This window comes from Typopeltis vanoorti, chromosome 2, assembly GCF_054136105.1.
Source record: "Typopeltis vanoorti isolate ZY-2024b chromosome 2, IOZ_Tvanoo_1.0, whole genome shotgun sequence".
NCBI classification, from domain to species: domain Eukaryota; kingdom Metazoa; phylum Arthropoda; class Arachnida; order Uropygi; family Thelyphonidae; genus Typopeltis; species Typopeltis vanoorti.
This window is the reverse complement of record NC_143550.1, coordinates 123159976-123281871: the sequence shown is the minus strand read 5'-3', so window position 1 is coordinate 123281871 and position 121896 is coordinate 123159976. Positions and strand designations below refer to the sequence as shown.

General features: G+C 35.6%; 1 protein-coding gene across 1 annotated transcript; it reads right to left on the bottom strand.

The window, feature by feature from the left end:
• Nucleotides 1-7452: 7452 nt before the first annotated feature.
• mRpL47 (mitochondrial ribosomal protein L47) lies at nucleotides 7453-110777 on the bottom strand. The gene is made up of 6 exons (XM_090407909.1): nucleotides 110647-110777; nucleotides 77569-77717; nucleotides 48177-48237; nucleotides 28640-28736; nucleotides 27697-27827; nucleotides 7453-8823 (listed from the first exon to the last, which is right to left on the bottom strand). Exons 1-6 carry the CDS (start codon nucleotides 110721-110723, stop codon nucleotides 8553-8555), a joined length of 786 nt encoding a protein of 261 aa, XP_090264035.1. The 5' UTR covers nucleotides 110724-110777; the 3' UTR covers nucleotides 7453-8552.
• Between the last annotated feature and the right edge of the window lie 11119 nt (nucleotides 110778-121896).

Below are 121896 nucleotides of genomic sequence, written 5' to 3'. Positions count from 1 at the left end.
ATTTCAAGAAAACTTGAACATCACAGAAATTTTAAATAAAATTAGTGGGCTGTTTGATATAAACCAAGTTGAAGTAGAACTTGAGATAATAAACATTCAGAATAGTTTACATTTAAAATTAAAAACAATGAAGTCATTTGAAAGTATGCACATGAAAAATTCCCAATATTAACTGATATTGCGCGAAAAATTCTGTCGTGTTTCGGATCGACATACTTGTCAGAATCAGCTTTTTCAAATATTATCCTCATAAAAAATCAATTAAGAAAGCAAATTACAAACGATCATTTGGATGACTGTCTGCGATTGGCCACTTCTTCATATCAACTTGACTATGAAAATATTGCGAGGTCCAAACAATGCCAAATTTCACCTTTTTTTTTTTTTTTTTTTTTTAAATTAACCAGCATTTCCTGTAACTTGTGCGTTTGTAATCAATCTGTTGTTTTTTCTAACTTTGGTTTTCCAAAATAGAGAAATAAATATTTTATTCCAATATTTTTTTTTGTATTAAAATAATTAAGTGATAAATAAATTTTTAAATACACAATAAAGTTTTTAGTTGTTTATTTGTGCATAATCAGATATCAGGTTGTAGGAACGTGATCTATATAAGAAAGTAGATTGCCGAATAACTTTTTATAGAAAAGTAGTTCACGTAGTAAAAAAGGTTGAACACCACTGTCATATGCCTTTTCCATAATTTCTCAACTATTTGTAGTAAAGTGAAAATCTGATCTTGACAATCTCTATTTGGCCTGAGTCCAGCTTATTCTTCTCCAAGTTTCTCTTCTACAATCTTTCTCAACTTCTTTTCACGTATGCTTGCACAAAAGAATTACAGAGAAATTTCTTAATAAATTTCTCTGTAATTCTCACATGTGAGCTCAGCGGATGTGGCGTTTACACACCGCCGCGCTTGGCCGCACGAAGGAAGACTTGGTTTCGAGTCTAGTCGGCGACTAGAGGAAATTTTTCTAAGCCTTTTTTCGACCGGTTCCCGAGTTAGTCGATCTCTGGCACGGGCAAGCAGGTTTTTCCTCCCGGAAACTCGGGTTTTTCGTCCTGTAAACTCAAGAAAATCGACCGTAGAACCCACATTATTTCAGACATTAAATATATTGTGTTAGGGTTAGGGACCACGAGATGGCGGCACATTTGAGCGGTCTCTCTTCACTGCGGACCGCTTAATTAGTGATAGCCTTGGGCCATCTGTCTCTGATTGGGTACCAGTGGAGATTGAACTGCCCACTCAGTCTCCAAAAGTTAGATAGTGCTAAATGGCCTCGCCTACTCCCGTATACGGGAATAAAAAGGCGTTAGATGATTTTTTTTTTTAATACACGGAGGCTGTTCAATAAGTTATAGGACTATATTTATACAGAAAACAGATTACCTTTAATCGCCATCATTTACATGGTCTTTTTCGAAGTACCTACCGAGAGACGCGATGCATTTGTCCCAACGTTGCGACCACTTCTTAAACACATGTGAAAGTCCGTTTTTTGAGAGTTCTTTCAAAACCGCCTCCGCAGCTTTTACACATGCTTTGTTGCTTTCGAAATGGCGGCCTCTTAGTGGTTTCTTGAGCTGAGGAAACAGCCAGATCAGGACTGTATGGAGGGTGTGGTAGGATATCTATGTTGTTCTTCTGCAAAACGTCCACTACACAACCAGCAATATGTGGCCTTGCATTATCGTGGTGCAATAAGAAGCCATTCTTCAGCAATAGACGCTTTCTTTTGATGTGTGTACCATCCATAAAACATCCGCATAGTATGGGCCATTTACAGTATTCAAGGGTTCTAGTGTTGGTAAACAATGCCTTCATAGTAAAAAAAACATTATGGTCATAACTTTACCAGTCGATTTTACAGTTTTTGCTTTCTTGGGGGTAGGCGAAGACAGATGCTTCCATTCACTGCTTTGTTTCACGCATCATTACGAAGTTGTCACCTTGTTTCCATTCTGTGCACACATCCACTCGATGCTGCATTTGCTCCGGTATCAAGAGTTTGGGAATCCATCGGGCGCAAACACGTTTCAGTCCCAAATGTTCAGCCATGAATGAGTGAACACTTCCCACAGAAATATTCAGGACAACATGCAGCTGGCGTACTGTAATTCTGCGATCCTCCTTGATGATAATCGCTGCTGTGTTGATCATTGTCTCTGTGATGGACGTTGAAGGTATTCCATATTTCCCTTCCTTCCTTAAAAGTTTTATGCTAGTGAAAAACACTTGCACTCGACATTGCTTCATCGTGGAAAGCTTCACGTATCATGTTAAACGTGTCCGATGCCGATTTTTGCAAACGCACACAAAATTTAATCGCATAACGCTGTTCCAAGGATGCTTCCATTTCGAGGACTGGTCGCGGCTCGTAGAAACAAACTTGCGTTTAGTCACGTGACACATCAGCCCATATACGCCATCTATCAACCTCTTTTGTTAATACAGACAGCAACATTGCTTTATTCCACAGAAATTAATATTATGAGTGGTTTCGCGACAGTAAAATTAGTCTTATTACTTATTGAACAGCCCTCGTGTGTGTGTGTGTGTGTGTGTGTATATATGGGAACTAAGAGAGCTCTATTCAATCTGAAATTTGACCTTCTGACCAGGCCCTCTGAATTATGCAGGGTAGCCACTGCAAAACTTTTCAAATTTTTGATGGCTTTTTCTACCTTAAGTATTGATATGTACATCCTCTGCTTTCCCCTTGAAAATTTTCTAGCATGATTCTGTCACTGCTTGTTTCATTTAACAATCTTTCAAAGTAATTACTCCAAACATCCTTATCTTCAGTTTTCATGTCACCTTTATTATCTTTGATTCCTTTTACAGCACTCTTTCCTCAATTTCTGAATTCTTCAATGGCCTCCAAAACATTTTGCCACCTTCAAGATATTTATTTTCCATACTATTACCCGTCTTCCCATGACTTTTGTTTAACTACTTTTACACATAGCTTAGCTCTATTACAGTTTTCTCTATATTCTTTTAGGGTATCTGCCAACTTATTTGATAGAAACTTTTGGTATGCTTTCTTCTTTTCTAAGCTGCTTCTTTAACTTCTTGTGTCCACCATTGGGTTCTTATTTTTCTATCCTTACAGACAACTTCACCATATATCTCCCTAGCTGAAATCAATGCCTTTTTCAGAGTTTGCAACTGAGACTCCAAGGTTTGGTTTCTTGTTTTCAATCTCTTTCATTTTTTATTCATTAATATTTGTATAGTCAAGTTTACAGTTCACGTAAAAGCTGCTTAACTTTAATTCTTTTAAAAACTTTCTTTTTTCAATTAGAACTGAAGAATCTTCTGTTGTTAGGTTTATTTTTCTTCTTCTAGATGTTGAGTTCAATTGAATTTCATATTGAAAAGAATAACATGTAAGAAAGTTTTAAAGTGAATAAAAGTTGAGCAGCTCTCAGATGTGAACTGTAGACTAAAATACACAAAGATTATTGAAGAAAAAATGAGAGTTTGAGAACAGGAATCAAACCTTGAAGATTCAGTGGCAAACTCTGAAGAAAACATTGACTGATTCTGCAAGAGAGGCATGTGGTGAGGATGTCTGCAAAGATAAAAAAATCAGAACTCCCTGGTGGACACAGGAAGTTAAAGAGGCAGTGAAGGAAAAGAAGAAAGCATATCAAAAGTTCCTGGCAAATAAGTCAGTTTGTGCTCTTAGAGAATACAGAGACAAATGCAAGAATGCTAAACACTGTGTAAAACTAACTAAACAAAAGTCATGGGAAGACTTTGGCAAGAATATAGAAAATAAATATCAAGAAGGTGGCAAAATTTTCTGGAATTTGTTGAGGAAGCTTACGAATGGAGGAAAGAGTGCTGTAAAAGGAGTTAGAGATGATAAAGGTGACATGAAAATGGGAGAAAAGGATATCCTTGAAGTATGGAGTAATTACTTTGAAAAACTGCTAAATGAAACAAGCAGTGATGACAGCACAGTGGTAAAAAACACTGCCCAGGCATGCAGTCAGGAATACACATCCATACTTGAAGTAGAAAAAGCCATCAAAGGCTTGAAACGTGGAAAGGCAGGGAGAAGATGATATTCGACCAGAAATGCTGTGGTATAAGACTTACAGTGGCTGCACTGCATAGTTCAGAAAGCCTAGACAGAGGGACGAATTCCTGATGATTGGAGTAGAGCTCTCATAGTGCCCATATATAAAAAGGGAAATAAAGCTGAATGTGAGAATTATAGAGGTATTTCCCTACTGAGTGTTCCTGGCAAGATCTATGCAAGTATACTTGAGAAACGGTTGAGAAGAATTGTGGAAGAAAAGCTGGGTGAAGAACAACCTGGATTCAGGCCAAATAGAGGCTGTCAGGATCAGATCTTCACTTTACGACAAATAGTGGAGAAATCATGGGAATATAAAGATCTGTATTTGAGTTTTGTCGATTTGGAAAAGGCATATGACAAGGTGCCAAGAGAGAAGTTATTCAATACTCTGCAGTTATATGGTGTCAATGGGGCATTATATCAAGCAATACTTAGTCTTTATTTGAGTTGTAAGTCAGCAGTTAGAATTGAAGTACAGGAAGATGGTTTAGTGTTAAATCTGGTGTGAGACAAGGATGTACATTATCCCCTCTGTTATTCATTATCTATATGGATCACATTATGAAGGAAAGTGGTATTAAACATGATATCAGGGTTGGAGATGTTAATGTCAGCTCTTTGCTTTATGCGGATGATGTTATACTTCTAAATAAATCCGCTACAAGTCTGCAAGATTCTCTGACTAAATTGAATAACTGTTGTAATAGATATGGTATGAAGGTCAGCAATAAAAAGACAAAGACAATGAAAATAGGCAGAATCATTGAAAATGTCAGCTGTGTTGTGAATGGAGAACCTGTGGAACAAGTAAAACATTTCAGCTACTTAGGCACGATTTTTAGTGAAGATGGTAAATTAAATATAGAAATAGACAACAGAATCAGCAAAGCTGGTATGGTGGGAAGTCAATTGAATAAATTCATATGGAATAAGAGAGAAATTAGTCGGAACACTAAATTAGCTGTATACAAGACAGTGTTCAAACCAGTTTTAACTTATGGATCTGAGAGCTGGGTTAGAAGTAAAACACTTGACCAAAGACTAGAGACTGCAGATATGAGTGTCCCGAGAAAGATTAGAGGCGTGAACAGATGGCATCAATGGCAATATCATATTAAAAATTAGGATATTAGGAAAGAACTTGGCATTGTCAGCATCCAGGAATGCATTAGCAGAGCTAATCTCAGGTGGTATGGTCACTTAAATAGAATGGGAGAGGAAAGATTAGCAAAACAAGTGTTCTTTGCCAGGTTGGCAGGAAAACGACCCAGAGGAAGACCAAGATATAGGTGGATTGATACGGTACAAAGTGCCTTAGACGATAGAAATATAAGATCTGATAATGTTGGAGTCTTGACAAGTAACAGACTGATTTGGAGGAAAATTGTAGATAGGAAGTTAGTAATGATGTAATTTTTTCATGTAGTACTATCATATCCTGTACACCCCTTGAGGGTACATGGCAGGAATTTGATGATGATGTTGAGTTGGAGTTTGTTCCAGTAGATGGCTTTTCACTTTATACCCTGGTTCCCTGATGAAAACAGCTTGTTTCCCTGGGCCTTGTTCAACCAGGCAACACCCCAGCCTGCATGAAATCTCATCATGCTGTACCATCATATGCATTTGTGGTTTAAGCCAATACAGTATGATTTGGTTGGCCAAGTCCCAAATTGCCAGCCCATCCTTATTTGTTCAGAACCCAGTAGATACCTACTAAAGGGGTGCACGACATCAAGGTTAGGATTACACATTAAGGTTAGAAGTCCTAGTAGATTCTCTGCATCCCTAAAAGGCAATGCAGAGGTCTCCTTGCAGTTATTTGGCTTTGACCCCTTATACTGTGCAAATTTCTTCTTCTGTAGTTCTCTGAATACATTCTATTTTCTTTTTTTTTGAAAATTGGTATTGTTAAGCTCTTTCATCAGTCATTTGGTACATTGAAGATGAATTGGTAATAATTTGCAGCTGTGGCATTATATATATGTCATATAAGTTGCTGTGAGCTGAAACTAAAATATGATGTCATCCTAAAATTTCTAGACATGTTCACATTTATGATGGGCATAACAAACTTAAATTAACTTATGAGAAGGAAAGAGGTTTCTCTCATCAAATAATGATTGCTGGGGTAAGAATGTAACTTTACTAGGGAATAATTATGGAACAAGGTGGTTTCCTGTTGCCTTCTTTTTCCAGTAAAAGTATTTCATGTTTGTAGATATGAAGCCAGTTTTCCTGTTTGCAGGATGATAAACTGAGTATCTGGAAAGAAAACTTTGCCACCTCTGTATGAGACCAACTAACTTATCTTCAGCTGAAAAGCCTTAACACAAGTTCTTCACATCCTCTGAATTTGAACATAGGTCTTCCTAATCAAAAGCTTTTGCCTATACTGACTTTGCTATGGAGCCTCTATAAATAACTACCCAATAATAAAGTGCTTGTATACATTGGTAGCTTAGTAAATGATAATAAGGAGGAAGCATACCTATCCATCTAATAATGATGATCAGATGATTTGCCTAGGCATGGCATGAATTGTGTGCCCTGATGGAACACTAAGTGGGCAAATCATCCTGTACAATTTGTCAAGCTTGTTATTCGTATTTATTTTTTATTTATATTCCATTTTATTTTGTTTGTTTTCTAAAAAGATTTTAAGTAATGATTTTCATAATCAACGTACACTTTTTTACATGGTAATAAATTCCACATATGTTAATATTTGGTTAGAGATCATCAGACAGTTCTGTTCTTGTGAAGCAGGATTCATTTTTAGTCATAGGAAGAAATGGACTTCTACTTAAAGTCTAGTCTTTCCGAAGACAAATGAAAATAGCCCTGTATAATGAACAAACATCCATCCCAAAGGCACTATACTGCACAGACAAACAAAACAAAGCAGAAAGAAGTCTTACTGGATTACCAAATACAGTACACAGACAATTAGAGTATGTACTATATTTAGTGGCAATTAGAGACAGCTAGAATAAAAATGGCACTATGTAGCGAAAAACACTTCCCTTTGATGGAATATACTGCACTTTCACTTTCTTTTGCTTTGTATGTGCATGTGTGCTAAATAAGTATCGAACTAAATACGACGTTCTACAAACCTATTTCAAATTTTCAGTTACTGAAAATATGTCATCGCACCTGTTCATAATACAGTCATCAGGTGCAGAAACCAACCAATTTATGTAAAGAAAAATTTTGAAAGCAAATAAAGGTGTGTGTGTGTGCATGTATAAAACTTAGAATAGAATAGAATCACATAGAATTACATCTGAGATTTTCTATATCATAATGATAGTTCACAAATACTAATTTTATAAATAAAATTCCAATACAAACTGGTAGAATTTTATTTGTACCAAAAAATGTAAAAGGTACATGATATATGGTCAAGCAAGTTCCCAGCTGATGCACAACATGCAAGACAACTGTTGTGAAACTAGTTTCAGTGAGGAAATTAATCCTTATATTAGCTTCTACATTAATAGATCTACAAGAGTAATTTTTGGAAAGGTAGGGAGAGGGGGGGGGTAGTAGTTGCTTTCCATGAAAGACTTGCATGCCTCAAATGATATGAAATTCATTTGTATTTCATATCTCATATTACATAAACATGTGGATGCAATGGCCTGTTATCCAGCTGACAAGATATCCAGTTGTTTACAAATCTAATTTATCTAGAGTATGGCAGTTAGTCAACATAGTCTGATATGTCTGTCATTTATAAGGAATTATAAATGACATATACACTACTGCCAGTTTGTCTGTTCTGTGCATGGGCATGAAACCCAAGTTTGCAGTGGGAAGGAAAACCATACAACTTCTGTATGAGACAAACAAACTCACTCTGTGCTGAAATTCCTTATAAATGTTCGGTACATCATAGATGGATTTCACTTCAAGTCTTTCCAAACAAAGGACATAGTTGTTCTTTCATGATGAATAACTGTACAATTATTTCTAGGACCTTCCTTTTTTTTCAGAAGTAAAAACTGATCTCAGACACACACACACATGCAACTGATAAACATAAACAAATACCCCTGAGTGGTGCTGTTTGGATTTATCTCATTCTTCACAGAAGAACTTTGTTCACTAGAACTGCTTTTCTTAAATCCTAAATTTCTTATATTTTATTAAGTCAACAGTGTGTCATCCTTTTAATATGCAAAATGATGTCAAACATAAAACACAAAAGGGGTAGAATGAATGAATACAACTTTGTAGAATTTTGTATAGCTGAGGGATTAAATGTTGTTCAGTTTAAATAACATTTAAATATCGTAAATTTCTGTATTACTGCAAAACACACTCTAAAAAAATATATTAACTAATATCATACATAACGTTTCAACAGTTTCTAAATGACCATATTTTGCATCATGCATCACTAATTATTTATCAACATAGAGAGAGCTTGAAGGAGTATCACTTTTATGATTCCCATTTTATAGTTGCCTTTACATCCTTAACACAGACATCAGGATACTGTTCCTGAAGAGCTTCTTCGTCAACATTAGGGAACTGTTTTAGAATCCTGCGAACAGTTCTTTTTCTTTTAAACCACTCTTTAAACTGTTTACCTGTTTCTTTTTCTCTCAACTGTCGATGAAAATCTGCAACATCAGGATCTTTCAATATGTGGTAATTTTTAGGCCTATCAGAGTTCATGTCAGGGGGGACTAGATGTTCTGTTGCTTTGTATCTGTAAGCAAAACCATTCAAATAATTATACAATAGTGACATGCAAACTAACAATAAAATCCTGATACACTTATTTTTTTTTTTTAAAACAGATAAGTTATGGCAAGGAGAGTGAGTATACTCTACCATTTTGCATTGCATGTTCCCAATTTCATTCTTTCTCCAAACCATTAAAAACTATAAATAATTATGGTAACACTATGAATATATATAATATATATACAGTGGTACCTCAGTTTGGGAGCATAATTTATTCTGGAAACGTGCTCGTAATCCAAAGCACTCGTATAACAAAGCGAATTTCCCCATAACAAATAATAGAAACTCAGATGATTCATTCCAAAACTCAAAAATATTCATATAAAAATGATTACTGTAATACAAAATACATAAAGTAATTGAATTTATTAATTACATTACAATTACATATTACAGTAAATACAATTAATTGTATTGGGTAGGACGAACTTTCATTGTCACTAACGGAATCACTGCTATCTGTTGACTCTTTTTCTTTTTGTGCGACTTTAACAAGGAACCTATCTAATGACACTTGCTTTTGCCTCTTTTTAAGGATATACGGAAATATGACATTGCATTGTCGTTAAACAGATGAATCTGTTTAACGATGGAGGGATGTCTCCATCTTTTTCTCCTCCTCCTCAGACCAGAACTCCTCCATAACCTCTTGCTGTTGCTCACGATGCAGATCCATCAGTTCGTCGGTGGTAAACTCCTGGCTATGTTTTCCTCCACCAGCTCTTGAATGTCGTCCTCATTCACCTCCAGTCCCATGGTCATCCCCAAGGACACAATTTCATCGACAACTGGCAGCTCCTGTTCATGAGCAAACCCTTCGACGCAATCAGACCACAATTTTCTCCAAGCAGAATTAAGGGTTCTCTTGGTGATCCCAGGCTTTATCGATGATCTTGAAGCAGTTTACAATGTGGAAATGATTTTTCCAAAACTCTCGGAGGGTAAGATTAGTTCCTTCGGTCACCTCGAAGCATCGCTGAAATAGTGCTTTGTTGTAAAGCTTTTTAAAGTTCAAAATGACCTGCTGATCCATGGACTGGAGTAATGGAGCAGTGTTGAAAGGAAGGAACTTGACCTTAATGAACTCGAATTCTTCCAGTAAGTCGTCTTCAAGGCCTGGAGGATGAGCAGGAGCATTATCCATAACCAGCAAGATTTTGAGTGGCAATTTTTTTTTCTAAAGGTTTTCTTCACTGCAGGACCAAAGACCTCGTTAATCCACTCAACGAACAAGGTACGAGTGACCCAAGCCTTGTTGTTGGACCTCCACATAACGTTTAACTGGCTCTTCTGCACCTTGCATTTCTTGAAGGCTCATGGATTCTCAGAATGATACACGAGCAGGGGCTTGACTTTGAAATCACCGCTTGCATTAGCACACAGCAAGAGGGTGAGACGGTCTTTCATGGGCTTGTGACTGAGCATTGCATTCTCTTCTGCTGTAATGTAGGTCCTCTTTGCCATCTTTTTCCAAAAAAGCCCCGTCTCATCGCAATTAAAAACTTGCTACGGCAGGTAACACTCGGAAACCATGAGCTTCTGAAAGTTGGCAACGAATGCCACAGCTGCCTTTGCGTCCGAACTCGCAGCCTCTCCGTGCCTCACAACACTATGGATCTCCCACTTCTCCTCTTAAAGTTATCAAACCTTCCCTGCTCGCCTTGAAGCCTTCTTCGTTTTCTGTAGACGTACCTGGAAGTTTACTTATGAGGTTGGCGTACAAGGCCTTTGCCTTCTCACAGATTAAGTTCTCGGTCACAGTATCACCTGTTAGTTGCTTCTCGTTTATCTACACCAAAAGCAACTTTTCTACATCTTCCAGAATATGTAGCCGTTGCTTTGATACTCTCGTGACATCTAGCCCCCTTAGTTCTTCTTTCTTCTTTAATACTGTGCAAATCGTTGACGTAGACTTCTTATAAAATCTTGTGATGGTGGCCACTTCTATACCTTGTTCGTGCTTCCCGATGATTTCCTTCTTATCTTCCACCATAATCATCTCCTTCTTCTTACCGCCTTCCTTTTCAACCCTTTCTTCATTGGGGCCATTGTCGTAGTACAGTTAATAAAGAACAGTCACTACACTTGGACACAAAATAAAAAAATGCTTTACGCACACACATGTGGTCACAATGCTAGCACGAATGTTGACTATACAAATGAGGTATGCCGACTGAGACCGTGCATGCAAGACGATTACCCACAATCCCGAGCTGCTTGTGATCACGTGACACTTGGAAGACAAAGTGTATAGGTAATACAGTACTCGTATTACAAGATGTCACTCGTTTATCAAATTAAAATTTATTAAAAATTTTTGCTCTCTTGCGAAACACTCGCAGACCAAGTTACTCACAATCCAAGATACCACTGTATATATGTATACAGTAGCAAAGAAATTAATTCAAACACACATTTTAAAGAAAAATTTTAGTTTCGCAAGAAACTAAGCACAAAAATTAAACTCTGACTATACCTAATAATTTATGTGCTCCTCTGTTCCTAATAAGTTCATTAATTCACTTAGGCATGGACTTTACCAACACAGAACAAATTTTTCTTATTTCTGCATCTTGAAACCATACTTGTATAATGGATGGTATTAAGTTATCCTTTGTATCACAATTTAATTTTCCGAGTCTGTTTTTCACTATGGCCCACAAATTTTCTACTGGGTTAATGTCAGGAGAGTTACTGGGCCACTGAAGCAATCAGATGTTGTGACTTTTGAGGAACTTTCACTTTTTTTTGAAGTGTGGCATGGAGCACGATCCTGTTGGAAGGCAAGTTATTGGAAGTTTTTCCACTTGGTTATACTATAAATTAAAGATACCAAGAAATTATATACTTGGTTCAATCTTTTATCCAAGTCTAAACAAACAAAGTCTGGGCCTGAAATATTTTCAGGACTGGGGCAACTTGTATATAGAAGCTAATCACTTCACATCACTTGCCTTGGTATCCCATAATGTAAAGCACATATCCTTGCCAACATGTATACTGCTATGCATTATGGGAAGGGTCACTACCCAGACCTGTTTCGACCTTTATTGAGGTCTCATCAGTGGATGAGACCCAGAGGTGATACTAAGGCTGAAATCTGGCTATAACTGATGAGACCTCAATAAAGGTCAAAACTGGTCTGGGTAGTGACCCTATAATGCATAGCAGTAAACATGTCTGCAACGATATGTACTTTGCATTATGGGATACTAAGGCAAGTGATGTGAAGTCATTAGCTTCTATATACGAGTTGCCCCAGCCCTGAAAATACTTCAGGCGCAAACTTTGTCTGCTTACACTTGAATAAAGGATTAAACCAAGTATATAATTTCTTGATATCTTTAATTTATGGAAGATGAGTTCTTTGTCTTTCTGGATCTGTGGGACCACCCTTTTCTCCAATACTTTTAAGTATTGGTCACTTTTCATCATACCATCAACAGGCACAATTGATCACGGACCATCATGTGTAAAACAACCCCAGAAAATCTTACTAGCTGGGTGTTTAGGAGATCATTGAAGGTGGGTGAGAGAATTTTCAGCTGCTGATTTGCAAACATAGGGTACTCGCTCTCCTTGGACAAAGAAATGGCTCTCATCTGAGAATATGACCTTCTTCCACTTCTCAACAATCCAATCTTTGTACACTTTTGCCTGCTGGAGCCTCTTTTTCTGTATAATCTTTGTCAATAGTTGTTTCTTTTTTGGTCTGTGAGCAGTCCTCCTTGCTTCCAACAATCTTCCAAAAGTGGGATTATGTCAGAAACATTAATCCCACTAGCTGCCAAGTCTATTTAAGTCTACAGCAGACAAGCATGGATTCATTTTGCTTTTCCTAACTAGTAAACAACCTTGAGTAAGTGTAGTTTTTCTTTTCCACCCAGATTTTTGTTTTCTTTCAGGAGAAAAGGTACCTGTTTCCCTAAACCTCTTTAAAATCACATTAATGGTACCCAAACCAAAAACACACTCTGGCAATTTGTCCTTGAGTCATCGATGTGTGCTGAGAAAGAGTACATATTTTTGAACGCTTTCTTGGAGATGTATCTATTTTATAGCTACACAAAATGAATAAAACACACAGCGCTCAACCAGAATAGTGAACTAAAATCATTGTGAACTGAAACAAAAAAAAACAAACCAAAACCAAAAACTTGACAAAAATTTGGGTTATTCAGATAAATTTGTTTGCTACTGTATATATAAAATACCAAAAAAAAAATAAAAATAAAAACATCCAATTAGACACCCAGAACTGATTCCTATCCCTCAACGAACTCAACTTAGTCAGCTACTGCCCTTGTATGCATGACTCTTTCACATGCATTACTGCTTGCACACTGATGTATTGAGCATGGGATATCAGAATGCTACCATGTGCAAGTACCAGATGTGCGGTACTTGCACAGTGGTGCATTCTGGCATCCCATGCCAGGGAGACTGCTAAAACTAGACTCGTCACTCCCCATCTCATTCTGTTGCATTTATTTGTTGTCTTTATCTCTTTCCAAATTCTGCTAATCACCCTAATCTCTTAGAGATGTTTAGATTTTTTTTACCAGTCCAACCCCGAACAGTGCAGTAATGTTCTCTGGAGACTTGAAATTTTCTGGTTTCCTTTTCATAATTCCAATGACCAAGTTGAAATATGGAAACATATTTGCTATTTGCAATGATCCAACATTAACTCATCTACTTACCCACCAGAATACCAGATAATCCTCACCATACATACTTGCAACACCTGACTTTTTTCTTAACCTATTCTTTTCCCAATTATACCACAGATGACCTTTCATTTAAAGTGTTTTCAGCTAGCTAAATCACTTTGAATATCCTTATAAAAGCTCTTCATGCACTTGATGAAATCAGAACCTACGTCTTTTCAAGCAAAGGACATCATAGCTCATAACATCATCCAAAGTTGAAGGTGTTCTATTAGCATTATTCCTTCTGCATGGATAATCAAGGAAAACCACTTCCCAATATGCTAAAAAAACAGCAGGCCAGATACCATCAGTGAATGTATTACTGTTTCAAAAATATTGCATATTTGACTGTTCTACTATTCTTAGGTCCTCAATCTTAAGTATTCTGAGTTACTCAAAGACTTCTATTACAAAAATAAACATTGTGGTTTACTGCCATTTTCTTAGACCAATGTAACATCCTTTTTAAATAAATAGCAATCTAGTTTATTCACTGACTATATTCCTACTTTAATATCTATCAGCAAATTTTATTTATCTGTCTAGAATCTATCTCTCTAATTTCAGCAGCCCAAATGGAAGTATCACAATTCAATACAATTCTGCCATCTCTATCATAACCACAACATCTATAACCACTTCATTTAAATAATGATGACTCCAATTTTTTTTAATCCAGTACAAATAACATTATATATAGTTGGTGGCCCAAGACATATTAGACGACAGCATTATTACAATGTATGCACCACTTCTACTGTTTAATTTATTTAACAATAGAAAAAATTAACTTGGGGTGCTTAAGGGTCAAAGCTGTATAACTGAGAGGAGACCTCCACATAGCCTTTAAAGGAATGCGGAGAACCGACCAGGGCTTCTGACCTAATGTCCAATCCTCACCTTCTCGTGGTGCACCCTGTTGAGTATCTACTTTGATACTGAACGAACGAGGATGGGCTGGCAATTTGGGATTTAGCCGACCAAATTGTATTCTTATTGGTTAAACCAAAATAAAAAATGATGGTACAACATGACAAAATTTCATGCCGGCTGGAGCGTCGCCCGGTTAAACAAGGCCCCCGTTGTTTTCGCCATGGAACCAGGGCGAACAGCGAAAAGTCAGCTACTGGAACAAATCTGAAAATAAACCACAACTCAACATCACCAGAGTTAAAGATCGGTACTATCAACGTAAGAAGCCTCAATGGCAAAGAAATGGAGCTAGCTGAGGAATTAGATAAGTACCAGATCGACATAATACGGGTGACTGAAACAAAAAAGACCAAAACTGGTGAGATCTTTCTGAGCAATAAATACAAAATGTTATATTCAGGCAATGACAATCAAGGAAAAGAAGGAGTAGCCATAGTATTCAACACAAAATACGAGGCTAATCTTCTTGAATGGCAGTTAGTATCAAGTAGAGTAATGTGGGCAAATATGAGAATGGGGAACTGGACAATGAGACTTATTTGTGCCTATGGTCCCACAGAAGGTTCTACTAAGGTAGAAGTGGAGGAATTTTTGGAGGCTTTAGAAAAAGCAACTGACACAATGAAAAAGGAAAAGTTGGTCCTTGTTGGGGATCTAAACAGCAGAGTAGGAAATGACTATGAGACATATAAAAATATTTTGGGAAAATTTGGAGAAAAGAGCAAAGCTAATAATAATGGCAAATATCTGTTGGATTTCTGCTCAGGACATGGACTGGTTATAACTAACACCATGTTCCAACATAAAAATGTGCACAAATTCACATGGAGAGAAGAGGCTAGAAATAAGAAAAGTCTCATTGACTATGTTATTGTTGATAGTGATGTTTTCTCCCTGGTGCAGGACACCAGAGTGTACAGAGGATTTGAAATTGGAAGTGATCACTATTTAGTCTTGAGCAGGATAAAATTGAATTTCATATTGAAAAGAATAACATGTAAGAAAGTTTTAAAGCGAATAAAAGTTGAGCAGCTCTCAGATGTGAACTGTAGACTAAAATACACAAAGATTATTGAAGAAAAAATGAAAGAGTTTGAGAACAGGAATCAAATCTTGGAGATTCAGTGGCAAACTCTGAAGAAAACATTGATTGATTCAGCCAGAGAGGCATGTGGTGAGGTTGTCTGCAAGGATAGAAAAATTAGAACTCCATGGTGGACACAGGAAGTTAAAGAGGCAGTGAAGGAAAAGAAGAAAGCATATCAAAAGTTCCTGGCAAATAAGTCAGCTTTTACTCTTACAGAATATAGAGACAAATGCAAGAAAGCTAAACAGTGTGTAAAACTAGCTAAACAAAAGTCATGGGAGGACTTTGGCAAGAATATAGAAAATAAATATCAAGAAGGTGGCAAAATATTCTGGAGGTTGTTGAAGAAGCTTAGGAATGGAGGAAAGAGTGCTGGAAAAGGAGTTAGAGATGATAAAGGTGACATGAAAACAGGAGAAAAAGATATCCTTGAAGTATGGAGTAATTACTTTGAAAAACTGCTAAATGAAAGAAGCAGTGCATGACAGCACAGTGATAAAAAACACTGACCAGGCATGTAGTCAGGAATACATATCCATACTTGAAGTAGAAAAAGCCATTAAAGGCTTGAAATGTGGAAAGGCAGCAGGAGTAGATGATATTCGACCAGAAATGCTGAAGTATGGTCGTATAAAAGTCTTACAGCGGCTGCACTGCATAGTTCAGAAAGCCTGGACTGAGGGACGAATTCCCGATGATTGGAGTAGAGCTCTCATAGTACCCATATATAAAAAGGGAAATAAAACTGAATGTGAGAATTACAGAGGTATTTCCCTACTGAGTGTTCCTGGCAAGATCAATGCAAGTATACTTGAGAAACAGTTGAGAAGAATTGTGGAAGAAAAGCTTGGTGAAGAACAAGCTGGATTCAGGCCAAATAGAGGCTGTCAGGATCAGATCTTCACTTTACGACAAATAGTCGAGAAAGCATGGGAATATAACAAAGATCTGTATTTAAGTTTTGTCGATTTGGAAAAGGCATATGACAAGGTGCCAAGAGAGAAGCTATTCAATACGCTGCAGTTATATGGTGTCAATGGGACATTGTATCAAGCAATACTTAGTCTTTATTTGAGTTGTAAGCCAGCAATTAGAATTGAAGGAAGTACAGGAAGATGGTTTAATGTTAAATCTGGTGTGAGACAAGGATGTACATTATCCTCTCTGTTATTCATTATCTATATGGATCACATTATGAAGGAAAGTGATATTACACCTGATATCAAAATTGGAGATATTAATGCCAGCTCTTTGCTTTATGCAGATGATGTTATGCTTCTAAATAAATCCGCTACGAGTCTGCAAGATTCTCTGACTATATAATTGAATAGCTGTTGTAATAGATATGGTATGAAGGTCAGCAATAAAAAGACAAAGACAATGAAAATAGCAGAATCATTGAAAATGTCAACTGTGTTGTGAATGGAGAACCTGTGGAACAAGTAAAACATTTCAGCTACTTAGGGACGATTTTTACTGAAAATGGTAAATTAAATATAGAAATAGACAACAGAATCAGCAAAGCTGGTATGGTGGGAAGTCAATTGAATAAATTCATATGGAATAAGAGAGAAATTAGTCGGAACACTAAATTAGCTGTATACAAGACAGTGTTCAAACCAGTTTTAACTTATGGATCTGAGAGCTGGTTCAGAAGTAAAACACTTGACCAAAGACTAGAGACTGCAGATATGAGAGTCCTGAGAAAGATTAGAGGGATGAACAGATGGCATCAATGGCAATATCATATTAAAAATGAGGATATTAGGAAAGAACTTGTCAGCATCCAGGAATGCGTTAGCAGAGCTAATCTCAGGTGGTATGGTCACTTAAATAGAATGGGAGAGGAAAGATTAGCAAAACAAGTGTTCTCTGCCAGGTTGGCAGGAAAACGACCCAGAGAAAGACCAAGATATAGGTGGATTGATACGGTACAAAGTGCCTTAGACGATAGAAATATAAAATCTGATAATGTTGGAGTCTTGATAAGTAACAGACTGATTTGGAGGAAAATTGTAGATAGGAAGTTAGTAATGATGTAAATTTTTCATGTAGTACTGTCATATCCTGTACACCCCTTGAGGGTACATGGCAGGAATTTGATGATGATGATGATGAAAAATTAACTTAGTTAACTATAATATAGATGTCCAACCTATGATTTCCAAGCCTTAATTTAGAACATATATTTAATTTGATTCAAGAAATAGGTTTTAAAAAACATTAAACAAAGTCAATGATAAAAGACACAACTATGCATACATGCAATTCTAGTACCTATGATAAAAAACTGTATATAATGATGTAACATAGGTGCTAAACTCAAATATGAACCAACCGCTGTATTGTTTAATTCTTCCGTTTTCTTTCTTGTGGTTATATCAGTTGTTTTAATATCATTTTTGTTCTAGGTGTTTATTAGAACTTTCCATGCTTCCCCCCCACCCCTTCCTTGTACATTCAGGAGGACAAAATGCACACAAAACGAGAAGTTGCCATTTAGGTTACCTCACTGACAGTAATGTCTTCAGATTGATCAAAAACACAATAATATACAGGGGATGTAAAATAAACAGTGTCCAGCACCTAGTACTGGGCAGGATAAAAATTAATATTTCAGATATGAAACTATAGCTCAAATAGACAAATAGTACTGGAGGAAAAAAGTGAATGAGTCTGGAAACAAAAACCAACCTTCAGATGCTGAGTGACAAAATTTGAAGAAAATACAAACTGACTAAATGATGAAAACATAGTGAAGCTATTCTGGAAAAGAAGAAAGAACATCCAAAGCAGGTAAGCGTAAACACTCACAGTATACATAGCAAAATATAAGGAAGCTAAATTTTGTATAAAGGTAGCCAAACAAGTCATGAGAAGACTTTGAGTAGAATAATACACAAAATAAAAATCATAAAGATAGCAAAATGCCTTAGAGGCTATTAAAAAAGATTAAAAATGAAGATAAGAAATCATAAAAAGGGATCAAAGAATAAGGACAACCTAAAAACTGAAGATAAGAACGTTTTCTGGATGACTTGAGAAAGTACTTTTTCATGAGACACCTCCAATGAGTCCAACGACTCATCAAGGGAGGGCACCTACTCTACAACTCTCCATTTCCACCAATCAATCCACCAACTACAGCGAGCCACATCATCTACACCCATGCCATCTATTGCCCACCACCACTAGTATTTTCACAGACAATCACAAATGTCCATGGCCATGGCAGGATTCGAACCCACAGCCTTTTGGCTGGAGAGCAAAAATGCTAACCACTCAGCCAACCAGGCCGGGTGGCCTGTGTTGTATCCTGAATGGAGGATTTTCTAAGAAGTTGTTCATTCAGAATCTAACATGGGTAATTTTAACTAATTTAAGATAATATCTACACACTAGCAGAGAGTAAGAAAGACCTTGTTTGTTGTATATGAGAATGTGTATTAATATGTGTAATGTATTAGAAATATTTTCTGTCAAACGGAAGACCAAATTTGAGAATTTTGTCAATTTAGTGATTCTATGTAAAAGAAATATTAGCTTAAATTTGTGTCCTACTAAGCTATCTAAAATAATGTATGTCGCCAGACAGGTAATGAGTAACAGTTCAAAGGTAGCGTCTGAAACGCACGTATCGATCGTAATGCCGGAGGCTACAGCTTATGCAGAAAGTGACATATGTGCACTTTCCGCAAAGACAGCACCTAATAGCAAAAGGGAGAGTAAAGGATCATCTTAAGGGCATTAAAAGTAAAGAGTCATGTGAAGAAGGATACAGCAAAAAGAGGGCGCTAGAACACAGAATATAAGGCAATGCGCCATATTACAAGCCTTTTTTTTCGGATTTTCATCTCGAGAGATTTCATATCGGACAGCAGGCCGTCTTCCTGATTATGCTGAAGAAGATTCCATGTGGAGCCGTACGCGAATCATCAGCCTATGCAGAATCGTGTCAGTCGCTGGATGTCCCATCGGAAAGGAGCAGAGCTAGTTCTTAGTTGTGGCAGAAACTAGTTCCGAGTCTGGCAGCAGTAGAAAGGACGATGTAGCCAAAAGGCCAGGCGCTGAGATAGCCAATCGAAGGATGACCAGAACAACACGTGGTAGTTAATAGACCTTCGAAAAGAACTGGGTAATGTAGAGATCTTCATTATATGTTACGGAAGTGATAGAAGATAGAAATTTGTGTTTGATTAAGTAATGTGGACAATCCTTTAGAGAACTTTGATAAGATTTCGTATTTTGAAACAGCTAATTCTGTTGGACAAGGAATTGTCAGGAACGAATCTCTAATTGAATGTGACTGAAATGATAAGTGTATTTTGCTTAGTAGATAACCTTAACTGAGAAAGCAACAAGTTGTGTAATATGTACTTTATGAATAGCATGCATGAGAGGATCTAAATTTAGGGTGATATCATCATTACTTTCCATTGTTTTTGTATGATTAACATTTTGATCTATCCAAGTGAATCTGATTAAATTTTAATTGTTTTTCTACCTTAGCATGAGATTTTTACCTAGCTAGAGATTTAGAAGTTTTAGTAATTTGATTCAATTTAGTTGTACTTGTCTTTTAGTTCCAATAAACATGTTTTATTGCATATGCCTGAGTCATGCCTGAATTCGAGATATCAAATTACCACTTATGAAATTAGAACCTTAGCAGGAGAAATTTTAGATATATATATTTAAGTAATAGATCATTGGTTACGACTGCAAAATACCGATATCTATTTAAGTGTATGTTGGAGTGCATGCCAATGAATCTAGGAATATTTCCCTGAACTTGGATTAATTCCTGTTATAGGATACTGGCTGGCGTAGTATAATACAAATTTGCCAGTATCCGAAAAGGGAATATCCCTGGGTAGAATCAAGTTAGGCTACACATAAGAAAAGATAGAGGTTAAAGAGGTATATAAGTTCAGAAATTAGAGAGAAACAATGACATAACACCTGGCTGGCCAAATGGTTTCAATATCTAGAAAGAAAGCAATGTCATGTGTTCACCAGCTGATGATATTCAAATGGACATAAATACTTCTTTTATTATTATTATAGCAACCTCCATGAAATCAAGAGATGCAGTGCGTGAGGTTCACTCAACCTGGTAAGCAGGTCATGTTACACATCTTTACAATTTTTTTTTTTTTTTTTTTTTGGCCCATGAGGTCATTCCATACTATCCTTAGGACCTGACAAGTGCAGAGCACCACCCTTCTCGTAGGGCAAGTTGTCCGGCTTCAGGCAGCCAATGGCACATGCTATTTCCTCCTATCAAGATTAGCATCCCCCCCCCCCCCCCGGTAGGTTTTTCTTGCTAGCTACAATGGAAATTAGCATTATAAAGGAATTTTCCTCGCTTAGGATAGTAGCACAAGAATTACCATCATTGTCTATATCACTCAAGGTCTGAGTGTTCTAAACATCCTGTCAAGGCTAATGCTCTTATCTCTGTAGGATGGGCTAAGGCCAGATGGACTCCCAGAAGAAAAGCAAATTTTTGCTTCAGGGGAGATTGACTTATTAATTGTTGGTGAGCAAACCATTACTATGGCTCTTTCATCTGTTCTACCTTATAAATCCTTCAATGCAATTAAATCACACAGAAAATTGGAAAGTTATATATCATTAGTTAAGACAACATTAGATGATTTTATTTATCATAGTAGTAATAATCAGGAATTCATGCCTTCTTTAAATACATATTCTTTGAATGAAACTTCTTTAGAATCTTATTTGCTTCAGACTGTACAAGAACCTCCATTGGACTATTATCGATCGCTTAAGGATATTATTTCTAAATCTTTATTTAATCAGAAATTTGTTGTTCCCCTTAAATAATTGTATTAAACAAGTCTTTTATCAACAATGGCATTTAACAGCAAGCCTTCAATTGGTTAATCCTATGGAGAGCATCGAGATGTCCTCTTGTAAAAGAAGGAAGAGAGAGTTTTCAGATTCTGGCCTTCTGGAGTCAAGTATTCTCTGCTTCACTGCCCATATTTCAGCCTAATAGTTTTGGTCATCCTCTATTGCATTCAGATTGTCTATTATATGAATGAACAATCATAAATTAAAGCTGCCTTCATGGAATATTCTTCTGCTCGTGATCCTGAGAGTTTTAAGTTGAAGAGTATTCCTCTCAAGATCCTACAGGATGTGTTAAATCTTCTCTTGTTTATTAATCACATTCCTCCATTGCTTAAAATGTCAAGGACTATTTTCATCCTTAAAAAAAAAAAGCAAATGATAATCATCCATTTTGATACAGACCTATTAGTATAGCTGCTATATTTCTCAGACTATTCCACAAAATATTGGTACAGCATTTAAAGAAGATATCTCTTCACGATGTTAAGCAAAGAGTCTTTATCCCTGCTGATGATGGATGATGTGCAGAAAATATCATCATATTAACCTCCATTTCTGAAGTTTGTTGATTGCAAATTCAACTTATGATTGCTTCACTGGATTTACAGAAAGCTTCTATTCCTTCTATACATGGCATTAGACAAGGAGATCCCTTATCATTATTTATTTTTGATACTGTTATTGATGGTTTTCTTCCATGTATGATGCCATACATTGATTTTTATTTGAATTGATGCCAAATAAATGCAATGCTGTTTTTGCAGATAATTTGATACTTGTTGCTGAAACTATGATGGGTCTTCAGGAGTTGTTAAACCATGCTACTCAGTATTTTACTCCCAGAAGTTTTGCTATTAATGAAGACAAGACCATCAGGTCATGACAGGATAATGAAAGTCAAGGATTACATCTTTAATGTTTCCAACTGCCTCTTAAAAACATATCAGTATTTCGGATAAGTGGTGGTACTTGGGATTAATGTTTCTGGCTGCTGGACAAGTCAACTTTCAGTATTTCTGGATAAGTTCCGTAAAGCTCCAGTGAAGCCTCAGTAATGCATTGCATTATTAAATCAATTTGTGCTACCTAAATTATTCCATCCTTTAGTATTAGGAAAACCAACTTTGACAATCATGACAATCAAGCAGTTAGATCTTGGCTTATACTACCACGATATGTTCCAGTTGCTTATCTTCATGCGGCATTAAATCTAGAGGATTATGAATTCCTGCATTGAGATGGATGGTTCCTTGCCTAAGATATCTAAGGTTAAATCAAAAACTCATCTTCACCTTTTACCACAGCTGCCTCTTAGAACTCCTTTGATTCAAAGAGAATTAACCAAAATACTACGCTGGACTTTTGATAATGGAATGCATATTGTTTCTAACTCCTTAAAAAATAGCTGAGAAACAGTTTTATATCTCACAGTCAACAGGAAGTCCTTCAGTGGCTCAGAAAGGATAGGTGAAAGAACAAGAATGTTTCCTGGATGCATATATAGATCTGGTTAGGGCTAGGAATAATTACCCTTCCTAGTATAGCTTGCAATAAGCATAATATAGATACTTCATGTAGGGCTGGATGTGGGTTTAGAGATTAATAGACATATATCTCAATGTTTTAGAATCCACAACAATAGAGTTAAAAGACATGATGTAATATGTATTATCATAAGGGACCAACTAGAACAGAAAGGATGGGTAGTGAGAAAGCTTGATCTTTTGGCATAAGAGATAGTAGTATTGTTGTCTTGGTATCCAAGTCTGTGGATCAAACTGAGACTTAGATTACACAAATAAAGATAAGTTAAATTATTATGTCTCTAATTCTGAGCTTTTTTTCCCCATAACAATCTCAAACAGAGGTGTATGGTTGTAAAGTCTTAGTGCCCAAGACAACAAAATACTTTCCTCTATTAAAGGGAAATTGTCAACGAAGGATGCATTAGTGAACGGATAGGATACCTAAGGAAGGTGTTGGTTAGGCTTCGACAACATCATCAAATTCCTGACATGTACCCTATTCCTAGTATAGCTTGCAATAACCATAATATAGATACTTCATGTAGGGCTGGATATGTATTTAGAGAGACTCTACGACACATATATCTCAATGTTGTTTTAGAATCCACAACAAGGGGTGTACAGGATATTATGTAGTACTACATGAAGAACTTACATCATTACTAACTTCCTATCAACAACTTTCCTCCAAATCAATCTGTTACCTGTCATCTTATATTTCTGTCTTCTAAGACACTTTTTACTGTATCAATCCACCTATACCTTGGTCTTCCTCTGGATCTTTTTCCTGCCAACCTGGAAGAGAACACCTGTTTTGCTAATCTTTCCTCTCTCTTTCTGCTTTAAGTGACCACATCACCCGAGATTAGCTCTGCTAATGGATGCTAACAATGTCAAGTTTTTTCCCTAATATCCTTGTTATTAATACGATACTGCAATTAATGGCATCTGTTGGCTCCATGCTTTCTCATGACTCTCATACCAGGTTTCCAGTCTTTGTTCAAGTGTTTTATTTCTAACCCAGCTCTCAGATCCATAAGTTAAAATTGGTTTGAACGCTATCTTGTATACAGCTAATTTAGTGTTTTGACTAATTTCTCTCTTATTCCATATAAATTTATTCAGTTGATTACTCATACCAGGTTTCCAGTCTTTGTTCAAGTGTTTTATTTCTAACCCAGCTCTCAGATCCATAAGTTAAAATTGGTTTGAACGTTATCTTGTATACAGCTAATTTAGTGTTTTGACTAATTTCTCTCTTATTCCATATAAATTTATTCAGTTGACTACCTACAAAACTGGCTTGGTGATTCTGTTGTCTATTTCCATAATTTACCTTCTTTACTAAAAATTGTGCTTAAGCAGCTGAAATGTTTTACTTGTTCTATAGGTTCTCCATTCATGATGCATTTGATATTTTCAATGTTTCTTTGCCTATTCTTATTGTCTTTGTCTTGTTATCCCTGATTTTCATACCAAATTTATTACAACAGTTATTCAATTTAGTCAGTGAATCTTGCAGACTTGTACTGGATTTATTTAAAAGTATAACATCATCTGCATAAAGCAAAGAGCTGAGAATCTCCAATTTTGATATCAGGTTTAATACTCTTTCCTTCACAATGTGATCAACATAGATAATGTACATACTTGCCTGACACCAGATTTAATATCAAACCATCTTCCTGTGCTTCCTTCAATTCTAACTGTTGACTTGCTTGTAACTCAAATAAAGACTACGTATTGCATGATATAATGCCCATTGACACCATATAACTCTAGCATTCTGAACAGATTTTCTCTTGGCACCTTGTCATATGCCTTTTGCAGGTCTACAAAACTTAAATACTGATCTTTGCTATATTCCCACGATATTTCAACTTTGTTGTAAAGTGAAAATCGGATCCTGATAGCCTATCTGGCCTGAATCCAGCTTGTTCTTCACCATAATCCATAATTCTTCTCAAGTATACTTGCATAAATCTTACCAGGAATACTCAGTAGGGGAAATACCTCTGTAATTCTCACATTCAGTTTTATTTCCATTTTTGAATATGGGTACTATGAAAGCTCTACTCCAATTATCTGGAATTCATCCCTCTGTGCAGGCCTTCTGAACTATGCAGTGCAGCCACTATAATACTTTTATACCTCCATACTTAAACATTTCTGGTCGAATATTATCTACTCCAGCTGCCTTTCCACATTTTAGACTTTTGATGGCTTTTTTTTTGTACTTCAAGTATGAATATGTATTCCTGACTGCATGCCTGGTCAGTGTTATTTACCATTATGCTGTCACTGATTGTTTCATTTAGCAATTTTTCGAAGTAATTACTCCTTACATCAAGGATATCATTTTCTCAAGTTTTCATGTCACCTTTATCATCTCTAATTTCTTTTACAGCATTCTTCCTTTTCACAGCCTCCAGAATATTTTGCCACCTTCCTAATATTTATTTTCTATGTTCTTGCAAAATTCTTCTCATGAGTTTTGTTAAGCTAGTTTTACACAGTGTTTAGCTTTCTTACACTTGTCTCTGTATTCTCTAAGAGCACAAGCTGACTTATTTGCCAGGAACTTTCGATATGCTTTCTTCTTTTCCTTCACTGCCTCTTTAACTTCCTGTGTCCACCACGGAGTTCTGATTTTTCTATCCTTGCAGACAACCTCACTACATGCCTCTCTAGCTGAATCAATCAATGTTTACTTCAGGGCTTGCCACTGAATCCCTAAGGTTTGGTTCCTGTTCTCAAACTCTTTCATTTTTTTCTTGAATAATGTTTGTATATTAAAGTCTACAGTTCACATTTGAGAGCTGCTCAACTTTGATTCATTTTAAAAGTTTCTTACGTGCTCTTCTTTTCAATATGAATTCAATTTTATCCTGCTCAAAATGAGATAGTGATCACTTCCTGTTTCAAATTCTCTGTACACTCTAGTGTCCAACACCAGTGAGAAAACATCAGTATTAACAATAACATAGTCAAATGAGACTAAGAAAAGTCAAATGTGACTTTTCTTATTCCTTGCCTCTTTTCTCCATGTGAATTTATGCACATTATGTTGGAACATTGTGTTAATGTCCTGAGCAGAAATCCAACAGGTATTTGTCATTATTATTAGTTTTGCTTTTTTCTCCAAATTTTCTAAAAATATTTCTGTATGTCTGACAATCATTTCCTACTCTGCTATTTAGATCTTAAGAAGGACCAACTTTTCTTTTTTCATTGTGTCAGTTGCTTTCTCTAAAGCTCAATTCCTCAACTGGACAATGTCTCATTGTCCAGTTCCCCATGCTGATATTTGCCCACATCACTCTACTTGATACTGCTTGTCATTCGAGAAGATTAGCCTCGCATTTAGTGTTGAATACAATAGCTACTCCTTCTTTTCCTTGATTGTTATTGCCTGAATATAACATTTTGTATTTATTGCTTAGAAAGATCTCAGCAGTTTTTGTCTTTTTTGTTTCAGTCACCCCTATTATATCGATCTGGTACTTATCCAATTCCTCAGCCAGCTCCATTTCTTTGCCATTCAGGCTTCTTATGTTGACAATACCAATCTTGAACTCTGGTGATGTTGAGTTCAGGTGTGTTTCAGAATTTGTTCCAGTAGCTGACTTTTCACTGTTTGCTCTGGTTCCCTAGTGAAAACAATGGGGACCTTGTTTAATTGAGCACATCCCAGCAGGCAAGAAATTCTGTCATGTTGTACCATCATTTTATTTGTGGTTTAAGCCAATAAGAATACAATTTGGTTAGCAAAATCCCAAATTGCCAGCCCATACTCGTTCGTTCAGTATCCAGGTAGATACCTAACAGGGTACACCGCGAGAAGGTGAGGGCTGGACATATAATTTAAAATATGCATCAATGGTGTGCACGTCTTTGATGTGTGATAGTTATTGCGCTAGCATAGGGGTACTGTAATGTGGAGAATTAAACAATATAACATTTTGTGCAACAAAAAAGGATAAAAACAAATTCTGCTTAGCTATGAATCAGTCTAGAAAAAGTGCATCAGTGGATCTATGCACTCTCTTCATGCAATGATAAGCTAAAAAAAAATCATAACTTTAAAAATAAGTCATTTTGAAAGCAAATGACTATTCTGAGAACTAGCATATGATTTACAGAATACCCATAACTTAAATAAATTTAGCTGCAAGGAACTTGCCAAGATCTAGGAGATTGCTCATCCTCCATCAAAAACAACAAAACCAGTCAGCCTTGATTTTCTCTAACAGGTACAAGGATGATCGGACACTTGCTGATCTCTTTATTGTATACCTTTCTGATGACATGACTATTCTAACTATGAGAATGCCTTAGAACTTAGAGGCAAAATATTAATAAAGTGCTCATTTCTTTTACTTATTACACTGTGATAATCCATGAACTCATCAACAAAAAATACCATACAAGATATTTAGGTTTCATCCACAGAACTACAATCTGGTGGTCTGGCTACAAACCATTAGCACATCCTTATTCATTCAGTAACCAAGCAGACACTAAAAAGAATCATCTATGGAAAGGTATGGATTGGATACTGGGTCAAAAGCTCTAGCTTCAACATTACAAAATCTCATGCTGAGCATTAATATGAAACTAACATTTCAGTTTTACTTCCAATTTTGACTTTCTTATTACTAAGTATATATTAAAATAATATAAGCAAAAACAATTACATATAGGGCATTCCTATTCTATCGACCCATTCCTGTTTAGGTCTCTCTCCAGTTTCCCCCGTTTCAAGAAGATGGTAGGCATGATTTCTTTCTCTAATCACATCTTCCAAATTCTTCATGCTCTCCTCAATCTGTAAAAATGAATTAGAAAATGCGATATGAAGCTCCTTTCTAGATAGAATGGCATTTTTTAAAAGATGTTAATATTCTTTAATTAAAAGTAATCATTATCATATTAATGCAAAATCGTATATTTTTATATTCTGAATATCATTTATGAATTGCATAATATGAACTACTATTCTTGTTTAATTATTAGTAAAGGTTCATAGTTACTAACAACAAAAAAAGGAAATAAATTATCAATATTTCAACCCAATCATTTAGACATCAAAATACAAATCATAGTTCAGTGATTTTGTCTTTTTTTCTGCCAAAGGATGATTTTCCACATCATTAGTAGTTCTTCATAGCCAAGCTCATTAAACTTTTGAATATTGAAATGAAATGAAATAAAAAAAAAGTAGCATTCTTCTCAGTACACTGGTCTCTAGAATGACTTTATTAGAAAACAGACAAAATCCTCTAACTAAATATCCATAATTCACATTATCTGACACTAAAATCACCATTTCTCTCACCCCTCCTAGTAAAAGAAGGGAAAGGAAAATTTTCTGACATATTATATAAATACTAAAACACACATAAAAATGACATTTTTATATAACGTGTCCTAGCAATACAATGAATCTCTGATGGGTACCAGAGACAAAAAAAAAAAAAGCCTTAAAATTTCATCTGATCCTCTCTTAAGGATAATATCATTTGAAGTGTACATGTGGTAAAATCCTAAGCAGTTAACTATTTCTTCACATTGATAAACTGATGAGAAAAAAATGTAATGATAATTAAAATAAATATGTACTTAATTTAATATGCATACTTTGTCAATTCTTTCAGCATTCGGAAAATACTCTGCTTCCTGTTTAGCAGCATATTCCATTGTTAGTAACATGTTTTTTTCTTTGAGCAAAACATACCTAAAAAGGAACACACACAAAAAAAAAAAAAATGATTTCTCCAAAATTTCTTAAATTATTATTTTTTGTTTTACTAGTTCATTATAATTCAATAAATTTTCAAATTGTTAAAATTGACTTTCATACTGTCATGTGATTATCATGCAATTACCAAAGTATATATGATAGCAAATAAGTTGAATAATTGAAAGTGAAGTTTATAAAATTTTACAAAATTGGAAAACATTAAATATCCATTGCACTTAAAGTTTCAGATATGTTTGAAAGAATTATATATCATTACTGAGAGATTTTAAGAAGACAAATGAAACACACATGTGCATTTAAGCTTTCTCCAATATTGATTCATTATATACTGAATAGTAAGATATTTCCAATCATTTTTATTATCATATACAATCACATACAACAGCCAAAAGCCGAAACAGATACGATGACACAAGAGAATTAGTTAATTTTCATTTATGGTGTAAATGAGACTTCTTTTTTAGCCTTTAAAGCTAGATCCAAATAAAATGTGTTATGTTTTACAAGAATTATTATTATTATTACATGGATATCGCCATACAGTTGGAAGACTCATCATAGGAGACACATTGTTTACACAATACCTAACATACTCTCCTTGAACTCATTCACTGACAAAGAACTCACAACTACCTCTAGCAACCAATTCCATCCATCCATCCACAACCTTACAAGCAAACTCAGTCCTAACACCCTTGCTTCCTCTTATACAATTTCCAAAGGATGACCCATTGTTCTCTCCCTTCCTGATGTGTATTGAAAAAAAAAAGTCTTTAAATTCTATAAAGCCCCTTTGATATCTTTTATGCTTCTATCATGTCACCTCTTTTTTTGCCTGCTGGTTTTCACAGTGCACAGAATCTTCATCCCTTGTCTCTATATCTTCTCCATTACTTCTTCATCCCACGAAATCCAGGTGACCAGATCTATGTGCAGTAGTCCAGATGTGACCTTATTAAAGGGGAATAATAATACTTGGAAGCTAAGAATGCATGCCACTAAGAAGGGGTGAGGACCAGATTTTTCTTTCATAGGATGGTGCGTGATTGGAATAGATTGCCATTGGATGTTGTGCAAGCAGTGTGAATAAATTCAAGAATAAGTATGATAGCTGGTGCATGTAGTATGTGGCCTCCCTCGATGAGTCCCTGACTCCCTGGAGGTCTCTCTTAATAATAATAATAACCCTATCTCTGTTTGTCAGTGTGGTCTGATGTACTGTTTTGGCCACTTTTGCAATATCATCTGTAAACTTCTACTCCTTGTCCACAATCATTCCCAAATCTCTGGCCTTATCAACCTCCTGCAGTTCAATTCCATCAATTTAGTACATTGCTTGTGATCTCTTCTTCATAAAGTGCATCACCATATACTTGACCACATCAAACTGGCAGTGATTTACCTTTGTCCATACTACCAATCTATTTAAGTTAACCTGCAGGATTTCTATATCATATTCATTAACTATCACTCTTCCCAGCTTTACATCAGCAGCAAACAACTGAACATTTCCCCTCAAATGCTTTCCTATATTACTGATTTAGGAAATAAACAGTAGAGGAAAAAGCACTGAGCCCTGTAGTACACCACTAGTCACCTGCTTCTCCTGGACTCAACTCCTCCATAAACCAATATTGGATATCTGTCCATAAGCCACCATCTAATCCAAATCACCAACTTCATATCAATTCCCATTTGCTCCAATTTATGCAACAGAATTAAATATGGAATCCTGTTGAATGCCTTTTCAAGTTCAGCAGTCTCACTGAACAGCCATTTCCATTATCCAATTCAACTGTCACTTTATTATAAAAAGTGAATTATTAAGGCAAGACCTACCCTTCACAGAATCATGCTCTCATATTCGTGCCTGCCCAGTCTTGAATTCTGTCTTTACCAACTTCTTCAATACTTAACCACCACTGAGATACTGACTGACATTTAATTTGCTACTTCTGTCTTGAAGTCTCCTTTATGCAGCAAAACTATTTTGCCCTCTTTCCACTCTATTGGTACCTTTCCAGAACTGAGACTGATAAACAGCTTGGTCATAGGAGGTGCCAATTCTCTTGCACATTCTTGTAACATATGGATTGCTATACCACCTGATCTCATGGCACTGTTTGCATTAAGGTTTTGCAATATCTCAGCACTTCCAATTCATCTACTTAAATTCTCATTCAATGTCACTCCTGGCACACTGTAATATTACCACCTGGATGGTACACACAAAAAATGATCACTCAGCAATTATTTCATTTGTTTATATTACTTCCCTACTACTGGCACTTTTTAAAGTCATTCTTCCTTTTATTTGCCTTTAAATTTCTTTTGGTGTCATCAGCTAGCTTCCTCTCATAATTAGCTTTGGCCTTCCTTACCATACAGGTTACCCTTTTCACCTGTGTCTTGTACTGGTTATGGATATCTTGATCACCTTTTTCTTTATATTCCTTCCACACAACTTTTTTTTGCAACTTCTGCTTTTTTTTTTTTAAACATGGTTCCCACCCACAAAAGGTTATTATAAATCTTTGGTATATTTTATACCATAGGTAGGCTAAGGATTTTTTTTTTTTTGCCATTTTTATTAATTTCATATGTCTTTGTATTTTTTAAAATTTATTTTTACATAGTCTGAAAACCCTGCTCTAGAGACCAAGCATGGAACTTTTTCAAGCCCCTTCAGGCCAATAAGAGGGGTGGTGGTCTCTCACACCAGGTGATGAAATTCATCTCCCCACCTAAATGATATTATTTATCCATCTAACTCAGGGGTCGCCAAACTTCTTTGGCTGTCGACCCCTTCAAGAGTTTCTTGACTTTTTATCGACCCCCTCTATTTTACTATTACGTAATTATAATAGGACAAGCAAAAAAGACGCTTACGTGAGTTTTTAAATTGTTTATTTTATAGTTACAGTGTTTCTTGTATGTATAATATAGTATATATTATTATATTGGCATATAATGTCAAAGGGATACGTTTTTGTTTTTGACGTCCTTCTTAACATTACATATTTGATAGGAGGGATAAATAATATATAAAATATAAAATTTAATTTAGATAACAAAATAACAATAATACAATCTTCCTATAGGTATATATAGGATGTACAAAATTACCAGCCCTGCTCAACTCTTCATCATAGAGAAATTTAGTTATGAATGAATAACGGTTGCATTATAATATGTATGTTGATGAATTTTAGAACATTAACGCTCACTTGTATGTCGATGCGCAAAAATGAGACTGGGATCGAATACGTGTAAGTATAAGTAAATAAGCAACCACGCACGTGTTGCAATCTTGCTTCCACCACGCGGGAACCACCGACATCCATTTACTGGTAAACATGTCATTTTGGCCTACATGATTGGGGTCCTATTAATTACAGGTCCTATTAATGTCACTGTTCCCACGATTCACTCTTAATTGCGTTGTCATTCAGGATGGAGGTAATCCAAGTTAACCGAATTGCATATTACCCGTACAATGATGTCTTATATTTTTCTATCAACCCCCAATCGACCCCTGAGCCTGAATTGACCCCTAACAATGTTATATCGACCACTTTGGCAACCACTGATCTAACTCCTACCTGTTTTATTCTCCTGATTTTGGGTATACAGTCTGATACTGCTTTCTTCAAATACTTCCTGATCAACTCTCATGCACTGCCAACATCTCTCTCCTCCAAATTCTTATGTCATGGTACTGCTGCAAGCTGACTCCTCAGTTTGTCACAATCACCTGTTTATAATTCCATATATACCCTTTCTCAACAGAAAATTCTGTGTCTGGCAATCTCTCATGTCAAGACCACAAAATCACTTTCCCTAAGCAGAAGCAGCATGGCTAGATTGGTCACAGTTAAACTGTTTGATAGTATGACTAGATCCAGCACTCGTGAACCTTATGTCCCCTCCATAATTTTTGAAGTTCAGGGAGAGGCAGGAAGGAAATGAAATTTATACAGCTGCTAAGAGATAATCACCCAAACATAAAAATTGGTTGCATTTGAAACATAGTTATGTGAAATTAATATATACATGTTCAGTCAGAAAAATAACATGCAGAAGTATGGGAAGATTAGCAAGTAGCACATGTTGCAGATAAAAAGAGGAGGAAGTAAAGAAGAGTAAGACAGGAAGGTGTGAAGGTTCAATGATCTGGGATATTGGTAAGAAAAAAAAGCAACAAACTATGTTTTCCAAGATGTGAATACAGATATGATGAGTGATAATTAGCATGCAAAAGAACTGACAGTTACCAGGGATGAATAATTTGAAAGATCATGAATTTGGTATGAAAAAGAATATGAAAGAACTATTGGAAACTGAAAATTGATAATGAGATGAATATAGCAACAAGATGGCCAGAAGAGGATTATAAATGACATTTCAAATGACATACTGTGTGGTGCTTGGTATTTGGATATGTGAAATGATTTTATTTTATGGCAATCTTGCCTGTAGAATATTAGTATTGAGTGGGCTAAGGACCAGATAATTCACTTGCTTTAGAGTCCCAACATGATACTTTTTACAAACTACTTTGGGTTGGTGCTCTCATGTTGGAGAGTTAAAGTCATTTAGCATCTCAAAACATTTACAACATTCTTTTCTTTTAGTGCTGCACGGCGATCAGCATTCATTTTAGAAATCATGGACTTTACAACCGTGTTATAAATAACTATTTTAATTTCCCGACGTTTTGACCTTCATATTAAGGTCATCATCTGCAGTATATGCAAATATACAAGGACAAGCTGAGTTACATTTCACACAGTATGCTAAAGAGACAATGATTTGATCAACGGTTATTCTACTGGCATGACCTCCGGTGAAAATATAATATCAAAAAAAAAAAAAAAATATATATATATATATATATATATATATATATATATATATATATAATATAAAAACAGATAAAATTAATTAATTATTTAGAAACTAAATCAAAGCTAAATTCTATTTAAGATAACATAAGAGAAGCATTATTTTATTTTACAGCCAGATGTGAAACTCGGAGATCGAAATCTAAGAGTTTCATGCCGAAGAACTATCGCCGAATCCAAGCTAGTGACCTCTCTTCATAATGTAAAACAGTAATACATCTCCTAGGAGCTGCGTTTTACATTATGAGAAAATATTAAGGATAGTGACGGAGCTTGCTCCACCTTTGACACAAGTTGCCATAGTGTTGTACTACCCAAGTGATAACTTATGCATAAGAGAAACATTCTTTCATATAGATAGTTTTCTTACAGTAACAATGATGTCCTAATTTAACATGATAATTATTATATTAGATTTAAGATTCTGGATTATCTACAGTCCTGTTTATAGTTAACTCTTAGGGAGAAAGGTTCTGTGGGTAGAATATGCATCTTCCATGTGCTTGGGATTTTTAGACCATCAATTATTGTTCAGATTAGGGTGGTTGATAAGAATCTCACAGGCTTCCTTAAATTTATGTTCATACATGTTTTGGCGTGATGTAAACAACTGGTGCTTTTCCAGTCAATTCTATGTAATTCTATATTTAACGTGTCGTTTATGTTCTTTTTGTCTGATAGGAATTGTGTGTCTTGTTTCCCCTATATATGGTAGATTACAGGTGCAATAAATACGGTAAACTCCAGGGTGGGCCAGTGGATGGAGTGGGTTTTTGGATGAGTTGAGTAAGCTTTTCAATTTTGCAGGAGGTTTAAAGTTGGCTTTGAGGTATTTCTGTAGTATTCTGCTTATTTTATTTGATTATGTTTATTTCTAATGTAATAGTTTTATTGTAGTCTGGTTTATCTTTGTTTTTTATTGAGGTCTTGTAGAGAATTTTGTTAATAGTGTTTTGGCTGTAGCCATTTTTTAGGAAAGTATTGCTGATAACTTTAAATTTTTCTTTAAACGCTTGTTCATTGGAGCAAATCTTCAAAGCCCTGCTCATAAAGTCCATAATTTCTAAAATGAATGCTGATCACTATGCAACACTAAAAGAAAGGATTCTGATAATTCATGGAGATCTGATCCACAAGCGACGCAATCAATATGGTAAGTTGAAGATTCGTGTTTCTGGTTTGATTTATTGACTGGCATTTTTAAAACGCTGTAGGGACAGCAACATCATTCCGAATAGGATCAAACTAAACAGAAAATTTACCTCAACAAAGGCACAACAAATATACCACCACATGGAGAAAGCATTACTCAGAGAACAGATCCAGGCGACTAGAAAAAACTTGGCCTTTACTCAAAACCAGGTACAAATTTAAAATCAGAACTTTCGAGTTACTTGAAAGCAGCTATTTGGGCTATCCTTGAGTAGATCACGGACAACTCGGTGAATCATATCCTTCAAACTAAGAAAGAAAATCTCATATCCAAATTTCATAGACTAAAAGATTGACAAACCAATGAACATTTTTGAATTTCTCTGCAGTGAACATTAACAACTAACCAGAAGCAAGAAATAACAGTAGCCACGAATCGCTGTCAGGTAAAAGAAAGATAGTCAATAAACATTCAAAGACATTACAATAGAAAAAGATGATTTATTAGTCAGTTTTAACGTCTCTGCCCTCTTTACGAATGTCCCAATCAATGACACAATCCTTCTTTTATAGGACGAATTCCCTCCAGATATCACGGCTCTCTTTGCGCATGTATTACATTCTGGTTATTTTGTATGGCAAAAAGCTTTCTACCAACAAAAAGAAGGCACAGCCATGGGCTTGCCATAACTCCCCCCCCACAATTGCTAACTTTTATATGGAACATTTTGAGCAACATGCTCTAGATTCTTCTCCTTTAAAACCCAAAGTCTGGCTTAGGTACATTGACGATGTTTTCACGATCTGGCCCCATGGTCGCCAGACACTAGACACTTTCTTAGCCACCTAAACAAACAACATAAACGCATACAGTTCACAATTGAGATTGAAATGCAGAACACACTTCCGTTTCTAGATCCACTTGTCACACGTCATCCTTCTGGCATTCTTTCCTTCACTGTTTACAGGAAGCTGACACAGGGCAATATATACATATAAACTCCTACTACCACCCAACACAAAAACTAGGTGTCATTAATACTCTAAAAAACAGAGCTTTGAAGATTTACTCCAATGAACAGGCACTGAAAGACGAATTTAAAGTGATCAGCAATACTTTCCTAAAAAATGGTTACAGCCAAAACACTATTAACAAAATTCTCTATAAGACCTCAATAAAAAACAAAGATAAACCAGACTACAATAAAACTATAACCATTCCTTACATTAGAAATAAACATAATCAAATAAAATAAGCAGAACACCTACAGAAATACAACCTCAAAGCCACGTTTAAACCTCCTGTAAAATTAAAAAGCTTACTCAACTCATCCAAAGACCCACTCCATCCGCTGGCCCACCCTGGAGTATACCATATTTATTGCACTTGTAATCTACCATATATAGGGGAAACATGACGCACAATTCCTATCAGACAAAAAGAACATAAACAACACATTAAATATAATAACTATGGTGAAGGTGGCCTTTCTGATCATGCCGTGAATCACTTTACATAGAATTGACTGGAAAAACAGCAGTTGTTTACATCACACCAAAACAAGGTATGAACGTAAATTTAAGGAAGTTAACTATAAACAGACTGTAGATAATCCAGAACCTTAAATCTAATATAACAATTGTCATGTTAAATTAGGACATCACTGTTATTGTAAGAAAACTATCTATATGAAAGAATGTTTCTCTTATGTTATCTTAAATAGAATTTAGCTTTGATGTAGTTTCTAAATAATTAATTTCATCTGTTTTTATATACACACACACACATATATATACATATAATTTTCTTTTTTTTATATTATATTTTCACTAGATGTCATGCCAATAGAATAACCGTTGATCAAATTATTGTCTCTTTAGCATATTATGTGAAATGTAACTCAGCTTGTCCTTGTATATACTCCAGATGATGACCTTATTACAAAGGTCGAAATGTCGGGAAATTAAAATAGTTATAACTATTTTAATAGCCAACCAGTTTGGCCGAGTGGCTAGCGTATCTGCTCCCCAGCTAAAAGGCTGTGGGTTCGAATCCTACCATGGGCATGGATGTTTTTGATAGTCTGTGGAAATGTTAGTGGTGGTAAGTGGCATTGGGATAGATGTGGTTAGTTGTAGTTGATGGATGAGTGGTGGAGACAGAGAGTTGTAGAGTAGATACCCTCCCTCGATGAGTCTTTGGTCTCCCTGGAGGTGGCACATAATAATAGCATGGTTGTAAAGTCCATAATTTCTAAAATGAATTTACAACATTCATACAACAGTAGGATTTGAATCCACAGCTTATAGATTGGAAAACAAGGGCTCTATACACTCAACCAACCAACCAACTGATAGCTAGTTGAATGAATAAAGTCTTTTCTGCTAATGGAGTAAGGATTTATTTCAGCAAGAGTGTTTGCATTTGAATGATTTTCGGCTTATATAAGGCATTTTATAAGTTATGATCCTACATCAGGTTTGGTTATCTTTGATCAAAAACTCGGCCCACACAGATTTTATACTCTTATCATGTAGCTAGCCATCATAATACAACATGAATTGCATGTGCTCACCATTATTAGTTTTTTTCAGATTTTCTGTTACTGTTTCCATTAATATGCTTGTTTAACTTTAGTCACTGTATTCTTTTATGAGGGTTGTTTGAAAAGTTTGGTAAATAGACAGCGACACAACTTGTTCATTCATACCAGTGTCAGCACGTATCATCTTTTTCATGAACCCTGTCAAAGTTTTAGCCATGTGCAACGTGTAGTTCTCATTTGGCAAACATTTGAAATGACTGTGTTCACATTTGTCACAAAAATGGAGAAAACAGAGTTTTGTGCAATGATAAAACACTTTTATTTGAAGAAGTGGCTGGCCATGCAGATCAAAGCTGAGTTAGATGCAGTTCATGGAGACTCTGCACCAGCATTAAAGACTATTTATTTTTGATAAATGTGTTTAGAAGTGGTTGTAAGCCCATTGAAGATGAAGCGTACTCCGGACACAGACTGAGGTCACTAAGAAGGAAATGACTGACAAAATCCACGGTATCGTTATGGAAGACTGCCGAGTGAAAGTGTGTGGGATTGCTGAGATTGTAGGTATCTCAACTGAACGGATATTATACACCTGTTCAGTTGTAGGTATCTCAACTGAATGGGTGTATAATATCCTGCATGAAAAATTGCACATGAAAAAGCTGTGTGAATGATGGGTGCCATGATTGTTGACTGTCAATAAAAAACGCAAGCGAAAAGACATTTCAACATTTCAACGCAGTGTTTGGCGATGTTTAATCACAATTCACAGGATTTTTTTGTGTTGATTCGTGACCGTAGACGAAACTAGGATCCACCACTACACACCTGAGTACAAGCAGCAGTCAAAATAGTGGACAATGCCCAGTGAAAGAACACCAAAAAAAGCGAAGACCGTTTTGTCAGCTGGGAAGGTGATGGCCAGTTTTTTGGGATTCCCAAGAAATTATCATGATAGACTATTTGGAAAAGGATAAGACAATAACAGTAGTCTAATATGCATCATTGTTGGACTGTTTAAAAGAAGAACTGAAGAAAAAAATGGCCAAGATTGGCAAACAAAAAAGTGCTCTTTTCTTCAAAAAGTGCATCAAGACAATGAACATCCCACACATTGGCTGTCGCAATGGCAAAATTGCACGAATTGAGGTTGGAATTGGAGTTCGAAGATTACAAATACAACTCAAAGATATTTGCAATACTTAAATGTTGACATGTAAAGATAAGGATGTCATGTATGGATAAGGGACTGTGGGATGTATATTATGAAGAGAGATTGAGAATTTGTGGACTGTAGACACTAGTCAACAAGAGAAAGAAGTAACATGATAGAGACTTTCAAGCTTTTGAAAGGATCTTATAGGATATAAATGAAATCTTTCATTTTATGAGGATGAGAGGACATTCATAGAAGTTGAGAATCAAGGCAGTCAAGAAAGGGGTGAGAGTTAGATTTTTCTCTCATAGAACAATGCACATTGGAAGGCATATCTTTAGAAGTGAATGCAGGTAGTGGAAGTGAATTCCAGAAAAGGTATGCCAAGTGTGGATGATATATGGCCTCTGTCAATGAGTCACCTGACTCCCTTGAGGCCTCTGATAATAATATCTAACCTCAGCTCCCTTTCTACATTTATGTCTTTTTCGCCTTCTGTTTTGATATCTTCTCCTGACTGCATTCCTCTTGAATATTTTCTAACACTGTTCTATCGTTTTTGTTGCAATTAGCAATCTTTCAAAGTAATAATTACTCCAGCTAATTACTAATTCCTTTTACAACATTTCTATGCTTTTTCAATAGTCTACAGAACATTTTGCTATGTTCCTGATATTTAGCTTCTTTATTCTTAGCCGTCTTCCCATGCGTTTTGTTTAGAAGTTTTTATGCACACTGCACTGCTTTCTTACATTTCCTTACATGCACTCTCTCAGAGAGCATGCTGATTACTAAGTTAGGAACTTATAACACTTTCTTCTTTTTCCATGACTATGCCTCATGCTTCTCTGGCTGAATCAATCAACTTGTGTCTTCTTCAGAGTTTACCACTGAGTCTCCAAGATTTGATTCTTGTTTTCAAGATCTTTTATTTTGTCTTGAATAATATTTGTATATTTGAGTCTACAGTTCACTTCTGAAAGTTCTCAACTTTGATTATTTTTATAATTTTCTTACATACTTTTATTTTCAGCATGACATTCAATTTTATCTTGCCTCTTGTATCCTGTACCAGCATAAAGATATCACTATTAACAATAACATAGTCAATAAGACATTTCTTATTTTTTTTGTCTTCTCTCCATGAATTGTGCACAACTTTATGTTGGAACATGGTATTAGTAATGACTAGTTGATGTTCTGAAGAGAATTTCAGCAGATACTTCATATTATATTAGCTTTGATCTTTTCCCCAAACATGACCAACTTTCTGTGTCTGCTGCCTTCTGTAATGATTGAAAATTCCTCCACTTATCAGAACCTTCTGTGGGACCACAGGCAGAAATAAGAATCATTGTTTAATTTCCTCATTTTGATGTTTGTCCACATCATTCTACTTGATACTGAGTGACATTCAATAGGATTTTATCCTTGTGTTTAGTGCTGAATATTACAGCCACTCCTTCCTTTCCCTGATTATTATTGCCTGAATATAACATCTTGTATTTATTATTTAGAAGAATCTCACCTATTTTTCTCTTTGTTTTGGTAACACCAATTATGTTGACCTGGTCCTCCAATTCTTCTGCCAGTTCCACTTCTTTTCTATCGATGCCTCTTAGAATGATGGTGCCAACCTTGAATTCTGTTGATGATGATTTGGAGTTTATTTCAGTAGCTGGCTTTTCACCATTTGCCTGGTTCTCGAAAACAGTGGGATCACTGTTTAACCAGGCAACATCATAGCCAGCATGAAATTCAATTATCACTTTGTTTTGATTTAAGCTAATAAGAATACAACATGGGCAGCTAACTCTCAAATTGGCATCCCATTCTTGTTCATTCAGTATCCAGGTACCTATTAACATTTGCACAAAAAAGAAGGCAAGGATTGGCCATTAGATCAAAAGCCCCCAGTCACTTCTCCAAATTCTTTGAAGGATTACGTGTAAGTCTCCTTCCAGCTATCTGGCTTTGACTCTTAAGCAACCCTATTATATGAATTCAAGAAGTATAAATTCATTTAGAGCAAGCTTTTATAACCATCCATGCCTTATGTAAGATTTGAACCTGCAGCCTTTTCAGTAAACAAGCAGTGGCTTTTAGGAACAGGGCCACCAAGGTAAGCCATATGTAACAATTAACTGTGTGTGCATGTATGTGTGTCTGTCAAATTTCTACATATTTTTCCCCCTTGTCTGCTGCAAATGGTCAAGTGAAACCAAAACTAGGTAAAATTCAACCAGCCAATCTTGGAATAGTTGTGCATAAATGGACAAAACTCTTGTAAGAACTTACACAGTTTTGCATAATACAGCTAAAAATAAATATATAAAATAAAATACATTCAGTAGCAAACAAATTAATCTGAAGAATCCGAATTTTCATCAAGTTTTTATTTAAGTTCACAATAGTCTGGGTTTCGGTGTTGGCTTGCTATTTTAGTTGAGTACTGAATTCTTTAATACTGTAACCATTTTAACTGTAGAAACATCGTAGAGACTTTTAAAATGATGTTTATTAATAGTGTTGTGTGTTTTTAATAGTGTAAATAAGTTAACATTCATAGTGTTTTATTCATTTTGTGTAGCTATAAAATAGATACATCTCCAAGAAAGCATGCAAAAATATGTACTCTTTCTCAGCACACATCCATGACTCAAAGACAAATTGCCAATGAGTGTGGTGTTAGTTTCGGAACTGTTAATGTGATTTTAAAGAGGTTTAGGGAAACAGGAGAAAAGGTACCTTTTTCCTCCTGAAAGAAAAGGAAAATGTGAGTGAAAAAGGAAAACTACACTTACTCAACATCATTTACCAATTAGAAAAAGCAAAATGAATCCAAGATTGTCTGCTGTAGACAAACAGAGACTTGGCAGCTAGTGGGATTAATGTTTCTAACATGACACTCCGTCAAAGATTGTTGGAAGCAGGAAGGACTGCCCACAGACCAAAATAGAAACAACTGTTGATGAAGGCTATGCACAGAAAAAGAGGTTCCGGTGGGCAAAAGTGTACAAAGATTGGACTATTGAGAAGTGGAAGATCATATTCTCAGACGAGAGCCATTTCTTAGGTAAAGTTGGAGTTTAATTTTTGTGCTTATTTTCTTGTGAATTTAAATTTTTCTTGTAAATGTGAGTTCACTACTGCACTCTAACATTGAAAAAATGAAGTTATAATTTCAAAATTATTTTTATTTTTCAACATAATCTTCCTTAAGACTAATACATTTATTCCAGCTATGCTCCAGAACCATTATCCTGTCCCTGTAGTGGTTCTCAGCAAGATCTGCAAAATACCCCTCAACAGCTGCAATCATTTCTTGATTCAAAGAAAAATGCAGACCAGCGAGGAAGAGTTTTAGTTTGGGAAAGAGACAGAAGTCAGGGGAGCCAAATCTGGGGAATGGGGTGGATATTCCAACAATTCATAGTGCAGACTGCTTAATTTTCCTATTGCCAAAACACCTTTGTGGGCATTTGCATTGTCCTGATGAAAGATGATCTTTTTCTTCTGCAAAACCGGGTCTTTTCTCATGAATTTTTTCGTCTAGTCTGGTTACAAGATCGGAATAATATTCCCCGGTTATTGTTTTACCATTTTCAAGATAATTAATAAACAAAATGCCTTTAGCATCCCAAAACACCGATGATATGACCTTTCCTGCTGATGAAACCAACTTTGTCTTTTTTGTTGAAAGTTTATTTTTCACTTGGTTAGACTATAATAAATTACCCCAGTTCTGAAAATACCATCAGGACTGGGGTAAGATAGTACAACACCAGGCAACTCGTAGCAAAGGTAGACCATGCTAACATCACTCCTATCTCAGTATCTCTCCCAAAATGCAAAACACATCTCCTTACAGATATGTATGCATAATGTTATGCATTAAGGGAAGGGGCCACTACCCAGAAGTGTAGATACCTAGCAGAAGTAATGGCGAGGTCATCTTTAAATATATGAGTTGCCAAAAGATTTGCCACCTTTTTATTAAATTACTCTGGATTTAGAGAAAGATGTTGAAAGTTTATTTTTCACTTGGTTAGACTTTATAAATTTAGTGTAATCCTTTATCCCAGTGTGAGCAAACAAAGTTTGCGCCTGAAAATATCTTCAGGAATGGGATAAGGTAGTACAACACCGGGAAACTCGTAGCAAAGGTGGACCAAGCTAACATCAATCCTATCTCAGTATCTCCCATAATGCAAAACACATAACATTATACATATCTGCAAGGAGATGCTTAAGGGGGGTGCTTAAGGGTCAAAGCTGCATAACTGACAGGAGACCTCCACATAGCCTTTAAAGGAATGCGGAGAACCGACCAGGGCTTCTGACCTAATGTCCAATCCTCACCTTCTCGTGGTGCAATCTGTTGCTTATCTACCTGGATACTGAACGAACGAGGATGGACTGGCAATTTGGGATTTAGCCGACCAAATTGAATTTCCTATTGGTTAAACCAAAATACAAAATGATGGTACAACATGACAAAATTTCATGCCACTGGGGTGTCACCCGGTTAAACAAGGCACCCGTTGTTTTTGCCGGGAATCAGGGCGAACAGCGAAAAGTCAGCTACTGGAACAAATCTGAAAACACACCCCAACTCAACATCACCAGATTTAAAGATCAGTACTATTAACATAAGAAGCCTGAAAGGCAAAGAAATGGAGCTAGCAGAGGAATTAGATAAGTACCAGATCGACATAATAGGGGTGAATGAAACAAAAAAGACAAAAACTGGTGAGATCTTTCTAAGCAATAAATACAAAATGTTATATTCAGGCAATGACAATCAAGTAAAAGAAGGAGTAGCCATGGTATTCAACACAAAATACAGGGCTCATCTTCTTGAATGGCAGGCAGTGTCAAGTAGAGCAATTTGGGCAAATATCAGAATGGGGAACTGGACAACGAGACTTATTTGTGCCTATGGTCTCACAGAAGGTTCTACTAAGGTAGAAGGGGAGGAATTTTTTGAGGCTCTAGAGAAAGCTACTGACACAATGAAAAAGGAAAAGTTGGTCCATATTGGGGTTCTAAATAGCAGAGTAGGAAGTGATTGTCAGACATACAAAAATATTTTGGGAAAATTTGGAGAAAAGAGCAAAGCTAATAATAAATATCTGTTGGATTTCTGCTCAGGACATGGACTGGTTATTACTAACACCATGTTCCAACATAAAAATGTGCACAAATTCACATGGAGAGGCCAGGAATAAGAAAAGTCTCATTGACTATGTTATTGTTGATAGTAATGTTTTCTCCCTGGTGCAGGACACCAGAGTGTACAGAGGATTTGAAATTGGAAGTGATCACTATTTAGTCTTGAGCAAGATAAAATTGAATTTCATATTGAAAAGAATGACGTGTAAGAAAGTTTTAAAGCGAATAAAAGTTGAGCAGCTCTCAGATGTGAACTATAGACTAAAATACACAAAGATTATTGAAGGAAAAATGAAAGAGTTTGAGAACAGGAACCAAACCTTGGATATTCAGTGGCAAACTCTGAAGAAGAAAACATTGATTGATTCTACCAGAGAGGCATGTGGCGAAGTTGTCTGTAAGGATAAAAAAATCAGAACTCCCTGGTGGACACAGGAAGTTAAAGATGCAGTGAAGGAAAAGAAGAAAGCATATCAAAAGTTCCTGGCAAATAAGTCAGCTTTTACTCTTACAGAATACAGAGACAAATGTAAGAAAGCTAAACAGTGTGTAAAACTAGCTAAACAAAAGTCATGGAAGGACTTTGGCAAGAATATAGAAAATAAATATCAAGAAGGTGGCAAAATATTCTGGATGTTGTTGAAGAAGCTTAGGAATGGAGGAAAGAGTGCTGTAAAAGGAGTTAGAGATGATAAAGGTGAAATGAAAACAGGAGAAAAAGATATCCTTGAAGTATGAAGTAATTACTTTGAAAATTTGCTAAATGAAACAAGCAGTGATGACAGCACAGTGGTGAAAAACACTGACCAGGCATGCAGTCAGGAATACATTTCCATACTTGAAGTAGAAAAAGCCATCAAAGGCTTGAAATGGGGAAAGGCAGCAGGAGTAGATGATATTCGACCAGAAATGCTGAAGTATGGTGGTATAAAAGTCTTACAGTGGCTGCACTGCATAGTTCAGAATGCCTGGACAGAGGGACAAATTCCCAATGACTGGAGTAGAGCTCTCGTAGTACCTATATATAAAAAGAGAAATAAAACAACGTGAGAATTACAGTGGTATATTGAGTGTTCCTCGTAAAATATATGCAAGTATACTTGAGAAACGGTTGAGAAGAATTGTGTAAGAAAAGCTTGGTGAAGAACAAGCTGGATTCAGGTCAAATAGAGGCTGTCAGGATCAGATCTTCACTTTATGACAAAAGTGGAGAAATCATGGGAATATAACAAAGATCTGTATTTAAGTTTTGTCGATTTGGAAAAGGCATATGACAAGGTGCCAAGAGAGAAGCTATTCAATATGCTACAGTTATATGGTGTCAATGGGACATTATATCAAGCAATACCTAGTCTTTATTTAAGTTGTAAGTCAGCAGTTAGAACTGAAGAAAGTACAGGAAGATGGTTTAATGTTAAATCTGGTATGAGACAGGATGTACATTATCCCCTCTGTTATTCATTATCCATATGGATCACATTATGAAGAAAAGTGGTATTAAACATGATATCAAAATTGGAGATGTTAATGTCAGCTCTTTGGTTTATGTGGATGATATTATACTTCTAAATAAATCCGCCACAAGTCTGCAAGATTCTCTGACTAAATTGAATAACTGTTGTAATAGATATGGTACGAAGGTCAGCAATAAAAAGACAAAGACAATGAAAATAGGCAGAATCATTGAAAATGTCAACTGTGTTGTGAATGGAGAACCTCTGGAACAAGTAGAACATTTCAGCTACTTATGCACAATTTTTAGTGAAGATGGTAAATTAAATATGGAAAGAGACAAAGGAATCAACAAAGCTGGTATGGTAGGAAGTCAATTGAATAAATTCATATGGAATAAGAGAGAAATTAGTTGGTACACTAAATTAGCTGTATACAAGACAGTGTTCAAACCAGTTTTAACTTATGGATCTGAGAGCTGGATCAGAAGTAAAACACTTGACCAAAGACTAGACACCACAGATATGAGAGTCCTGAGAAAGATTAGAGGCGTGAACAGATGGCATCAATGGTAATATCATATTAAAAACAAGGATATTAGGAAAAAACTTGACATTGTCAGCATCCAGAAATGCGTTAGCAGAGCTAATCTCAGGTTGTATGGTGACAAACCGAATGGGTGAGGAAAGATTAGCAAAATAAGTGTTCTCTGCCAGGTTGGCAGGAAAACGACCCATATCTTGAGGAAGACCAAGATATAGGTGGATTGATACGGTACAAAGTGCCTTAGACAATGGAAATATAAGATCTGGTAATGTTGGAGTCTTGACAAGTAACAGACTGATTTGGAGGAAAATTGTAGATAGGAAGTTAGTAATGATGTAAATTTTTCATGTAGTACTATCATATCCTGTACACCCCTTGAGGGTATATGGCAGGAATTTGATGATGATGAACTTTGTTTGCTCACACTTGGATAAAGGATTAAACTAAATTTATTATAGTCTAACCAAGTGAAAAATAAACTTTCAACATCTTCCTCCAAATCCAGAGTAATTTAATAAAAAAGGTGGCACACCTTTTGGCAATTCCTATAGGTAAAGATGACCTCACCATTGCTTCTGCCTGGTATCGCCATTTCTGGGCATGGCTCCCACTGAAGAGACCTCAATAAAGGTCAAAACTAGTCTGGGTAGTGGCCCTTCCCTTAATGCATAACTTTTGCATTATGGGAGATACTGAGATAGGAGTGATGTTAGTTTGGTCAACCTTTGCTACGAGTTGCCCGGTGTTGTACTACCTTACCCAAGTCCTGAAGATTTTCTCAGGCAGAAACTTTGTTTGCTCACACTTGAATAAAGGATTAAGCTAAATTTATTATTTGTCTTCTTTGGCACTGAACAATCAGTTTCTCTCCATTGTTTTGACTGCTGTTTGGATTCTCGTGTGTAATGGTGAATCCAAGTTTCATCCATAGTAATAAATCGATGCAGAAAATCAGTTTTATTCTTGTTAAAACGCTCCAAACACTGTTCAGAGATTTTCATGCGAGTGCGTTTTTGATCTGCTGTGAGCAAGCGCGGCACCCATCTTGTGCAAAGCTTTTTCATTTTGCAATTCTTCATGCAAAATATATCCTACACGTTCTTTTGAAATGACTATAGTCTCAGCAATTTCACGCATTTTGACTCGTCAGTCATCCAATACCATATTGTGCACTTGTTCAATGATTTCTGGTGTTGTTCCACTTTTTGGTGAAATTCAAAGATGATCCATGTGAAAGATGGATCATCTCCAAGGCTGAACTTGGCAGCCGATTTCAACAACACTTTTGCTTCAGACAGCTGTATAAAACAAACTACTTGATAGAATGACTTGCAATTTCTCATGGATGCTTATGACAGATGTACCAACTTAGAAAAAAAATCTTGCCGATAATGTTGGCATCTATGGTTGAGGCCAAGAACTTTTCAGACCACCCTCGTATAATACAATAAAAATACAATAAATATAAGAATGCAATAAAGTTTGTATGTTGCAATTCAAAGAACTAGGTACATGGATAAATCTTTATATCTCAGTACCTTACACACACACATGCTCTTATATAAAAGTAAGTAAAACGAGATGGCGACAAGTCTCATCCATAGGAAAAACAAGAGTGGTGTGAAGGAGACAGAACACCTTTACACACAATGCTTCCACTTGATTTTCTATCTGTCAAAAAAATTTGATATTTTGTGCTTAATTTCTGTCTTTTTATTCAATTAACAGAAATAAAAAACAAAATATAAAATTTTTTGATTAACACGTTCGCTGCCACGCCACTTCGGCATAGTCTGTTCCCTGATGCCGAGCAATTTCACTTCTTCAAGGTCAGTACGGTAATCTCATTGCCGGCGGTAAGCGTCATAAGAGTATACACGTAGTTGGCTTGTGCAGAACATATACCATCTATGAGAATACACAGTTTCGATGCTAGCTCCACAAGCCAAGCATTTTCACTTCTTCAAGGTCAGTACAGTAATCTCGTTGACGGTGGTAAGCGTCATACGAGTATACTCGTAGCTGGCTTGTGTAGCTGGTTTACCAACTATGAGTGTACTCGTAGTTGGCAGCGAATGTGTTAATAAACACAATTCAAAATGGAGCATCTTTTCAGTCTTTGTACATTCTAAAGATGTACTTGTACTAGTTTTCAGAAGGAGCATGTTTAACAGTTAATTGCTACATACGAGTTTATGGTACACATTATTACACACAACTTGACAAGTGGCTGCAATTAGTAAATTTATTATTCAACTAAAGTATACTAAGATACTACATCTAAATACTAACATGTTGAGCAAGTCATTTGCATTCTTTAATTATACAATGAATGTACTATTTGTCTCACTCAGAGACCTTTAAATAAGAGTTCAGTTGGTTTTAACAACAAAAAATTATGTGTATACTGACTTCTTGATGTCAAGGTTATCATGGTGTGTGTAATACAATCGAACAAAATATACTATAATACAACAATTACCAAAGTTTATGAAGATCTGAGTTGCTCTTGATTCTCAGTTCATCTTTTCTCCATGATCTTCCTAAAGTAAAATATAGTGCAGAGGTAAATATGCATTTTATATAAGATAGCATTTTATTTAGAATTACTGGAAAATGATATATTATTAATCTGAAACTGTAAAGAAACACATACAGATTACAAAAAATGTATACAGTCCAAAATTACACAATTTTTTTTCATTAACTTCTGAACAGCGTTACATGAGTATGGTAGTGTTTCAAAAGAACATACATTTTGGGAAAGGAGATAGAATTATATATATTAATTTAAAAAGAAAACTAATAATAACTTTTTAAAAAGTCCTATTCGCTCCAAAACAGGTGTTAGAAAAATACAGAGTCCAGAAATAATTTGTTTATAATCATTAAACCAGGCGAAGGTAAAGGCTGCAGTTAAAAATTAAGCGGACTAAATGTTTAAGAGTGTGACATTACTTCTGCCTCCAGTTCTAATTTCAATGAAAGGAATCAGACATCTAATTTCAAAACAGAAGTACAGTGATAGTTATTCATCGGAAGTGGTTAGAGATATTTTGAATAGAGTAGGAAGTCATGTTACATGCCATTAAATATAAATCAAAACATATGATCAAGGAGCAAAATGTTGTCACTTGAGCAAAATATAATCCTAGATAATATAATATCTATAAATGACAGACATCATTCATTATAATCACTGTTATTTCTACATGCACCAGAAAAGCCTATCCATTTCTTCATCTGTCAACAAAGATAATTTTGGAACTTTTTTGAAAAAAAAAATCATGCCGAACAGTCACATGAAAAAAGGAATTTAACTTAGAGAATAGCATATACTTTCATATAACTCCAGTAGAATGTGAATATCATGCTTTACTAGAAAGATAAAGCAAACAAATTATCAGAATGTTATAAGTTTGTGTGGGAGTAACAGTGAGTTGCAAATTGTTACACCTGATATCTTAAGAATGTAGAATTCTCAGCTATCATGGTGTAACATGAAGAATAAATAAATTAAAAACCCTGCATAAAAGATAATAGATGAATTAATTAAAAGAAAAAGAAATATTCTTGCATCCAATAAAATATATAAAATATAAAGGTGTTTGTTGAACTAACTAACAAAAAGAAAGAATATATTAATGTTGTAATATGATATAAAAGAGAAAATTTAACTAAATAAGACAGAAAAGGATTAGTCATAAGAGATGGTATGTGAGAGGCTAGAGATTGAAATATTAAGTGAATTCATAGAGAAATTTTGGAAAGGGGATTAAGTTAGAGGCTAGCGAAAGAAAAACAACAGACAATCGCTCAGGGCCGATTCCCGGATTAAGACATCGTTACGGGCTCGCCGACCAAAGGACATTTGGCAGAAAAACGCCACCCTAATTGGTCAGTGAAGTAAAATCAAGTAGGGGGCGGAGAAAAGAATTTAAGGAAGGTGCCGGTGGCGAGATTGGAGTTATATCTCCGTCGTCACAACATGGAAACAAAAGTGAGCGGAATTTCGGTTCCGTATTTCCTATGTAAGAAGCGAAGAATGTCATATAGTCGAGGAAAAGAAAGCATATCCTTTGTGTTTCAACTTCAGTGACAACCACGAAAAAGGGAAAGCTGTAAAGAAATCGATATCCACGTCGCGAGTTGAACAGCTGTTATATAGATGATTCAAAGTGTGTCCTAAGTTACGAGAGGTTAAGACCGCGTAAGCGTAGTTCAGTTCAAAAAGGAACGTAGGAGAAACAGATTATCGGAAAGGTTATACCAAGATAGTTCGATCAGAAAAAGGTAGAGGCCCATATGGAAGAATCAAGAAAGAAAGGTACTGTAAAATATATCTCGTGTTAACTATAATTCGTTTGTAATAGTTATCATTATTCTAATACTGAACTGTTGAAGTGACCAAGAAAACAATACTAGGACTTTAGTATCTGACAGAATATATTGAAAGTAACCTGGCTAGTGTTAATGTTATATGAGTAATTAATTGTCCTGAGAATTTTGCATGTCTATTATATTGTATAAGAAAGTTTAAATGTCATAGTTATGTGTTAGTGCAGTAAATGGTTTAGTTAAGCAACTTAAGTTTGGATAGTTAAATAGTGTGAATTAATCTTATATGTCCATGTCATATGAAGTTATGTGTTGAATGTGTATGGCAGCATAATCATAATACCCATTATAGGATCATAGCTTAATTATTTATGATATGCTAATGTCAGTTTGTAAATAGTTAGTATAGCACTGAATTGAGTAATAACTAAAATTTGAATTGTACCATGTTAAGGAATTTAATAAACCTTTTGTCCAATGATAAAACAGTTGTCTGAAATTGCTGTCCAATGCACCACTTGAAAAATTACGAACCTAATCACGCGGGAAATTAATGTGTTAAGAAACGAGATAAAGTGTCACGACTGCAACATTGTTTCACTTTCAGACATATTTTAGTTCTTTCTCCTTGTTTTTGTATATAATATCTCAAACTAAATATCCCAAAAGGCGCAGTATAATACAAATATTAGGGGTACTAAGGGGAGAAATAACTTAAGTAGTAGTAAATTTTTGTGATATCTCGAGCATAGATAATAGTAGAACATAGATGAGAGGAAATTACTAGTTACAATAATAATCGTAAATTGGGACACAACAAAATATTTGTTTTGAAATTGAAAGTAAAGATGCAACATTTTTTTGAGTACAGTGCTAGAATACAGACTAGGAAATGTGTTTTTACATTATGGAAAATACCAAGAATGGCGATCAGAACTTTCCCCACCTTTGCAACGAGTTGCCTGTGTTCATGAAACTCTCTGATTCCAATCTTTGAGTTTCTTATTCGGTTTTAAAACAATGTGGGATCTAATATCCCCTTAATTTAATTAATGTTAGTATTTGATAATTTTTACAGTCTGTTGCATTTCCTTTCTTGGGTATTGTTATCATCAAACTTTCATAGAAAACTTATACTTCCTGTCCCTCTTGATAGATTAGCTTAATCACTTTAAATAAGGTTTTTGTGTTGCATCTCCCAGAATTTTTAGAATTTCAGCAGGTATTTCATCAGTTCCTACAGTTTTCCAATGTAATTTGCCATCTTTATTAAAAGCTGTGCCCAAATAGGTGAAACATTTGGGCACAGCTTCATTAATTGCTCTTTTTATTTTTTCATCCAGTATCTCTGGTCCTAAACTTTCTTTTTCAACTTCACATTCTGGTTACATAATTTCGTTATTCATACTTTCTCTTCTATATAAATCTTCAAGATATTCCTTCTATCTCTCTCTCTGCTATCTCTTTGTTACCAGTTAATTTACTTTTTTTTTTTTGTCTCATACAACTTTACTTTTTGTTTGGAAATTGCAAGTATGCACAGCAATTATTCGATATGCCTTGTTAGTTCCTCCTGTTTTTAATTCACATTCTTTTTTTTAATTCAACTTCTTTACATATTTCTTCTATCCATTTCTCCTTTGCATTTATGCAGTCTTCCTAATCTTGTTCCTTAGACTTTGATACCATTACCTTCTACAGTCTTCTTCTTTTTCCTTGTTTTATTTCGTTCTTCTATTAACTTAAGTTTTTTTACTTTTTTATTAAATAGCTTAAGGAAATTACAGCATATACTAGGATATACATTAAAATAAATTTTAATACACTTCCAATATTTCAGCAACGTCACATTGCCATTTTCACAGCAACTTAAAAACAAGACACGTGCAGGCAAGCACAACAAACAGTAATTGAGGACGAAGCAGGAAGCTATTCTTTCTCCTAAAAGTCCTGATGGTGCAGTCTCATGCAACCAAATTTGCTGAGGTTTGGATCGTTTCTTAGGGCTGAGACTGATTCCATGAAAAGCCTTTCGTATTTGAATTTACTACAGTGTATTATCGTGGTTTTCTTCCAGCGTATTCTATGGCGGGTATCCAGCACATGGTCTGCAAGACCAGAGTGGCTGTATTGGTGAAACCAGATGTAGTCCTTGTGTTCTGATATTCTGATATTAGCTGTCCTGCCTGTTTGGCCAAAGTAGGACAGCTTACAGCTGCAAGGGACCTGGTATACACCAGGTAGGTCTAGGGGGAGGTTGGTCTTTATTAGAGCGGGATGCCAATTTTTTATATCGTCTGTAACAAGAATTTAAGTAATTTTTTTAAAGATTTTTGTAATTTTTTCCGAGGTGCCTCAGATATAGGGTATGGTGATGGATTTAGAGTAATCCTTCTTGTGAGGGGGGGGGTTGTGGTTTATTGGTTTCGATATGTTTTGGATTTTTTTGGGAGGGTAGCCATTGGCTGAAAAAGTGTTGAGAATGTGGTCAGGGCATTATCATTTGAACAGATAAATTGAGCCCTGTTGTGTAGTGTCTTAATGACTCCATATTGTTGCGAGGGGGGGGGGGGTTGTTGGTGAATGTATCTGCCTGTATGGGTGGGTTTTCTATAGACTGAGAAAACCAAGGTTCCATCAGGCTGGCAGGTGACTAGTGTGTCTAAGAAAGGAAGGCAGTTGTTTTTTTCCTCTTCCAGGGTGAATTTATTCTGGTGTGTTTTGGTTGATTAAGTGTGTTAGGAAGGAGAGGAGTGCATCAGAGCCATGTGGCCAAATAGCGAACACATCATCAACATAGCGAAGCCATATCGTTGGTTTTTGTGGGGCAGAGTTTAAGGCTTTCTCTTCAAAAGTCTCCATATAAAAGTTGGCCAAGGGTGGGGAGAGGGGAGAACCCATGGCTGTCCCCTCTATTTGTAGAATTTTTCTTGTCAAACAAAATAGCCCGAGTTCATTGTGAACTGAAATAGGGCTGTGATATCGGGAGGAAATTTAGCTTGGATTAGCTCTAAGGATTCTTTGAGTGGGACATTTATGAATAAGGAGGAGACATCAAAACTGACCATTACGTCAGTGTGTTTGAGTGTAAGGTTTTCTATGCTGGCTTTGAAGAAACTTACACTCAAACACACAAGGATTACTCTAAATCCATCACCATACCCTATATCCGAGGCACCTCGGAAAAAATTACAAAAATCCAAAAAAAAACATGGCTTAACTTCTTGTTACAGACCATATAAAAAATTGGCATCCCTTATCTGCTCTACTAAAGACCAACCTCCCCCCCTTAGACCTACCTGGTGTACACCAGATCCCTTGCAGCTGTAAGCTGTCCTACTTTGGCCAAACAGGCAGGACAGCTAATATCAGAATTTCAGAACACAAGGACTACATCTGGTTTCACCAATACAGCCACTCTGGTCTTGCAGACCATGCACTAGATACCTGTCATAGAATACGGTGGAAGAAAGCCACGATGATACACCATAGTAAATTCAAATACGAAGGGCTTTCATGGAATCAGCCTCAGCCCCTAAGAAACAATCCGCACCTCAACAAATTTGGTTGCATGAGACTGCCCCAAATTTGGGAAACCTGCATCAGAAGACCTTCAGCCCAATCGCCCAAGAATACCAACATTGCCCATTAGGGGGCACCATCAGGACTTTTAGGAGAAAGAATAGCTTCCTGCTTCATCCTCAATTACTGTTTGTTGTGCTTGCCTGCATGTGTCTTGTTTTTAAGATGCTGTGAAAATGGCAACGTGACGTTGCTGAAATATTGGAAGTGTATTAAAATTTATTTTAATGTATATCCTAGTATATGTTGTAATTTCCTTAAGCTATTTAGTAAAAATGCATAACCAACGTCTAAGCCTTTCCACGAGTATTAACTTAAGTATCTCTTTCTCATACATCTGCTAATTTACTTACGTTTGTTACAGTATCATATTCAATTTAATTGGTCCTCTGAGCTGTGTGCATGCATATCAATTAAAAAGGGGGGAGCACACATATTTCGTAATGGCACACAAAAAATATTTGATTTCAGAATTTCTAATTTACAGTCAATGCTTTTTGAATGTACTATAAAAATGAATTACATGATAAATCATACTTATTTTATTTAGTAACTTCTCCCACTCCAACTTAAAAATTTCTAATTAGTTACTTGTAGCCTGCACAGCATGGGTGAATGAGCAGCACTAGCAAGTGAGAGATGCGTATCTGTTTAGAGTGTCTACTATCTAGACAGCATAGTCACTTGAATTTATGTAAAAGGAATTCTGTAGCAGATTTAAGCAAATTAATTTAGTGCTCGCAATTTCACAAGTTATAGCTAGATGAAAAAAAGAAAGGGAAAACATTAATATGAGAAATATTAAAGTTTTCAGTGCATTAAATCCTCAAAAATGACACTGTCAAAGTTAAAGTGGAAAAAAGCTGCAAATTCATCTAAATTTGAGTGAATGAAAAATGTGCTGAAGCCGCAATGGCAACATTGCTGTCAAAATATGAATCTGTGGCTTGTGACTTTAATATTGCAAGCACAGGCTACTGCATACTATAAATTAAAGATGCCAAGAAATTATATTCTTGATTTCATCCTTTATCCAAGTGTAAGCAAACAAAGTTTGTGCCTCAAGTCACTTCACAACTAGGCTACCTGTATGCAGAGGCTGATGACTTCGCATCAATTGCCTTAGTATCCCATAATGCAACACACACACACACACACACACACACACACACACACACACACACACACACACACACACACACACACACACACACACACACACACACACAATCTTTATGGACATATATAATGCTATGTATTATGGGAAGGGCCACTACCCAGACTGGTTTCGACTTTCATTGAGGTCTTCAGTGGGAGCCAGATACAAGTGATACCAAGGGTGAAGTAATGTTGAAGTAGCCCAGTCATGAAGTGATTTCACAAGCAAACATTGTTTGCTTAAAATTGGATAAAAGATGAAACCAATAATATAATTTGCTGGCATTTTTAATTTATAGAGTAACCAAGTGAAAAAACTTTCAACATCCATCTCTAATCCAGAGTATTTTAGTAATAAGGTGTGACACCTTTTGACCACTTGTACATGGAAATATGACTTCAACATTACTTCAACCTTCGTCTCACTTCTGGGTATGGATCCCACTGATGAGACCTCAATAAAGGTCCATAATGTATAACACTATACATGTCTGTAAGGATATGTGCATTGCATTATGGGATACTAAGGCAATTGATGCGAAGTCATCAGCCTCTATATATGCAAGTCGCCCAGTCACGAAGTGACTTCACATGCAAACTTTGTTTGTTTACATTTAGATAAAGGATGAAACAAGAATATAATTTCTTGGCATCTTTAATTTATAGAGTAACCAAGTGAAAAAACTTTCAACAGCTACTGCATACATCGAGTCCAAGACCAGAAACTTGTTCACAAAATATTTTTCATGTGTATATGGGCCAACAAAAATTACAGGGAATGTTACTCAATGTATTTATTTAAGACTATAGCATCAGTTGTATAATATAAAGAACAGTTTAATATCTCGGATTCTGAAGTCAGGGTTAATATTATTGTCTTGCATAAAATATTCCATACCGTTGCTGAATAACAGTGGAGATAGAATGCAACATTGCTTTATACCTGATGTTACATCAAATCAACTTTCATGCATATATTCTTCAATTCTAATTGCTCACAACCTAGAAAACTTTGATCCTTTAAACTTTGAAATTGCATTCTCATGTCATATAAGTGCTCTGAAGTCAGACAATTTTATTACCTTTCTTTCTTCTCCCCTCAACACCAGCTATCACTCTTTATATACATGTATGCTAGGAACATGAAGTGAGCAATAAATACTACAGCACCTTATTCTTGTTTTTATTTCCTAAGGTACATCCATCAGAATGTAATTCCAAAGTAAAAGTGGCTTGTATATGGCAGTCAATAATAAAATAAATTTTTCACCAATTAATTTTTGCAAAGCTGATGTAAATTATAATACCTGACATCCCCTAGCTATACAGCAGTAACTCTCATCAGCAGTCACTTTTGCTCAAGTCATTACTTCACCTCTGAACAGCTGTTAACCATATACAAATCATAAATCCACCCAGTTATTGAATACTGCTCTCACATTTGAAGTTTCTCAAAATGCTTGACTCAATACAGAGGAGAGCAATTAGACTGATTAATAACCCACCTCTTTGCAACTCACTCCTCCCACTTTCACACAGGTGTTAGGTTTCTGCATTATGTGAATTCTATAAATATTTCCATGGCAAATGTTCAACCAAAATGGCATCAATAATTCCCCTCCACTCAGTACTAAGTCTGTTGGAACATGAGCAGCTGCTGCCCAACATCCCTTCACAGTACACCTTGAAACCAACAGAACAAGTTTCTTTTCCTCCTTCTCCATCCCTGCTATTGCTGTATTGTGGAACAGTCTTCTCCCTGATGTATTTCCCAAGGAATTCAATATACAGGCTTTCAAAGTTTCTCTTTTCTCACTCAACCTGCTACCTATACACAGTACCAATCTTTCATGTATGTGCTCAAAATAAAAACTTAGCTATGTGATATCTTTGTTCGTTCTTCAGTTCATTGATTTATTAACGTATAGTGCAAACTCTCATTTTCTGTTATGCTGCTATGAAATATTGATTTTATTCTACCTTTCTAAAGCAAAAGAAAAGATTACAGGATTTATATATATATTTCTGCTTAAATGTTACTTGAAAAAATTCCAAAGTGAAAACTTTGCTTTGCTATATGTAGAAAATGACTGTTTCTCTTTCTAAAAGATTTCATTAATTTCAGGAATGCAAATTGAGGCATCAGTACATACTGCTGATTTCTGCCATTTGCAAACCACAGATTTAAAATAAATCTTCTATTGCTCGGTACAAACTTTCATTTCCTGTTAATTTCCTATACAGCCATAAAGTTGTGCAAATTCATATTCCCATTAATTCTTTTAGGCTCTATATTTTGTTTTAAGGTATTCAATATATATATATTTATTTTTATTCTTAACTAATAATAATAATTTCTCTGAATGCAGTATTTTCTTGCATATGAATTTCTTTTATATTTCTACATTATTTTTGTTTTGTATGCCTTCTGTAACTTTTTCCACATGTTCCTATTTGGAATTTCATATTAAAACCAAAAACGTTTGGTGTTTTCCCCTTTAAGTGAGATTTTTTTTCTTTTATTATATTTCATTTTTCTAAGTGTATTATTTATCCTTATATATACAGTAAACATATGTATCTGCTATGTTTTCCCTTTTAACCAAGGTAATATGCATTCTCACTTTGTATTACAACTCCCAAAGAGAATGGCTTCTTGAATTCTGCATACCATGCAATTTCAAAAAAGTTGGAAACCAGATGGTTGTGCAGGTTTAGCAGCATCATGTATCAGATAGCCATGATTGCTGAAGAGAAACAAATCTTCTGATTTTGAAGCCAGAAGACTTCATAGAAATCTAATCTAATTTAGAAATCAAAAACTATCTAGATGACAAATTATAGCATTTGCTGAACATGCTACTAATTAACATGTATGTATTACTGTTTTATGCTTTTTCAATATGGCTGGCTCTCAAAATATAAACCTTTTATAATTGCAAAAATAATAAAAAGGTTTGTATTTTGAGAGAATTGCTCATCTTGTAGAAATAAAATCTCTTCCTATCACCTACAGGAAAATTATGGAAGACAAAAGTTATTCCAGGAATGGTTCACTCATCATTTGGTGCCAGAAGTTAATGCACATATAAAAAGATAATAACTTTTGGTTTTGGAATTGCTCTACTAATGATATGAAGAATGGTAAACAGTAATCAATTTACCAAGGAAGTATATTTCGGGTGTGCTAAGTGTGCAGTGCACCCACGGAATAGCAATATCACTGATTTTTGCATTTATTCCTGTTAAAGACTCCCCTAATTGTTTCCTGGCTTTGCATGCTTCCTAAAATTAAACACAATACATTAATGCTTCACAAAGAGGACACACTTTTTCAACAACTAAACATACACATGTAAACCACAGTAATTAAATTCCTTAATAAGTAAATATTTCGTCCAAAGTATCTTACGACATCATCAGTACAGATATTCAAAAAACAATACTAGGAATAGTATACAGTTAGAGTATGCTTACAATGGAATCCCACTATGCCTGCAGTAGCGTGTTATAGAATTAAATTAAAATACATCTAATAAATACAGATATAATTAGAAATAAATTAAAATAAAATAAAATAACATGCATAAATTTATTTTATGCAATTGAGGATGACAATTGGTGCACAGTCTTTTGAAAAAAATTAGTCCTTTTTTGTCTTTGTCTTGTTATTACTGATTTTCATACCAAATCTATTACAAGAGTTATTCAATTTAGTCAGGGAATCTTGCAGACTTGTACTGGATTTATTTAGAAGTATAACATCATCTGCATAAAGTAAAGAACCGAGATTAACATCTTCAATTTTGATATCAGGTTTAATACCACTTTCCTTCATAATGTGATCCATATAGATAATGAATAACAGAGAGGGATAATGTACACCCTTGTCTGGCACCAGATTTAACATTAAACCATCTTCCTGTACTTCCTTCAATTCTAACTACTGAGTTACAACTCAAATAAAGACTAAGTATTGCTTGATAAAATGCCCCAGTGACACAATATAACTGTAGCGTTTTGAATCCTCTTCAAAGTATATCAATGTCTTTCTTAGTACAGCAATACTCAGAGTTGTCTTTACAATTTTACAATATATCCCTTGAATTTCAAATTTCAGTCCACTGTCACTGCAAGATCCACCATCCACTTCGACATATTTTTTGCCAGCCACATTGGTCGAGTGGTTAGCATATCTACTCTCCAGCCAAAAGGAAGTAGGTTCAAATCCTGCCATAAGCAATCACATGTTTGTGATTGCCTATGAAAATACTAGTGGTGGTGGGCAGTACATGGCATTAGTGTAGATGATGTCGTTCACTGCAGCTGGTGGAATGAGTGGTGGAGACAGAAAGCTGTAAAGCAGGTGCCCTCCCTTGATGAGTCTTTGGACTCCTTGGAGGAGTCACGTAATAATAATACTCGTATGCCTCTTCTACTTCCTCCAGTATAGTTCCACAATTAAGAGCATGCAGTGTTTTATCTGTGGATCCTAAAATTCAAAATTTTACACTTAGTGACATTAAACCCAACTCATTACACCTAGCTTATTCAGATCATTCTAAAGGACCACTCATTGGCACCATATCTAATAATACTGCATAGCCTCACACCATCTGCAAACAATTGAATATCTCCTACAGTCCAGTAATAATAAAACTGTGATTTTGTCACTTCACTTAAAATCATGTCATTGCAACTTGATTATGACAATTTGTCAATGAAGCAAAAATTACATAAATTCTCTCTCTCTCTCACACACACACACACACACACACACACATATATATATATATATCACAATAACATGAAAATGAGTTAAAACTGGTAATTTTTCAAAAAATTGAAGTGAAGTGCTAGTGTGAATAATATAAAAGGATCCATCGACTTTTTTTTAAAAGAGATGGACACGTCATCTTCATTCAGTGACCTATTCTCCAGCAGTTATTCCAAGCTTTGGTTATGGACTATATTTTTATGTTTGCTATAGTAAATGTTGAATGTAATGATATCCAATTTCTAATTTTTCTTTCATTTTAGACACTGATTTGGGATAAATTTACTGATAATAATGTTGAACTTCATCGAAGCAGGTAACAAGTCTTCAAGTCCAAATTTTAACCAGTTCAACATTAATCTCGTTTTCACTAGAATTTTTTTCTATTTGTCCTCTTTTAGAATGCACTCTCCATTTCAGTACTGCTGATCTCTGGAAAAGCTTCTGAATTGTAGAAGGTCTGTGATGCAGTGAAATTAGTTGGAGTTTTTTTTTCATTTCATCTTTGTTGTTAGTTCTCTCTCTCTCTCTCTATTTTTTTTTTTTTTCATTTTTGATCCATCTTTTTTTATTTGTAAGGCAGTTTTATTTTCCAAAGCATTCTTTATTAACCATCCAAATAGCCACATGGATAAATATATCCAAAATATATGCTTCATATCTATAATATCCAAAGGTTATATTGACTTCAATGGACACTTCTAATCCATGCAATTATGGATATATTTATACATGTCAAGACTGTATGGTGGTTAATGCAGTGTTAGCATAGCTTTATCTCTTTCTTTATAAAGTCTGTTGAGTTAAACAGATTCAAATGCTTAGGAGTTACTCCTATTCTTGAACAATATTTCTCTTTTTTTCTTATTAGTTCTTGGTATTTTAAGTGAGAACTTTTTTTTTTTTTTTCCCTTGAGTATTTTATTAATGAAAGCTCATAGATGGCATGGCAGGTAGATGTTGGTTTCCACAGATATATTCTTTGCTAGCTTGTTGAGATTAGTTTTATATACATTAATATTATTCGGTCATTTTTAGGGTCTTTTTTTGTTAAATCATTTATTTCTGTTTTTTGTTGTTGGAATGGTGTTACTAATCTAATCTATGATCTGTATTAAAGTTGTGCTAAAGATCTGTATATATATATATTATCCATCTTTTGGAAATTGCTATTTATTTAGAACAAGTTATGTAATCTATTTCAGCTGGTAAGTCCAGAGCACCATGCCCATGCTTTTTTAGGTTTCTTCTTGCAAAAGGAACTTGTTGCTGCCAGATATGCCTAATGCAAAATGAACCAATCTTCCTCTTCTGGGCTTTGAGATCCAAAAACCAGTCCAATGCCTCTTCAAATGGTTGCTTGGAATTATAGCCCAAGCATCTAAGGTTATAAGGCCAATGATATTATGTTTGTTATTTAAACGTATTCCTCTGGCCAGTTTGCTTGGTTTGAAAAACCCCACTTCACATGAAAGCCTCTTGTATCTCATAAAAAAAGTCCTGCATAACCACCATTTTTATGTGAATCCCACCCATAGTGGTTTGTAAATCTGTCATAAACTGGCACCATGCTACAGGTTAGATAATCCAGAAACCCTGCTCTATATGGACCACATGGACTTTTAAGCCATTTCAGGCCTTCAATAATGATCTCACATTATAATGAAATTCATCTACCACCTATAGAATGACATCCATGCTCACAGTGGGCTTCAAACACATGACCTAGTGGTTGGAGAGTTGAAATTATCCACTCAGCTCCAGGCCAGCAAACTGAGTGCAATTATTTTCAATTTATTGCAGCAGGTACCATATTGCAAAAGTTCTCAATTTCAGTATTATATGAGAGTGCACATACCTTGATTATGGTCATTACTGTAGCTTCCTGTGTTTTAATTATTAACACCACCACCACAGACTTCCAGGGAGTCAGGGACTTGATGAGAGAGAGAGTGGCCACATATTACCCACACCTGTCATACCTTTTCTTGAATTCATTCACTACTTGCATTCACCACCTCCACTCTATGAGAGAAAAATACAGCTCTCATCTCTTTCTTGATTGAATTCAGTCTCAATTTCTATGGATGCCCCCACATCTTTACCCCACATTCCATAAAATGAAATGTTCCATCTACTAGTATCCTATATGATCCTTTCAGAAGTTTGAAGGTCTCTATCATCTCAACTGCTCTTTCTCCTGTTCACTAGTGTCTGTAATCAGTAAATTCTCAATCTGTCTTCCTAATCTACATTCCATAGTCCCAATATCATCCTTAACACTCTGCTTTGCACCCTCTCCACCATCCACATCACTTACATCTACACACAATAGTCCAAGTGAAGTCGTATCAGGGGCTTATAAAGAGGCAAAATTATTCCTTATCCTTTCAGAAGCTGTGTGTTCAGAGTATCCCTTCAGCTCTATCATGTTTGGTTTCTGTTTGATCAAGAATCCCATCATATTAACTTTGGTTTCTCCATCACAATAAAACAAGTCTCTACCATTCAGGTTAATTATCTGCTGAGTTTCTCCTTACAAATGCCTCTCATTATAGCAAACTCACACGTATCAAAGGAATAGTTGTTATAATAGAGAGTTTGCTATAATGAATTTCTTTTCAGCATATTATTATCCAGGCCAGCAAACTCCAGGCCACAAGAATATAACTATAGGACTTTAGATGAGACTTCTGGTGGTTTGTTAGAATAAATGATTTTGTTATAGGTAGAAGTAGAACAACAAAGTAGAAGTCAACAGCCTTTTTATACAAGTAGCACAGCTGTGAAGATACTTCACGTGCAAACTTTTTGTTCACACTTGGATAAAGGATTAAACAAGAATATAATTTATTGGCAAGTATAATTTAAATATTAGCAAAATAGATGACTGGGGAAAAAAGCCTAAGAATACCAATTTTCAAAAAAAGGAGACAGGACAAATACAGAAAACAGATTTGCTTTATACAACATTAAAATTAGAAAAGCAATTGGAAATATAATTTAATTATCAGATGATCTGCAAGATTTCAGAAAAATAAATAAATAAAAAAGACATGCAATGATTACATCTGAACAAATAATACAGAAATCATTAGAATGGAATAAGCTTCTTCAGCAGTTTTATTGATCTAACTAAAGTAGTTGAAAGAATACAGTTAACAGATTTATTTTATACAGCATTGCAATCACACACAAAAAACCTGGAAATATAATTGGATTATCTGATGAGGAACAAAGATTCAGAAAAAAATAAATCAAAAATACAATACAATAAGCTTCTTCATATGATTTACCTCAAGTAGTTGAGAGAATACAGTTAACAGATTTAATAACCACATTAAAAATAAGAAAAATACCAAAACAAATTTCAGAACTAATTATATACAGACAAATAGTTCTATAATACAAAACATGGCTGAAGAAATAAAAATAACCAAAGGAATGGAATTTCAAAACATAAGTCATTAAGTCCCATCTTACTTAGTGCTGAATGAAATAATAAAAGAATGTATCAGATATGCTGATATAATTTTATTAGCAGGAAATGAAGATGATTTACAAAGATTACAAAAATTATAATGCTGCAGAAAAAGTTCATAAAAGTTGCTAGAAAAACTATAAGATTTATATTATATTAATTATATCACATTCGTATATTAATATTAGAAATTAAAGGGAAAATAATTGAACAAGATAAAATATTTAGGAATAGATAACTGTGGAATCACACAAAATGATGGATAACAACAAACAATAAAAGCAATAAATATTTGAAAGAATAGGAAGTAAAGAAACAATCTACAAAAGAGCTGGCAGATCAATATTAAGATACATAGCAGAAATAGGTGTGGAAATTGCAAAAAATCAGATAAATGAAACGTTATTCAGATGAAAACATTAAGGAAAACAGAAGGTGCATACCAATATTAACAAAATCAGAAACATAAAAATCAGAGAAAATTATAAAATACAGCAACAAAGAATTGGGCCCAAAAACAAAAATAATGGAAAAATCATATAGAATGAATCAGGATTATATATATGTATATTATTTTATATAATATAAAATATAATAATAATTATATTTGACTATATTATTTATAATATTTTTTTACATATAAAAAAGAAAGTAGATTCCAAAGGGAAACAGCAGAGGAAGCCCGAGGCAATGCAAGCAACTAAACTTAACAGTGAAAGAAATCTTAATTTCAAAAATTCAGAGCAAAAACTGATAAATCAGGTTCAAGGTAAAAAATCAGGCCTTCAAAAAAATTCAGAGGATCAAATTTCAGATGAGTGGAGCAGAGCTCTCATATTGCCTATCTATAAAAAGGGAAATAAAACAATGTAAGAATTACAGAGGTATTTCCCTATCAAGTGTTCCTAGCAAGATTTATGCAACTATACTTGATAAATGGCTAAGAACAATTGTGGAAGGGAAGCTTGGTGAAGGACAAGCTGGATTCAGGCCAAATAGTGGTTATCAGGATCAGATTTTCACTTTAAGACAAATAGTTTAGAAATCCTGGGAATATAAGGATTTGTATTTAAGTTTCGTTTATCTGGAAAAAGCATATGACAAGGTGCCAAGAGGAAAGCTCTTCAAAACACTATACTTATATGATGTAAATAAGACGTTATATCAAGCAATAAATAATCTCTATTTAAGCTATAAGTCAGCAGTTAGAATGAAGGAGGTACAGGAAGGTGTTAAATCAGGTGTGTGACAAAGGTGCAAATTATCTCCACTGTTATTCATTATCTATATAGATATAAAGTAAAGTGGTATTAAATCTGATATCAAAATTGGCAATGTTAATCTTGACTCTTTACTTTATGCAGATGATGTTATACTTCTGAATAAATCCAGCACAAGTCCTGCAAGATTCCCTTGACGAAACTGAATAAACTGTTGTAATAAATTTGATATGAAAATCAGCAATAAAAAGACAAAGCTAATGAAAATATGCAGAAACATTGAAAACCTCAACTGTGTCCTGAATGGTGAACCTATAGAACAAGCAAAACATTTCAACTTTTTAGGTACAATTTTTAGTGAAGATGGCAAATTGAATATGGAAGCAGACAAGAGAATTAGTAAAGCTGGTATGGTTGGAAATCAGCTGAATAAATTTATATGGAATAAGAGAAAAATTAGTCAAAACACTAAATTAGCTGTATACAAGACAGCATTCAAATCAATTTTAACTTATGGATCTGAGAGCTTGGTTTGAAATAAAACACTTGACTAAAGACTGGAAACCTCTGATATGAGAGTTTTGAGAAAGATTAGTGGAGTCAACAGATGGTATCAATAATAACAATATCATATTAAAAACGAGGATATTAGGAAAGAACTTGACATTGTTAGCATCCATTAGCAGAGCTAATCTCAGGTGGTGTGGTCACTTAAACAGAATGGGAGAGGGAAGATTTGCAAACAAGTGTTCTCTGCCAGGTTGGTAGGAAAAAGACCCAGAGGAACATCAAGATATAGATGGACTGATACAGTAAAAAGTGCCTTGGAAGACAGAAATATAAGATCTGATAATTTTGGAGTCTTGGTAGATAGCAGATTGATTTGGAGGAAATTGTTGATTGATAGGAAGTTAGTAATGATGTAAGTTCTTCATATAGTCATAATATCCTGTACACCCCCTTGAGGGTATATATCAGGAATTTAATGATGACGTCGAAGCCTAACCAACATCATTCTTAGATATCCTATTCGTCTATTCGCTAATGCAGCGTTTCCCAAACTTTACCTACGACGGATTATTAATTAATGTATTAATTAATAATCGTTAATTTAGCTTTTTTATTATTAATTAATAATTGATCATTAATTAAACATCAATTAAACATAAACATCATTGACATATCCCATTCTGATCACCAAAAATTTATGATATTTATAATGTTAATACTGTGTTCCGTGGAACACCAGTGTTCTGCAGAACACAGTTTGGGAAACTCTGAGCTAATGAATCCTTCATGCAATAGTGTTCCTTTAATGGCTCAGAGGGAAAGTATTTTGATGTCTTGGGTACTAAGACTTTACACACCATATACCTCTGTTTGAGATGGTTATGGGAAAAAAAGCTCAGAATTAGAAACATAATAATTTAACTAATCTTATCATCATTTGTCTAATCTAGGTCTCAGTTTGATCCACAGACTTGGATATTCAAGATAACAACACTGCCTCTTGATGTCAAAAGATCAGGCTTTCTCACTACCCATCCTTTCTGCTCTAATTGGTTCTTTATGATAATACATATTACATGTCTTGTGGATTCTAAAACAACATTGATAGATAGAATGGGAGAGGAAAAATTAGCAAAACAAGTGTTCTTCGCCAGGTTGGCAGGAAAAAGACTCAGAGGAAGACCAAGACATAAATGGATTGATGAGTAAAAAGTGTCTTAAAAGACAGAAATATAAGATCTGATAACATTGGAGTCTTGACAGATAATAGATTAATTTGTAGGAAAATTGTTAATCAGAAGTCAGTAACAGTAACTTTTTCATGTAGTACTATCATTATCCTGCACACCTGCTGATGGTACATATGAGGAATTTGATGATGATAGTTTGATACTTTTTTTTTTCTTTTCTGGAAGTGTTAAGTTATTTGTTTATAGCAAGCACATTCATAATAACATCATATCTTCCAGAAATAACAAGGCAAACCATTCCAGAAAAGAGCAAGATTCAACATTCTACTGTTAACATGTTCGCTGCCACGCTACTTCGGCATGGTCTGTTCCCCTATGCCGAGCAATTTCACTTCTTCAAGGTCAGTACGATAATCTCGTTACCGGAGGTAAGCGTCCTACGAGTATACTCGTAGTTGGCTTGTACAGAGCATATATGGTCTATGAGAATACACAGTTTTGATGCTAGCCCCACAAGCCAAGCATTTTCACTTCTTCAAGGTCACTACAATAATCTCGTTCCCGGCAGTAAGCGTCATACGAGTATACTCGTAGCTGGCTTGTGAAGCAGGTTTACCCACTAAGAGTATACTCGTAGTTGGCAGCGAACGTGTTAAACACACATTCATATTAAACTAAACAAAATTATTTTTAAACATGTATTCCTTTTATTCATGAAGAAAAGTAATGTCTGGTTTATTATTATTTTTAATATTAATCCTGTATACAAGAGACTAAACGAAAAGGAAATTAAAAGAAAGGAAAAAAAAACAAGAAACCAACAGAGCTATAAGCACAGTGCTAAACTTAAGGTATACAGGTGAAGACTGAGAAAGAAGTTTATTGACATTTATTCTGAACGGATGCAGGTTGGAGTCATTTGGGAATTTAAAAAAACAGTTTACATTAGCAAGACTGTACTGCAAGATAGAGGAAACAATAGATTTTGAAGTGATAGTAGACTGTGAGAAGATGCATTGTAAATGTAGGAAAGCTGACAAAGAATTCTTGATGATGGAAACTGCAACATCATACAATCCCAACAATATAGTATCCTTATATAGAGTTAGTACTATCTGTTTTAATGACAACTCTTACCATAGAGCCAATCAACCTTTGCCATGTATTTTTTAGTCAAAGACTACAGCACTTATAAAACAAATATAACACTACATGCTTCTCCCACAAAACATGCATGACAAAAGCATAACTATTCCTATCCTCATATCTGGGGGTACATCTGAAAATACAGGTAGAGTACTTGAACTACATTCAAAAGCACACATCAAACTAGGCAACACTCATTTGTTCACCAAAGGACACACTCCATTCTCTATTACATCTAAGAATATATGACTGTCCTGCGCTTCTAACTTGCACTGCTGTAGACTAACAAAAAATATTAACATTACTTCAAAAATCAAAGGAATACATTCACTATATACATCACTGCAAATTAAAGATGCCAAGAAATTATATTCTTAGTTTAATCCTTTATCCAAGTGTAAGCAAACAATGTTTGTACATGAAGTATCTTTGCTTAAATTATATTCTTGGATAAAGGATTAAACCAAGAATATAATTTCTTGGCATTTTTAATTTAGTGTATAGCCAAGTGAAAAATCTTTCAACATACATCACTGTGGCAAAGTCAAGATGGCAGACCATGCTTTGGGTACCTCCTTCTTACATGATTATATGCAAAAAACTGCAGTACTAAGGCAAGTTTTTATGAGTCAGTCTATTTTTGAAGTCAGATGCTGACTCTAAAAATGGACTATTTTTGAAGTCAGCGGTTGCAGCAAAAAACTTTAACCGAACTTCAACAAGTATAGGTACATTATTATTAACATCAGACCACCACACAATAAAAAGATTCATTGTGGGAGGGACACACAATACTCATCAAACCTTGCTTTAAACTCATTCAACAGGCCCACACGCAATACACTATCAAGCAATTATTTCTACTCATTGAATACTCTCCATACCAAGAACCTGTTCCATACTCTATTGCTTACATCCTTCTTATACAGTTTCCAGCACCAGCCTCTTGTATTCTATGAAAAATTTTGGCCACATTAACCTGGTTAGTTAGTTTCATATGATGGTACAACAGCCGAGTCCCTTTTATGGGAACATACGGCACCATCTCACCCCCCCGATTTTATCTGGGCCCGGGACTGGCATAGTTGACGAATCAGGCCTATGGCTGGGTCGATATTCCTGACTGTAATCCATGTGTGTTCAAAGGGCCAGTTTTCTTGCTTGGAGGATGAAAAACCCCAGATAAACTGGCAGAAAAAAATCCTACTGTCCATGCCCAAGACCAGCTAAGTTGGCTATGGCTGAGGAAGATCCTTAAGCTCCTCACATCGTCGAAGGGAATCGAACTTAGGACACACCTTCCCCAGGCATACGGTTACAAAGTGCAAAGTCACTAGGCTAACTCAGTGGACATTAACCTGGTAACAACTCTTTACCAACTTAATATACCTTGGTCATATCCCCAACCCTCATGTTTTATTCACAAGACTCTGCAAAGGGTGCTTAAGGGTCAAAGCTGTATAACTGAGAGGAGACCTCCACATGGCCTTCGAAGAAATGTGGAGAACCGACCAGGGCTTCTGACCTAATGTTCGATCCTCACCTTCTCGTGGTGCACACTGTTGGGTATCTACTTGGATACTGAACGGACGAGGATGGGCTGGCAATTTGGGATTTAGCCGACCAAATTGTATTCTTATTGGTTAAACCAAAATATAGAATGATGGTACAACATGACAAAATTTCATGCTGGCTGGGGCGTCGCCCGGTTAAACAAGGCCCCCGTTGTTTTTGCCAGGGAACCAGGGCAAACAGCGAAAAGTCAGCTACTGGAACAAATCTGAAAATAAACCCCAACTCAACATCACCAGAGTTAAAGATCGGTACTATCAACGTAAGAAGCCTGAATGGCAAAGAAATGGAGCTAGCTGAGGAATTAGATAAGTACCAGATCGACATAATAGGGGTGACTGAAACAAAAAAGACCAAAACTGGTGAGATCGTTCTGAGCAATAAATACAAAATGTTATATTCAGGCAATGACAATCAAGGAAAAGAAGGTGTAGCCATAGTATTCAACACAAAATACGAGGCTAATCTTCTTGAATGGCAGTCAGTCTCAAGTGGAGTAATGTGGGCAAATATGAGAATGGGGAACTGGACAATGAGACTTATTTGTGCCTATGGTCCCACAGAAGGTTCTACCAAAGTAGAAGTGGAGGAATTTTTTGAGGCTTTAGAAAAAGCAACTGACACAAAAAAAAATGAAAAGTTGGTTCTTGTTGGGGATCTAAATAGCAGAGTAGGAAATGATTGTGAGACATACAAAAATATTTTGGGAAAATTTGGAGAAAAGAGCAAAGCTAATAATAATGGCAAATATCTGTTGGATTTCTGCTCAGGACATGGACTGGTTATTACTAACACCATGTTCCAACATAAAAATGTGCACAAATTCACATGGAGAGAAGAGGCTAGGAATAAGAAAAGTCTCATTGACTATGTTATTGTTGATAGTGATGTTTTCTCCCTGGTGCAGGACACCAGAGTGTACAGAGGATTTGAAATTGGAAGTGATCACTATTTAGTCTTGAGCAGGATAAAATTGAATTTCACATTGAAAAGAATAACATGTAAGAAAGTTTTAAAGCGAATAAAAGTTGAGCAGTTCTCAGATGTGAACTGTAGACTAAAATACACAAAGATTATTGAAGAAAAAATGAAAGAGTTTGAGAACAGGAATCAAACCTTGGAGATTCAGTGGCAAACTCTGAAGAAAACATTGATTGATTCTACCAGAGAGGCATGTGGCGAAGTTGTCTGTAAGGATAAAAAAATCAGAACTCCCTGGTGGACACAGGAAGTTAAAGACGCAGTGAAGGAAAAGAAGAAAGCATATCAAAAGAATTCCAGTCAAATAAGTCGGCATGTGCTCTTAGAGAATATAGAGACAAATGCAAGAATGCTAAACACTGTGTAAAACTAGCTAAACAAAAGTCATGGGAAGACTTTGGCAAGAATATAGAAAATAAATATCAAGGTGGCAAAATTTTCTGGAAGTTCTTGAGGAAGCTTAGGAATGGAGGAAAGAGTGCTGTAAAAGGAATTAGAAATGATAAAGGTGACATGAAAATGGGAGAAAAAGGTATCCTTGAAGTATGGAGTAATTACTTTGAAAAACTGCTAAATGAAACAAGCAGTGATGACAGCACAGTGGTAAAAAACACTGACCAGGCATGCAGTCAGGAATACATATCCATACTTGTAGTAGAAAAAGCCATCAAAGGCTTGAAATGGGGAAAGGCAACAGGAGTAGATGATATTCGACCAGAAATGCTGAAGTATGGTGGTATAAGAGTCTAACAGTGGCTGCACTGCATAGTTCAGAAAGCCTGGACTGAGGGACGAATTCCCGATGATTGGAGTAGAGCTCTCATAGTACCCATATATAAAAAGGGAAATAAAACTGAATGTGAGAATTACAGAGGTATTTCCCTACTGAGTGTTCCTGGCAAGATCTATGCAAGTATACTTGAGAAACAGTTGAGAAGAATTGTGGAAGAAAAGCTTGGTGAAGAACAAGCTGGATTCAGGCCAAATAGAGGCTGTCAGGCCAAATAGAGGCTGTCAGGATCAGATCTTCACTTTACAACAAATAGTCAAGAAAGCATGGGAATATAACAAAGATCTGTATTTAAGTTTTGTCGATCTGGAAAAGGCATATGACAAGGTGCCAAGAGCGAAGCTATTCAATACGCTGCAGTTATATGGTGTCAATTGGGCATTATATCAAGCAATACTTAGTCTTTATTTGAGTTGTAAGTCAGCAGTTAGAATTGAAGGAAGTACAGGAAGATGGTTTAATGCTAAATCTGGTGTGAGACAAGGATGTACATTATCCCCTCTGTTATTCATTATCTATATGGATCACATTATGAAAGAAAGTGGTATTAAACATGATATCAAAATTGGAGATGTTAATGTCAGCGCTTTGCTTTATGCGGATGATGTTATACTTCTAAATAAATCCGCTACAAGTCTGCAAGATTCTCTGACTAAATTGAATAGCTGTTGTAATAGATATGGTATGAAGGTCAGCAATAAAAAGACAAAGACAATGAAAATAGGCAGAATCATTGAAAATGTCAACTGCGTTGTGAATGGAGAACCTGTGGAACAAGTAAAACATTTCAGCTATTTAGGTACGATTTTTACTGAAGATGGTAAATTAAATATAGAAATAGACAACAGAATCAGCAAAGCTGGTATGGTGGGAAGTCAACTGAATAAATTCACATGGAATAAGAGAGAAATTAGTCGGAACACTAAATTAGCTGTATACAAGACAGTGTTCAAACCAGTTTTAACTTATGGATCTGAGAGCTGGGTCAGAAGTAAAACACTTGACGAAAGACCAGAGACCACAGATATGAGTCCTGAGAAAGATTATAGGCGTGAACAGATGGCATCAATGGCAATATCATATTAAAAACGAGGATATTAGGAAAGAACTTGACATTGTCAGCATCCAGGAATGCGTTAGCAGAGCTAATCTCAGGTGGTATGGTCACTTAAATAGAATGGGAGAGGAAAGATTAGCAAAACAAGTGTTCTCTGCCAGGTTGGCAGCAAAACGACCCAGAGGAAGACCAAGATATAGGTGGATTGATACGGTTCAAAGTGCCTTAGACGATAGAAATATAAGATCTGATAATGTTGGAGTCTTGTCAAGTAACAGACTGATTTGGAGGAAAATTGTAGATAGGAAATTAATAATGATGTAACTTTTTTCATGTAGTACTATCATATCCTGTACACCCCTTGAGGGTACATGGCAGGAATTTGATGATGATGACGATTCTGCAAATTACATTATCTCAATCCCCATATTCCAAAAAACCAGATACCACTTTAGTCAATCTTCTTTATACCTGTTTTAATGTATCCTCATCCACATGATTGCATCCATGCACAATAAGAGGCTTAATCAAGACCTTATACACTAAAACATAACCTGTATTACTGTATGTAGAGATCCTCCACATAATTGCTATAATCCAAAATAATGATTTCATAACTTGTTCAGTGTGATGTGACCTCTAAAATTCAGGTCCCTATCCACATCAATCACAGCTCTCTCTCTCTAATCTCCTTTACCTACTTTGAAATTTTCCCACCAAGTCCTTTCCTTTAGTGTTACACGGTGATCAGCATTCATTTTAGACAAATTATGGACTCTACAAAATTGTTAGAAATAATAATTTTAATTTCCCGGTCTCGACTTTCATATTAAGGTCATCATCTGGAGCACACACACACACACACAGACAAGCTATATTACATTTTACTATATTATAAATCTGACCTCTACTGAAAAAGTAGATTAAATTAAATTAAAATGAATGAAATCAAATAACTACATCAAAGCTACATTCTATTTAAGACAGCATCAGGGAAAAAATTTTCCCTATAGATAGTTTTATTATGGCAAAAATGATGTCCTAATTTAACATGAGAATTGTTATATTAGATTTAAGATCCTGGATTACCTATAGTCCTATTTTTAATTAACTCTTAGAGAAAAAGAGTATGTGGGTAGAATATGTGCCTTTCTTATTCTTGGGATTTTTAGACCATCATTATTGTTAAGATTAGGGTGGTTGATAAGAATTTCAGCTTATATGTGATTTAAGCAACAGTCAATTCCATGTAAAGTATTCAGGGCATGATCGGAAAGGCCAGCTTCACCATAGTTATCAAATTTAATGTGCCGTTTATGTTCTTTTGTCTGAAAGGAATTGTGCATCCTGCTGTTTCTCTATATAGGGCAAATTACAGGTGCAGTGAATACGGTATACTCCAAGGTGGGCCAACAGAAGGAGTGGATCCTTGGATGAGTTGAGTAAGTTCTTTAATTTTGCAGGAGGTTTAAAGGTGGCTTTAAGGTTGTATTTCTGTAGTATTCTGTTTATTTTATCTGATATCCCTTTAATATATGGAATGGTTACAGTTTTATTGTAGTCTAGTTTATTTTTGTTTTTAAGTGAGGTCTTGTGAAGAATTTTGTTGATAATATTGTATTTTGGCTGGAGCCATTTTTTAAGAAGGTATTGCTGATAACTTTTAATTCATCTTTAAGTGCTTGTTCATTGGAGCAAATCTTCAAAGCACTATTTTTTAGTGTGTTAGTGACACCTAGTTTTTGTGTTGGGTGGTGGTAAGAGTTTATGTGTATATATTCACCAGTATGCATAAGGTAAAAAAAATGGTACAACATGGCTTCCATTTAACCAATCCATGCAGACCATCACAGAGTATACTGTTATCATCTGTATCCTAGCTCTCAGCAACCTCTCCCACACTTTAACTACAACTTTTTGTAGCCTCAGCTTTATAACCTGCCTCTGTGCAGTGGAACAATGTACTTTTTTTTTCACTCCTTTAAGACTTGTGCTACTGCAAGATTTTATTTAAACAAATACGTCAAGACTGCCATTAACTCCCTGGAACATCCCTTTAAGACATGCAGATTATGTCATAAAATTTACTTAATTCCATATATATATATATATATACCTCTTGCATACTCACCAGCAGGTTGTTCTCTCCCATTTCCTCTACTCGAGCTTCTTGTGAAGTCACACTGACGAGGAAGAAATACGCTGATGAAATGCTCACCGAATACCTCACTATGTCAGCATTAATCAATCTATCATTTTCATCTATTAAAATCATCTTACAATAATCATTCTTTCTTCTAAGTACTGCATGGCGAAAGAACTCTCCAGGATTTTTCTTGACTTGATTTGCTAATTTCTATCTATGTGGCACTTCTGCTGTCTTTAGCAACCGAGTCCTCCCTCTGGCCCACTCTTTGTACTCTTCATGCATGGTAATAGTAATAATCAACTGATTATTGCCATTATTCATATTGTGTTGCCACCAGAGTGCTTTCTTCTTCTTCCAGATTTCATGCTTAATCACTTCCTCCATCCATTTGATACCTGCCTTATTCAGCATTTTCACCTTCAGAAGACATTCACACACTGATGCTGTTAAACATCTCCTCTTCAGTGCCCAAGCAGCATTTACTTATTTCTGCTTAAATCCAACCTGTCTCCTAACCTTTTTATAATCACAGGCTTTTTGTAGTTTGACATATACCCTTTCCTCAAGAAGATTTATATGGCTGGCCAACACCTAGTGATCACCTAATGATTACTCTCACCAAAAGGAGAAAAATTTAACACTCCATTCATAATCACATCCTCTAATGAAATGATCAGATCTAAGACTATCCCTATGTGTGTGTGTGTCTTCTGTTATATACTGCTTAAGATAGCTGTCCCTAAAGAACTCAAAAAATTAAGTTTCCCTATTTCTAGGTATTCTCTTCATTCTAATCTATATTACCATAAGTACAATCACCCATAATGATCACTTTTCTCTTGTTCACTAAACCAAGTTGCCTATACATTTCTTCATCACCTTCTTCCATCCTACCTGATCTATAGTAACATCTAACTATCTCTTCCTGACAACCTCACATCATAATGCCTCCAAACAACTGCCACTATTTTTCCTTTGAATCTCCACCTAGTATAGACACAATTCCCCTGCTATCATCAACAGCACCCACCCTTTCTTCTCCTTTCTATTCTCATGAAAATCATTGTATCCCTCCATTTCTATTCTGATTACATCATCCTCATTCAACCTTGCTTCACTTATTCCAACAATGTTTAGGCAAATAAACAAATCAGAGAAACAATTTCCCCTCCTTTATTTCTGATGTTCCTGCCATTTGTGAGTAAACACAACAATTCACTTTTTAGGTGTATAACTAGTCTCATCCATGCCATCCTGTGAACTGTGATTTCCCCACATCTGCCCATGTCTTACCACTTTATTACTATTTATCCCATAATTACCTAGGAGCATATTTGACTTCAAATTTAAATGACATAGCAACAATAAAACACAGACTCTCCATAGTATGATTAATGATGAATAAACTGAACAAATTTTGAAAAACAGCAAAATTCTACAACTCTAAAAATAAAATTATATGAAAGTATAATACTACCAACAGAGCAGAAGCATAGACCTTAAAAAAAGAAACAGAAAGGAACCTGTTGGCTTTTGAAATGAAATGCTTCAGGAAAATCAATAGAACATAAGACAAATGCACTAGTGCTGCAAGATTTGAATAACTCTAACTCAACAATTCTTAACATAGTTAAAAAGCATCAGCTCCACTGGTTTGGTTACATTGTGCAAATGGAACTGAACAGACTTCCTCGCCTGGTACTTGAGGGCATTATGGAGGGTACAAGACCCAGATTAACATGACAAAGTCCTTAGAACTGCATTGGACTTTTAAAGCTATTGTCATATAAAAGAGCTCGCTTTGGACAGAGAAGAGTGGAAGACTTATCCACATGTGACTCAACTCGTTTTGAGGATGGAAGAGAAGAGAGAGATTCCATATATCTCCTCAGACTCAGCTATTTTCCATACATACTAGGCCAGTCCATTTCTATGTTGATCATCCCCCATACACACATTCACACTGCTTCCAACATCCACTCTCCTTATGCTGTGTCTCCCTGTCCGTCCCAACTCCTCCTATTTCCATGTCCATTATCTTTACATTCCGTCACCTAAATCTTTCACATTACTCCTCTTTCTATTTAGAAGCACTTTCAATCTCAGATGTTCTGCTTTTCTGATCTATCACATCACATCTCGCTTCCTCAAGTCTCATGTTTGCATTATTCATTATACTTCCTGTTAGCAACAGTTTCATCAGATGACTCTCACAAAATCTATTTGAATACAATCCATCATTTCTGTCAATTCCATGCTTCCCTCAAATGCATCCTGCTCAATGGTGATTTCGATCACCATTTCAGCATTGTCATACCTTAGTGACACATCGACAACATTTCCTATCATCTGTTATTTCTCACTCTCATCAATAACCTCCTTAGCATTAACATTAATTTACCAAAAATTTGAGAGATAGTCATTTTATGACCAACTCCACCAAACAACTGTAAACTTCTTTTTATTCAATATTAGAGGGTGCCAAATTAGAGCTTTAGTTCATTGGTCCATTATAGTTTGAGTTGTTACCAACACTAATTGTTGGTACCTGTACATTGTTACAAGTTCTGTTCTAAAGATGATTTGAAATCCAGTGAAATATCACTTTATAAACATTTATTTAGCTCTTCTAGTGTTGTCTATCACCACAAGAACTATAAGATATTTATTAAGTAGATATGTGTGGCTAGGATGAATAAATATGCAGCATAAACCTGGTTTCCACTGCATAACTGGTTGTGTTGTAGTAGTTCATGTTTCTAGTAAATGTTTTTGTGTTACAAGAACACTGCTTTGAATCCAGGAAATATCATTACTTAATTCAAAATTTATTCTCAACTAGCATAGTGCTGAATAGTGTTAAAAAAACTAACACAAATTCTACCACCACCACCAAGTTCTGATGCATGTAGAGGCCCCACCATTACAGGAGACAGCTATGAAGCTATACAGAAGATTCCTCACAATACTACTAAGCATGTCCCCCATCTCATTATGTTAGCTTTCACTAAGACAATGTTCTTCATACTGTACTAGCAAGATATAAAATATTTTTTGCAGAGAATAATCCAGAGTTTATCTTCTGCACCAGATTGGGACTAGCAAAGCAACTGTGACTGGTTACAATGACAAAAGAATGCATGGTAAGACATTTACAAGATAATAAGAAGCATCTGGTGAAAATTTCCAGTAAACACTCCTAAAGAATGCTTTAATGTAGCCTTCACAGTGTAGAAATCATCTCTGCCCTATATATTAAGAGACCTTACAAAATTGAATATCATCATATAATACCCAGAAAATTATTACCACAGTACTTTTCTTTTATGCCTGCCCCACATAAAGGTTTTAAATGTGTAGTACTCTGGTAACATGGACAGGCTAAGGATTTATTATTATTATTCATATATTTTCAATTCATTTTTACATAGTCTGACAACCCTACTCTAGAAACCAATTTCAAGCCACTTCAGGCTTCCAATGGACAGGGCAGTGGTCACACCAGACAATAAATCTCCCACCTAAAGACATTCATGAACATCATGCTCATGTGGAATTCAAACCTACAGGCTGTTGGTTGGAGAGTGGGGTACATTAACCACTCAGCCAACCAGGCTAGCCCTAGCGATGATAATTTTTTGGATATGAAGAAATTAAATTCATTCAAGAGAGAAATTTTCCATTGACTACTACAGTCAGCACACTACAGCAAACTTGTAGGGACTAGAAAATTCAGTTTCTTAGAATGGATAGTTTGTATAAAACTTAGAATGGATAACTGTATAAAACTACAGAAACATTTCAACCATAGAAGATGATTGAAACTTTTCAGTAGTTTTATACAGTAAGTGAGTTTGTTATAATGGTATTTGCTATAATGAGGGATGACTGTAGCACTTTAAATATATCGAACATTTCTTTACCTGTTTTCACTGTCTCTGCTCCCCAGTTCTTTTTATCATCGAAAAATTCCATTAAGTCAAAAGATATGGCAGATGAATGAAAACTATTGATACCGGTTAGACAAAATGTATATGCAGAAGGTACTGATTTGAAGAGCAAGCATTTTAGCCTGTTTTAATAAATTAAAAAATATATATATAATAACTAAAATTAATTGATAAAAATAATTACACATGAAATTCAGCCTTCAACAAAAATCTTAAATCTTGTTAACAATAGTTCAGGAGAAGCAAATATTGTTTGTAAAATCATGTTTTGTAAATATAAAGGGATTTAAAATAATTACAATGTTCACTTGAATAAGGACAGGGATGTCAATCATTATATGCTCTAAGTCAATACATTAAAAAATTTTAAATTAAAATGGGTGAATTTGAGATATAATTAACATTCTAATTACACACACACATATTATTATTATTATTTCGGGCAACTCCAAGGAGTCGACAGACTCATCGAGGGAGGCTCTAGCATCATGTCAAGAACAACTATTCGACATTCACAGTATCTATCATACCTCTCCTTGAACTCATTCACAGTCATAGCACCCACAGACTCTGGCAGCTTATTCCACCCATTAACCACTCTCTCTCCAAGTAAAAAAACTAGCTCTAACACCCTTGCTAACCACACTCTTGCCCAGCTTCCATGTATGGCGCCTAGTCCTCCCACCACCAGTCCTATTCTCAAAAATATCTTCTGAATTAATCTTATAGAAACCCTTCAGTAATTTGAATGTCTCAATCATATCACCCCTTTTCCACCTATCAATCAATTTTTGCACCCCACAAATCTTCAACCTGTTCTCATAAGGTTCATTCCATAGACCTGCTATCATCTTGCTCACTCGCCTCTGGATCCTCTCCACCTCCTCCCCATCAAGAAGAAACCCTGGTGCCCATATCTTGGCACAGTAGTCTAGATGGGATCTTATCAAGGCTCGATACAGAGGAACAATAACTTGTTTTTGTCTCTGCTTGTTAAAGTATTTTTCAGCAACCAAGTGATTTGATGAGCTGTAGCCACTTTTGCGATGTGCCCCCTAAACTTCAACTCCTTATCCACCAACACTCCCAAATCCCTGCCCTCAACAATCTCCTGGAGTACAGTTCCACCAATGTGATATACTGCTGCTAATCTTTTCACCCCAAAATACATAACCTTACACTTTGCCACATTAAATCAACATCCATATTCCTTAGCCCAGTCCTCCAAACTATCCAAATCATCTTGCAAAATTTTGACATCCTGTGCACTCACTATTGCTCTCTACCCAACTTTGCATCATCAGCAAACAAGTGAACACTTCCTCTCAGATCCTTTCCTATATCATTAATGAACAAAATGAAAAGTAGTGGTCTAAAAACAGAACCCTGCGGCACACTGTTAGTCACAAGCAGTCTTTTGGACTCTACTCCTGAATAAACCACTCTCTGATATCTCTCCATCAACCACCCTCCTATCCATCTCACCAACCCTATATCCATCCCCATATGCTGCAGTTTACTGATTAGAATTCCATGTGGTATCCTGTCAAAGGCCTTAGCAAGGTCCAGTAGAATCACTGTAAACCCATTACCCTTATATTCAGGACTCTACTCCTGAATAAACCACTCTCTGATATCTCTACATCAACCACCCTCCTATCCATCTCACCAACCCTATATCCATCCCCATATGCTGCAGTTTACTGATTAGAATTCCATGTCGTATCCTGTCAAAGGCCTTAGCAAGGTCCAGTAGAATCACTGTAAACCCATTACCCTTATCCAGTTCAGCCATCACTGTGTTGTAAAACATGAGCAAGTTACTGACGCATGATTTACCCTTCACAAAACCATGTTGTCCCCCGTGGTGTGTTGGTAAATTTTTAACAACTGGCTCGCTTTATGAAAAATTTGATTCTTCACAAAGTTCTATTGTATCTTCAGATGTCTTTGTTTCTGCTTCTTCAAATTTTGTCCTTTTAATGTTTAAGAAGTTTCGTTCCATTTCATTTTTTCAACTAACGGCTATCCGCTTTTTCGACCGCAAAACTCTAAGCCTGATTAAAATTATTTTAATTAAAAAAAAAAAACGAAATAAAAACATATATTAAAGAAAATTTTCCTATATTACCTACAACTTACCTATTATCAAATGAAATCCTGAACAAAAAAAATATAATACTAATATCACCACTTGTAGTCAATCAAATGACCAGAGATTGTAGCCGTCGCGACGAATTTTTGTATTTATTGATAGTGCAACAATGTTGCATTTCCAAGAACTTAATGTTGCAAGTTCTTCGAAATTCGCCGAAAAATAAGGCATTATTATTTATTCAAATACCCAGTTCGGGAGTTTTGATAACATGTTTGTGTTTTAATGAATACAGACATAAATAAAAGTGTTTCCAAATTCCCGTTCGTAAATTGCGTTTGTGTTTTGTGAATTCTCCTTTATGCATTTATTTTTGATAATAATAATATATGTAAGTGTTTATTATACAATTTCAAAATATTTATGAGAAAAAGTATATACCACCATTCATCATCTATCGTTTCAATAAAGAATTTTAATAACCAGCCAGCCTGCCTTAAAAACATTAACCGGCTCGCTAAATTTGAAAAATTTTAACAACCAGCTCGCACGAGCCGGTCCCAATTCACCACTGACAGTATCCCATTTTCATCTATCCAACCCTGTATTTTTTTCTTGACTAATTTCTCCAAGACCTTGACAACGATTCCTGATATGCTAATCGGTAGGTAATTTACAACAGCAATCTTGGAACCTCCTTTATGCAGTGGAACTATTTTCCTTCTTTCCACCCCCTCAAGACTAGCCCAGATCCAAGACTCAAATTAAACAAAATGGTCAAGGGCACTGACAATTCTTTAGCAGCTTCACGTACGACACGAGCTGGTATACCACCCAATCCCACAGATGTATTGACATTGAGGTTTTGTAATAGACTACTCACCTCCACTTCATTCACCACAATTCCCGTATAATCTATTGGTTCATTCATTCCTGCAATGTCACCACCTGGATGATATATTCTTGCAAAGTGTTCGCTTAGTAATTCAATTATATCAACTGATTCGGTTACCTCCTTACCATTGGCATTCTTGCCATATACATTTTTTCTTTTACTTGTAACATATCGAAAAAGCTGTTTGGGATTCTTTTTAGCCTGCATGGCTAATGTTCTTTCATAATCTGTTTTTGCTTTTCTTACCACACTCATTACCCTTCTGGCCTGCGCTTTATACCGTTCATGTGCCTGCCAGTCACCTTTCTCCTTAAATACCCTCCATAGTTGTTTCTTTTTTTGCAGCTCAAGCTTAATGGTGTTATTCATCCATTTAACCCCTACTTGATTTATTATTTGGACTCTAGGTATACAGTCAGCCATTGCTTCATGCAAACACTTCTTAATCGCCTCCCATGCATTGTCAACAAATAGCCCCTGCAGTTTTACATGCCATGGCACTGTACCAATCAATCTCCTAAGCTTGTCATACTTACTAGCCTGATAATTCCATGTGTACCCTGTCTTAATTGTAAATTCCACACCTTTAGCCATCTCCCAAGTCAAGACCCTATGATCACTCTCACCAATTGGTGGCAACGTGGTCATATTAGTTACAGCCAAATTCTCAGATGCAATTACTAGGACAAGCACTCTCTGACCCCTAATATTTTCCATTACATGCTGTTGCAGATAGTTATCCCTTAATAATCGCATAAAATCCAATTCCTTCCTCCCATGTGACCTCTGCTCCTTCCAATCAATGTTACCATAGTTGAAATCACCCATAATAATTACCCTCCTTCCACTCATTTCTTCTGTTTGCTCATGCATACTATCTCCACCATCTATTCCATCACCTGGTCTACAGCAGTGCCCAACTGTATATTTTGTTCTGCTAGTTTCAATCTCACACCAAATAGCCTCAAATGTACTCTTTTCTCTATCCTGCAGTTCCACTTCTATTCTCCTTGGCTGTAGCTCATCAGCTATCATCAATAACACTCCTCCCTCCATTTTATTCTCCCTGTCAGTCCTGAACACACCATACCCCTCACATTCAATTCCACTAGCTATATCAGCTTCTGTCAGCCATGTTTCACTAATGCCAATAACCTGTGGCCTGGAAGTGCCAACCAAGGCCAAAAATTTTCCTTCTTGTTCCTAATACTTCTGGCATTAGTATACATGAATTACAGAAGCCCATTTGTCCCCTCCCTATTTTGATGCCTTATACTAACTATCCCATTCTGATTCGTAGTCTTTCATACTCGCTTGGGCATATTACACACTCAACTGTCTCCCTAAAGTCTGCATATCTACCCCCCCCACCCTTAATAACTCTAGTTTCCCTGATTCTGCACATCCACTTCCACTACATTCGACAACACCTTTTCAAGTCTCCTACACCAAATCCATTCAAATGTAAACCATCCATCTTATATAAATCCGCCCATCGAACTCACTCCACACATCCACAAATTCCACACCACTCGTCCTGCATAATTCACACATAAAGTCATTTGCAATTATGGCCCTCCTTCTATACTCTTCACTGTCATACCGCGGCAACAGACTCACTATCCTAACTCTCTCACTCTTCTCTTTTGCTTCCTCAAGTAATTCCTTCACATCCTCACTCATAGCCATTTTGTCTCTTTTCAAATCATTTGTACCTGCTACCACTATCAATTCTTTCACCAGCTGCTTTTGCATTCTAATTGACTCACTTACATCCTTAACGTTTGCACCAGGTTGGTACGATTTTGTTAAACTCTCAACTAACACACCTCGTACTAAGGAATCGCTATACGAACACTCGCTCTTTCATTTTGTTTACACTCACTATCATACTCTTATTTTTTCTATCATACTTTTGCTGTTTATCAGTTGCTACGCTCGGTAAACATTTTTGCCAATGCTCCAGCTGCCGATTTGCCCTGTGTATCGCTCCGCGTAACCGAGCTATCTCACTCATTGCATCAGTCTCATAATTTTCATTCTCCGATAATTCATTCATTCGTTCTGTATGTTTACCTTCATTCTCACTTTCAACGCCACTCTCACAGCTATCTGGCACTACCTCGCAAATATCACTATTTTCTCGATTCTCACTAATGTACACTGATGTCCATGAGATAGCACCAATTATTAAGCTATTCTCCCAAATTATAGAAAATAGACAAGGAACAATCCAGTATAAATCTAGTTGTTCATTCTGAATTTTCAACCAACTGCTCCAGCATGATCTCAATGAGATGTTTATGATTTAGTATTACAATGGGACATTGAAGGCAAAGTGCTATCTGTATTGTTAGTCAACTGCATGTATTCTCTCTCTCTTGTATGAATAAGGACATGAATTCCTGGAAGTAGAACTTCTTGCCAACTCCATATGAGCTATCCAAATAAGATTTCCTCATCAGCAAATTCAAATAACAAGATGCCTATTACTGCACATGAGCATCCTGATGTCTGACAAATTTTCATCTCTTATGCTTGCAAGTCCTGAGTGAGATAGTAGAGTAAATTTTTCAACTGAATCCTTGTAGCATGACGCTGCAGCATATGTGTGGAAGGTAACACAGGCTGTTGAATGCCTACAGATGCCTATGGCAAAATTATGAAAGGTACCATATATCATTTTTTAAATAGTGTATAATTTTAAAAAGAGAATACAATGTTAATTTAATATAATAATTATGAATTAGATAAAATCTACTATTTTAAAAATTTCATGAAAATAGTAAATTTTATCCAATAATCCATGACAATAATAATAAAAAGTATACCAAAAAATACTGTCTATGGGTAGTAATCTGTCTACAGGTGTGATTCTCACTACTTTTTGAGAACTAACATTTAACATGGAGAACAGGAGAACAGGGTGGGTGTATTTGTTTTGGTAAGACAAAACTGAACAACTGACCAGTGTGAAAGAGAATATTGCACGGAAGAGGTCGTATGCAAGTAGAATGACAAATCAGAATGTAGTTTCCAAGTGTGAAATGAGCACTGAACAGAAGTCTGTTCAAAGTTTCAGTACATGCATGTGTGTATAGGTGGGGAGGATTTTTTCACAACACAGAAATCTCTCATGTTAGGAGTGATATTTAATTCCAATGCTAATAAGGCTCCTGGTCCAGATGGTATTCCTCCAGCTGCACTCAAAACTTGTGCTCCAGAATTTGCGTCCACCCTTTCTACTGGTATCTACCCAACAGCATGTCTATATTCAGCCTGTACCCAAAAAAGGAGACAAAAGTCAGCCCATTACTCTCACCTAATATTTTCAAGTGATAGAGAAGGTTATCAACAACCAGCTTCTTCATTACCTGGAGACTCAACAGGTAATTAGTAATCACTGATATGAATTCTGCAATTCTCATTCTACAGTTGAACTCCTAGCTTATCTCACCCACCTTTTGACACAGGCCATGAAAAGATTTGGAGAAACCCGTGTTATCAATCTTGAATTTTCAAAGGCATTCAATCATGTCTGGCATCGAGGCCTCTTGAACAAGCTACCATCTTATGGCCTTCCTCCAGCACTGTGTGATTGAATTTCCAGCTTCCTCACTGGTCATTCATTGCATGTCATGGTGGATGATTTCCTCTCATCAGATTTCTCCATCAAAGCTGAAGTACCCCAAGATTCTGTACTCTCATCCATATTCTTCCTCCTTTACAACAACGACCTTCTCTCTCTCTAACCTCAAATCCTATTCACAGCTTTGCCAATGATAATATTCTGTATTTCCTGTAGTACTCAAATGATCTTTTATGCCCAATGACTTAAACAATAATTTCCTCAACATCCATAAATGGGATGAGGACAATTTAATAAATTATAATGCAAAAAAAAAAAAAAAATGCAGGCTTGACTTATTACCTGCAAGAAAGATCCTACCTCACTCTCTCTCACTTTTGATAAGTTACGATTTTCTTTCAAGAACAGCTTTCTCTTCTTGAGTTGATTGCCACAAACATATTACATACACTGCCTCCTCAGCTTCTAAAAAGCAGTGTTCTTTTCCATTCGAAACATTACTTCTCTTCCTATCAAATCCTAACACTTTATAATAAGTCTTAGATCTGACCAACTTTGGAATACTGTTCCCACATTTGGGGTACTGCATCCAAAACCTCTCTCTCTCTCCCTAAGAATTCTTGATAATATTCAGAAGAAGGCAACCTGCTTAACAGATAACCCTACCCTCACAGACTCCCTTCAGTCACTTTTCCATAGGTGCTCTGTTTTTGCAACTGTTTTCCAGAGGTACTTTCATGGGGACTGCTCCTCTGAATTAGTCACTACCATTCCACCACTTTCTAATCAACCATGTAAGAGCTATAGCAGCCACTGGCCAACATTCATACACTGTCTAACTGCAAACATATCGAGCAAACCTTATCATCCACCTCTAATCCTTGGAACAATCTCTCCCACACTGTTTTTCTCACCAAATATAACCTCCAACTGTTTAAGAAACATATCAATAGGTCACCTTTTTCTCCATATAGGTCCTGTGACCTTTCGAGTGTGGGGTTTATCATCGTCATCAAATAAAACATGTCGAGCACTTTCGTTAGTGAATTACCAAACATTTACAGAAAACATCAAGGTATATGATGAAAACAAGTTATTCACCATATACCTGGTTCAGAAATTATCATCAGACCTTCAAGAAGTCAAGGACTAATGAGGGAAGCCATATATCATTCACAACTAGCTGTCATACCTTCTTGTAACATTTACACTCAATGCACCCAATTTTAACAGGCAAGCTGTTCCACTCACTACTCTATGAGAGAAAAACAAGCTCTCATCTTTGTTAACCATAAACAAAGTTAACTTCCATGAATGCCCACGGATGTCATCTTTCCAGCTTTCAAATGAAAACTTTCATCAACCTATATGCTATAATATACTTTCAAAGTTTATCACCCTCTCTTTCTCCTGTTTACCAGTGTTTACAGTCTAGATATTCTAAATCTCTACTCATAATCTACATTCCACAATCTCGATATCTTTCTTTTTTTTTTTTGTATCCAGTTAACTTTATTGTGCACCTCTCCACAGCTTCTTTATCCTCCTCAGAACCCAGGAAACCAAATCTGGTCTTCTGGGTTCCAAAGCCAAAGGAGACTAAAAAAAAAAGAAAAGTTCTTCCAAACAAAAAAAATTTTAAAAATCCATACAAAAAACCACATCTACATCACCAGTAATCTAAATATAAACATGCACTACTGCTTACAGACATCAAAACCCAACCTTTTATTCCTGACTCAATCTCAACCTGAAACCACAACCGCCATAGTCCACTGAATTGTACAAATCACAATGTGCATAATTTTTTGTCACAATCCTTGTGAGAAAAAATTACTTATGTATTGATATCCCATGACAGAGAATGCCAAATGTAAAATCACCTTTTGATCTTCCCTGGTACAAAGCCTCCATAGCTCAGTCAGAAAGACATGGGTTCAATTCCCATCCATGATATGAGGAACCTTTACTTGGTCTCTTTTAGCTAAAGGTGAGTTAGCCAGTCTCATAAGGAGGTAGAGCCTCAGAAACGCAGGTTTTTCATCCTTCAGAACAGGCAAACTGGCCCCGTGAACACACGTGGATCTACAGTCATAAAATACATAAAATTAATCCCTCGTTAGGAGGGCTCAACCTGTCCTAAGGGACAGGGGAGTAAGGGAGGAAATCCCATACAAAATAAATAAATCTTATCTGGTTCAAAATCTTATTCTGCTATGTTATTTTCATTTGCCATCTCTAATGCAATTCTGATCTCTTTGAATTTTTATCCATGAAGTTAATTTTCTGCAATCTAACTATCTAAATGATAAGGATATTAAATTCTATATCCAAGTGCTTTTCCAATTCATTCCATATTGAAGTAGTCGACTTCATGGAAATCATCTACTTATCCATCAGGATAATAGTTAATCTTCATAATATTCCCAATGCTCTTGACTTTTCTTAACTAGTTCTCATTCCAAGTTGAATTATCAACTCAACTCAACCTAAGCTACCTTTTCTACTGAAAAATCTTTCCTCAACCAGTCTGTGCCCTCTGGCTCTACAACAGCACCAAGTGAGATCATCCGATTTTTGTTTCCATGGCCACCAAACTACTGCTTCCACCTGATCCAAGCATTTGTTCTGACCAAATTGACAAATTGCTGGAATGAACTTTCATCCACCACTAACTCAAAACCAGTACCTAATATATCCAAACCCTGCCAAGTTGGTTATTAAAAAAACACCTTTCAATGGGTCTTGTGATTCCTTTGCCAAGGCCTAGGTGAAATGTCTACCCTTCCATTGTTTTTCATCTTTCTCACACATACACAACATTCAAATGGTAACATTGTGATATCACCTAAGGACAAAGCTCATCTCCTGGCAACAGCATTCTTCTTTGTCTCCAACTCCTTCATGACTAAGGCAAATTACTTTTTATTATATCAAGAACAATACACTGCATGTCCCTTGAAGTCTTTTGCCAAAAAGTCATAAAAAGAATTCTGAATAAAAGATACTAACAAGTCTTCTGGCTTACCTATCCTAAATTGTCCAAACATGCTTTCATATTCCATACATATCTCTCCTAGAGCATGGAAGCACTTTTGAGGTGCATTCTAAAATTAATGCCTCCATTATGATAGTTCACCACTCAAAATAGATGTCAATGAATAAAATAATAATAATAAAATAGACAGTTTAAAGTATCTACTTTCTTTTCATATTGGTTTTATTGGTCAAACCGTGTAAACCAATAAAAATTGGTTTACACGGTTTGATGAGTTCATTTGGGGACATCCTACAGATTTTTTTTGAGTAGGGACATGGGTATCACAGATATGTGTGCCCCCTGTGTCTAGTAAGATTTTACAGGGAATACCCTCCACAAACCCTTCAACAAGTGTCAAAGGTATTTGCCCACTGATCTCTGCAGTTGCCACACTTTGCATCGTATAGTTCTCGAAAGCTAATGATTTATGCTCACTGGCTGATTTTTTTTTGGGGGGGGGGGCTTCAGAGACTTCATCTCGTTCCTCCATTAGTGCTTTCCTCAAACTATTTACATTAATTCTGTCTTCTAACACCTCTTCCCTCTCCTTCGCCAGCCTATAACACTCATCTAAATTGTTGGCTCGCTTCTTGTATATAAAGTCTTCGCATAGCCCTATCCTGAATTGTTGGAAGGCTATCCATTCAAGGTGGGATTTCTCCTCCATGGATATTCTCATTGATTGTGTGATGGAGAGCAGTCTGTTAAGGAATTTTGTCATACATTTTCCTTTGTTTTGTACTCACCTGTAAAGTTCCCATAGGGGCTGGACGAGGCCCCTACTCCGGGAAAATTTCTCAATTAGTGGTTCCTTGAAATTTGCATATTCTACGTTTTTTAGTGTGTGAGAAGAATAGAGGAAATCCCTTGCCTTTCCTACCAGCTTACTATGTAGCAGTATGAGGAGCTGAAAATCTGTCTACCTTCCAATTTTCCTGAGTTCCTCGACTTGGCAAAAAAAAATGCATGAACGTCGTTTGTCTCCTCCCCAGAGAATTGTGGAAACACCTGTTGCCGATTTATGGTTCTAAAGAATTCATTATCATCAATATCTGCAATTGATGCTAGAGCCATAGTGACATGTCAATTACACTTGTTATAATACTTAAATTTCATAGTTCTTAATGTTTGACTTGCCTGATTCTTTTCTACAACCTGCCCACTTTGATTTCTTTTAATTTTTTTTAGAAATCAAATCCTGTCAGCTCCGCCATTGTTACGTCTCCCTTTTCTATTGTTATGTCTATTTTATAGTCAAATTATGTCTCTTCCTTCCCTTATCTCACTTCTATTATACGCTCTAATCTTTAATCTTAACTTGGGGCCATATTTTGCTATAAAGATATGGTTCGTGGGTTGAAAGCAAAGAGATTCCCACCAGACAATGGCAATTCCTTTGTTTCTGAGCTAATGCTGGTTCTGTATTCGGACTCAGGGAAAATTTCTATTTTTGCTGCACCACCCTAAGTTCTAGATTTTCAAACAGTGAAGAATCAAAGAACCAGTGCCAGGCTCTGAACTGTATCCTTAATTTCTGAATCTTATATAAAATAACTCAAGTCTCAAATTTATCCCTATCTCAGTCTACAGTCGTGACCCCCTTCCAAAATGCCTCCTGCTGTGGTTCGGTTTTTATGGGGGTACAGTAGAAAATGATTTCAGGCAAGGCAATTGTTAAATCAAAAGAAAACATTTAATTATGCACTAAACAAATTACAAATCATGGATAACTCAGACATACGTTTACTTCAATATCAATTTCAGTTAAATCATAAGCACTCATTCTTTCTAATGCTATCTTAACAAGCTTAGGTGTCAGTTCCACGTGGCACTCGAACAAAGGTGAAACAAAGGCTAATGACTTAACACTATTAAGGTTAACTCTGTCATGCACTAACTTCAATGTCAATTTTAGATAAAATATACGCACTCAATTTCTCTAATTCTATCTTAACAAGCATAGGTATCAAATCCACATAACTCTCAAACAAAGGTAATACAAAGATTAATGACACAATTCTACTAAGGTTATGCACTTCACAGATGTTCAGGTCATGCTCTAATTTCTACATTCATGTCTTGGAATTTAGTCTGTCTTTCTAAACTAGGTTTCTAGAGTCCTTGCGTGAAATCACAATATTCTAGACTTAAACGTTCTATTAAAAGTTACAATCACTCTTTCTGCACACTTTCATTGAACAAAGAAAAGGTTTCTACGTTACCACCCAGTTGGGAACTGCTGGAAAATCACACACATCTCGATACAGCGTCACCTTCAGATTTGTTCCTGGTTCCGTTCGACCTGCTGTTTTCTTCTCGTCAGATTCGGGCTAGATGAATCTCGGACACTGAAGACACGTGCTTGCCGTTCACTGGTCGCCAGGTGTAAGCAAAGCTCAGCTGTCTATACTGCATACCGGACCTCAGTTCCACTGGACGAACTTTCTATCGGCAGATTCTCAAGGACTGCTCGGCATTCTTTCCTCACTTGTGGCTCGATGCTTCACACAAGAAACCAGGACGAACATCGGGGCACGGAGAGTATGATTCCCACAAGAGCAGACGACTGACCGGCAAGTGACTCTGGCAGAGGATTCGACAAACGAGGAAAAAGCCCTGGTCCGGCGCTGCATTGCCTTTTTAAATTACCTGCCCCTACACTTCTGTACTACGTCATATCCTTTTCCATCCTTGCTCACTTCAAAGTACAACTCCCTTCACTAGCACCACATTCTCCCCTGGTAATCTCTTTGGTGGTGGTGGTGGGTTAGTCGCGTGCCTTCCCTTCACGGTCAATGCGTACCCTGGCGCATGTGCATTGCCTCTGGCAATCGATCTTTGATCCGTTAGATTTTCACTCAGTAGTGCACAAACACTCATGCTATTTTTAGCAAAGCTTAGGCAGTGGATTTAAACACAACAAAATACATTATAATATTAAGGGATAAATAACAGAATTCTAAAATTACTAATTTGTCTGGCACCTTTACATTTAATTTTACCTGCTTGACATATCAGTATGTGCAAAGTTTTTAAATGCATGTTAAGTTCTGAAGAAATTATAAATTAACCACTTTTAGTTTTATTCAGAACTTAACACTACATATGAAATCAGCTAGTTTTTGACTATCCATTTTGTGATCATTCACTGCTGATTATAAAAGTATCATTACTATTTCTTGTTCTTTATGTCCAACAATGCATAGAACTCACATTGCTTCCCCATAAAATCTTACAAATACCAGTGTATTCCAGTGGCACTCACATTTTTGTGCATCAAAAATCTGATTATGGCACTGTTATACATACTTTGACAAACTCATAAAAGACTCCATTGTGTATGTGCAACAACTTTAATTGCACACAACTTATACTGAACTTTAGTGGAGGAATAAAGGAACAAAACAAGACCGAACATGTTTCAAGGCCACTCACACTCTAAGAACAATGATTGCACACACATTACTTTTGGAATGTCTTTCATACATTCAGAGCCTATTCAAAATATAAATAAATAAATAAATAAAATAAAATAAAAAATAGCACAAGTCTGCCACCAAACTATTATCTTATTGCCCATTCTTCAATTGCATCGAAATAACAGATCACCTTCATCAAAACATTTCATCATCAATGAATTAACAACCAGCAAAATAAATTCCACTGCTCTCAATCCACTGTGAAATCTCCTAGCCCACTTCTGGACAGGAGCCATGGGAAAACATTTGGATAAATTTGTGTAGTCACCTTTGGCATTTCCAAGATGCATTTTTTATTAAAAAAAATAAAAATTAATAGTAATTCATCGATAAAATGTGGTAAACCTACAGCACTTAGCTGTGTCTTATTGTAAGTGAGCTGCAAGTTAGATAGTCTGGAAATCCTAATCTAGAATCAAAATATGGAACTTTTTAATGAATTATCTGAGATGTACAAATTAAGCAGGGTAGCTGGTCTTGCAGCAGGTAAAATAAAATCATCTATCATCTAAAAATATTCAGAAATATCCATACTGCAATGAAATTTGAGACACGTTGATTGGAAAATAGAGAATATTTACTCAGGCCAACTAGACCAGCAATTTTAATTTCACCAGGGTCTGGCTTAGGAGGACTACTTAACATAATACCTATATCTGGGTAGAAAGTAGACTACCAATTATAGTTACATCTAATTCAGTTTCAACTTCAGTTAACCATCAGATCTGCTATTCACTATATTCAAGATAGATTCATCTTTTCCTACCAATGCTAGAGTGCTACAAAACTGTAGCATCACCCATCACCACATGCTTGGCCAATGGTTAGTACATCTGCTCTCCAACCAACAGGCTGGTTTGAATTATGCCATGGGCATGGATGTGTATGATTGGCATTAAGTGGGAGATGGAGTTTGCTGCTTGGTTTGAGACCACCTCCTATAAATTAATTTTTAAAATTAATTAAAACATTTTTAAATCCTTAGTTTACAAAAAATATTTTGTGGGTGAAGTTGCATAAAAAAGCACATATACACCCCCCTCCCTCATTTTTAATAGTAATCACATATGTACAAGAGATTGTTCACTCTATAGTATCACAGATAGCCACAAAGTTCAAGAAAAAGAAGAAACTTATTAACACTAGATTTAATACCTGCAGATTATACTCTTTAGGAAATACACAAGAGTTAAACCGTAACTTTCTTCTTAAACTGCTAGAACATCTTGAAGTTGAATAGCTGCCAACTGTTTTAAGAGGGAAGTAAGGTAATTACTAATACAAATTCTTATGAACAGGAACTATGGAAATGTAGAAAATACAAGAAGAAACTGAACATCTGTACGAAAGAGACATGGAGCGAGATTAGTGAATCAACTATTCTTAAGGAGCTCTTTAGAGGCACGAACCCACGTGTAAGAGCAATATTCAATAGTCAAACAGATTTGCGATTTATATGCCAGCCTGTTTCGCTGAGTAGTTAGTGTATATGCTCTCCAGCCAAAAGGCTGTGGTTTGAATCCTGCCATGGACATGGGTTTGCGATTGTCTGCAAAAATACTAGTGGTGGTGGGCAGTAGATGGCATTGCCATAGATGATGATGATGATGATAGTTGCAGTTCGCTGTAGTTGGTGAATTGAGTGGTGAAGACGGAGAATTGTAGAGTAGGTGCCCTCCCTCGATGAGTCTTTGGACTTCTTGGAGGTGTCACATAATAATAATAATGTTAAATGCTATTTAGAGGTAAAGTAACCTGCAACAAAAGAGAAATATGAATTTCTTGGATTCTGAGGAGGCAATACTTGTATGTCTATCATTATTATCAATACAGCAACCTTCATGGAGTCAGTAGACTCATCATGGGAGGTGCACTTAACTAGCAACATACCTGTCACACTACACTTTAAATGCATTTACACTTCTACATTCTTAACACATTCAGGCAATGCATTCTACTCACTCACCACTCTTCAAGTAAAAAAGATCTATTTTTCTTATAATCAAAAAAGAGTCAAATGCTTCATTTTGGTGATGATACTTCACATCTTTATACAACTTTCAGAGATGGCACTCATTCTTCTCTCACCCTCCACTCTTTATAATCCATTATATTAATCTGGTAACCATCCAAACTAAATCTCTCTCTCTCTTATATCATCTCTTTTCCATTTATCCATCAAACTCTGCAATTTACATTCCTTCAACCTCTCTCCATAGCCTTCGTAAGACTGCTTTAGTCATCTCTCTCTCTCTCGCTCTCTCTGGACCCTCTCCAGTGTCTCAACATTAAAATGAAAACTAGGCAATCAAATTCGAGCATGACTGTAGTACAGTCCGACCACAGAATCGAGAGCTGTCGTTGGCAGACTGCCAAGAATAGTCAATTCATGTTGAAGGAGAGAAAGAAATAAGGCGATGAATGAATTGGTCACCAACACGTGAAATCACGTGCTTTATATGTAAAATTTTCCAACTGTTATAAAAGCAAAATAGTTACCACTTTAAAAACTACAATGATCATAAAAGAGAAGTTAATTTTCCGATGTGTAATAATAAACATTCATCCCACAATATGGATTGATTACCCTATTATGGGAATGGATTCTCCTTCTTTTGACATGCACAGAAGTGTCGAAGGGTCTCGTATCTGTGGGCATACTATATGACCAATGCTTATACAGTGGGATAACCACTTCCTTTTTTAAATAACGAAACCTGTGGTGCGTTCATAATTAGGAGAAACACACGTATAAACCACAGTGAAAATTATTTAATTGTAAATATTTCATCCTAAGTATCTCAGGACATCATCAGTACAGTATTTAAACAAAAATTAGGAATAACATACAGTTAGGGTGCATGATTACAATAGAATCTCATGAAAACGTGCATAACGCGCTAAAGTAGTACAAAAAAAAAAAAAAAAAAAAAAAAAAAAAAAAAACGTTAATTATTTAACACAGTTTTGTATGATAATTTCCCATGCTTTAGGAATAGTAAGAACGTCGTTGCGGTTTAGGTTTGGTCTGTGTAGTAGGGCTTCAGAACTTTCTTTGTATAAACGTTCATGTTTAAATATAGATCTATGTAAAAGTTTAGCCTTTTCCCAATGGATCCTATGGTTTGGATTTTCAATTCCATGTTGAGAGAGGCCAGATTTCTGCGGTTTAAGAAGACGAATGTGGTCTTGATGTTCCGAGATGCGTTTCTGAACAGACCTACCTGTCTGTCCAAAGTAAGATAATTTGCATGAGCATGGAATCTCATAAACACCAGGTAACATCAAGAGTGAGAATTTGTCCTTAGGAGAAAGTAATAAGTTGTAAATTTGGTTGATAGGTTTGTAAGTAGTGGCAAAATTGTATTTCTTCATAATTTTAGAAAATCTTTCTAAAATTATGAAGAAATACAATTTTGCCACTACTTACAAACCTATCAACCAAATTTACAACTTATTACCTTCTCCTAAGGACAAATTCTCACTCTTGATGTTACCTGGTGTTTATGAGATTCCATGCTCATGCAAATTATCTTACTTTGGACAGACAGGTAGGTCTGTTCAGAAACGCATCTCGGAACATCAAGACCACATTCGTCTTCTTAAACCGCAAAAATCTGGCCTCTCTCAACATGGAATTGAAAATCCAAACCATAGGATCCATTGGGAAAAGGCTAAACTTTTACATAGATCTATATTTAAACATGAACGTTTATACAAAGAAAGTTCTGAAGCCCTACTACACAGACCAAACCTAAACCGCAACGACGTTCTTACTATTCCTAAAGTATGGGAAATTATCATACAAAACTGTGTTAAATAATTAACGTTTTTTTATTTTTGTACTACTTTAGCGCGTTATGCACATTTTCATGAGATTCTATTGTAATCATGCACCCTAACTGTATGTTATTCCTAATTTTTGTTTAAATACTGTATGTCCTAAGATACTTAGGATGAAATATTTACAATTAAATTATTTTTACTGTGGTTTATACGTGTTTCTTCTAACCACTTCCTTATCCCTCCTCATCAATGTATCCCTTATCATAGTAGCAATGAAATGTGTAGTCAATGGAACACTTAAGCCAAGAAAGACTGTAGGTTAGTTATCCAAAGAAGGGAAACTTCATCTTTGATTTTGGTGTTGTCAAAAGTAAGACAGAAGTGTGAGAGAGAGAGGGAGGAAGGGAGGATAATACTATTACTGCCTTCAAGTTGTGACAGCAAATAAAGTTAATAAGATTATCCAAAAGACAACTGAAAAATGTTTGGATAGTAGAATTTAGAGCTGTAGAAATGGATATGCTAGAAGTTTTGTTGATTTGTGTAGTGCAAACCTTGCATTACAATGTTTACACAAATCTACATAAATACACTATGCTACACAAAGAGAGTGCAGTGTACTGTCATCAGCAAAACTGAATCGGATATGTAGTCAAATAGAAAAGGTTCTGATATAAAGAAGGAAGAGAGTAAATGAAAAGACCCTATGGAACTCCAGCATTAATTGCAAAACTAGAGGATAAAGTAAGTTCTATTCACTATCACATGTAATGTTCAATCAGAGAGAAAGCTGATAAACCAGTTGCAGAGATCAGAAGGTTGCTTAGAAAAAGGAAGAGCAACGTTGGAGTTTCTCTTTCGTGGAATCTTTTTGCTTTTATCCCCCAAAAAGAGGATATAAACAAAATTTGATGGTAAAGATTTGTCATCTTTCTTAGGAAGAGGTTGGATACAGAATAAATACCAGTGGAATAAACGAATATATATATATATATATATATATATATATATATATATATATATATATATATAAAACAGGGGTCAAGTCTATCACATAAATCTTCAGATCAATCGGAGAAACAATAGAAATTTTTTGATACCTAGTTTGGACAAGCTTCTTCTTCTCTCTCTCTCTCTCTCTCTCTGGAAAAAAAAAACAAAAAAAAAAAAAAAGTATTGCATAAATAGTGAATGTGGAATTATACAAGTATGTTCTTGTGGAAACCAATGCAACAGAACCATCAAAATGCACAGGATGTAGGTTTTGACAAAATTTATGATATTAACAAGAGAGGATCAGAAAGCACAACCTGCCTATTGGATGTGATATACCATATTTACTCAAATATAACTTGCCCCCGAATATACCTCGCACCCCTGATTTCACTTTACAAAAAAAATAAATTAAAAAGTTTCGCATATAGTTTGCACACAAAAAAAGTTTAAACCTTTAAGAAATAGATAGTGAATGTTGTTATGGAGTTTTAGATATTTTGAAATTTGGGTGAAGAGAATCAACATTTAAACTCAACAATCGTCGGCTTGCCTTTATTGTTGAGTTGCGTGATCTTTTGTTAATACTGCACCAATTATATGCATAAAGATGGAACCAACCAGTAGAAAATGTGGGAGTGGGGGCATTGACTTCTTCTCAGTCTTGAATTGTGGGGGGGGGGAGCAAATCAAGATTAAGAGACCATCATTAGAATTATTGCACAACTGCATTTCGAGAGCATGGGACATGATTTTGCCAAAAATAATTAATTACAGTAGCACTGTCACTAAAAGATTCAAATATATCATGTGATGAAGGTGAATGGCTGATTGTGTAAATAACATTGATAATTAGCATTCAAATGCATTCATTTTATAAATAATTGAGCAATTATAAATTATAATAAATACTGAGGATTTGCTGGCCTGGTTGGCCGAGTGGTTAGTGTATTCGCTTTCTAGCCAAAAGGCTACGGGTTTGAATCCTGCCGTGGGAATGGATGTTTGTGATTGTCTGTAAAAATACTAGTGGTGGTGGTCGGCGGTAGATGGCGTTGGTGTAGATGATGAAAGTAGTTGCGGTTCGAGTTGTAGTTGGTGGATTGAGTGGTGGAGACAGAGAGCTGTGGAGTTGGTGCCCTCCCTCGATGAGTCTTTGGACCTCCTGGAGGTGTCATGTAATAATAATTAATTATAAATGTCAATTTAGTTTTTTCCTGAAAAACTTTAGTTTCCGAAAATCCCGGCATATATCTCGCACCATGATTTTTTAACTTTAATTTTGGAGAAAAAAAGTGCGAGTTATATTTGAGTAAATACAATAAGTTTCCTGCTTTCAAAATGGATGCGTTAACAATTGCTTGCAGCTATTTAGAGCTGTAGGCTAAGCAGAAAGGGAAGATAGGATTATGATGGAAGTCAATTACAATTTTTTTTTTTAAATTCTTCTCTTGAATAGCCTTGAATCCCTTCTTGGAGAACATTTGAAGAGATTAAAGTGGAATGAAAGAATGAATGTTTCAATAAGAATTATAGGTACAGAAACATTCATTCCCCATTTGGATCAAAAGACTATAAATAATTATCCAATGAAGGAAGTGAGGCATAGAAATAGTCATTTCATTTATCATTCATTTACAGTTGAATTCATAGGAGAGGAAATTAAAAAAAAAAAAAAAAATCAATGCTAGACCATGGTCTGAGCTGACTAGAGGGCAAACATCTGCTGGTGAGGAAAGATCAAGAATATTTGGAGAATAATTAAGGTTAGATTATCAGTGTAACAGAAAATGCCTCAGCCTTGCTGAATTGGAAAAAGACTCAGATGGAGAGGTAAAAATTAAATCTCATGAATATCTTCAAGAAAGATGACTTCACTATTACATATAGTGAAATGGAGAAAATCAATGTTTAAAGAAAGCAAAAATTCAGAATGACATTGGCTATACAGATAACAAATGAATCTAATAGTATGAAGTAAAAGATCCTTAGCCAAATATAAAGAGAAAATAAGTCTAAGTTAAAGCACTTTGCTATGGCAGATCACAGCAAACATGCATGAACAATCATCTCTGAGAGATGATCATCTCTGCCATCTCTGAGAGAGAGGGGGGGGGGAGTGTGTAATTAGGAAAATTGATCATGAGTAGTGATTGAAGAACTGGAAGCTGAGTTTCTGTTAGTAAAGTAGATGTAGTTTTTCTAACTGGAAATGGAAATGAACATCACTGGAAGTAAAACTAAGATCACATATATTTGTGAAGAGAACATGGAAAATTATTGGGGGTTTGCCATTTCAAATGTAATCTATTTCTCTTTGTTTGAGTTTTTATGGTTGTTTAAAACAAGTTGAAATTAAGAAGGACATGAAATATAATCAATTCTTTGCTATTCATACACATATATTGACCTCAATCCTATTCAGTTTTGGTGACCAAAACTGTGATGACGGTGCACTTCATCTCCTCCTTATTCGATGTATCATGCAGTATTTGAAGAGCTTCTGTAAGTAATGCTTTGGTAGACTCTAAAGGAAGGGGGGGGGGTAATACTTTTTGGATTTTTTGAGGATCATAGACATTGGCTAAGAAAGTGTTGAGAATATGGTCAAGTTCAGTAGTTAAGGTACTGCTATCAGAAATGATCAATTTTTCTGTGTTATACAGAGTTTTTATAATCCCATATTGTTGGGAAGGGGGGGGGGGAATTCTATATATGGAGAATGCCAGGGATCCGTCAGTTTGGCAGATAATTAGGGTGACTAGCTAGGAATGGGAGACCGTTGATGTTGCACATATCCAGGCCATGTGGTCAAATGGAGAATACATCATCTACATAGCATAGCCAGACAGTGGGTTTATGTGGGGAAGAGTTTAAGGCTTTTTTTTTTTTTTAGGTCTCCATAAAGAAGTTGGACAGGGGGTGGAGAACCAATGCTGTGCTATAGCCTGAGTTAATGGTGAACTGAAACAGGGCTGACATATCGAGAGGATTATTATTATTATTTTACAGGCATCTCCATAGAGTCCGAAGGCTCATCGCAGGAGACCCAATCTATCACACAATCCATCATATCTCTCCTTGAACCCATTAACAGAAACAGCACTCACAACTGATTCTGACAACCCATTCCACTCATTCACCGCTCTCCAAGCAAAAAATCTAGTCCTCACACCCCTATGCACTATACCTTTATTCAACTTCCAGGGATGACCCCTTGTTTTGGTCCCTCTAGCCAAGTTCTGAAACATTTATGAAGAGGAATTATAACTTCCTAATCTCTATTTGTTAATGTGTTTTTCACTAGCCAAGTAATCTTATAGGCTAACTTAGCAACCTTAGCAGTATGCCCTCTAAACTTTAATTATGTCTACCACCACCCCTAAATCTTTAGCTTCATCTATTTCCTGGAATACAGTGCCATCAATGTGATAAACAGCTTGTAATCTATTTATCACAAAATGCATAACTTTACATTTCTTGACATTAAACTGACAACCATTAATTTTTACCCATACTGACAGCCTATTTAAATCGTTCTGCAAGCTCTCCACATCACCTTGATTAACTAATTACCTAATTTTGAATCATCGGCAAACAACTGAATATTTCCATTCAGGTTATTTTCTATATCATTTATGTACAAATTAAACAGCAAAGGTCTCAGAACTTAACTTTGTGGCACACCACTAATCACCTGTTTCACTTCGATTCTGACCCTTCATATACCACTTTCTGATATCTGTATAGGCCACCCTCTTATCCACTTAACCAGTGTCATATCCATCCCCATTTGTTCTAAGAATGGCTTGGATGAGGTCTAAGGTATTTTTGAGTGTGACATTAGTGAATAAAGAGGAGATATCAAACCCGACCATTATGTCAGCGTGTTTAGAGTGCGAGATTTTCTATACTGGCTTTGCTAAGTCAGTACAGAATGTGTATGTGTGTGTGTGTGTGTGTGTGTGTGAGAGAGAGAGAGAGAGAGAGTGAAGGTGTATTGCCAGTATATTATGTGAGCCCTTTGGCTAAATGTCTGACTACTTTGTATATGGTTGAATTAATGCCACCTACAACAGGACGTAATGGAACAATTTGTTTATGGATTTTTGGTAGAGACCATATATTTGGGGAGGTCTAGAGTTATATAATTTTAGTATAGGCTCCTTCTTTAAGGAACTCATGGAGTGTTCTAATCTGACATGAACAGAAAGATTGAGGGAGAAGCCATGGGTTCTCACTTCCTCCACCCCTGGTCAGCTCCTTCATGGACATGGACACCTTGGAAGAAAAGGCCTTAAACTCTCTCCTACATAAAACCATTGTCTGACTAGGCTAAGTAGGGGCAGACAGGCCCGGCACGAGGCAGTGGAGGAATGGGCGAATGCCGCAGGTGGAAAAATAAAAGGACAGAAAACTTACAGAGTTTATATTACAATTATACTAGAAGCAGAAAAACTTAAAAAAAAAAAAAATTAAATTGGATATATCATATATTTAAAAAATATTAAATTTATATATACATATTTATAAAGATAATTATATTTTTATTCTAATTATATAATCTCCAAATAATTATTTTTATTCTAATAATCCCTGGGACCAGTACCGTCGACAGGGTGTAACATAGAGGCAGCCTGCCTCACGGCGCTGCTTAATAAGGGTGCTCGTTCAGCCGTATTATGGCAACAAGATATTTTACAAAAATACAGCGTTCAGTTTATCAAATAAAAAAGGTGCCATTTCCCATTGACAGTTAAATATGTGCTTATTATATTTTATTAATAAAAAAATTATAGTCATACATACTAAAACTAAACATTTTAGAACCCACTTATTAGATACTTAAGGAAACAACCCATAAAGTATCATATGATGTGAATTTCATAAACTTTTATAGTCTATATCTATATATATTAAATTATATTATGCATGAATTCTCTTACTCAAATTGCGAGTCACTATCATCCTGATTTTCACGTTGGAGCAATAACCTCCTCCTTGCAGTAAACAATACACCCTCCACAACAGCAGACTACAGTATACCGCAGAAACACGAAAAACAATTAGTTTTATCATGTCACTGAATAAGGTTCACAGACATTTACAGACGGTGTAATATATTTCTCAACAAATAGTGCAATTAGAGACAACTGGGAATATAAACACTAACTAATGAATCACATCTCCCCTCCAACAGAAACTGTTGTATAGACTCAAGCAAAACCACATGTTGCTGGTGCAACATATGGTTTTGCTTGACACTACCTCATCATGAACGTGTTAAAACTAAGAAATATTTCAGATATTGTGGAAATCGGTTTAAGAAAATTAGCATTTCCATTCAATTGGAAATGCTTTTTGTTTGGGTTGAACGATCTTTTGTTAATACTGCACCAATCATATGCACTTCTTAATAGCTGCTCTTTCTCTACTGACCTACAATCACGCACATCTTTCACTTCTCATTAGAAATTTGTCAAGGATTGTTCATTATGTATCTCAAGTCTTCAAGTACTGGTAATTTTTGCTTGATATAATGGGAAAGAAGATAACTCTATTTGGTTAGATAACTTTGATGTTGCATGCAAGGAAACCGCTCTCGAGGACAGAAGAAGTGATGGAGAATAGAAGCTTCTTAGTAAGTGATACTCATTTTCAGTTTTTTTCCCCTGAAAACTTTAGTTTCCAAAAATCCCCGCATATATCTCACACCACGATTTTTTAGCTTTAATTTTGGGAAAAAAAAGTGCGAGTTATATTCGAGTAAATATGGTAATTTTTTTTAGCTTTCAAATTCTTAAGCATGGATCATTAGTTAAAGACTGGATTTATAAAACGCAGAAAAGAGAGCAACATAGCAGATATAGAAATAAGTAATTTCACTCCTCTCACTGATGATAAATTGTTTATATTAAGTAAAAATGTATAATATCTTTATAAATTTTGTTCTATTAAAAATAAATCATATTTTTTTTTGTTTAAATGTACATCTAAATTCAAATAAAACAAACATTTACAATGAAATGTATTTTTATTTATTTATTATTATCATTGAAATTGAAAAATATTGAAATTATCAGAAACAAGAGTCAGTGAAAGTGACGTTCCTGTGGAGTCCCCCACTGACAATGAGTCTGAAAATTCGAATTTGTGTTTAGATGATAATCAGGCTCTTGAGAAACATCCAATAGCATTGACTTCAAATACCTCAACACTAAATTACAAGCTTTTTGACTATCCAGCTTTATAGCCAAACTTGTCCAATTCAATAATTGATATATTAGTAAAACGAGGTCCTCCTGCTGAATCAAAAGAGACTTTTTCCACGCGATGAACATAATAGAAGTTTTCATGTATCGCATTATAATAGGATTTTGAGTAACGGCAAAACCATTAAAAGATCTCGGTTAATTTCCTCAAGTTCAAAAAATGTAGTATTTTGTTTCTGCTGCAAATTATTTTTATATATTCGAACTATGAACTTAATTTCGGAAGGAAATAACGATTGGAAACATATGTCCCAAGTTCTTCAGCGGCACGAAAAATCTCAAGAACATTTTAATAATTTTGAAAAATGGATTGATTTGAAAAATAGTTTAAAAATGAAACTACAATTGATCAACATCAGCTAAAATTACTCAAAAAAGAACAAGAACACTGGATGCATGTTTTAAAATGCATAATATCGGTTATTAAATTTCTTGCAAAAGAAAACATAGCGTTCAGAGGAAGTTCAGATATTCTATATACAAATAATAATGGAAAATTTTTGAAACCAATTGAATTATTCGCCAAATTTGACAGCGAATTACAAAAACATGTAGAACGCATAAAAAACAATGAAATTCACGTTCATTATTTAGAGAAATGTATACAAAACTAAACCATTAATATATTGAGTAATGAAATTTTTTAAAAAATTGTATCTAAAATAATGAAAGTATTTTTCAATAATTGTTGATTGCACCACTGATATTTCACGGCAGGAGCAAATGTCCTTAATTGTAAAATATGTTTCTATAAAAGAAAAAAATGAAGAAACACAAGATATACAAATAGAGGAAAGATTTCTAGATTTTATTAAAATTAATAATACAACAGGAAGTGGTATGACTGAAGTAATTTTAAAATTATTAGCAGAAAAAAACTTAAATATTCATTCAAAATATCCCTGGTCAGGGATATGACAACAGGTCAAATATGAAGAGGAAGAATGCAGGGGTACAAGCACTTTTAAGGAACAAAAATCCTAGAGCATTTTTGTTCCATGTTGTACGCACGCATTCCTTGAACTTGGTACAGAGTGACGCAGCAAGCTGCAATGTAGATACGGTTTTATTTTTTGACAATTATTCAGTCAATATATAATTTCTTTTCTTCATCGAGTCATCGATGGGAAGTTCTTCTAAACCACATCCAAAATTTAACTTTAAAACCTTTATGCACGACGAGAATGGAAGGTCACGTTGAAGCTGTAAAAGCAATATGAAATCAAGTAAAAGAAATACATGAAGCTTTAATTTTCATCACAGAAGATGACAGCTTAATTGGGCAACAAGGCATTAAAACAAAATTGGAAGCTAGTTTGTTAGCAAAAAAAAGTTAATTCTTTCAAGTTTATATTTGGCACATTTGTTTGCTATGACATTCTAAGTGAAGTCAATGCATCTAGCAAACAATTGCAAAATATCTCTTACAATATTATGGAAGCCTTGAAATCATTAGATGTCATGAAAAAATTCTTGACGTCATACAGAAGCGAAAATAATTTTTTGAAAGCTAAGCACCAAGCCCATAACTTTGCTCTAAATATTGTGTTAAATGCTGATTTCCCAACTAACGACAGCACACGAACTCGACATGTAAAAATTCAATGATTATGAATGTCCTGACGAATCAATTACTAATTTTGAGCGAGTTTCAAATTAATTTTTTTAATGTAATTCTTGATTCAGCAATAACACCAATTACTGAGAGATTTTAACAGCTAAATAAATATGAATCAATTTTTGGGTTTCTCTTTAACATTGGTAACTTAAAATTTGATAATGATACAGTAAAAAAAGATTGTTTCGACTTAGAAATTGTTCTGTCTGATGGTGATCAAAAAGATATTTCAGAAATAGATTTATTAGATGAATTAAAAATATTGTCACAGAGGATATCATATAATTATTCTGCCAAAGAAGTATTAAATTATATTTGTGCAAATAACCACATAAGTCTTTTTCATAATGTGTACACATCACTAAGAATTCTTTTAACAATCCCGACTACAGTTGCAAGTGCAGAGCAGCTTTTCTAAATTAAGACTTATTAAAAATAATTTGAGGTCCACAATGTCCCAAGAGAGATTAGATGGCTTAGCCACTTTACCTATTGAAAGTGACCTAGCCGAGACGTTAGATCTAGATTAAGTAGTAAAGTCTTTTGCCAAAAATAAGGCTAGAAAGGTTTCTTTTTTTTTTTTAAATAGTTAAAATTGTTAATTCTTAATTTAGATTTTTTCACATATATTTAATGTAATTTATGTAATATTTATACATTGTGTTAAAATTATGTACTCATTATATAATAAACACAAAAATATTTTATTTATTTATTATTATTATTTATTTATTTACTATATATATAAATTTTATATATACATATACAATTTCGACCGAAGGGTGGTAAAACAAATCTTGCCCACATTCAAAAATTTGCTCGGGCTGCTTTCTTAACACACATCTAAACAATCAACACCCCAGGATCCAGTTTACCTTAGGAAAGGAAAACAACAAGTTTTCCATTCCTAGACACTCTGATTACACCACAGCCTGTTAACAGAAAACCTATACATACAAGTAAATACATTCACCAGCAGTCACACCATCCCCCCTCCCAAGAATATGTGATCATAAAATCCCTATATAACAGAGCAAAATTAATCAGTTCTGATAGCAGTGCACTAACTACTGAACCTAACCATATATTCTCAACACTTTCTTAGCCAATGACTACAATCCCAAAAAAATATTAAAACCCTATAACTCCTCTCCCCCTCCCTTCAGAGTAGAGATTACTCAAAATCTATCAGCATTCCATATATCTGGGACACATCCGAAAAATTAACAAAAATCCTAAGGAAATACTTCATAACCACTTACAGACCACATAAAAACTTGGCATCTCTCATCCACTCCACCAAAGACCAGCCACATTGCCTAGACCTACCAGGTTCCGTCCGCTTGCAAACTATCCTACTAAAGCCAAACAAGCAGGACAACCAATATCAGAATTTCTGAACACAGGGACTACATCCAGATCCACCATTACAACTGCTCAGGACCTGGTGATGTGTTTTAGCCATTCACCTCGGGATATGCTAGAAGGCCTCTATTACACTACAGCAAATACAAATATCAGAGGCTATTCCTCAAATCTGCCTCAGCACTGAGAAACTTTCCAAATCTGGACAAATTTGGGTGCATGAGACTGTCCCAAATTTGGGAAGCACTCATCCTCAGATCTTCAGTCCAACAGCCAAAAACCATCCAATCTAGCTCACTAGGAGACACCATTTAGGACACGAGGTTGAATTCAGTTGCTTTTCTACAACCTCATTTGCTTAGTGTTAGTGTCTGACTGCACATATGTTTTTGTGATCCCTGATGATAGCAATGCATCTCATCTCATCTTCTTTATACCCTCTTTTACCTTGCGGTGTCGAGGGTCCATTGATCATCGGACCTCAATCCGTTTACAGGATAAGGTGGTCAGCCCTATGCCCCGGTATATCCTATGGCCTGTAGTGTTAAGTTCTCAAGGCCAGTTTGCCTGCTTTGCGGGATGAAAAACCCCAGAATAAACTGGGGTTTTTCATCCCACCCTGCTGTCCACGCCCAAGACTGGCTAACTTGGCTATGGCTGAGGAAGATCCTTCAGCTCCTCAAGTCACCGACGGGAATTGAACCTAGGACACTCCTTCCCCAGGCATATGGTTGCGAAGCGCATAGCCACTAGGCTAACCGCACGGATAGCAATGCAATGCTGCCAAAATATAAGAAAGTATTAACTGAAGTTACTATAATTAATATTTTAGTATACGTTATTTTCTGCAAAATAATAGTTATGATGGGAAACATGAGACTAGTGGCAAAATTAAAGAGAGACATGCCAGATCTTATATCAATACACTGTACTGTACTGTACATAATTTGATAATAAATTTAGTCTAATCCTTGATCCAAGTGTGAGCAAACAAAATTTGCACCTGAAAATATCTTCAAGACTGGGGTAAGGTAGTACAACACCGGGCAACTTGTAGCAAAGGTGGACCAAGCTAACACCACTCCTATCCCAGTATCTCCCATAATGCAAAACACATCTCCTTGCAGATATGTATAATGTTATGCATTACGGGAAGGGCCACTACCCAGACTAGTTTCAACCTTTATTGAGGTCTCTTCAGTGGGAGCCAGGCCCAGAAGTGGAGATACCAGGCAGAAGCAATAGCGAGGTCATCTTTACCTTATAGGAGTTGCCAAAAGGCGTGCCACCTTTTTATTAAATTACTCTGGATTTAGAGAAAGATGTTGAAAGTTTATTTTTCACTTGGTTAGACTATAATAAATTTGGTTTAATCCTTTATCCAAGTGTGAGCAAACAAAGTTTGCACCTGAAAATATCTTCAGGACTGGGGTAAGGTAGTACAACACTGGGGAATTCGTAGCGAAGGTGGACCAAGCTAACACCACTCCTATCCCAGTATCTCCCAGTATCTTTGTACATAATTTGAATCTGGATGTTTTAAATTCTATCCAAATAATATCCTAAAAGCTATCGCAAATATATATGAAAATAATCAAATACAAATAAGATTAAATCACGAGCTATCATATATGAGAGAGATAAACCAAGGGATCTGACAGGGATGTCCCCTCTCAGCAGCTCTTTTTAATATTTACCTAAATGAAATAATAATAAAATGGAATAAAAATTTACATCAGGGTATTAAACTTTCTCCTACAGTGAACTTAAACACTCTCCTTTTTGCCAACGACCAAATAATAATTATAACTTCTGAAGATAACTTACAGACAGCTATTTTAGATCTAAATGATATAGCCAAAGATTATGGTATGATAATATAAACAGAAAAATCAAAAACTATGGCCTTTAGAGTCCAAGATCCAGCAAGAACTAAAATAGTAATAGATAACAAGATCTTAGAACAGGTGAATTCATTTAACTACCTAGGATGTATGATCACATATGAAAATGAAAAAGATATAAACGTAAAAATTGCAAAATATTTAAAAATAACGGGTGTAATTAACTCTATATTTAAACCAAACCTAGTTCAAAAACAAACCAGATGAAAAGTATACAATATATTAGCCCTACCAGTATGGAAGCGAAATCTGGACAATAAAACAAAAAGACAAACAAAGATTAATAACAGCATAAATTAAGTTTATGAGAAAAACTGCAAAGTATACCCTATTTGATCACAAAAGAAACGAAGAAATTATGAAAGAATTAAACCAAGAACCAGTAATAGAAAAAATTAAAAAATAGAAACATAAATGGATGGAACACGTTCAAAGAATGAAAACAGAAAAATTACCAAAACAAGCCATTAGGAAAAAGAAAACCAGGACATCCTCTTAAATGATGACTTCTAAGGCTGGAACAGGCCATGCTAGGCCTAAATCCTTTATACACATGATGATGTGTATAAAGGATTTGACCATAATTCACCAAAATGATGAAAAGAATTTGGAAAAGTAGCAGCCATGTTACAAACAAAAATCCTGATGCACTAGCATTTGGAAGGTGTTTGTCTAATAGGATGGGGCACCGACTGCACTTTTTTTTAATACTGCTCCACCCCACGAAAGGCTATTTGCAAACCTATAGTGCATTTGATACTGTGGGTAGGATAAGGATTTTTTTTTCTACTTTTTATCAGTTTTATACATTTTGTTGTATTTTTAATCTATTTTTTACATAGTCTGGAAACCTTGCTCCTAGAGACCAAACATGGAACTTTTTCTAACCACTTCAGGCCTCCAATAAGCAGGGAAGTAGTCTCACACTAGGTGATGAAATTCATCTCCCACCTAAAAACAATCACAAGCATCCATGCCCATGGTGAGATTCACACCTGCAGCCTGTTGGTTGAAGAGTGAGCATGCTAACCACTCAGCCAACCAGGCCAGCTCTTTGTTAACTACTACTCAGCAGTGGAAATGCATTTAGAGAAAATAGCCAATGGAAAATGGAATGACTTTAGATGCTACAACATCTAAAGGCTTGTTAAGAAGACATACGATGGTATTCATATAACGCATACAGAGAGCTATTCCAATGTTGAAACAAAATCTAATAAATGAAGGAATAATGTTTTTGGCTGTCTCAAATTTACCTGTTCTGAAGACCTGGAAGATTTTGGCTTAATATTTCAGCAAATATTTTGATGATAATGAAGAAATAGTTTCAGTAAATGTGGTGAATGAGTAAAAATGAGTTCAAAGTTGTTGGGAAGCAATTAACCATACAAGACTTAATGGGAGAACAATGAATAATAACACACTTCTATTTTTCTCAAAAACTGGGTGCAGTTGTAGCCATTATAACAGAAAGTAATTTACCATGAAAACAAAATTTCATTCAAATGAATCTAATAAATGGGAAGTTGAATCCCTCCTCCACCCTGAATGATTTACTGATGACACATGAATGCCCCCCACACACACCTCTCTAGGACTTTATTCAAGAAACAAAGACACACTAGAAGATACACGAAGTGCTTATGTAAAAGAAGAGTAAGCATTAGTGGCATATATTTAAAACATACATTGAAAGGAAAGGAGTTTTATGCATAATTATGTGTAATATGAAGTAAGAATTAAAGAATGTATAACTTTATTTTGTCATCATAATATTTAGTTGTTGTTTTTTTCTTTAAATATCACTTATAACAATATTTATATAAAGTAGGATAGGGATTCCCAAAGTACGGTAAGTGAACCACACGTGGCACGTGAGCTGATGCTCAGTGGTATGCAGTTGGCTGATAGAAAATATAACATGTACAAAAATAAGATAATGTGACAGAAAGTTAAAGTTATTCATTTATGTTTAATGTCATTTATGTGACATCTATGAATGACCAACAAAACGTCGACACCTCACAAGCAACGATGAACACATAATGAAGTTGCGAGTCAACTCAAATGACTAACTCAAAACAATCTGACAATATTCTCTTAATGCAGATAAAATATATAATTTGGGAGAAATTGACAATTAAGACATTCTGCTACAAAAATCACTGAACATGGAATATCAAAACAACGGTTCGACATCCTACTAACGGTGTTATATCATGCATTGTTATCACAGCACTTCATAACCAGTTCATATTTCATCCCTTATTTCATATTGATATTGTCATTTCAGTCCAGATAAATATGATGAGAAAAGAGCATTGTACTGACCATGCAACCAGTGCTATACCTATAAACCTTCAAGATATCAAATGACCATGGTAAAAAATTAATTCCCCAAGGTTGAAACCCATTAGTGGTACATGAACTTAGCTTGGTAGAGCAGTATGCAGTTGAAAAAGTTTGGAAACTCCTGAAGTAGACTGATACCTTGGGCAAATAAAATTTTTTGTGGCTTTAAGTTGTATTTCTGGAGCATATGTGCACAAAAAGGGAAAAGTTAACAAAGCCCATTTTAATATTTGTGTTGGACTGGATGAGAGTGACTAACTGAGACATCAAAGAATGACATATGCATTAGGCTCTGTACTTACTTACTACACTGCTGTTTAATTTATATATTAATATTCGAGATAATCTGGAGGGTAACATACAGTTGTTTGCTGATGCTAATTAAAGAGGATAACTGCAATGAAAGTGATACATACATCTGACATGAGGATTTAAATAAACTGACATGGTGGGTAAAGAATAATGGTTGCCAGTTCAATGTGGCAAAGTCTAAAGTTTGGACATAACTACAAAGTCGGTGCTATCACTGAAATTGATGAGGCCAAGAATTTTGGAGTAATAGAGAATATAGAATTGTTCTATTCCATGTTCACTATTACTCCTAAATAGAATTGAAGAGCTACATTGCAAAATAGCTCTGCAATTCACAGCAAGTCATCTGGATACAGCACAGGATCTCTACTTCTTAGTTATTACTAACAAGTAGGGAGAGATCACTGGATGTTGATAAACACACAAGTAGGAACAGGAAACTTATTATCCCTCTTATGGTTTTGATATGCAATATCTGGTCAGATAAGGCTGCTTTGGTTTTGAGAGGATTCTGAGGCAGTGACCAAGGTGCTGCCAAGCCTGTGGAATGCTTCATATGAGAACAGACTGAAGGATTCGTGGTATAAAAAAACTGGCTAACAGCCAGTTTTTTAAACCTTGAAGCTGAAGAAAAATGTATTTTTCTTCAGCTTCAAGAATAAAAATCTCTGGAGGAGATATAAATGTAGATTTTTATTTAATATGGTTAAAACACCTTATGGTAACTTGTCCTGGTAAAATACTTATAAGCTCTGTATTACTAAATCTTGGTATTTCTAGCCTGGCTCCCACTGATGAGACCTCAATAAAGGTCGAAACTGGTCTGGGAAGTGGCCCCTTGCCTTTAATACAAAACATCATACATCCCCTTCTTGTAGATGTGTTTTGGCATTAAAAGTAAATATTAAGATTAGTGATCAGAGCTTGTGCCACCTTTACCACGCATTGCCTTGGTCTTGCACTACCTGTAGGATCAGCTAGACTTGCATCCCTTGCAGGCGCAAATTTGACTTGTTTGTCTGTTTGCTTACTTGGGAAATGGAGTAAAACCAGGTTTAAAATTGCTTGGTAGTTTTAACATTTATTATACCCAAGGTAAAACACTTTCTACATTTACATTTATATTTATATATACACACACACACACACTGGATGAAGCCTTCAAAAGTAAGTGTGTATTAATAATGGAATTATTTCTGAAGAACGGCGCTCGTATACTATATTCGCCATAGGAAATTACCGGCATAACGCTAAACACGTGGTATTTTTTTACAGTTATTACACACAATCATCAAACTTTCTTAGTGCATAAAATATTCTAATAAGCCAACCGTAATCTTCTCCTACATACCTTTCACAGAATGGCAGAACAAAATTTTTCCGCCTACTAATTATACTTATAGATGATTTTATCATATTGTTATACATGCCTTAAAAGTCAAAAAAACAACATACGGGTGAAAATTTCTATATATACAAACGCCATGTTACTGATTCACCATATGTAGCGACCTCTCTTAGTAGTAATATTCCGTTAATTTCAAAATGAACAATACAAAATATCACAACTCCATGAACTTGAAATCTAAAAGAATAATCTGTAATAAAGCAGCAACTTTTATTTATTTTTTTTCTTTCAAATTTTATTTGGCTGTGTTTATTCCCGTTCCTCTTTACGGACTGCCACCTTATCGCGATGAGGAGTGTGTCTCTGTGTCCCAATAATCCAAGCTCTATAGTCGTAGTATCTCCCGATATGGCCAATCTGGTCAAAAGGTAAATGAAATTTGGTATTACTGGGTCCCAACCGTCCACTTTTTTTTCGAAATGGCTAATCTCCAGGGATAACAACGGTTGCGTGAGGCAGAACCTTTGTTAAGATATATGTCGCATCTATGCAAGTACTATTTTGCCGCCAATAAATTGGAGAAAAAATGTTGAAGAATTGAAGAAAACAAAACAAAACAAAACAAAAAATCTGTGTTTTATGGTTGAGTTACAGTTTTGCCGCCCTCCAAATATTCCGCTCGGAGACAGTGCCTTAAATGCCTAGTGGGCTACAATGGTCTTGTCGTGAAGTGCTTAGGCCAACGCATGTCATGAAACATATGATACAGTCTCGAAACTCAATGTGCATAGAGAGAAAACGATTACCTAAAAGTGGTGAGGTAAAACCTTTGAAATATTTCAGTCAATCCTTAATGTGAGAACACTCATAATAGATTACAGACAGCAAAAGCTTTATGTTGAGCAGCCTCTATTCCACTCCCAGTCAAATATACACTGTTCGGAAAGAATTCAACAAACATCATAATGTGAGGAACAAACATCCATGACACACACACACACACACCTTAATAACGTGTAGAACCTCCTTTCGCTGCAGTCATCGCATGGTGCTATGAACACTGACTCCGAGAGGTGTCTGAACATTCTGGACTTGCATATTGCAGTCCTACCATGGAAACCCATGCCGTGAGCCTCAGTTCTAAATGGTTTTGTGCAGATTCTTGTTCCAGTCGATGCCCGGAACTTCACATTCAACCTGAAGAATTTTGAAGGATTTTACATATTATCCTTCATAGCAACCAACGGTCACATTCAGTGAATGTAGTAGGTCGCCCAGAGCGGTTGGTACTTGCAGTTCATTCTCTTTCCTTCTATCTCAGTATGGTATCACTGATGGTTGACCTGGGATGGCTCAATTTGTCAAGAATTTGCCGAAAAGATAGGCTGGCAACATGGCATCTTATCACATTTCTTTTCAATTCCCTTCTTGTAGCCATTTCACCCAGACGCAATTGCACTAACTTGGGAGCATCATATTCCTCCAATTTATATATTGGCATGCTTTTATGCCATCAAACTTTCAATGAAATTGTGGGCAGTGGGGATAAATATCAAGGGAATGTGAGATTAAAAACGAAAATCGAACATATTTTAGCTAGCCAAACGCCATTTGATCATTTAAGAAAGAGTCGATCGAAACAAGATTTTTTAGCATTTAGTTTATTAGAGAAAGATTCTCTTGTCTTTCTTAAGGAAGTCAATAGGATGCATGCAGAGAGAGAAAGAAAGAGAGAGAGAGTTGCATGATTCATCACGAAGATGTCAATATAACACCGTATTGAAGGCATATCACATTGTCCTGTTGTTGGAAAGGTCTATATTAGAATTTCGTCTAGGAGCTATGAATTTTTATAAGGGCTTTCCAGCAGAATGCAAGTTAGTTGGTCTCATATTTCATGAAGATGAAAGCGTTTGTGAAAAGAAATTCGGATTTTTAATTCCAAAATATAGGAACACCGCGTAATTAACACTACTAGCCTCTTGGAGTTTGTCTTTAGTTGTTGTTCTACCTAACCAAATCAAGAAAAATCCCTGATCATCTAGGCATTCGTTGAAGAAGACAATGAAAATACGCCATCTTTTTTGTTTGTTTGTTTCTTTCTTCAGTTGATATTATACGCAAGCCACTTGGTAATGAACGAATTGTTTCCATAACCCAATGAGAACAAACTTTTTTATGAAGAAATTAGAATTAGTAGTCTGATCATAGAAAAGAGGGTCAGATATTTGCAAATTATTCCCATATGATGCAGTCGCCGTAGGATACGAAACTGAGAGGCGCTCAGGAAAAACTTTTTTTTCGGCTACTCTCAGTCTTAGAAAGGGAAACTTGCTTAAGTTTCTGGTTTGTGTTTCTTATAGACGACCTAACGTCAATGATATCTTTAGAAGGAGCACGTATTTAAAAAGATCAATAATAAAGAAAGTTGTCTGGTATTCTAGTTAACTGAGGATTTGTATTAGAGTATTATCATCATTTAGAGCTATGCTTCAGCAACTGCGGAATAGATGCAATTCCCAGAAATATCAGGAATAACAGTGAGGAATGTTTGGTACTGGTTTGTTCTAATGGGCAAAAATTATTGGTTTTAATGAACCCTTAGATGTCAATAGATGATATAGGGATGAAACGACACTGTTATTGTTTTCAGAGAGGAGAGGCAAAACAGGCAGGATAGAATAAGAAGTGTATTGTTGATGACAACAGAAGGATTAATCACACACTTTGGGAATGGGGGGTCAACACAGCCACGAAGGGTAGAAGTTCGGCAGTAATTCAAGTGCACTGGACAAAGTGTATTTGAGGATATCTGTGCAAAATAGGATGCAAGTCAAAAATGTATAAGAGGTTGCTACTACAGGCCACAGATTGCAAGGCAAGAATATGAAGTACATGCCTTGACAAATTACCAAAATTAGTGCAACCGGAGTATTTATTATCGAAGACTTCTGCAATGGAGGACATGGAGTGTATGGAGGAAAGAGCGCTTGGAAAGAAGGTAAGTTTAACTAAACTACTAAGAGATAATTATCTGATAACAATTACCAGCATGTGATGGAGGAGACAACAGAAGATTGTTCATAACTGAGACAGACACTTTTCCTCTGACTGCGGAATGATCATGTAATCTTAACTGTGAGAGGTGGCTAATGACGTAGAATTTTCAGTACAGAAGGAGTTCAATGCAGAACTAGAGAGCAGCTAGTAGCTTGAAATTTAGGAGACAGCTTGGAGTAGTTCCATGGCTACAAGGGAAGGATGTTAGTAGTGCATGGGAAATTGCAAAGATGTGCATAAGGTAAGTAATAGTAAGATGCATATCTTGGGTAAGGAGTATAAATCAAGCAGGAGTCAATGGATGAGTACTATCAGTTTACAAAAAGTAACAAAAAGTGGGGGGAATAAAAATGTACTGGAAGAATACAAAAATGATTTTCAAGCTAATGAACTGAGCAAACCATTGCGAGGTAGATAGCCAGCATGATAAATAGAATCAGATTATAAGAGGAAATTAGTCGAATACACCAAAGGGAATCAGCTAGTTCTTTTGGTATGTGGCGAGTAGATGGAAGAATGACTATAGAAGACTGTTGATGACAGGCAGGTCACAGAAGTAGAAGAAATAATTGAGTTGCTGAGGATCCATCTATGTGGGTATCATTCTGGTGGAGTTATTGGCAGATGAGATGGGACTGATGTGAATTAAAATGAATTGGAGATGTTTAGGATATCATAAAATCTCCGTATGAATACTGCCATGGAACTGGGTATGTTGGTCCAGTTACGAGGAAGTGGAAAATAATTGGTAGTGCTTCTGACCAGGTGGGTTAATTTGTCTCAGATTTTGCAGGTCCCAACATTGTGGAAATGGACAAATCAGTTCGATGACATAACAGGAGTGTCAATTTATGGGTGACAAATTTTAAACCGACATTATTATTATGTTTTTTCAGGTTATGTGTTTTCCAACCCTTCTCGAAAACATATCACGAGGTTAAAAATTCGAAATTTTAATCGCACAGGTCAAAAAAAATCGACAGTAGCACGCACACTAATTCAGCCAACTAAACGAGTTAAGGTTTCAAAGCATGAGACAGCAACAGTTATCGTATCATATTCTCTTACCAATGACTTCAACATCAATGAAAGGAGAAGCTCGGTTCTCCTTAAGAATAAGAATGAAGAACGATTGCGCAGTTACTACCAAAAGTTGGTTAGCGCTAAATGAGCTCGACCTACTCACTTTGAGAAATAAAAGGGGTTAGAATATTCGCTGTCTCAAGAGTAGTGGTCATAGAATTGGAAAAGTTAGTTCATGGCAGAATTCAGGAAGGGATAGCTCAGAAGATAATTCTCGGCATGACTCAGCATGACTTTGTAAATATAATCATCTGACTTTCCCCAAACTTATCGCCTTCCTGATTTTGTCTTGGCTTAGTATTTTACTCACTTTCAAACAATAAAATGGATTGAACAGATATAGGAAATGATGTAATCATGGATCAGAAAGTTGCTGACAGAGAGAGAGAAAGAGAGAGAGAGAGAGAGAGAGAGAGAGAGAGAGAGAGAGAGAGAGAGAGAAAGAGAGAGAGAGACCACAGACCAGTATAAAGCGAATCTGAATTCAAGAGAAGGGTAGGTAATATGCCACATGACTCTTGGGACCACTTGCTATTTAATTTGTACATTAATGAGATATGGAATAATCTGACGGAAAATATATAATTCTTTTCTGATGATAATGCAAAACTTGATAGGGAAATCGTATAAAAATGATATAGAGATCCTACAGTTTGACAAGTAGAATGCTGGCATGGGTAAATGCAAAGATAAGGTTTAATGTCGCAAAGTGAAAGGTCTTGGGATGAACGATTACAAATGTTATAATTGATAGAAATGGGTAAAGGAAACTGATGTACTTTGCACTGATTTTGGTTACTAGACTTTCTTGATAGATTTGGAAGGGTTGGAGAGATCCAAATGGGTATTACCAAAATTATGAATCACCTATAGAATGCTCATGCTTTTAAGAACATATCAATGGTTTATGGGTTACAAATTTTAGTTCATGGATAGAATAAATGAGATATGATAGAAACGTATGAAGTTACTAAAGAAATTTTACAGAGGTAAGTGCTCAAAAAAATTTTCAGTACATTAGGGCAAAGAAAACAAAACGGGATTACTCTTGGAAGTTGTGTGACAGAAGGTTGTCCCTATTACATTTTTTTTTTTTTTTTGCTTTGAGAGTGGTGAATGAGTGGAATGACTTGCCAGAAATGGTTGTTAATTCCTTATTAATAAACGATTTTCAAGGAGAAACATGGTATTGTTACAACGGGTCTTTCTATTTCTATGAAGGTTCCCGTAACACTAATAATCTCTTCTGCCTTCATCAGTAGAATTAGAAAGAGAAACCCCAGTTACAGTTGAGGAACATCAATGTCATTAAGGGAGTTAATCTCATTAATTAGGCAGCTGATCTACAAAAAATATCAAGACTCAAGGATCAGCACTTGAAAAGCTCTTGAATTGGGGAGTAGTGGTGACCCCAAATGAAAGCAACAAATCATAGAAAGGAAATTTTGAAGCAACAAGATTAAAGACTGAGTATTCTATATATTCCATTCTCTGGTATATCGGATCCCATGCGCGTTCAAATACCACTCTTGTAGCAGGAGTCATAAACATTACCTCGAACAGGCAAGATAGACAGTGGTTTTGTAACTAGAAGAAAGAGCGATTAGCATCACTTTATCAGAGATACTTCAGTAAAAACTTTTTTTTTTTTAATTTTTTTTTGTAAGGATTGCACAAATTAATCTACTGTTTAAACTTAGCATGCAGTAAAGTAATACTGATCTCCATTTATATTAAAAAAAATACATTCACTAGTCTAAGTACCTGTGTAGCTCAGTGGATGTGGCGTTTGCACACCACGGCGCTTGGCCGCACGAAGGAAGACTTGGTTTCGAGTCTAGTCGGCGACTAGAGGAAATTTTTCTAAGCCTTTTTTCGACCGGTTCCCGAGTTAGTCGATCTCTGGCACGGGCAAGCGGGTTTTCCGTCCTGTAAACTCAAGAAAATCGACCGTAGAACCCACATTATTTCAGACATTAAATATATTGTGTTAGGGTTAGGGACCACGAGATGGCGAAACATTTGAGCCGTCTGTCTTCACTGTGTACCGCTTAATTAGTGATAGCCTTGGGCCATCTATCTCTGATTGGTACCAGTGGAGATTGAACTGCCCTCTCAGTCTCCAAAAGTTAGATAGGGCTAAATGGCCTCGCCTACTCCCGTATACGGGAATAAAAAGGCATTAGCTGATTTTTTTTTTTTAGTCTAAATACATGTTTGCGATTGCATATTTATAGATTTGCTATGATCTTTGCTCTCTCTATGCTTAAGATCTTAAATAGTAGTTTCTCTCTCTGATTTTATGTTGACTTTGTAATTCATGTGGTTTATATTCAAATATTATATTGAAACTTCGGTTATCATCAAAGTAAATGACTTCATCACAATGAAGAAAAGATCTCCAAAATTTTTATCTAGGAATTTCATGTACGGAATCATTTTTCCTTGTTTTACTTACAATGTATCAATTCAAATCAGATTAACTGACCATATTCATACATAAATTCAGAACGATATGATTTTAAGAGTGCGGTTGTAAAACCGCACTCTTAAAAATTGAAGTCAGAATCAAATGCATTTAGAGCAGGAACTGCTCCCGAAGGAGTTGCTGCTCTCTTCTGACGAATGCGACTGCATTTTGCTATCCAGTAGAATACTCTTTGTAGGAAAGAACAAATATAGTATTTTATTTCATCAGTTATTTAAGTCATTCCATAGACAAAGTTACAGTCTTTCGCCGATGATGAAACTTATGTGGTAAAGAATATTTTAAGTGTGGCCCATTCAGAACACAGGGATGAATTTCTTGGCTGATAATGCTTCCCCCCACCCGGGTATGCCCATGCTATCGCCGTTAAATACTAATTAGGCAACTTTGAATTCAGTCTGATCCATAACTGGCATAGAAAACATTCATTTCCCTTTATGTGTTCAGTTTCATCTTTCCTTTATGTGTTCAGTTCAATGACCCATCACGATCACGTAGGTTATGTAGAAGACTAAGTAGTTAATCCTCTCCCTTGGTCGGATATCTCTCGTCGGTTCGTCTGTCTGACTGAATGTAAAACCCCAGTTTCCGGAAGGAAAATTCTGTTAACACCATATGAGACTGGGTAACTCACCTTTAGTCTTTATGAAAAATCCTCAGCTCCTGGACGGTATTCGAACCTGCTTCTTTTCAGTCATTTCTGAATAGGTGATGGAGATCCAATATTTTTTTGTCTGATCTAAAATGAAGACGATCAAAACATAACACCTACAACTCGTCCAAAAGTACTGTTGCCCATTGAACCGGTTTCCATAATATTCCACACTCCCGCATATTATTATAATAGTTTCACTGTATGAGATTATATCATTATCCTTCATTCCTATAAGACTGTATACGATTAGTGTGTCAAAATTAGTTAATAAAACAGACAGTTAATAAAGAAAACAGATATTTAAATTCAGTATATTTAAATCAGTTTATTATCGTGAAATTCCAATACAGTAGTTTATTATGATTTCGCAACCATTACCGGGAATTTTGCAAAAACAATTTCATCCGTATATGTTGCACATACAAAAATTTCGAAATTAATGATCAAGAGTTCTAGAAATAATTTAGAGCATTATTTAGAGACTGGAAGTAATTACTGTAATATTAATTCTCTTCAGAAACATCCTTAGATTTAACTCTTTTGCGGTAATTATTGTCCAAATCCTCCTTTACATCATCGTCATCATCGTCATCAGGAATCCGTTTTCGCTTCAGTGCTTGTAGTGTCTCATCATCAGTTAAATTCTCGTCTTCATCAAGAGATTTTGATGTTTCTTCAGATGGATTCAGGAACTCGCGATCAGCTGTCCCATGCTTAGAAGAAGCTCCCATCTTCCTTTGTTTTTGGCCTGGTTCTGTGGGTGATTGCCTCAGAGGAAAAAAAGACTTGGTAGAATTCTTCATTCTATAAAAAAGTCTTTCTTTCTCTTCTCTTTCACGATTTATGATCTTCGGCATAAACTTGTCCCTTCCAAAATGAGGTGATTCAGTTAGCTCTTCTGGCATTTCGTATCTGGAATTAATATAGCTGAAGGCTGTCGTGTGTGGTGTTCCACTAGTTGTCTTTTTAGGGTAACGGAACCATAAGTCGCCTCGCATAGCTGGTGCTGCAGTATTATCTTTTACCGTAACTGTAGGTTCACCGAAGTGATTTGGCCAATAAAATTTCGAGGGTACGCTGGAACCAAACGCTGTTGGTGTAGTCCAATTAAAGGCTCCCTGGTTACCATAAATCTGATTTTGTTGGAGTTCATTTTGTTGTTCAGCTTCTCTTCTTGAATTGTCAGTTTTCAAAACATTTATTAGTGCTTTCAGTTCATAATTCATCTCCCTAAGCATCCCTAACTGTTGCAATTTTATGTAGCGGTTTGCGTTAAAAACATTCTTAATTTCATTGAGAGCTAAAGAAATCTTTTCCAAATCCATGTTGCTCCTTCCTTTAAGTTTTCCAGACAAAACTTCCAGTTAATGATTATCTTTCTAATCACTGCTATATTACCTGGCTAGGGAACAATCTTTTCGGTGAGTGCTGTTATTTCGAGGTCTCTTTCACTGCTGATTTGTTTTTATTGTTTAGCTAACTTTAATCTAAGCAGTGTTTGAAAAAATAGTCTTATATCACATTGTTAGTTCGGCATTGTTAAAAAAACTCTTTTAAACCAGTCACCATAACAACATCGATTGCAAAATTTTTGATATTATTGCAGATTAATTATACATTCATTGATTCTGCATTACTTATATGTAAATAATATAGAACTTCAAAAAACTATGGGAGATCATATTTTGAGATAGCGATTATAAAGTGTTCAACAAAATACAATTTGCATCATCATCATTTTCCTAGAGTTAACTTCTTGTTTTTAGCAGCTACAAAACATATTAGTCACCTAGTAAAGGTTTTTCAATATATGGAGTTGTTGAAAATATTCGGCGCAGTAAAATAGGATATGACAAAATTACCATTCCCTGAAATTTAGTTTAATTCTTGAAATTTGAGTGTTAGTATAATAAAAAGGGTAAGGTGGAGAAATGGAAGAGTCGCGTTACCTTAACAGCTAAGCTATGGAAACAAGTTAGAACCCAAATGTACATTTCCTTCGATTCTCTTGTACCATTTTCAATTTTTGAGGTGATCAGGTATGTGAAGGGTTGTTGGCCCTTAACTTACGTCCGAGAAAGGAAAATAAAATAACGATAAAATTGCGTTTAGTAAGAAAAATTAAAACTTACGATGAAAGTCTCTCTGTTAATGTGGAAATTAAGTTAAATAAGAGACTAATAAAAATTAACAAATCACCAAATTAAAAAATTAACAATGCAATAATGCATCGTTTCTCAACATAGTTACTCCATCTCCCGATTTTCAATATGAGATAAAATTTTTAAGCTGACCGCCAGGTGACATTACTGCAGTTAATACAAAGCAAGCACCTCCACTAGTCGTTGTCAAAGTAAAATTTGTTTGGTCATTTCGAAGTTGCAATTTGTATTAGTGAGAAAGAATGCCATGTAAAGTGAAACAGGGTTGTGCTTGCTGAGATTGCCAACTCCCTTGAAATGACTGATTTAAAGTGCATCAAGTTCTGTTTATATTAAAATTTACTTTCGGAAAGAACACAATGAGCGTAATACATGTATTTGAGGGATCTTCTATAAATTACATAATGCTCTTCAAGATAGAGAGAGAGAGAGAGAGAGAGAGATGGAGGTACAGAAAGGGAGATTCTTACTGCAGAAGAAAGATGTGTTAAAGAGAACAACTTTTCTCTATTTTTTTGGGGAACAAATTTGAAAAAACCGCAAATAGAATACGTAGTTGTAAGCAATAAAGCACAGACCTCACACCATAGTTGCTTCTTCGGTTGAAATTTCAAAATAACAAACACAATAACACTCATTCCCCTTTTGCAAGAAAGACATCAGAAGAATCTTTTAATATCTTGAATACCAAATCTTCTGGTCCAGATGGTATTCCCTTCATTCTGATCAACTGTGAAAAAAATTTGTGCTGCGGAATTAATACCCTCTTTATCGCCTTTACACGCTTTCAAACTGACGTGTCGTCTACCGGAAAGTGTGAAAGTAAGACCACATGCAGCCCACTTCTTTTGGAACTCGGTGTCCTCCATTCAATTTTTGAAAATAATGAAGATCATTAACTACCAATGTCTACAAATCCTTCCTTAGCTTCTTTCCAAAGGAGTGTAAGGTTAGCTTGGAGATCTGCTATAGAATGAAAGGGAAGTAATCTATATTGGGGATCATTAACTAATAGTAGGTCTGCAGGTAGTGAATGATGCTGTCTGGAAAAGGTAGTACTCTTTAGAGATAACTCCTCCTCAAGAGACTGATCCGCACTTTCTCATAGATGTTCTGTTTTTGTTGGTTGCCTTTAACATAGGTTATTTCAAGTGCGCTGCTTTACTAAACTGACGTCATCACGCCTGTAGTTTTCTCTAAGCATTGAAACACACGAACATCTGCTAATCAACATCCATACGCAGTTCAAGCTTATACTTACTGAATTAACTTTCCATTCTTCACTTTCGTTTCATCCATATCTGTTCTTTTCCATTTTCCCAAATGCGATAAACAGATGGAGATTAGCAGAGTTCTTGTTTCCCCCACCCCCCTCGTAATCTCTTGCCACACGGCACTATTGTGTTATAAGAAGCAATTACCAGTCTAGAGAATGGATTTTCAATTTTTATCTTTTTATTGGAAAAAATTGCATTATTAAATTATTATGGTTTTGTAGCTGGATTAACTTTGCTTCTTGACAACAGTGATTGAAGTTTAGCTTAACGTTCATTTTCAAGTTTATGTTTGAGATCCTATCGACAAGTACAGTATGATGTTCTTAGTCCAAACATGGACATACAATACAAAAAGGAAAAAAAAAAAGGAATAAAGAAGTAAAAAAGAAAACTCGTATCGCTCCCTCTTCAAAGACATCCAGCAACGTCATGCCAATTGATTTCTAGCATGCAGACTGGTGGCAGGAAGGATACGCTCCACAATGCCAAACTGATCCCCAAATATGGAGTGAATCGTAGAATTTGTCC

Coding starts and splice junctions, on each gene's coding strand:
- mRpL47 (XM_090407909.1), bottom strand. CDS start 110,723: ATGTATAACAATATGATAAAATCATCTATAAGTATAATTAGTAGGCGG. Junction 77,718..110,646: donor GTTCTGCCATTCTGTGAAAG/GTATGTAGGAGA, acceptor TTATTAAAACAG/GCTAAAATGCTTGCTCTTCA. Junction 8,824..27,696: donor AGAATAGGAATGCCCTATAT/GTAATTGTTTTT, acceptor TTTTGCTTACAG/ATACAAAGCAACAGAACATC.